We start from the raw sequence: 129,061 nt of genomic DNA on the forward strand, positions 1-129,061 counted from the left end.
TCTGTGCAGCTTCTACTTCTTGCGGGAACCAGCCAAGGCCATAGAGCGCTCGAGAACTGCTACAGATCGCCTGTCAGTCGATCGTACTCCAGGATTCCTTGCATTATCCAGTTGATCGCACATAAAATACTGCTGCAACTCACCGGCCGTCCTCGGTATCGGCATGAAACCTTGCACCCGTTCTGGCCGATGCCTCACGCCCTGGGCGGAGATAAGCATTCCGCACCCCTTAACCTCATGCGCGAAGAACTGGCACTTCTTGACGTGGAGCTTTGATCCATCCATACTCCTCGCACCTGGCGAGGACATTGTCAAGCAGTTCCATAAGCGCAGCGACGTCCTCAGCGTAGCCTAAATGTCGTCGATCCAGCACAATATACCTTTCCCTAGCAGATCACAAAATATTTCCTTTACCACGCCTTGGCAGTGGACGACTGCATTTGTGGCTCGCATGGGGACTCTTGCCGGCGTATACATACCGCGATGTGTGACGAAGGTGAAGTACAGCTGAGATTCGGGGTGTAGGGGCAACTGTCAATAGCCCTTGAACCATCTAGCATGCGTGCCTTCAAGCTCCCCTGTAACAACTTCGAGAACGGACATCGGCCACGCATCACCCCGTGCGCTCGTTCACGGCGCGTGTATCGACGGTCATTCTGGGGTCGGCGAGTGGGTCATGCTACGGCTCCTTCTTCCAGACAAATCGCGGCGCCGATGCCCAGCGGCTTCGCGGGTTCCTAAAAACCAATGCAAGTTGCAACAATCTTTCGACATACCGCTCGAGGAAAGCGCAGTCGTCGGGAGAATCTCGCCGGGGTTGGGATTTTGTCGGTGTGACACCTCGCTTCAGCTGGCCTAGAGACGTGCGACACGCACCGGCGGGTCATCACAAAACTGGAGCGGGGAGCTCGCGGCTCTAGCACCAAGGCCATCCCCGCTGCAACCTTGAATTGGAGCTCAATCGTTCAAATCACGTCTTCCAGCACTTCTGAGGCAAACAGTTGGGCATATAGACGTATTCAACAGCTGCAAATTGCCTTCTGCACTCCAACCTCGGGTCAAAACGTATAACGCTGTGTTGACCGGCACGATCTACTACGAAGACGGTTCTCAATACACGTTCAAACCGCGACTAAACCAGGTAGCAATGACTATGATAGACATAGTTCACTGCAACACGTACATCCCCCCCCCCGAAAGTGCAGCTGGGAAAACACCTACCAGTGAGGACGACACTGATGAAGATCCTAGCCATTCATCTAATTTGAGTGCCAGCGGCCCCCACCGGTCGTTTGTGGTTCCCTGGCCCGAGCACGCTTTGATGGTAGCTAGATGCAATCGTTACAAAATGATATACACATTACTTACACGGCCGACAATGCTGCACTTATACAGGAACTGGGTCTGTGCTCGAGGGATGCCGATGGAGTTTTACGGGATAAAACGGCCATGTGTGGCGAAGGAGGAATTCATGGTCTGAAGGGTTGGTGCTGATCAATGTGCGAGCGTACGGTACGTCGGTCTCAGTGTTGGTCAGCTACTCAAAAGACGGACTATTATGAAGACCATGTGTCTCCCTATGCAAGCGCACTTGTCCGGTCGCCAAGGGTAAGCCACACTTATGCCAAGATGAATGGCGGACGTGCTGGTAGATATTTCACGCGTCCCATCTCCCTTAGAATGAATCACCCCGGACGGACATCTCAAGCGGAGCTCCCCGATCTATCAAGCCCAAGCCATTTTCATGACGTAACGGAAACATCAACAACAGATTTCGGCTCAAGCGCACCGACAGCAAGAATACGCAGGATCGAGAACGGTATTGTTCACGTCCTCTTTACAGGTTGATTCATGGAGTACAATGGTGCCCCGTGTGTTCAACAACGGTATAGACTAATAGCCTGTATGAATTTAAAAACTCGAAATTTGCGTGAGTAGTACCCGTTACTCTTCCGAACCCTCCCCTGGGGAAGGGTAACGCGTCCGCGATGCTATGACCTTCTGAAAATCAAAGCTAGCCTCAAACACATGTGTTCCCTTTAACATCTAGCATGTCAGGTCGCACATCCTACACGGCACTTGCTCTTGGCAAGAAGCAGGCCCTATGTGCGACGGCCGCCACACAACCGTTAATGACACAAGCGCAACTCACCCAATGGGCAACCGGCCAGTTCGAGCCCCATTGGTCGTTCCAACGTCGCCGAAATCCCCAGCCCAAGGCCGAGTTCGTCGACGTGCCTGAGGCGTTCTCCAGCGCAAGCGCCACTGCTCCAATAGTGTGGGGGCGGCTGACAATCTTATCCTGGAGGAGGTCGGGAGCTACAAGGCCTGACACGCGAACAACAGCATCAGCTGCGTCATTGTGTGTTCGCTGGTGGGGGGCCTGACTGGGGGCAGCACGATTGCTATTGAATTGGTTTTCTTTTGAACTGTAAAACAATTCCAGTCTTGTCTTGTTACCCTTTGTCCTTCCTTTATTTCCCCCACCGCAGTTGACGAACCTGGCAGTATATATATAAGGTCCGCCCGGTTGAATACGTGGTGCAGCAGTTACCAACGTGGCGATAGGATCATAACCACCTATAACTTGGCCGATTTTGTGTGCGTTGGCAACACACACCACACACGAATATGCACGATAAGGCTGTGAGGTGGTTTGGCGTAAAGCTGCTTTGCTGCTCCCAGTTATATTTTGAAGTCAGTCTACTTCTCCTTTCCTACTTGCTCTTTTCTCAGCTCTCGAACTGTTCCAGGCTTCTAACGGCAACGTATCTTCAACATCCAGATGGTCTAAAGCACTCTGACGAGCAGTTACTGAAACAACCTACCAGGAAATCACAACATGTGGGTCTTACTCTTAGGATGTTCCATCATATCGGCTTTCCACCGCTAAAAGCCATTAATGTTCTCATTGGACGTAACGTCCACGTACACAGCTGGGTTTGTTTGGTCACCTTCGAGCACTCAGTACTTGAAATGTTATTACACATGGTTGTGTGGGTTTATATTCAGTACATTATTATCTTAATGCCATGCTTTTGTTGTGTAAATTAGATAAGTCGAAGTAGTCCTCGAGTGACGGAGGCGATACGGCAAAGAACTGACTATTTTGATTGCCCCATAATTACAGCAGTAACAATTAGTTAGGAGAACAACAACACAAACTTACCGACAGGACTGAATTGAACCTTTAGATCTTTCTTGTAATCAATGGAAATCCAATGACGTTTCAGGATCCCGAAATTGCATTCCACAGCGCTCCTTACTGCACGCATTTCCTTGTTGACTATCTTTGCATTCATTGATAGTATTGTGCGTTCTACTCAAAGTTGCCGTGCGCGATTCTTCGAATTTACCGCGCAGCACATCGCAGAAGTCTCCACAATTGTATAATCCACCTATTTATAAAGGTTATATGTGCACCACATAGTCAAAGCCGTGTAGGCTACACTACATAAGCCAAATAGCGCCCAACAGCAACTAGGTCGGATGGCCGTCGGAGCCGGAGAAGTCTTTTGCTGCTGCAACTACAAGCAGTAGTCTAGAAGATGGGCCACCAAGCCTGGGAGTGTCGCCGCCAACGAATCGAAGTCCTGCGACCGTTCGAAGGATGCCACGTTCAACGCAGTCGTCGATTGCTCGTGTGTCACCGCACCCGCTACGGGATCGAACCCCACCTCAATTATTCTCGCCTTCAGCACCTCCTGTACGCCGGCAAGCACGCGTTTCACTTGATACGTGGGAAGAGAACGAAGGACCGGGTGATGCTGGGCAACAACTGATTGTGCATTCTATCGTCAAAGGCACAATGGGGGAGCTAGCAAATTCAGGCAAGTTACTTGAGGTTTTTGCTCCAAACGGCGCCACATTGAAGGACATCGTGCACAAGCTTTGGGAGAAGTTTAGCCCCCGCGTGAAGGGACCTCACCGTGCAGCAAGGTGGTGTTTGTCAATCAAAAGCCCTGCGGAAGCAGCGTGAAGCAGGGCAATGCAGTTCAAGTGGAACGCTCATCTTGTCCCGACAACGAAGTCCGATCAAGCCTGGAACCGCTGGGTTATAACTCGTCGGAATGGTACTGTCACGTTAATGACCTACGAGTACGGTTAAGTATTCCCAACGTGCGGGCCTGGACCAATAGTGATGCGCCGGACACCAAGAGCAAGAGGGCTAAACGTATAATATGTGCAATAATGATTCCTACTATTGTGATAATATGGTATTATTATGTGGGTAAATTAAAAGAATCGTGTTGCACCGGGACAACTCCAGAGGAATTGGTACAGCTGAGCAATCTGTTGAAGCGACAGCGCGAGTATAACCCGATGATGTCCCAGACAGCCAAAACGCGAATGAAAATCGTCAGCGTCACGGAAGAGATGGCGCAGCCAAGCATGGAGCTGCCACAGCTGCATTACTTAAATGTGCGGGGGGGGGGGATGGGGCTCGTCTCGAAGTGACGTAATAGAATCGAACGGAGGTGGAGCTGCAGCCACCAAATGTATTCCCTTGGTGCATGTCTGAGGCGTGGAGCTGGCATAGCTGCAAATGCAACTTATTCGTGTATTTGACGTGGCCCAGCGGGCGCGATGGCTTGTTTACTTAGTACGCTTTATGTACGATGTAGCCGTTCACAATCGCTAGGTCAAACAGTCCCAATACTAATGATTTGTACTATTTCGTGAACCGTAGTGCTCGCTGAAGAGAATAGCGCTGCAAACGCAGCTGATCATGGACATCGACGCCTCCCAAGAAGGCGTGATAGTCCTTTACTACTCTGGGACATGGTACCGGAGACCACGAGATATTTGTCCGATCGTAAAAACATAAATACTACGTAAATAGTATGGTAAAAACTGTCATTCAGCGCGCGGGAGCACTGCATCATCGCCACTAATTCGTTGCTGGCCGCGCGGCCACCATTCAGTTATTTGCAGGATGGTGCGAGGCCCCCACCAAAAGAACAGCGTTAAGGCGAAGGTGAGTTCACCCGCGAAACGTGATGTGTGACGAGGTCCGAGCCAATTCTTGGCCAGGACCCATCAGTCAGAGGCCCAAACCCTACCACGTACCGGCCACATGTCACTTGGAACGTGGATATTTCTTGATCCAAGTCTGGTTTTTGTACATACTTCAAGTTGTGCTGGCTACATCTGGAAACTGAGCTCTGCGAACGTTGAGTTGCGGCGACCCCAGATCCCCAGGTCTGAGATTTGAATTCGGTCTGGAGTCTGAGGTCTGAGAATTGCTCTAGAGACCACAGATCTGAGGTTCCAGGCCTTGAATCGGACTCTGGGCGAAGAGCTGAGCCCTGGCCTTCTGGGTCTGTGATTTGAAGTCCCATGGTTGCTTAAGTCTCAGACCTCAGGTCTCAGATTGGTGATCTCACAGTTTGGAATGCCCGGAGTTCTGAGACCTGAGAGTGGTGGCAAAAGTCTGAGACTTGGTGATTTGGAGTTCGGTCTGAGGTTTGCCTGTGGACCAGACCATGAGATGTGCAGTCTGGGGTCTGGGAAGAAGGCGTGGCGTGCGGCGTCTGATTTCATCTCGGCTTTGGGGTGCCACGACTGAGATATGGAGTCAACATCGTAATTTTGCCCCCAGCTCAGATTCCCAGACTCAGAGTCCCAGAAGTTGAACCAAAACTGAGACTCGTCAAATCGGTTGGACAGCCGGGGTATGGAATCAACATCGTATTTTTGCCCCCAGCTCAGGTTTTCAGCCCGGCAGTCCCTCAACTTGTGCCAAAACTGAGACACGGTGATTGTGGGCGCAAGTTGGTGTCTGGATGCACGATGTTCGTGAGGATAAGTGGCAACTGGTGAAAGACAGCTGACGCTCCAAGCCTAGGACGTGACTAAAAGCCTACGGCGTGCCTGCAGGGCCTGAAGTGCGACTTCGTGGTCTCGCCTATGAAGTGGGTACACAGCGATGGCTACATTGCCGGTCTGGGAGCTGCGGTAGTTGCTCTTTGGAGTTGGCGGTTGCCGCTTGGAAGGTCACTCTGAAGGGTCGCCCCGTTGTGGCTTTTTCGGCCCCTGGTGTCGTGCACACAAGATTCGGCCTGACCAGTCGCCTATGGATTTGGGCCAACGGGAGCCGCAGAATCTTGGCGTCATCCTGATTACACACTGATTTGTACCCAGAGTAATCAGTGTAATCAGGTGATGACAGACCAAGTCCGCCCAATCCCGGCCACAAGATCCTGGCGTAATCAGGATATCACTGATTTGCACCCAGGTGTAATCAGTGTAATCAAGTGATGACTGACACAGACAGGCCAATGGAAGGGCCGACGCGCATTCACGGGCGCCGCCAAGCCAGTAGCTTAGTGGGTGTCTCACCCTTGTTCAAGGTGTACCCAGGAGATGTTTGCACCCTTGCTTGATAGGCCCTTTGAATGTGCATGTGCATGATAATAATCAGAGTTTGTTTTGCCCCGAAGACCGCAAGCTGCGGAGTTCGTCTTGCGCCGACGGGCGTGTTGCTACACAGGGACCAAGTCCCTGGCCCCGGCGGCGCGCGCAAGGTCAAGTGGAGTCGCTACGAGTGTTCTACGGTCAAGCTCAGCTAACTCCAAATAAATTCAAGTTCAACAACCAAGCCTTTTCGTGTTTCGGCCCGGTTTGCCTTCGTTGTTGTATTTCCACACGCGGGACATTGGTTTTGCTGGTTTTTCGTGCTGGTTGGCTGGTTTCCTGGCGGTGCTTCATATTTTCGGGCGGAAGGTGCTCCGCTCTGAGGTTTCGGCAGAACAACACCTAGGATAGTGGTTTCTGGGGTTGCTGGTGGTATCCGTGTGGCGCGAATAGTCTGGGATAGTGGTTCCCAGCTTCGCTGTGTCGCCTACATCAAGGCGTGGTGCGCGGAAGTCCCAGGGTGCAGAGCGAGAACCCTGGATCAAGGCAGGCTCAGACCGAGCCAACTCTCGGGGCCACTCTGGTCTGAGGGGCGAGTGAAGACCGTTGTGCGGCTCTCAGTCTGAGCCGCCGGAGGAAGTTTGTGACTGGAAGCGACTCGAAGCCGGAGTCGCTGAGCAAGGAGGAGGCTGTTGAGGCCCAGAGTCCAAGGGCCTGAGAAGAGAAGTGGACTAAGTGTGTGTGGAGTGAACGTGTTTATATTCAAGAAAACGGGGCACAGCGGACTCAGCACGTGCGTACAAGGGCCTTCCAAGCAAGGAGCAAGCTTTGTCTGGGGGCATCTGGGAACTGTCGAGTTCGGAGGCAGCTGGTGTGGCCGACGCAAGTCTGGGCCCACAGCGTAGCCTTAGGAAGAACCAAGTCAAGGGATTGCAAGAGTGAGGAACACACGCCTCCCCCAGCTTGGGATCTGAGATCTAATCTCAGATTCTGAGTTGAGTGGTCTGAGATCGAGGTCTAGCCGCGAGGGTATTCCCTGATTTTGGAGCCCGCATCGCCACAGCTGGTGCGCGTGCCCGGATCAGGAAACGACTTTGGTGACGGACGTGTGCAAGTCATGTCGACTGCTCCCGACTCGAAAGTTTCCAAGACAAGTGGTGAGATGCCTGAGTCTTCGCTTCGGCGAAGTCTCAGAGTTGCTGGTTTGCCGGCTGAAGTAATGACGGAAAATGCTGGGACGCCCAGATCCAGGAAGTCGGAAAGGGTCCCAGAAAGTGATGATCTGAGCGTATCTGCTGAGGAAGAAGCTGAGATGAGTGCTGAACCTGAAGCTGCGCCCAAAACTGAGGATGCCGAGCCGCCGCCCAGCTCGCCTGTGAAGAAGCAAGCTGAGACTGGTCGAGATTCGGATCCAAGACAAGATGTTCCGAGAAATGATGGTCCGAGTCTGGGATTACCACCAGCGAGTCACAGTTCGACACATCGAGGAAGTTTCTCAGCTGAGATGACCACTGCTCAAGCGCCGAGTCTCAGCCCAGAGCCAACTACTGAGAGTAATCCCAGTATCCAAGCCGAGGGTGGTGCGCTCAGCCTTTTGGGTAAGCGCGAGCTACATCTGAGAACGAAAAGTGTTTCTGGGGCTGGGACGACCCCTACAAGGCTGAGTTATGCGCCTGGTGTCACACTTCCCAGCTATGCAAGTGGTGGCGGTGCTTGGTCAAGTACTCTGTGGCCTGAGCAGAGAACCACTCGCAGATTGCAAGGTGTGCCTGAGGGAGAAGCTGAGACTTGGGCTCTAGCCCCACTCCCAGAGATGACTGACGAAGAAATGCTGAGCTATGCACGATCCCAGTTTGAAATGTGGATGGGAGTCCCAGCTGAGACTGTTCACCCGGTCGACATCGCGTACAACCCGTGTCACGGTGGTTACGACCTGTGGGGATTCATTAAAGCTGCTGAGTCGACCGGTCGACACTTGTTTTCTGTGACCCGGTCGCCTGCCGCTAGGTGGTTGAACGTGTTTCGAGCTGAGCGACGTCGACTCCCGGTCATCTCAGACCTGAGAGCTGTGAAAGTTTCGCTGAAATTGCTTCCACCGATTGCCTGCGTGGCGCTGTTGCAGACTATGCTCTGGGAAGCTGGGTATGAATTTGTGAACCGAGTCCCAGCTTGGCCCAGCTTGAATGAAGTGTCTGGGGTCCCAGATTCTCGGGTCCGAGTTGAGATCGAGCGAATCGCTCATTTCCTCGGCATTGAGCTGGCAACTTGGAAATCTGTGGTTGGTACTACAACATACTATGTTCGACAAACCTCAGATTCTCTTCAGACCCAGTCTGCCGCTCAGAGATCTGAGACCCAACTCGGATTTCCAGTTGATCGAGATGGAGATGTGGCTATGGGTGAGGATGCCCAGCTTTTCCTTGGCCCAGAAGTGGTAATGCGTCTTCAGCTGACTGGTCTTCGGCCGAGAAGCCCAGCTTCGAGCTTGGATGAAGAACCAATTCGCAAGAAACCCCAGCTGAGCCATGAACCGGCTGAGATTCCGCTGCCCTCGTTACGCTCAGATCCTTCGATCCCCTCAACATCTCTGCTATCCTGGCACGGGTCTGGGAGTGATTCGGATGCTATGCGAAGTGCAAGATCGGGCACAGTTCCAAGTGTGGTTGGTGCAAAAGCTGGTTCTGATGCCTCCATGGCTGGGAATGACCAAGGGACGGACCTGTCTGGATTAAGTTCCTCGGGATCGTCTCTGATGTCTTTCTCAGATTATGGTGTTGGAGCTGGAACGTTTGGACCCACTTCAGGTGCAACGGTGATGATGGGATCTGTGACCTCAGCCGCGCGGAGTAATTTCCCAGCTGTAATGGTCTCAGTTACACCCCAGACTACTTCAGCCTCAGCTCGGTCTGAGTCTGGGACGGCCAGGGACGTGAACCCCTCGCAAGTGCCATTGCCTGGCACACCAGAATCTGAGAAGGACGCTCTCAGCGGCATGAATGATGCGGAACCTCAGAGAACTGTGACCCCATCTGTGAAGCCGACCTGGGAAATTCGTCAGACCCCGCAATATGTTTTTCCGAAAATTTCTCAGCCTCCTGTGACTGACACTGAACTGGAGAGTGTGTATCAACGCGAGATAGCCCGAGTCCGAGCTGAGGCGGAAGCCAGAATTGCTGCGGCTCAGGCAAGACGAGCTGAGCTCGAGGCTGAGCTGAGAACTTTACTTGTGGAGCAAGGAGCCGAGACGATTGATCACCGCTCTCAGCAGTACATTCCCCAAACAAGTTTAAACTCAGCTCCCAGATCTCAGAAGTCAGAGCAACAACTTCAGTTGGAAGCACTCGAGCGGTTGGCCAGGCAGAGGGCTGAGGAGGAGTCTCAGAAACGCAAGGAAGACGAAACCCGAGCTCGGTATCTCTTGGGTGTGCAACAAAGTCTCAGAGAAGCTGAGGATCGAGCTCGGCAGGCTGAGCGGAAGAGAGCTGAGGAAGCTGAAGCGAGCCACATTCGAGCCGAATACGAATCTGAGCTGAGAATGATGAATGAGAAATATGCCCAAGCTCAGATCGACCACAAGAAGGCAGTGGCGATCCAAGAAGAGAAAATCCGCCGCTTCCAAGCGGCTCAAGACCAACTTCGCCAAACTGCTGTTTCTCGATCTCAGCCTGAGACCCCAGCTCAGATTATCCCAGCCATCCCGGTTACATCTCAGACTCCTGGAGACTCTGTGACGGCCCAGCTTGCTCAGCTGACGAGTATTGTGCAACAATTGGTAAAAGCCAGTCAAAGCAAGCCAAGTTCGGCTGGGAAAGCCCAGGCTTCAACCAGGACCAAGACTTCTGAGACCAAATCTGAGACCAGGTCTGAGATGAAGTCAGGCTCAGCGTCTCGCCGAAGTCAGAAATCTCGGACGTCGCCGCCAGAAGGCCCAGATGATAGCGGATCTGAGTCAGACGATTCCAGCTCAAGTGACTCTTCTCAGGATGAGCTCGAAAATCAGTTTGGAGCTGTGGCCCAGTCCAAGAGTGCTGATCCCAGCTCTGGGACTCGAGTGGTAGTCCAAGCGATGATTCCCCATGATGCTCTGGAAAAGTTCAATGAATATGCACCCCTGGAGGACCGAGTCAACTGGTGGGAGCGTTTCATGTACTATGCTACCATGGCACCCTGGGATGAACGAACTCGGATTGTCCAGCTTCGTATGAGACTCTCAGGTTCTCTGAAAGACTGGTGTACTCAGCTCTCAGATGATGTCCGCTCAGACTGGAAACAGCTTTCACACGTTTTCAAGAAGGAATGGTGCCGAAGCATTGGTTCCAAGGCTGAGCGGTACTACGAGATGAGGATCCGAGACCGAGAGACCCCCAGAATGTTCTTCTACCGCCTCAACCGTGCTGCAAAGAAGGCCAACATCGCTTATCTGAAGCCAACCCCAGACCGTGAAGCGCATATTAGGCGCTTCATCAAAGCTGTGGGTGATTCTCGGCTGAGAACCACTCTGCAAGGTCAGAAGTTTGACACGCTGAGCGAGTTGGAGGAGACTTTGAAACGTATTGAAGCTCTGCAGCGAGATGAAAGCCGGGATGCTCAGCAAAAGCGAAGCCCATCCCAGACTGTGCAGTTTGGCAGGTTTAAGCCTCAGCAACGACGAGCTGAGGGCCGGGCGTTCTTGGCTGATGGAGGAAATTTCGACTCAGATCTGAGACGACATGTCCATTTCAAGGATGACTCGGAGATTCCCTCAGATAATAAAGCTGAGACCGAAACTGAGACCGGAGCTGAGAATCTAAGCCCCAAAGAGGCACAGATGTCCGGGAAGGAGATCACAGAACCATCTGAGCTAAGCTGTACAACAGCCCTGCTGGATGAGGAGATTTACCGAGTTGCTGAGAAATTGGCTTGGAAGCCCAGATCCCAGCCCAGAAGCGATGAGTACCAGCATGCTGAGACTTGTGGAGAATGCGGCAGCAGCCGCCATACTACGGAGAAATGCTGGAGCAAGCTCATCTGTGGACGTTGTCACGAAGAGGGTCACCCGACTCAGTTCTGTCGACGCCAACCATGTTCCAAGTGCGGCGAATACCATCGCCGGGGTTTATGCGACATGTGGTCGGCTCTAAAAGCAGTACAGGATGTCATCCGTGCTGGGGGTTCCATCGAGGGCCTCGCTCCTGAGGTAGCCCAAGCTCTATTGGATGGACCGGAGTCTGGGATGCCGTTAAACCACTAGGCTCGCTGGTCTGGGAACCAGTGCGTGACGAGCCGAAGTCCCAAGCATGCTGCGCATATGCATATGTGGGCTCTGCCCTTCCATGTTGGCGCAGTAATAACCCCAAATGTATGTCTTCATCTGAGCAAGGATGTGTCTATTCCGTTGGAGCTGACCTCGAAGACCCAGACTCTGAGGCTGAGCTTGAGAACTATCTCGAGTTTGCCCTAGTCCCAGGTCAGAGATATGGCTGGTGGAGCAATCACACTTTACTTGGTGAAAAACGGGCGGTGGCAAAGGTGCATGGAGCGATTTTCGATCACAGATTACAGATTATGTTGGATTCTGGGGCTACTACGAGTTTTATGAGCTTAGACCTTGCACGCAGGTTAAGGCTCAAGCTCAGACGTGGTTACAGACTCAAAGTAACTGGGGTCGGGGACGTTCCCACTTATGTTTCAGCTCAAGCTAAGATCAAGTTGACGCTCGGAACTCGGGTTGTTTACATCATGGATATCTGGGTTGGTAATGTTGGAGAAGGTGTCGACTGTCTTCTGGGAATGGACTTCATGATTGCTGCTGGGGTTCGCCTCTGTGCACGCGAAGGCATGGTTCAACTCCCAGATGAGGAAAGTCTTTTCTTAGTTGGAGGACCTGAGGTGGATCATATTGGTTTGGAAATCGGAGTCAGAATGTTGGAGACCGCCTGGCTACAACCAGGAGAATCTGTGATTCGCCCTGTGAAGTATGACCGTGCCGACCCTCAGAAAGTCCAGGAATGGGCTGGGAGGGGCAAGCAATGGGTGACACAATTCATCTATGGAGCTGGGCGGAAACCGAAAGCAGTCAAGATTGTCAATATCTCAGACCGGTTGACCCCAGTATATCAACACACTGTGGTTGCTTGTTTGGTGGAGAAGGGTTACCTGCCACATGGAGCCTTTTTTGTGCGGCCGCGATCTCGGAAGTATCGAGAATGGGCACAGTTGATTTTTGAAGCTGAGCCCTCTGAGGATTTTCTGAGGCGAGAAGAGGAAGCTGAGAAACTTCGGGAGTTGAACGAACCCCTGCCGTTGAGAAGCATTCTTATCCTTGGCCTCAGAAGATCCTAACGAACCCGAGATTTGCGCGAAAATCTGAGCCAGAGACCTCTGAGAATGCTGATCAGGAACTGAAGAGAGTTTTTTCGAGACAATCGGAGACTTTTGTGAGCAACTCCAGATCTCAGTTGGACGAGACGTTTTCTCGATGTCTGAGAATGGAGGCTGAAATAGATGAAGAAGCTACGGTGTTTTATCACGAAGGAAGCGCGCTGCTGAGCGATCTCCGAGATCAACTAGCGGCTCTCCCTGAACTGAAGGACTTGAACCCCAAAGCGGACCTGAACTCAGCTGACATCGGCGAAGTTGGTGAAACTACACCTGAGATGGACTCCCAGATCCGGGAGATCTTGGAAAGACATCACGCAAGTTTTCTGGGAGATGGGAATGCAGTCCCAGCCCCTGCGCGAGGTGTTGTCTGTGACTTAGATGTTGGTGACGCCAAGCCTATAGCTCAGCGCTCGAGATCGATTCCTCCGCATCTGTTGCCGAAGGTGTACGGTCTTCTCAAGAAGTTACTGGAAACTGGACTGATCGAGACTTCACACTCAGATTGGGCATCACCCATTGTCATTGTGATGAAGAAGAATGGAGTTGATATTCGACTTTGCATTGACTACAGACTGGTGAACCAGCTGATCAAGCTAATGCATTACCCTCTGCCTTTGATCGATGACTTATTGATCGGGTTTGAGAGTGCGATGTGGTTTCTCAGCTTGGACATGGCTAGTGGATTCTGGGCTGTGCCTATGACGATCAGGGCTAAGCTCATATCAGCTTTTATTTGCCCGTTAGGCCATTACCAGTGGACCCGCATGCCGTTTGGACTGAAAAATGCCCCGCTGATCTACCAACAAATGCTGGACAACTGTCTGTGGGGGTTTGTCCGCCTCCCAGCCTCGGAAGAGGCTCAGGTGGACCCAGATGTGTTGAGGTTTCTGGGGATTGAGCCAAAGGGCTCAGATGGAGTTGAGAATGAATTGCCGGTGTTGTGTGCAGAGCTGACGGTGTTTCGGAGAAACATACCAGCCCCTCCTCAGCTGAACCCAGTTCTGGGACGAAGTTCGTACATCGATGACATCGCCTATGGTGCTGAAACCTGGGATCAACTGTGTATCGACCTGAATCGATTGTTGTACCGACTGCGATACTGGGGAATTTCTGTGAGCCTACCTAAGAGTGAATTCGGTAAAAAGACGATCTCGTATTTGTCCCACGAAATTGGGGCTGAGGGGATCCGAGCTGAGCCGAAGATCGCCAAGGGAGTCCGAGATTTGCCGTTCCCGTCGACTTTGAAGGGAGTTCAGTCTTTTCTGGGAAGTCTCAATTACTACAATAAGTTTATTGAAGACCTCCCAGTTGTAGCCTCTGTCCTCTACGAGTTGACCGACGATCAAGTCCGGGAAGGCCGAGATCTCAGTCGAGCTAAGGAGGCGTTTGGGATCCTGAAAGAGAAAATTGTTTCGACGCCATTGCTCAGACACCCAGACAGGGAAAAGCCGTTTGTGATCATAGTTCACGCTAATCCTTGGGCTGTCTGTGCCGTGCTGGGACAAGAATACGATGGAGTAATTCATCCGGTGCGTTACACCGGAAGGGTCCTTCATGATCAGGAACTCAGATACCACCCAGCTGAGAAAGAGGTCGTAGCCCTACTCAGGGTTCTCAGAGTTTTCTACACAATGCTGGTTGGATGCAAATTGCTGAAAGTCTACACCCGGTATTCAGTTCTGAAGTGGTTGTTCAGGTCTCAGTCCCTGGAAGGTCGCTGTGAGCAGTGGGCTGCTCGCTTGGCTCCATGGCCCTTGGAGGTTCACAGAGTAGAGCGTGATGAAGACGGACTCACCGCAATTCTGGGAGCTGGGATAACCCCCCGGGAGCAGCTTGATAAAATCGCTGAGAACCTGATCCCAGCTAAGGGACGTGTAGTCCGAGCTCCGCCCATCAGTCTGGAGATGCTGGAAGCTGATTACGAGGGATGGCTGCTTAGTTTTGACGGAGCAGCTAAACTTTCAGATCGGCGAGGCAGTTCTGGGTGCATCCTGTGGAAGTTGCCGTCCTGGGACGTTGTAGAAGCTCGAGGTTTTCATTTCGAAGGTGTCACGGTGAATGAAGCCGAGTATCATGGTCTAATCGAGGGCACTCGCATGGCTTTGGAACGTGGAATCTCAGATTTGGTTGTAGTTGGAGATTCTCGAATTGCTATTCAGCAGGCACAAGGTTTGATTCAATGTTTGAATCCTGGACTTCAATTATTGCTGGCTCAGTTCGAGTCTACCCGCCTCAAATTTAAATCGCTGAGATTAGTACACGTCAAGCGAGAATTCAATGCTGCCGCAGATTATTTGACCTCAAAGACACTCCTTGCTAAGTGCCCAGTAGTGGTTGATGACACGGTGGAGCTGAGTCAGCTCAGACAGATGAATCGGATCCCTGAGAAATTGGTGAAATCTGATGCACCTGAACCTGCTAACTCCTCGGCAGAACACTCAGTTGTCACAAAAACTGCGCCCGGACCCAAGACAGAACCAACCTCTCTCGAAGCTGCGGCTGAACCATTGACTCCCAACGCAAAGATTTTTGTGGTCACTCGTAATCAAGCCCGGCGCCAAGAAGCGGGCGCTGATGCAGACAGGGAACCCCCAACGGAGACTTCAGAAATCCAGGCTGAAACAGAGCCCAGGTATGTACCTGAGACGACGACACCCGCCGCATCAATAGCCGAAAGGTGGCGACGAATCCTCGTGCAGCAAGAAGCTGAGCCCCGTACAAAACAGCTCAGAGCTTATCTTAAAGGTGAACTTGAAGACATGTCCGCTGCCGAAGCTGAAGATGTGGCGAAGGTTGTGGATCGTTACGTGCTAGACTCTCGGGATATCCTGTATTATCTGAGCCGTCCTACCCCAGGTCGACCCAGGGACGCTGCTGGGAATCTGAGATTGGTAGTACCTTCCGCTCTCAGGGACGATCTGTTGCAGCTGAGCCATGAAGATTATCAAGGCGGCCATCAGGGAATTACTCGCACCTTCGAGAGACTTCGCCAAGAATACTATTGGCCTGGGATGTATGCAGATGTGGAACGCTATGTAAAGGAATGTGTGGATTGTGTCACTGCTAAAGGAGCTCCGCCCAACCCAGGGCCTTCACCCGGAAATATTCTGGCGTCCCGGCCCTTTGAGGTGGTCTCAATGGACTTTGTGACACATCTTCCTAAGTCAGACCGTGGCAATGTATTTCTGCTGCTGTTCCAGTGTGCTTTCTCAGGGTATGTTATTGGGCGGCCTATGAGTTCTACTACAGCTCAGGATGTGGCTGAGGTTTACATGGAATATGTCTTTCAGAGGTTTGGAGCGAGTGAAATACTGCGTCATGACCGAGATCCTCGGTTTATGAGTGAGGTTTTCACCAAGTTCCGGGAAATGCTGGGAAGTCGACAGCGTGCGACCCTAGCCTACCGCCCTCAGGCCAATGGCCAGCAAGAACGCTCTGTGCAAACCGTAGTCCGAGCTATCCGAGCTTACGTCTCCGAGCCTGACCAAAGCGACTGGGACGACCAAGTGGAGAAGTTGATGTGGGCTCTGAACACGTCCTTCGACGCTACTCGTCTCGACACTCCATTTTATTTGGTTCACGGTTGGGACCCGAAAAGCACAGTCTCAGCCATGCTGGGATCTCCCCCAACTGGGCTGGATCAAAGGACCGCTTATGAGTGGCGACGGAACGTGCAGAGGCAATATGAGTACGCCCAAGCTTGGGCTAAGGACCTCCAAGCTAAAGCCAAAGAGAAACGTTCGAAAGCTCAAACTAAGGTCTGGGTTGAACTCTCTGAGAGGCTGAAGTCAGGGTTTGCTGTCGGTGATGCTGTTTGGTTATACTTGGCCCGAGTGCAACCTGGACTGAGCAAGAAATTTGCTCATCTCTGGCATGGGCCGTTCCGGATCTTGGAAGTCTCAGATGACTATCGGTGCAAGCTGAAAATCGAGGGGACTGGGTACAAGCTCTACCCGTGGGTCCACGTGAGTCGACTCAAGCCACGAGCGCTGTTCCCAGACCGACCCACAGCTGAGATTGAAGTTTCTGAGGAAGATGATCTAGATTCAGCCTTACTGCCCGAGGATATTGACGAGCCCGATGAAACTCAGGATGTCTATGAGGTTGAGGCCATCCGAGATGTCCGCTGGGTCAAGAGAACCCGGACGTCGAGAAGAGTCCGAGAGTATTTGGTAAAGTGGAAGGGTTATTCGGAGTTGGAGTGGCTGCCGATGTCGCAGCTGAATTGTGGAGCTTTACTTTACGAATTCAACAAGAGCACGCGAGCGCAGGCACGGTTTAAAGCTATGCAGGCTGGCGATGAACCTCCTGAGCCTGAGGCTCAGTAGAGGTATTCAGCCTAAACCGTGCATGTGTTAGTGTTGCTTCGTGTTTGAAATTTGTTGAAGTTTTACATGTTTACCCTATTCTGAAGATGCCTGGAGTGAGCCGAAGCGGTTCCTAGCTGAGGAAGTGAAAACAAGCTGAGATGCATAAGAACTCAAGTGACACACGCAATGCAAAATTGTGAGGACGTCATATTAAGTTAAAAACGCTACATCTCTGTGAACTACTCATCCTCCTCTCCTCGGTGGCGCCGAAGGCTCTCCAAAACTCTCTCCAACTCAGCTTGATCGTAGATGATGCTTGGGTCGATTGGATTCTGGGCTCGCTCTTCATCGTCCAGTGGGTCTCTTTGGAGCTCGACAGGGGCCAGGTCCAGAAACGCGTCGTCCGAGCTGCGAGTGGCGAATTGCGTGCGAGCCGGCTCAGCATCGTCCAAAGTTTCGAGTTGATCCGGGAGCGAGATCTGGCGGCTTGGGTCGCGAAGGATCCAATGACAAGGATCGTGAGGGACGACCCAGAGTCCAGGCTCGTACCAGATATCATCCGTGTAGCCCTTGACGCGTCCCAGATCCTCCATGAGCTCCCGACGTCGAACCTCGAACTCGGCACTGCGCTCCTTGCGGTCACGGTAGAGATCCACAAGCTCAGGAATGCCCAGGAGTGCAGCCATGGCTTCGTAATCAAAACGTGTATCCATCGTGACCCAGTGCAAGCGTTCCCAGTAAGCTCGCCGCCAGAGGCTCATGAAGTTGACCACACGCTTCAGAGCGCGAACCATAACCGGGCCCAAGTCGTGACATCGAAAGAACACCAGGGTCTGGATTCGCTGATTCCACATGGCATCCCAGGGCTTTGTCTTGAGAAGTTCCAAGTACTCGACCGGCTCCCAGCGCTGGTGCAGGTGCTGAATATGGCTCTTGCACGGCGCGTATCTGGGGAAGCCAAACGTCTGCCGAGGAAGGTCTTGGACTCTGATGCCATAATGCAACCAGCTACCTTGGCCCGGTTGCGGTTCTTCAATAACTCCATCATCTGGGCGCGCTGCGAGCCCTGCCTTAGAGCGTCCACTCGAGCGAGCTGAGATCTGCTGCGGAGCCAATGTACGAGCTGGGTCAATCGCTTGGTCAGACACTGGAACCTGCAGATCAACAGGACTGGACCTACCATGCGAAGTTGTACGGGACGAAGTCTTGCCGCGCTTGGAAGTTGAGCCACCGGCGGACGAAGTTGGGTCGCGTATCCTTTTGCCCCCACTGGAGCTTCTCCCTGAAGCGGCACCTGACTTGGAGCTCTTGACTTGGTAGTGCCCGCCACTGCCCAGCTCATCATCATCGTCATCGGCATCGTCGTCGACATCTGAGAAGTCAGTGTCGATTGAAGAGTCGTCGTCCTCGTCTTCCGGGGTGGGCTTCTCAGGCAATGGATCCCAGTTGGGCGGCCGCTGACTCAAGTGCACGTCGCGGACCCGCTTGATCGCTGCGTCGTAGTACGCTGACGGCACGTACGCCAGCCAAGGCGTGGAGTCCAATTGCTCCCAGTAGATCGCCGAGACCAGCATGCTCACGAGGGCCTTCTTCCCAAATTGGTCATGCAGGAGTTGTGACTTCCCGGCTTGGTCCACGGCGTCCCAGAAGTCGACGCCGGCGCGCATCAACTCCCTGACGTCGCCACGGACATGCTCCCACGGCAGATGTCGGGAGCGCTGCCAGACGATCTGAGACCCGGGACGGAGATTCCTTGGAGGCGCGAACCTTCTGGGGCGAATGGGACGAAGGGTAGCCGGGCAGACTCATCCGATCGTTGATACGCTTGATCCTGAGGTGCTTGGATGGACTTGTGCTGGAAGCGGCGAGAAGACCTGAAGACTTGCTTGGCTGGGCTGGAGTTTTGGCTACCTTGCCACCAGCCTTTCGAGCGCTGCTCAGCGAAGGAGTCCGGGCGGAGCTTGGCTTCTTGTTCTTCTTCTTGCTCGGCTTTGCTGTCGACGTGGCCTTGGGCTGAGCTAACGTGCTGCTGGGCTGAGCTGAGGCTTGAGTTTGGATCGGGACCGAAGTGGTAACCTGAGCCGATGTCGCTGACGCCGCCGGAGGCACAGCCGAACCCAGGAGAGACGTCAACGTCGAAGCCGCAGCGCTGAGAACGATCGCGGACGCTGGGCTTGGAACTGGGTCGGCGGTGTTGAGCGGAACGTAGGGCCCACAGTCATCCGAAGTCTGGTCCCGCGCCGAGATTTGGAGCGTCGTCCTGAAGCTGGCTGGGACGTCTGTCTGGCTCTGGAAACGCTGAAGCAGCTCATACAGGCGCGCCCAGTGCCCCGAAGCGCTGCAGTTCGCCATCAGGAAGTTCATCAGCGCCTCAGCTGAGAACGGGACCGCGCTCAGTAGCTGGTGCTTGAGTTGCGTGGTGTAGACGTCGCTGGCGTGCAGGGTGCTCTGGCAGGCGGCGAGGTCGCTGCCGCACTTCTTCAGCTGCCCGCAAAGCGCTTGGTTCTCAGCCTGCACGTCGTCCAGCCTCTTGGTTAGCGCTTGAACTTCAGCTCGAAGTAGCCGATCCGGACTGCTGGCCGGAGGTGGGGCTGGTGGCTGTGCCTTGAGCTGAGCCCGAAGCTTCTTGTTCTCGGACAGCTGGAAATTGAGCTGAGCCTCAGCGGCCTGGAGCTCACCACGGACCACCTGTTCTCGCCCGGCTGCGGCAGCGTCGTACTGGTGAGAGCCTTGATAGTCGCGCATCTCCTGAGCGTGGCGCTCGCGCTCGCGCTTCAGCTCCACGGTCAGCCGATTGATCTCGGCCGAGAGCTGCCCGACTTGAATGTGGGCCGCACCACCGGGACTGGGACGCTCGAGTGCTTGAGCGTAGTTCAGCACGCGCTGCAAGCACTGGGCCGTACCGACAACGCGGCGCGCGAAGTGCTCCACGCCGAAACATTGCACCAGAGGGACGGTCTCTCGCTCGAAGCGGATACGCGATCTTGGATCCGAGAAGTTCAGCGGCACGGAAGCGACTGGCTGGATCACGTCCTGCGAAGCGGTGACGTGTGCCATCCTGCTCAACCACGCCAACTCGGTGCTCGAGAAGCGCGTAACATCTTCGATGCGCGCGACCCCATCCAACCCATCAACGAGGTTTGCGCGGTTCTCCACGTCGTCAAGCGTCGCGGGGACCCGAATGGTGGACGGCACGGGCGACGGGTGGCGTTGCGAGGGACTGAAGAGCGTGAACGACCGCCGTGGACCCGCCGGAGACGTCGCCGAAGGCGTTTGCAACGCTGGCGGTGGCGTCAAAGCTGCCGTGCTCACTGATGCGAGAGTCGTGGATGCGGATGGCGGTGTGATCGACGTGCAGGAGCTCGTGGTGCTGCCGGACGGTGGCTGCGAAGCCGGCAGTGCCGGTGCAGAGCGCGGGACCGTCGAGGCGGATGCTGGAGTCACTGGAGACATGCTGGAAGCTGCCGAAGATGTCGTGGAGCCCGTGTGCGCCCTCGTGGAGGTCGCCGACGACGCAAACGCGCTTGTGGAGGTCGCCGTCGCCGTGAACACGGAGGCGGAAGCCGTGGGAGTGCTGCCAGAGGCCGTGAACGTGCTGCTTGTGGACGTGGACACGCTGCCGGAGGTTGTGGGAGCCGCAGGAGCGCCCCGCGACCCCGCGTGGTGTCCACCGCCACCTTGCGATGGCGCGGGGAGCCGCTTGTCGTCCGTGTGGTCGTCGGCCATCCGAAAAATGTGCTGCGCGTGCCAGCGCTGCAATATGAAGTTTTGTGACTCCGGACTGTTCACGAAATGGCTGGGCCCGAGACCCGGGAGCCGCGGCAAGAGATTTCGCGGCCGGGACGGAGCGAGTGTGGGCATCTTCCGGTTATGTGCGCCGGGGCCAACTCGAGAATGATCTCTTTGGACCCAGCGCACATAAGGGACGGTTGTGACGAGGTCCGAGCCAATTCTTGGCCAGGACCCATCAGTCAGAGGCCCAAACCCTACCACGTACCGGCCACATGTCACTTGGAACGTGGATATTTCTTGATCCAAGTCTGGTTTTTGTACATACTTCAAGTTGTGCTGGCTACATCTGGAAACTGAGCTCTGCGAACGTTGAGTTGCGGCGACCCCAGATCCCCAGGTCTGAGATTTGAATTCGGTCTGGAGTCTGAGGTCTGAGAATTGCTCTAGAGACCACAGATCTGAGGTTCCAGGCCTTGAATCGGACTCTGGGCGAAGAGCTGAGCCCTGGCCTTCTGGGTCTGTGATTTGAAGTCCCATGGTTGCTTAAGTCTCAGACCTCAGGTCTCAGATTGGTGATCTCACAGTTTGGAATGCCCGGAGTTCTGAGACCTGAGAGTGGTGGCAAAAGTCTGAGACTTGGTGATTTGGAGTTCGGTCTGAGGTTTGCCTGTGGACCAGACCATGAGATGTGCAGTCTGGGGTCTGGGAAGAAGGCGTGGCGTGCGGCGTCTGATTTCATCTCGGCTTTGGGGTGCCACGACTGAGATATGGAGTCAACATCGTAATTTTGCCCCCAGCTCAGATTCCCAGACTCAGAGTCCCAGAAGTTGAACCAAAACTGAGACTCGTCAAATCGGTTGGACAGCCGGGGTATGGAATCAACATCGTATTTTTGCCCCCAGCTCAGGTTTTCAGCCCGGCAGTCCCTCAACTTGTGCCAAAACTGAGACACGGTGATTGTGGGCGCAAGTTGGTGTCTGGATGCACGATGTTCGTGAGGATAAGTGGCAACTGGTGAAAGACAGCTGACGCTCCAAGCCTAGGACGTGACTAAAAGCCTACGGCGTGCCTGCAGGGCCTGAAGTGCGACTTCGTGGTCTCGCCTATGAAGTGGGTACACAGCGATGGCTACATTGCCGGTCTGGGAGCTGCGGTAGTTGCTCTTTGGAGTTGGCGGTTGCCGCTTGGAAGGTCACTCTGAAGGGTCGCCCCGTTGTGGCTTTTCGGCCCCTGGTGTCGGGCACACAAGATTCGGCCTGACCAGTCGCCTATGGATTTGGGCCAACGGGAGCCGCAGAATCTTGGCGTCATCCTGATTACACACTGATTTGTACCCAGAGTAATCAGTGTAATCAGGTGATGACAGACCAAGTCCGCCCAATCCCGGCCACAAGATCCTGGCGTAATCAGGATATCACTGATTTGCACCCAGGTGTAATCAGTGTAATCAAGTGATGACTGACACAGACAGGCCAATGGAAGGGCCGACGCGCATTCACGGGCGCCGCCAAGCCAGTAGCTTAGTGGGTGTCTCACCCTTGTTCAAGGTGTACCCAGGAGATGTTTGCACCCTTGCTTGATAGGCCCTTTGAATGTGCATGTGCATGATAATAATCAGAGTTTGTTTTGCCCCGAAGACCGCAAGCTGCGGAGTTCGTCTTGCGCCGACGGGCGTGTTGCTACACAGGGACCAAGTCCCTGGCCCCGGCGGCGCGCGCAAGGTCAAGTGGAGTCGCTACGAGTGTTCTACGGTCAAGCTCAGCTAACTCCAAATAAATTCAAGTTCAACAACCAAGCCTTTTCGTGTTTCGGCCCGGTTTGCCTTCGTTGTTGTATTTCCACACGCGGGACATTGGTTTTGCTGGTTTTTCGTGCTGGTTGGCTGGTTTCCTGGCGGTGCTTCATATTTTCGGGCGGAAGGTGCTCCGCTCTGAGGTTTCGGCAGAACAACACCTAGGATAGTGGTTTCTGGGGTTGCTGGTGGTATCCGTGTGGCGCGAATAGTCTGGGATAGTGGTTCCCAGCTTCGCTGTGTCGCCTACATCAAGGCGTGGTGCGCGGAAGTCCCAGGGTGCAGAGCGAGAACCCTGGATCAAGGCAGGCTCAGACCGAGCCAACTCTCGGGGCCACTCTGGTCTGAGGGGCGAGTGAAGACCGTTGTGCGGCTCTCAGTCTGAGCCGCCGGAGGAAGTTTTGTGACTGGAAGCGACTCGAAGCCGGAGTCGCTGAGCAAGGAGGAGGCTGTTGAGGCCCAGAGTCCAAGGGCCTGAGAAGAGAAGTGGACTAAGTGTGTGTGGAGTGAACGTGTTTATATTCAAGAAAACGGGGCACAGCGGACTCAGCACGTGCGTACAAGGGCCTTCCAAGCAAGGAGCAAGCTTCGTCTGGGGGCATCTGGGAACTGTCGAGTTCGGAGGCAGCTGGTGTGGCCGACGCAAGTCTGGGCCCACAGCGTAGCCTTAGGAAGAACCAAGTCAAGGGATTGCAAGAGTGAGGAACACACGCCTCACCCAGCTTGGGATCTGAGATCTAATCTCAGATTCTGAGTTGAGTGGTCTGAGATCGAGGTCTAGCCGCGAGGCTATTCCCTGATTTTGGAGCCCGCATCGCCACAGATGCATGCACCACGTCTAATCATCTACTCTATTGTATGCAGGCCATCGCCGCGAGCGAAGACGCCGTTGCGAACGGCAGCATCCTCGCAGACGTGGCGGCTGAGTACATGGTGTCGCCGCGCACACTGTTGCGCAGGCGAAAAGCAGCGTCTGCGATCACGGCTGCTCCGCCGTCGCGGAAATTCGTCCGCAGCGCCACACGACGAGGGCCGCCGGCACTGTATCCTGATATGGAGAGGAGGCAAGTTCGCCACATCCTATGGTACGGCTATGTGTTGACTGGCCTGTGATCTATTTACTGTAGGTTGCTAGAATCTGTGGATCAAATGAGGAAAAATAGAGCAAGAAGCGTGACGAGCCAGTGTTTGCTAGTCATGGGCGCGCGGTTTGAGCCGCGGCTGCTAGGTGAGCGCACTCAGCGCGCTGCCTACGAGTACTTGCAGCGGTTTCGAGACCGCAACAAGCTGTCCATTCGCCGCATCACTCACCGCGGCGCCAAGCAGCGCGAGGAGCTACAGGTACTGTGTCAGCGTGTGCTCGATTTTATTTACAGTACTGATATTTTATATTGATATTTGTATGAACCAGTTGGTGGCCGACGCATTCGGGTGCGCGATGCGCTACGTGTTTGAGATGAACAGCGTCGTGTCCATCACGACTGGCGACGATAAGTACAACTGTGTATACAATATGGACCAAACGTCGATTTACATCGACATGAACCCGAGCACCACGATCTCTTTTCGGGGCGATCGTCATGTTGACGTTGTCCAGTGTAAGTCTCTAAACCATTTCAATGCGCAGTGTACTACTTTAACTTAATTTTTGTATTGATTAGCTGTGTCAGCGAACTCGTTCCGAGCCTCCGTGTTTCTGTGTGCGTCGGCTACGGGGCGTAAGCTGCCCCCGTTAGTCGTGTTCAAGGGCGAGCCTGGCTACCACTTCCAAGCCGAGCTCGAGCGTCATCCTGCCCACCGCTTGGACAAGGTGGTTCTCACGGTGCAGGCGGACGCGTATTGCAACCAGCACGTCATGGAGGAGTGGATCCAAGATGTTCGTGATTTTATTTCAGTGTCGGTACCTACGGTTTGACTTACAATTTGTATGATAGGTGTGGAGGCCATCGGTCTGTGGACCATCAGTGCTGCTGCTCGACAGCTTGAAGGTCCACAAGATGTCTTCAACGCGAGCATCGCTCGCAGCCTGCTGTACGGAACCTGAGTTCATCCCTCCTGGCATCACAGGCCTATCCCAGCCGATGGATGTCGCGGTACGTAATGCGTGTGTTCAAGCACTTTACTAGGGAGATGTATGTGAGGTACCATGTAGATAACGATTTTTGCACCAATCCCACGCAGCGACGCAGCCTTATCACAGACATCGTGGTTGTTGCGTGGGAATCTGTGCCGGTCGATGTGATTCGACGTGGCTTCGTCGAGGCTGGGCTCATTCCAGTCGGCCCACGCTCGGACACCGGCGCATTTGTCATTGATAAGACGGAATAAAAATTAGCTTTTTCGTGCAAGTTTTAGCGTAAAGTTATAGGTGTACCTTTGGAAATCTATAGTATTCGACTTTTTACACGTCGGACAAAAATAGTGGGTTGGACAAATATATTGTGGTCTCCGGTACTTCCACCTGCGTCGGCCCATCTTGTCGCACAACTCTATCAATTTCAACACCTCCACCAGTACAAAGGAAGTGAACTGAGTGAGAGTCTCACCAACTGGTTACCTTCATGTTTGGGACCAATGTAGATTTCGCAACTTTGAGCGACCCTCGTGCATTTGTAGCAGGACGAGTCTTCTTTTTCTCCATGACTGCTTTACAATAACCGAGCCTATTGGTCATGATGGTTCCGACACAGTAAAACCCCATCAGAATTTGTTGAATAGCAAGAGCCACGGACGTGTAGTATCGGTCTATCACAACCTACCTCATGCCCGGTCGGCTGTCGTTTGGGCCAAACGTTGCTAACAGTTCCATACCACCGCCGGTGGCCTGGACTTCATATCAGGTTTGTGCGCGTCACTCGAATGTTCCTTCTTCCGGCAATATACTCCAAAACGGCATTTAAAATAGCATAAGAGCACCAAATATCCATCACTATACCGCGTAATTCAGCTTAATCGAATCGAAGTCCCAAAAACCACTTACCGAATGCAGTATGCCGTCACGGTACTGCACAACATGAGGAGCTTGGTACCTCATGTGTGGGGTTGTCCTTCATGTAGACCCGCATCTTGTTGAAAGACGAGCGGCTCGGCAACACAGTCTCATCAAATGCCAAATGTGAAGGAGCAATGTAGCCTCGAGCAAACGTTCTTTGTAGGGCCTCAACAACCTTTCGGATTTTCCAAGCATGGTCAGTCTGAGTACGAGCGTCTCTACTGGGGTTGAAGTGGAGGTTTCTTGAAATCTCCATGAATCGATCCCTTGGTAACACAGAGCCAAAAAGTCCTCGACCACTTGCACCTTCGCCTGTAGGTTTCGAGTGATTAGCTCATTTCTCGCGATTTGGCGCGATAGTTCGCGCCACCAACAAACCAACAAAGCGGCACAGTTCATGTGGTTGAATAGGCTTCATTCCCGCCATATCATCTTCAAGGTCTCGACGAGTCTTTCTAGGTAGCTCGGGGCAATATACGCATCGGTCTCTTCAGGGGCGTCAGCTGCGTCACCGTTGCCGTGCTGCAAATCCGTCCCGTCGTTCGACCAGTGCTCACGGGTCTCCACATCATCCTTTTCTGCCTCATCGCCAGGCTCGACTGCTCCAAACTATAGCGCGCTATCTCCATTTTCAACGAGATTCGGCGTTTCTTCATCAGCAGCAAACAGCCCGTGACGTCGGGCGATCTGCATTATATACAGCGTATGCGACAACAGAATATGCTGTATATCATGCTAAGATGAAGTTTAACATGCAGGACAAGATGCAGCATACCATTTTTAGCATCACTCAATTTATAAATCAACGTCGCAGATTTACCAGACCCCGTGGCTGGGCTGTCGAAAGCAATGGAAAAAAGTCGAAAACAGAAACGAGACAGCACTTTATCTTGATTTTTGTATTGAATCTGGCGGAGGAAAGGGCACACCATATACAGATCAAATCAAATGTGATGTTAAGCTGCGTAGTGCAGTTTAACTGGATAGGTTAAGACTGAATTGTGCAGCATCCGGGCTGGAGGGTTTAAGAAACGAGTTAAATACTTTCAAAGTATGCTGCGAACGGATGTAGTGAGCGTTTTCCAAGGCAGCTCTTGTCGATTCTTGTACACGGTAACTCTTGCCACCAACGAAGCCCCACATTCCTTCAACTACCGGCTCCCTTGAAGGAAATCGGATGCTGTCATCCGGTAGATCATTAAGACAGGCACAAATTGCAGTTTCAGCTTTAGCCAGTAAACGTAATAATGTAGCTGGATGAAATCCAAAAAGCTCGCACACCGTTTTCCTTTCTACAACGAATAATGCAACAAACTAGCTAGTTCAGCATGCTAAAAATGAAGGGGGGGGCTTCCCAATTCCACTCCTTACAACATAATGCACACTAAATGCCTTTAGGAAGCAAGCAAATGACTGGAGATCAATGGAGACAATCGCTATAAAGCTCCGACGATCCCGACTTGCGTGTAGAGTGCCAAAGGGATATAGAAGGATGGATCAACGCAACAACAGTCAGGAGATTGCGATCAAATGAAAACATACACCGCAGCCGTAGCCGTAGTAGCGCTCGTTGCTTCGCACAACCTTTCTGGAGCGCTCTTGCAAGCACAAGCTGTCGGCTCGTGGTCCCCAGCATCAAGCCGAAATGCAGTCGCTCGTCATCCCCAAACCTTAAGCCGATGAGCGAGTACTCAAATGTGCTGTTGTTGGTCTGTTTGATGTGTAGTAACAAACACGACGCAAAATGGGCGATATTTCGCACACAAACTTTGTTTTGTGATAACGTTTGCGTTAATCCTTTCGCGAGCCACCTCTATTAAGTAACAATACAGTACAAATGGAAGGCATTTAATCGTAAAATGTCGCAAAATTCAGATTTCACCTTTGCTCCGTCTGGAAATACGAAAACGCTAGTTACAGAGGTTCAACGGTCTATAGCGTCGCCGTAGGCAGGGTTTTTGCCTGAGAACAAGACCGGGATGAAAGTACATGCGACCGCTGTGCCTCGCGTCTACATAGTCAACCACAGCAAAACACAGTTGGCTAGTTTAAAAGCACATTCACTGTATGACAGATTAAATCAATACGTATTCATCCAATGGAAAATACGGCTACGTGCCGCTCGTGACCTGCCGAAGGTGCGAGCCATGTCGTGTAAGCGGTGAGGAAAGCTGAGCCGGTAGAGCAGGACTGCTGCAGCTTCTTCGACATGACAACGATCGTTGCTGTCCGTCATAACCACAGCAGGGAGTGCAAAGAGACGCACAAGCAGCTGCTCGCCTCGCATATCGAACTGAAAGGCCAGCTCGGAGTTGACATCGGCGCAGGTGTCGAGATTGAATCGCACATCAGGGATCAGAGGCCTCTTTAGGACTTCAAAGAAGCCAGGCTATAGCAAGACTAGCCACAGCGCTTTCTCACCATACGAGGCTAGCAGCGTTAACAGCCCCAGCGCTTTGTTCTGCGTGAATTGCATCGCCACTGCTTCCATATGTTTGGAATTTCCGCCTGTAGTACGGGTAGCTCTGGGACAGATGGTACCAATTTGGTAAACCGATGTGTAGAAAATGGGGCGAAACCTCTGTTGAGCATAGTCATTACCTTCACATTAAGCACCTACTCGGAAGGAAAAGTGAATGTTACGATTTGGGCAAAACCTCTCTAATCACTTCGCTACCTACTTGGTAATCTCAGATTGTTTCTCCAGGGGTCGATGCGATGATCAGAGTCACGCTACGTCCGTAGTCTGTCGGGCAATTTAGCCTAAAATTCATTATCCTTGTATTCGATGGTGATATGAGCTTTTCTGTGGTAGTTCCAGGAAACTCACGTACTTGTCAAGGCACGTCAGTATTGACTGGGATCGACCCGCTGTCCACGTGGCAGTTAGTCAAAGGGGATGTTTGTGCCTGGGGCTTTCCTCCTCGTGCCCTAGTGTGTAGTGCGTTGCATGTAGTTGAGTGTGGTTGGCTAAGAGAAAGAATGAATCACTTTGGAATTTGCCTCACTCAAGACAAGAGCACATTCTCCCTTTTCTACTACCTCTTCTCGACAGTCAAGACTCTACACTACTCGCTGACACCTCGAGGCGTTATGCTGCAACAAGCAAGGGTCGACGCTGTTCATCTCGGAGCGCATTAACTGCTAGGTTATGAGCCCAAGGCTCTAACGGGTGTCTACACGCCTCCTGAAGTGCAAGCAACACAAGAAACAAGATGAGTAACGCTGGGGCTGGGAATGTGCAAGGCCAGCAGCAACAGCCGCTCCCGGTGGCCAACCGAGCGAGAGTGAGCAACAAGCCTCCTCTGTTCGAAGGTACATTTGAGCTCTATCGTGCAGAGCTGGAACTGTATCTGGCGGAGCGTGATTCGTGGAATGTGGTGACCGGCGATGTGACGAGACATGCCACGGATGTGAATATGCAACGCCAGTATGACGGGTGGGATCGAGTGGCTCGCGCGGCCATCCTGCGCGGCCTGCGCGGATGCAAAAATGACGATGCTGCCAAGGTGTGTCAAATGGCAACGGCTGCGGGAATGTGGAATACACTGGTAGCAGACAACACTCAACGCGACTTCTCCTATGCAGTACTGCTGCGCCGGCAGTTGTATCAAACCTATCATACAGATGGGCAGTCATTGGCCGAGTACATCACAACAATGACACAACTTCGGCAAAAGCTGCGCAACATGGGCCCGGAGCATGGCATTACTGACAACGGCATGGCCCCCAGCGGCTCCTGATGGGCGTGGCTGTGACTCTTCTGAATTGCTGGACCAGTTTGACCTGCCTATGCGCCAAGGAAATCCGCCTACACGACTCCAAGTCGCCAGTGCCTTGTGATCCAAGGACGAGCGGACACGCATAGCGGAGCAAGTTGGTGGATCGCGAAATTGCAACGGCGTGGTGATGAATTGGAGGCCCCACATAGTCGCCCCAGAATGACGGAAGTATTCGTAAGAAGAGGAAATGTTTCCACTGTGGAAAGCCTGGACACTTCAAGCGGGATTGCTGGCACTTTAAGAAAAATTCGAAAAAAAGGTACAGGGGGGGTGAAAAAGAGGCGAAGACAATTACCAAGCTGCCCAAGAAAAATGCTGAAGAAAGCGCAGACACAGGAAACCCTGCCGAAGAGAAGAAGAAGAAGCCTGGGGTGATCCAGTATATGCTGTGGCTGAACGGCAACGCTCCGGACGTCCCCAGTGATGGATCGAGAAGCGACAGCAGCAGCGACAACGACGACGACGACGATGATGAACAAGAAATCCCTGCCCTAGGAATGGCTGCTGACCACACTCGTGAAGGCGCGCCAGACTCCTGGATGCTAGACTGCGGGAGCACTACGCATGTTTGCATTGATCAAGAACGGTTCTATAGCAGCAAGAAATCGAAGGTAATATTCAAGGTTTGGACCGGTGAAATTCCACAAGGAGTAATTCGTGGATCGGTATTGATCACGGCGTGCAATTCCCGCCCAGGTCGTGGCAATGGAGATGTCGTTCACATCAAGTTGGAGAACGTGGAATATTCCCCCTCGGGGTCAGTCAATTTTATCAGTCTTAGCAGAATGGAACAAGCAGGCTGGGTCCCGTCATTTTCTCCTTCCTCGGTGCTGCCTCGCAGATGCTGGCTGGACCGTGGTCAGGAACGACTCGAGTTCGTAAAGAAGGGTCATCACTATTGGCTGTACACTACCGAGGTGCCTTCCCAAGGAGACGTGGTGATGACGACTATTGACAACGATGCTAGTCCCCTTATGCGGTGGCACGAGCGGTTAGGAAATTTAAATGTGGCTACCATCAAATGAATGTTGGATCGCGGCGTGGTTACGGGCATGGAGATACCTGTCGAGTTGTTCAAGAAGAAGTTTTCGTGCATGACTTGTATGGGCGCTAAAAGGAAGCGCATGTCGTACAAAGCAAGAGCTGCTAACAAGCGCACTAAGATTAATTATGAGCGCTTGATGTTCGATGTTTGTGATATGCAGAAGTATCTCCCTGGTGTGAACAACTATCGGTGCTTCCAGCTGATCCGGGACGAGGGATCCAGGTACAAATGGGTGTATCCGCTCAAGAACAAGATCGACTCTAACGCGAACTCGATCACTCTCATGTCGGAGCTGCTCGCACAAGGCCACAAGATCAAGACATTTACAAGTGATGGCGGGGGGCGAATTTGTAAACAACGAACTCAAAGCATTCCTGAAACTATACGGGATCAAGTTCGTACCCACCCGAGAACCATCGTCGAGAAGCTCAATGGAGTATTGGCGAACAAGATACGCGCCGCGATGCATGCTGCCGACCTGCCGGAAAAACTTTGGCCTGAAGTGCTGCAGTATGTGGTAGACATTGACAACATGAATGCAACGCGGGCACTTAAGGGCAGGAATCCGTCGGAGAAACTCTTTAGCGAGAAACCCGACATCAGCAAGATTCGAGTATGTGGCTGTATTGGATTCGTATTCGTACCGAAAGCGGTGCGAAAGCACAAGTTGAGCCCGAAAGCAGATCCGGCGCTTTTACTGGGGTTTGCGCGCTCAACAACAGGCTACAGACTGTAGCATTTGCGGACGGGGAAGATTGTAGAAGCTCGAGACGTGCAGTTCCGCGAAGATGCAACCGTCAGTAGCAGGTATTTGAACAAACGCCTGGTGGGCAGACATCAGGGCGAGAAGATTCCGTATGAGCCACTACCGGTGGAATACATTGCAACGGACAGTGAGCGTGATGGTGCTAATCGCGCGGTGGAAGACAGTCTACCAAAGGAAGTGACTTCGAGTCACGGAGGGTCAGCGGTCATGGACGACGCGCACGGGCCCGGGCGAGCGACTTCGTCGAGTAGCGACGAGTCGGAAGTGGACGAAGTTCACGACACGCGAGCGACTGGACATGGTGCGGCACAAGCACATGGGTCAGCTCAGCCCCTAGCACCACGTCGGCGTCAATTGCGGCGCCAACGGCAAGCAGCAGGACCCCCACCACCAGCAACTCGAGTGTCTTCCCGTGTGAGAACTCCCAACGTTCGACTTCGAGATTACCAGCTGATGGTGGAAGAGAAAATTGTCGGAGATCCGGCGACGGTCGAAGAAGCTCTCAGCTCGCCTCAGAGAGACGAATGGTGGGCTGCCATGCAATCTGAGTATGATGCATTACGTAGGAACAACACCTGGAAGCTGATTGACCCACCGAAGTCATCGCCAGGACATCCTGTCAAGATTCTCACTTCAAAGTGGGTATTGCGTGTGAAACGAGACGAGCACGGCAAAATATTGCGGTACAAAGCGCGTCTGGTGATACACGGCTTCAAGCAGCGTTATGGTGTTGAGTATTTCAAGACGTATGCAGCCGTGGTGAGAGTTATCACAATTTTGCTGGTGCTACTTATTGCTCTTATACTGAAACTCGATGCGAGGCATGTCGATTTTGACACTGCGTTCCTGAACACAGTGCTGAAGAAGTTCGTTACCCTGATGCAATAGCCTGATTGCTTTGACGAGGGCACCGGCCGGGTGTGTTGGCTGTTGAAAGGACTTTATGGGCTGAAACAAGCGGCTCGTTTGTGGTATCAAATGCTTCACAAGTCGCTGGTGAAGCTCGGCTTTAATCGCAGCACGTTTGATGTCGGACTCTACAACAAGTACATTGACGGACGGATCACTCTCATCACAGTGTACGTAGTTGACATAATTATCGTTGGAAAGTCTCATGACATCGACCAAGTAATCGCTGATTTGATGGTTGAATACGCTTTGAAAGATTTGTGTGCGTCACTTCTGGGAATGGAAGTGCATTACGAACCCGGTGAACTACTGTGCATCTCTCAAACCGCGTACATCGACAAAATTCTGCGCCGTTTTCATATGACGGAAGCTCGAACGGTGCGATCCCCTCAAATGATGAACGAGAAGGATCCGGCTATTGAAACTAATACAACAAAAGTGAATCATCCGTCACTGCCCTACCAAGAATTAGTCGGTGATTTGCAGTATTTGGCCACGTGCAGCAGACCTGATGTCGCAAATGCAGTCCGAAGCCTTAGTCGCCATGCCAGTAGCTACACGAAAGAGAATTACGCAATCTCCAAGCGAGTGCTTCGCTACCTTCGTGCCACATATTGAGCGACTCTCAAATTGCGGACATAAATCGCTCTGGTTTCAACGACCCGGCATTTTCTGGTTCGCCATTTCGCTTGAGGTTATGTTGAATCTCCTTAATCGTATCCCTTGATAGGAGAATCATGAAATCATGTTCGTGTTCAAGCTTTGTTGATAAACGTAGAAATTTCGTCAGTGTCTTCCGTGTGGTGTACTTCATTTGGACTCCTTCCGAGTCACACCAAGAGTAAACATTGCCACAATCTTGGTATTTTTTCCTTTCACATTAAAAGTTTCTTCATGTCTTCCAGAAGCTTCGGTTTCGTATTCCAACTCCGTTTCTGGCAAGACGGCTCACGGGAATCACGGCTTATCAGTGGCGAACTCTCGATGCCCATAGCTCAGTGAAGCCCAGAACCTTAATTGGACCAAGCTTCCAGCTGGGGGGGGGGGGGCAAAATTTCCGTCGTTGTAGCTCTACTGGAGGCGTCTTCTTGAAGCATCGATGTTTCCAGTCGATTTACAGTTACGAATCTACAAGACTTGGCATCTCAAGAGAACAATCAAACTCATCCGGGATGTCAGATACGACAGCCACATAGGGCCACCAACCCGTCAAACCTTTATTTTCATCAACCCCTTGACAGCTTCACTAATGTAGTCACCATGATCGCTCGCTCGTGTACACGTGGTTTTGTAATTTCTTCGCCTTCGCAAAAGCTCGTGATACGTAAAACGTTGTAGCAGCAAAATCCAACAAGAAATTGGGACTATACTTCTTCTCAAAGCGCTCCGATGAGAGATGTCCCAAGTCCCAGCCGGAATGCACGTGCCAACTACATGTGACGGACCAGGCGTTCACCTGCTTTGTCTGACCACGTAGCATCGTCTACGGTTCATCTTCTTCCTTAGCACTCGTCATATCAGGTCCCACCTCTACTGACGTGATTAGCCGTTTCCTGCTCACTATTTGCCTTGTTGGGATTGTTGCAGAGGTGGTACATAAGACCTTCATTGGTTTGTTCTGCAGGAATATGAACCCTTACGAGCGGTTTCTGGCCTTGAAACGAGCTCTGCAGACCACGCGAACGTTGTTGATGTTCAGGGGTTTTAAATCAGATATGTTTCACCGCAAAGGGGGCACCTCATACTTGGCGGACTGATCTATCGTCTGATCTAGCGTCATCGTGCTTTGCAACTTGAGGTAGGTTTGTGTGACCCACTTGAGGTCATTGCACTTGCAGCTGACTTGGTCGCCTTTACTCGTGTTCTCGACGCAGAAGTTCAGTGACGAGAACTTTCCATTATACTACTCATTATCGGAAGTGAAAGAGCGCGCCGTCCCCCACCTCGTCGCCGTGCCGTCTCTCTGATAACTCAGTTATCAGAAGTGTCACCCTCTGGATAACAGCTGCTATCATAAAATTTAGCACATTTTTAACCCCAATATTGTCATTCGCGAAAAAGAAGGGAGGCGACGAAGAGCCCCGCGCGCGGCGGTGCAGACCGACACCAGCGGGCCAGGAGGAGAGGCTTCGGCGACGACGAGATGATGGCCTCGCGCGCGGCGGTGCAGATGAGCATGTAAGTCTCCATTGAGCGTGAATATAGTTCGGCGACAAGTGTACTAACGCTACAGTGTATGTGTGGCCTAGGTCTCTACCTTTTAGACTCTCGCTCACTGCGTTCAACGTTAGGTGCGATTGTGTTCTCTGATTCTCCAGCATGCATACTGCTTGCTCATAAGTGACGTGTTGCTGTTGTGCCATCAGGATAACTCGGTCAATTATACGTTTTCTGCGGAAGAAGAATCGTTTTCGGCTGCGTTGCTGCGCCAGCTCGATCCAAGTTGCTCTTCAAGTTTACGCACGGCAGGGCCCCCATTTATTCCGACCTCCCATTCCTGTCACACTTGGTGCACAGTCTTGATGGATCTGAGGAGCTTGTACGAAGCTGGAAGTGGTGTGCGACGCGGATGCGTTTCTGTCGATTCCGCGGTACAGCCAGAACGATCTTGTGCGCTGCTAGAAGCTCCCCAGGCGACGCTCAGACGGACAGACGCAGAGCCGGAGGTAATTTGGGTGAACATTTCTTGAACATGCACCACTGACCTTTGAAGTTCACTGACCTTGTTATCGATGTGTGATATCACTTGCTGCTGCTGTTGTTTCAGATGATCCATCAAGTCCGGTACCACTTCGTGTAATTGCTTCACTTGCGGCGACTGATCGTTTAGCATTTTGGTTTTCAATTCCCCGGTGAATTCTTTAAAGCCGCCGGAGCTGAACAGAGAGTGCGACCAGACTTTGTGAGCGGGATGAAGCTTGCGCAGCAGCACAGATTCTTGCAAGAGGACAACCCGAAGGTACAGTAACAAGTTAAGAAACCCCCTGTGGCAACGTGCGGTGCTGATTGTTGGTTGTAGGCTGTCATGTAATATTCCACAAAAGGAAATACTTCGCGCTGAAGGCTATCGGGCGGAGTGAGTGCTGCCCGCTCCAAGAAAATGGCGCAGCGATCTGGCGAAAACCCAGCCAACGAACGCATTGCTTCACGAGGCAGTGCAGTCAGGTAACATCCCTCCATCGCTGTTGCATTCCATCTGCCTAAACGTCTAATTTGAGATTCTGTCCCCCCTGCCAGCTCAGCCATTCTGGACCCAGACCCTCGCGCCGCATGGGTCTTTGCTTTAGAGTGCAAGCCCAGAGTGGTGAAAGCCTTCACGGTTGCGTCGTAATGATCCCGGTAAGGCAGCGCATTGTTTGATTCTTTTCCTGACTTGAGCACCTTATTATCATACCAATTGTGTGGGATCAGAACGTCTGGTATTGCTTCCATTTGCACACACCATCGATAGAAAAAATACAAAGCGAGAGCTCCGATAGGACAAATCTCGACATTGTAGTGTCGAATGCAAGAGCCAAACTCGCGGCGGCCAAATTGATTCGTTTTACCTTGCTCCATAATCATCACGAGCGCTCTGCATTCTGTGAAGCCCTCATGCTCCAACTCCACCCTGAAAAGATCAGGTAATTCCATGTTACGCGCAGACTCGCCTCGCAGAAGGCAGGCATGACACAAGAAATGGCTGAGGCGATTTCGTAAGTCTCCACCAGTATTCAAGTTCATGTAATAGCGAGAGATTGCCACGAGATCGTTAGTAGTGCAGTAACCATCTAATAGAGACCCAATACCGCGATCAACGTACTCACGCTTGTTCTTTTCGTGTTTCTCGCGCTCCAACGAAGTCAGGAGAGCCTTAATGAGGCTGTTGCGGGGGTGCGGGTGTGCGTTTGCTCCCTGCTGTGCTGGTCGTTGTACAAATCCGACAGAGCGCTTACATACATTTCAACTGTAGCTACGCTGACTCTGCGGGCAGACTTTTTGACACGAACTTGGCGATCTACAACTTCCTCTTGAAGAAAAAGATGCACCTTGGATACTGTGACCTGGTAACGTGTAGTTTCGTGGAAGCCTTTGCGATCGCACCGAGCCTTGAACTCCCTTTGTTTCGGCGCGTACGCGCGAGTAGTATTTGCCGGACGGGCAGATCGACAGCAATCTAGAGTTGTGTTCGCGCTTTCCCCCAGCTCCACTAGTAGATATGGTGACTCCACGGCTGCTGCAAAATGTTGACTGACTTTTTGACAAAATGCTATCTACGATCCACTCCAACCACGGAGGGACGCCGTCCTCCATACTATAGAGCGCTGGATTGTAGTCACACCTACCCCTAAGGAGATAGCCACTCAATATCTCTGACCTGGCGGAGCTGACGAAATTTCTGCTGGAGCACAACATGTGGTTCGACACCTCAAAGTGCGCGAGAACGTCGCCAAAAACCCCTCCCCATATTTGCCGTACGAGAGCTCCAGCAGTGAAACTATCCGACGCGGGGTTCACTCGCGGGAACCAGCAATTGCAGGTGGTGCTCGTCGAGTCCTGGCGGCAAAACATATCAACTTCGAAGAGCCACCGCGCACGTCTTCGTCTTTTTCAGTGACTGGAGAAGGAAGGAGTGGGCATGGGTCTGGCAGGGAGATTGTAAAGTGCTGGCCATCCCGAATCGACTGTTGACAAACGAGCGGCGGATGGATCCCTTGTATTTAACGTTAGTTATACTATTTTTTAGGTAGAGCTACGGCAAAGTTGGTATAGCTGCAATATACCTTACCTGGTACTATGGTGCTCAAATTAGCCGGTCGCGACTGTCCCCTGCTGCTACAGGGCGACGCAAGTGCGAACTCAGCATTGCTACGCATCCAATTGCAGCTGCGCTCGGACATTCGACGCTTGGTTTGACCAGTTGATGTTGAAGTCAAAATTAAGTTGTGCTCAAGTTGCGTTAATGTTGCCCTATCAACTCAAGCTCTTCAGTTCCCAAAAAGAGAACAAAAGAGCAGAGCGCTGCTCGCCCGAGCTCCTGGCGGCATGAGCGACCCGTTCTTCGACGAGGTAGGCCTCCTCTAGGCTCCACGTCTGCGTGCTCATCTTCTTCTCCTGTCTCTCACCTCCACGCCCGTGTTTTTCTCGCTGGAAACGCTGCAGGACGACGGCGAGTTCGACGATCTGTACGGGAACCCCCCTCCGGCCGCGCCGTCGCCCTCTCGGCCGCAGAAGCCGCGCAATTCTCCGCCGTCCGCAGCGCAGCCGTCGACCCCGGGCGGACGGCCGTCCACGCGCAGCCCCGCGGGCTCCAGCAGCGTCGTGTCCAGGTCCTACGCGCGCGACAGAGCGGGCTCTGCGGCCAGCAACGCGACGGACCTGGCGGCCTCCGGGAAGCAGGACAAGCGGCGCCGCAGACACGGCAAGGCGCGCCGCAAGGACAGCCAGGAGCTGTTCGACGTGCAGTGGCAGTCGGACGTGGCCGTGAGCAAGTGCGGCCTCTGCAGAGCAGACTTCTCGCTCGTGAGGCGCAAACACCACTGCCGCCACTGCGGCCGCGTCATGTGCTCGGACTGCTCGTCGTTCCTGTTCTTCGAGTTCTCGCACCGCAAGCACCGGGTGTGCGCCACGTGCAACAACCAGCTGCTGGCGGAGCAGGACGCCTACGACCGGGAGGCTCGTGCTGGTGGGGCTCAGCAGCGAGACACGGCGTCGAATTTGTTCGACGACTCGAGCGATGACGGCCGGCCATCAGCTGCTGAGGTGACGCCGGCGTCGTCCACTCCGGGTGCGCAACAAACTGATCTGCGCTCGTCGCTGGCAAATGCATTTACTCCTAAGCATAATGGTGACGACGAAAAGGCTAGGAAAAAGCAGGAGAAGAAAGAGCGCAAGGAACGGAAGAAGAGAGAGAAGCTGGAGAAGACAGGGACGGCGGTGCCAATTGAGACGATGAAGGTCTCGCGGCGACAGGCTGATGGTGTTGAGGAGAAACCGACGACAAATGGAGCGGCGTTGTTTGATGGTGCAGATGACGATTGGTTTACGGATGTGCCGGATCAACGTACGCGAGCTCGTGGTAGCGGGGCTGGCCGGGATGAAGAAGGTTCTGGGTCAAAGGGACCAGGCTGGGGGGATCGAGTGAACGATACGTATACTATCACGCCCGCAACCGAACAACCGTCAGTGCTTGTGCCCATGACTGGTAGTACGCTGACTGCAGGAATCACGGGCAAGGGCTACATATCCGATCAATTCCGTTATGATGATGTGGGTGGACCAGGTCTTGGACACGACGACGACTTATCCGTTGAGATGCCGAGGCCGAAACAGCAGGCCACTACTACGACTTACGCGAATCACAGTGTTGAACCCAGTCGACTGACTGCAGGAATCACGGGCAAGGGCTACATATCCGATCAATTCCGTTATGATGATGTGGGTGGACCAGGTCTTGGACACGACGACGACTTATCCGTTGAGATGCCGAGGCCGAAACAGCAGGCCACTACTACGACTTACGCGAATCACAGTGTTGAACCCAGTCGACTGACTGCGGGAATCACGGCCAAGGGCTACATCTCCGATCAATTCCGTTATGATGACGTGGGTGGACCCGGGCTTGGCCACGATAATGTTCGCTCAGTTGCTATGCCTCGACCAAAGCAACAAGCAAGCGCTGCTCCTTCCAGCTATGACGGCGCGCGACCGAATGACAGACACTCTCAACACACCACTACCGATGAAAGCACAAGTTATGAGCGGGATTTTCAGCCACGCCATACTTTCAAAGACAATCTGAAAGATATCTTCAGCGGAACGAAGCGCCGTGAGTCTACAACAAACAAGACAGAGAAGAAAAGCAAGGCTAGCAAGCCTCGGGCTCGAGGGAATGAAAACATGACGCTGGATGAACTGAATCCTTCCTTTTCGTCGGAAGATGAACCTCGTATGCTGGCATCTGCCATGCCACGCACCGTAGTTACTCCTGCTCAGCCTACATTTTATGACGACGATGCCGACAAATTAGTCGTTGATGATTCGCCGGGGTTCTTCGAGGCAACTCTCGCAGAGCGAGAAGTTCAGCGCAAGCAGGAGGAACAACAGAAACAACAACTCGCCAAGGATATGGCTTGGGTAAATGAGTCGGCGCTGCCACCGACAGTGCCACCGCACCGCTTCTCAAGTGAACAAGACTCGTACAGCATCGTGGACCCTCCTTCACATACGTCGAACTCTCCCGTAGAAAACCAACGACGTAGTCGCACTGCTGGGGGTACTGCCGGAGATCATGGAAACGCAAAGGGCGGCTTTACCGGAGCGCTTAAGCGGTTCTTTGGTATGGGGTCCAAAACAACCGAGAAGACTACCACACCCCCGAAGCCGGCAAAGGCACCGCCGACGGTTTCTGTGGCCCCACCAGAAATGAATGACACCGAGAACACCAACCCGTCTGTAACAAGCATCAGCCAGATTACCCGTGGTAGCGTGCATGAGGCAGCCACAGGTAGATTGGAACGACATACTGTGATGGACTATTATGTGGATACTCAAGAATCAGCTCCTCAAGAAAACGCTCGCTTCTCTATGGCTGGATATGTCGACTCGAACGAAGCCCACGCTCGCTTTGAAGCCTCAATGCCTACTCAGGTTAGTGGATCTAACCAGACCGGTGAAGTAGCTCAGCGAATGCCAGAGCGTAAGCGTCGGGGGACATTTGATGATCTCTTTGAATCGCCGAAAAACAATGCATCCACTGACCGGTTCAGCTCGACGGGTGCAAATGGATGGGCAGCGACTACCGCTGCAGGTCGAGTGGCGATCGGAGCTTCTGCAGTTGGTGTTTCTCGGTTTGATCAAAGAAGATCTATTGATGAAGCTGACGAGCTTTCGTTTGAGGTTGAATCGCAATCTGTTCAACCCCCTGCCCGTTCAGTCATCGACTCTACTGAGACATGGAGGCAATCTGCAGCAATGTCACTACTGGATGATCGTAAAGACGCGGGTGAATCTGGTTTTACTTGGAGTAATGTCCGATCAGCCCCTGGACTTGGAACTGCGACATACGCAGTACCGACGAGTCTTCAGTCTCGCGCTGGCTATGATGAGGACCGTGGGTCATCTTTTCAGTACAATGCTTCTCCAGCTCAACCTGCTCCGCTTGGCAACATTATGGACGACTTGAAGCGCAGCGCAACTTCGAAACAGCCCCAGCGCAAGGAGTCAATTGATGATTTTTTCGCCGAGTTTGAAGAGCCTAATGATTATGTATTTGATCCGACAACGGGTGGATACGTCGCAGCACGGGTTCCACCTCGCGCAGTAGCTGCTCGACCTGTCAGTCGATCAGAATCAACAGAGTTAGAAGCGCCGCAGGCGGTCCCAGATATGATAATTTCCGGAACTAGTGGACGCAACTACTATGCTCTCTCTGAACCAGTTGTGCGGCCGCCAACTGCCAACTCTGTCGTTTCCAAGGATGCGGGCGGCGAGGAAGTTGATGATGAAGTCGCGGAAATCATTGTAGACAAGATTAGTTCTCTGGAAAGCGAGCTGGCGGCGCTGAAACAGCTGATCCGAAGTCGTAAAGGGGGTGGAGGCAACAGCCAAATTGCAAAACCGCATAAAAGTCCAGCAAAATCAAGTGGTCGCAAGGAGAGCATTTTCGACAACGACAGCAGCGATGAAGAGAATGATAAGCCAAGCGATCCATACTCTACATCTGTTCGGCCGCCGCCAAATCGGGAAGGCAAACACAGGCCTGGTAGCAAAAAGAAAAATGTCAAGAAGCGCAAAGATTCGTTTGCTGATCTATTTGAAGACAGTCCGAACGAAGCAGAAACGCTTGGTGGTGCAACTAGCTACGAAGCTCTCTTCCAGACCGGAGCAGCAAAAGCCGAGGCGGGTCAAGGAGAGAGTAGCGACAATGATGGAGATTTTATGCCTCAGCCAGCAAAAGTCAAAACCAAGAAGTCAAGACGTCGCTCGAGTCGCAAAATCAATGATTTTGTGGCAACGAAAGTTGAATCTGACAGCGATCCAGAGTTTGCGTCACTAAAAGGACGGCGCGTGAAGCAATCTTTTCGACGGGATACCAACAATGGTGTGGATAGTGTTGATGTCAAATTGACCACTGCCAAGTCCGATGATCTGCTCACTACGCCACTACAAGTTGATGTTGTTCCTGTTTTCAAACCTGTGAAAAAACTAGTTGAAGAGGAAGATCCGATTGACGCTTTATTCGACACATCTGATGATCATGATGTGGCTAAACTCTACGGTGGAGAAAATACCAACGTTGAAAAAGACACTAGTTCGATGGTGGAGCCCCAATCTGCACAGACTACAAAGGATCCAAGTTTCTCGTTCACTCAATCTTCTTCTGGATTCTTATCTGAAGAAGAAGGTGGTAATGCACTTGATCCAGTGGTCAACGCAAGCTCTGTGGCACCTACAAGCAGAGAATTCAGTGGTCACCTAAATAAGATAAGTCTGGATGAAGCTAAAGAAGATGAGGACTTCGAAATCAACTGGGAAAAGATGCGGAAAACCAAGACGCGAAGGCGTAAATCTCGTCTAGACCCGCTTGATTCATCGGTAAATTCTGACGAAAGTGTTAGTGCTGATAATGATATGGCGTTGGAGCCCACTTTACTGGGCACTCGCTTGGATGATCATGTAAACCACGAGGAGGCAACCGCTTCAGTTTCGAGTGGTTTTCTTGCGGATGCAGCATCTAACTGGATGTCAGTCACCACGTTAGAGAATGAGACTGCGGACTTTAGCCTGACTGGTGATGAAGACTTATCTTCTCTGTTAGGTCCAGTTGATGAAGGCCAGAACGCTGAATCACGTTTAAAAAATTCGCCGATTGAAAATGGAAAAGATGGTGATGATGCAGACTTGACTCCAATCGGGGTCTCCGCCGAATTCGACGAGCCAACTACAACGGCCGCACGTGGCGCGATAGAGAATTCCGGCTTGACTCGAGATAATGACCCTGTCGTTGACGATTTATCAAATTCCATCGGGGTACACACTGAAGCAAAGAAGGCTGAGCCACTCCGAGAATTAGGTGCTACGTTTGACATTTTTGACAGATCTGGTGACGTAAATTTCCTGTCAATGACTGCACCGATGAATTCTAAGACTTTTGACCACGAGAGGGAGGATGTTGGCAGCGAGGACGACGACAGAGGGTCTTCTCCGGATGAGGACGGGGGTTTCAGCTTCGAGATTAAGGCCCCGAAGAAGCGAACGTCTGTTCTTGATGATCAGACCGGTAGCTCCGTCTCAGAGCACGTGGAGTTGTCGTCTCCGTCACCTTCATCTTCGGCGGACGATAATCTCGAGCTCGGTAAATATGTGACGTCGTCGGTGCCATCGTCAACCGCTCCTTCTGTAGATGGTAGCGTTGACGACCCCGAAGACGTATCGGTGGATGACGAATCGGTCCTGGGCAAAGTTGAATCGCAAGCTTTCGACACAGACTGGAACCAAATGCAGGTAAAGGAGAAAGAGCGTAAGAAAAGGCTTCAAGCTAAGCAGCGGCAGGCACAACGTGACAAAGTACTTCGAAAGCAAGGCACATCCGCGAAATCGCTGACAGGCAGCTCTACACCCCACGGTTCAAGCAAAAGCAAGTCGAAGACTGGCAAGAAGAAAAAAAAAGAGAAAGAGAACGACACCGCGGAGTCCTCACATCACAAAAAGAGCGGCTCGTCACGCAAGCACCGGCATCGCGAAAAGGGGGATGCCGACGGCGCGGTACCATCGGACCCTCCACGCTCATTAACGGAACTTTGACCTTATAATGGTGTGCGGAATGAAACGCATCCGTTAACCTTTCAATGGTTTTCATTCAACAAGAAATTACAATATAGATAAAGGCTCCAACTCAGTGTCGTCTGGGTAAAAAGTTAGGTATGCACAGTGCGAGCACTTCAATGCTTCGTGCGTTTGAGTGGCTTCTGATGCATTGCAAGCAGCCAAAGACGGTGGACAGAAGGGATGATGTCCTCGACAGCAACACGATCGCTGGGGTTGGCGGCCCAGCCGGCTTCGAGAATCTCCGCGCATGCTTTTGGAATGCTCGGTAATAATGGGGGTCTCTCGCCGTTTGCCACAGAGCGGTAGACTTCAAGATGGGACTTGGACTCCCACGGACTTCGCGAAGGCACCATGATCTGCCAAAGTGTAATCATAAGGCTATACACATCAACTGCGGTTCCGTAGCGAGCTGTCTTGCCGCCCTTGATCATCTCAGGCGCCATGTAGTCGACAGTGCCGGCGATGGTCATGGTACCGTCAGTTCGTGGTCGCAACAAATTAGCTTCGCCGAAATCCGCAAGCTTGATCAGGAAATCTTGACCCACTAGAAAGTTGTCTGTTTTGATGTCACGGTGAAGTAGCGGGGGCGAAAAGCTGTGCAAGTAGGCAACGGCGCGACATGCATCCAGCCACGCCTTGAGCTTAGCCGCGAGTGTCCAAATCTCGGGGTTTTCACGTAATGTCACGTCAAGAGCTCCATACTCGCAGAACTCAAAAATGAGCGAGATAGATGGTGGCACTACACAAAGACCGTAGAATCGAACCACATTCGGGTGCGATAACTGCACGTTCAACGCAGTTTCTCGTGAAAATCGCTGCACTTCTTCGTTGGTCACCTGCACATCGGTGTAAATCTTTAGGGCGATAGGCACGGGGGTGCTCCTTCGCAGTGTTCCACGCATTACGATGGATGTTGCGCCTTGCGCGATAATACAGTCCAGCGCAAGCGCGGAAAAGTCCACAACGTTATGTCGGTGTTCCTCAATCATGTGGTGCACGTCGTACACTGACGTTCGCGTGGAGAAATTCGTGATCATGCCGCGCTCCGATAGTAAATCCATATAACGACGCATTGCGCTTGACGACGCCGTTGCGCCCGATCCATTGTCATCGATGGCCAGCCAGTATCTAGTATCGGCACGCAGTGAGAGTAGGACTGCCACGACAATCAGCGAGTCTAGCCCATAGACTACGCAGTGTATAATTGGTAGCGTGGAGGTCGCGTCAACCTTGACAAGCCCCATGATGGAGCTTATGATGTTCATGATGGAAGTAATCACAGCGGCGACGAAGAAAAAGTCGAAAGTAGCTCGCGCGTGGAAGACAAACTTTGCCCAGCAGTAAAACAGGAGCAGAAGAACGTAGATGACCATCGTAATAGTGTCGGCGATATCATGTCCAACGTTGTAGAGAGTCATGTTGCATATCACAAAGATAACGCACACACCGCCGGAGTACAGGATTGCACGTAGCACCGCTTCTTGCGAAACGCTGCGCTGGATCATAAGCATTGGCAGCAGCTGCAGCACCCACACAGACGGCATCGTAACAATACTGCACGGGTAACCAGGGTCGTCTTCGATTCTCAAGGCACTGTAAGTCTTGTCACTATCGCTCTTGTAAGCTTGAAAGCTGACGAAGTACATCACCAACCCGACAGCCGATAGTGCCGAGATAGTGTACCAAATCGCTTCGTAGCATGGCAGCATGAACGCCGATTCTATGGTCGTAGACAAACAAAAAATAAACGTGAGGTACCTCTCATACCTGCAAGTCAACTCGACAACGTACTCAGATTTGAGCTGATGCTGTAAGGCGCGCTTCGCAGCACTCGCTTTCGACTCCGGCTGCAAAGCATCCCGAGCCAGAACGAAACGACCAAAAACACAAAGTTGTTCATGGCAGGTATCATGACACCCGCCACATACGCCGTCGACGCCGAGTAGCTCTCCATACTTCCCGGCACTGCACACCGCGCAACCATGTGCACGTTGTGCGGGGCCTGTTGAGACAGCACCGCGGCGATGGCCACCGCCACGGGCACACTCAAGACAGCGAGAGCCAGCGTCCCTTTCAGCATGAGCGAGTCCCAATTGGGCATCATGCGTCTCCAGAGCGACACGAGTCTCTGCTTCGGGCGCCAACGGTGGAAGTGGCGGCACTGGCCCTGGAAGCACTTGCGCAGCCGCAATACCCAGCGGGTGCCTCGATCCGCCGGCTCCATGGGCGGGATGCCGTCCAGGAAGCTGCTGCGCGACCTGGTGTTCTCGCTCGGGGTGTTCTGCGCGAGCAGGTCCCCCTCGAACGAGGCGTTGCGGCCCGACGCGTTGGTCGTGCTGGTGACTCTGCTGCCGCGGCCCTCCGCCTTCTGCTCCAGCACCGCGTGCAAAATAGAGGCACCTGCCGGCTGCATGCCGAGTCTGTGCGTCGCGTCCTGTGCTGCCGCCGCCTGCACGTCCGTGTCGATGAGGATGGACGCCTCGCGCGTGGGCATGATGTTGGCGGGGTTCGTGAACACGCCGGCCCCCGTCATGGGGAACAGGTCGCTGATGGAGTCCAGGCGGCGGTGGCGGTTGGATCTGCCGCCTTCGCTGCGTGCGCCGTCGCTTTCGCTGGACGAGGGCGGCGGATACACACGGCGCAGCGAGTGCAGCGACTGCGGCGCGCGCGGCGGCGCCGGACGGCCTCGCAGCGGCCCGCCGTCGCTGTGCGTGCTGCGCAGCAGGCGCGGGGACAGCTGCTCCTCGCTCTCCAGCAGCACGAAGCTCGAGCGCGGCGACGCGGCCGCGCCGTCGCCGTCGCGGCCTCCGGGAGACGTCATGCCATGCACCGAGGAGCTCTATTGCGATAATGGAGACTTTCACGGTAGCTGGTCAAGACATTTGGTGCGCACTGGAACGGACTTTTGCCGGACGCGGTGAGGAGGGATGCAGTACTGTGACCTCTCGATGATGTGTGGAGAAACAGCGGGGTGCGGGGAAAGCGCGGACTTTACAGAGAGGAGGGTGCGGCCAAAAGTTGCGACAGTGGGACCGTTGTGTAGTCCATCTTCAAACTGGCCATCCTTCTCTCTATCTTCACCTCTTCACTATCTTCACCACTTTACCACGGTGGTCCCTTCAAGACGTTCACTTGATGTCCTATATGCATGCAGTGGGCGTTAGCGAGCGAAGTCAATTCCAGTGCACACGCAAGGCACAGTTTGGAGTGTCAAGTTGCGAACGAAAAACCGTTGTTGATCGCCACGTGAAAGCACAACACTGAAAAACATACAGCAGATGAAGTTGGTGCACGATACCCTGGCCAAATGAGAGCAAACTGCCGCGCTACATCCCGCTTCCTTTGTTATGGTCATCGATGAGCATCACGAGATACGCCGTCGCGGTCTTCAGGAACATGTTCAGATTGTCGTGGAGTTCCTGGGTAAAGGCAGCCGGCGCCGCGCCGGCACCAGCAGCAGTAGTACCGACTGCTGGTTCGGACTGCGCGGCAGGCGGCTTCAGCGCGGTCGTGGTGCTCGCTGTTGCTGGCAGAATGTACGGGAGGGCCTTGGTGGCTTTTACGTGCTGCAGTTTGCCCTTGGCCAGATATTCCGTAACACTTGCAGGCTCGGTGTCGTCGGTAGCCTTGTCACCTGAATTGCCAACAAATGCGGCACCACACATGGATAATACAATACAGTAGCAAGTATATGAGTGCACACTGAAATATGGGAGCGAGCATGCAACGCAAAGGAGCGACAAGCGTACCTTTGATCAGACTGCACACTTCGACGTGCGGGAAGCCACCCTTAGCTCTTAGCTTCTCAAGTTTTCCCGCACATTCCGGACGCTCTTTAATAAGCAGGTCCCAGTCCTTCTTGTATCTCGGAGCCGTCCCAGCATCGCCCGTGAACCCAGTCGTGCGCTTGAACTGTTCGTAATCTTGCATTACCTGCAAGTATTTGCTCTTGACATCCTCTGCACACGGACACGAATTCGCACCGTCAGAATTGTGGTAAGTTCACAGTACACATATGAACATCAAAGCACCAGCATCCAACGTACCCTCGTCGAAGTTGGTCTTGCTGTGCTTGTTGAGCTCGTTGGTCACTTCAAGCCACGGTTCGGTGCCTTCCTCGATGAACTTTTCCTGGTCCTTCTTCGCTCTCCAGCACAGGAACATGAGCAGCTTCTCCTCCCGAGCCCCCCAACCGTCCGTCTCCATCTCGACCTTCTTGCGCGCTTTCTTGGCTTCAGGCGCCAGCTCCTCCTCGTCGGACGGACTCGGCCGCTTCGCAGCCACCACGGAGGAAGCCCAAGGCCGGGGATCTGGCAGCTCTTCCTTGCCCAGCGCGATCCGGCGGCAGATATCTGCATGGGGGAAGCCCGACTCCTTGAACTGAGCCAGCCGCTTCTCGTTCTCGGGCATGCTCTGGATGACTTTGTCCCAGGCCTCGTCGGTCAACGAGCGTTCGCCGCCGACGTCCTCGAACAGCTCATAGTCCATCATGAGCCGCGAGTACTTGGACTTGAGCTGGTCTGCTCCGATTCGTTTAGCGTAAAATATAATGAAATATTAATAAGTAGTTTTCTTTACAGTTAGGAAAAAAAATAAACTTTTAGTATACCGGCGTTAAAGGCGCTCTTGCAGCGGTTGTTGACCTCCTCAGCCACGGCGTCCCAGCCGCGAGGCCTGAGGCCCTTCTTGGTGCGCATGTCGGGGTCGTGACGCGCCTTGTCCACGAGGTCCATGAGCACCTGCTCCTCCTCGAGGCTCCACACGGCGCGCTGCTTCCCCCACTCCTGCTTGACCTTGACGCTCATTTTTGCTTTCCGAAAAATGACAGGCTTCAAGGATATTTTAGGCTGTTCCGTAGGTGTATGGTTCCAACGGTATGACATTTGATAGGGAGCTGCGTTGACAAGGAAAAGAAGACTTTGTGGACTGGTGGACGCTGGTGCGACGATTTACTTGCAAGGAAAGGAAATAAAAACGCTGGAAAATCGACGCATGCTCGACGTGCACCCACCCAACACGATACGAAAACGGCCAGGGGATAGCTGGCGGTTGCACTATAGCTCTCGGTCCTGGTTGTGGTCGTTGATGAGCATCACGAGATATGCCGTGGCGGTCTTCAGGAACATGTTGAGGTTGTCGTGCAGCTCCTGCGTCATGGCAACTGGCGTCGTAGCAACCCCTGGTGCAGTTGCCGCCGCGGATCCGTTCGCAGTAGGCGGAACAGCACCAGCCACCATGTTTGCCGTCGCTGGCAGCAGGTACGAGAGAGCTTTAGCCGACAGTGAAGCCTGCGCACTTGCGATCGCGTGAGCCGAAGACTGGGCCTTGTTGGCGATGACGGGTGGTTTGGTTGGATCCGGGATCTGCAGAGCTCCGGTCGACAAATACTCGCTAATACTAGCTGGGCCCATCCCGTTGGCTGGTGTGTCTCCTAGAACAACAGGTGTATGGAGTTAGTACTTACGTCAATGACTCGTGCAAAGATGTCCGACGCACCTTTGATCAGACTGCAGACCTCTGCGTGTGGAAATCCGCCTGCCTCCTTAAACTTTTCAAGCTTGATGTAATGCTGCGGGCGCTCTCTCATGAGGCATTCCCAATCCATATCGCTCATGGGGATCGTTGCCGGGTCACCCGAGAACCCTGTCGCAGTTTTGAACTGGTTGTAGTTTTGCATCAGCTCCACGTACTTGGCATTGGTTTCCTCTGCATTGTCAAACGACACACCAAAGCATCAACATCAACGACCAACCAACCCAATATACCCACAAAAAAACGTCGCATACTCATCGTGAAGTTGGTCGTGCAGTATTCGTTGAGTCTCGTGGTCATTTCAGCCCACCCGTCCGTGAAGAATCCCGGCTCGCCCTTCGCTCTCCAGCACAGGAATAGCAGTAACTTCTCCTTATAGAGGTCCCACCCTCCAGTCGCGTGAGTGTCCTCAACGCAAGCCTTCTTGGCCTTGGGTGGTGCCTCACTGTCCGACCGAGTCGACCGCTTCGCCCGAGCAACCCGAGGTGGTGGGGTAGTGGAATTTGCTCCCCCTTTGCTCTCAGCAATGCGGCGACACAGTTCGAGGTGGGGGCACCCGGACTCCTTGAATTGACGAAGTCTCGACGCGTGCTCGGGCTTCTTGGCGATGATTTTCTCCCAGTCTTCCTCACTCAGAGAGCCCTCCCCACCCACTTCTTCGAACAGGTCGTAGTCGATCATGAGACGCGAATACTTGGACCTGATTTGCTCTGATTTTAGGAGCAGAAAGTTTTCAAGAACGATTAGTTTTCATTTCATCTCGAAAAAAGGGAATAGGTATGCGATGTTGTTTTATTTTCCCTAAATGAACGAACTCACCAACTACGAAAGTGCTCTTGCAGCGCTTGTTGAGGTCCTCGACGATCTTCGACCATGTCTGCGACTTCACCCCGCGCCCCGTGCGCGCCGCAGGGTCCTGTCGCGCCTTCTCGAACAGCTCCAGTAGCACCTGCTCCTCGTTGAGCCCCCACACGGCGCGGCCCTGCTTCCCTTTCCCACTCATTTTTTCCTCGATGGTCTTCAACCGCGGGAAAAGGATTTTAAGCGTTTTGACAGGAAATTATATGCTGTTACAGAGGAACCGAAACCCTAAACCCGACTTTTGAATTTCGGATGGGCGGGCAGCTCCGCCACCACTTGCACACCTCGGTCCCGACACTTCGCCGCTACTTCATGACGCCGCCGCTCATCGACGCGCACTGCCATCTGCACGACGAACGACTGTGGTCTATCATCTCTCCATTGAGCCGTCGCAACTTCGACGGCGTGCTCTCTAGAGCGCGCAATGCTCATGTGAGTCACGTGGTGTCGTGTGCCACTCACGAGCAGGACTGGCGCGCTCTGGAGCGTCTGATAGAGCAGGAACAACACGATAGCTCGCTCACAATAGTGCCTGCCTTTGGCTTCCATCCATGGTGGGCGGGTGAGCTGTCGCTGGAGGATTCAGAGGGTCTGGAGCCACTCAAGGACACGTTGGCGCGCCATCCTGGAGCAAGTGTACGTCTAAATAAGGCAACTTCAAGTTGAAGTTGCCTTGACCTCGTTGCCCTGAAATCCATCTGACAGATGATAATGCTGTGTGTAGGTGGGGGAGATCGGGTTGTGCAAAAGCGCTCGGGGGCGACAAGTGCCGATTGAGGTGCAGGTAGCGGTATTCCAAGCGCAGTTGGCTCTGGCGGCTGAGCTGGGGCGGACCTGCGTTCTGCATTGCGTGGGGTACTATGGCAAGCTTCTGGAGATCCTGCTAGCTGTCGGGCGTAGGGGCAGTCAACTGCCTCCGGCTCTGGTATTTCACTCTTACAGTGGCCCGCCGGACATGATGCGGTCGTTCTTAGCACTTCCAGGGGCAAAGGTCTTCTTTTCGCTGAATGCCAAGCAACTGACGGACCCACAGATGAAAAAAGCTGTTACTTGTTGTAAGGAATTGCCCCTCGAAGCGCTGTTGCTCGAGACGGATGCTCCCGATCAAGCCCCCTCTGTCGAAAGTACAGAGAAGGTGTTTGATGCCGAGGTGCAACAGATTGTCGGTACTCCGATGCTGCTGCAGAAAGACTCGGCCGGTATCAACGAACCAGCCTTGATGAAACTTGCATTGGAGAGCGCCGCAAAAATTCGAGAAGTGACGACGGACGAGTTAGCAGTCGCGGTGTATCAAAATTGCAAAGAGGCCTTCGGCCTTGATGGTTTTACACCAAACTGAAACATGAAACTGAATTTTGGGTGGAGCCATAACATGCACAAGATCTGCAACTACCTGATCCTCTCGTTCACCCTAGATGGCAGCGTAGTCCATGTCGCTGTAGAGAAGTGACTGCAGCATCGGATCAATGTAGTCTACATGAAGTTGTAGACAAGGGTAAAACGAGTCAATCTTCAACCAACCTTCACATGTAAGCAAGCTGCCATTGCACCTTCGTCGTATTCGTACTGGGTCACTGCGGAGCGTGCTTTGGCCTTGACGATGAGTAGAACGATGAGCGTTGCTCCGCCGACAAGAAGCGCAGCAGCTTCCACGGCGACCATCGCCCCTCCATAGGGCACTGGGAGGCTACTTGAGTGGTGGTGCTTCTCGGTTGACACCTCGACCGGTCTCAAATCACGCGGCTCCGAATCCTCATCCGGTGGCGATGGCACCGCTCTTTGACTTTCTAGTGACGCCGGCATCACAACTTCATCCAGAAGAGCCGTTGAGTTCTCGTCCGGAACGCTCTCGAAAGCTGCTGCGACCTGGAACGCAGCGTCTCCAGCCTCCACATCCACTGGCAGCGCTGACACATGCGCTGCCGCGCCAAGCAGCGCAGCCACCACCAGCACCGATCGCCCTCGTCGTTGCCGACGCATGATATACCGATATGGTTCGCCGGCACCTCAAAGAGACGCAGATGAACGGACACCATGCACTGCGTCTAAGATCGCAATGGTCAAGATCGCGCGTCGAAGCGGCGTCGACTAATGATCCCGGCAATGGTTTTCAACAGTACTCGATGCTTGTGGTTCGAACGATTGCTGCTCGAGCTGCATGGGGAGGTCCTCGAAGTCCAGTCGCGCCTACGCCACCATCAAGTCGGGGTCTAAAGCGTCCGCCTACACCATCCACGATGGTCGAGGGATTCGACACGGCGCAGATGAAGACGACCTACTTGGTGGGCCCGATACGTTTGTAGAGCTCAGTGATCTGGCACCGGGAGACTGCTCTGCTCTTCACGTTGCAATTATTCAGGCTGCAGGGTGTGTGGGTCCGACGGCTCTCGTGCTACCGTACGTCTTCTTGCTGGGCGGATTCCTGCTCACACTCGTGTTGCTGCCAATCTTCGCGTTCGTGGCGTGCGCCTTGAGACTGCGACTTGTCCAACTTGGAATCTCCCACGGAGTCTACTCTTTGCATGGGCTTGCTGCAATGGCTTTCGGCGCAAAGGGAGCCATCGCTTCGGGGTTCCTTCAGCTCACGGTGTCCGGCGGCCTCATCGCGACGTATTTCGCCATTCTCTTTCAAGACTTGCCGGTGTTGCTCAGTCAGGCGCTGGGTTTGAACCTGGACGACATCGACTCCACAGACTCAGCAACCAAGTATCCATCCATGGTCTGGTTCCTTAGAGGTCGTGTACGGTTTGCTGAGCTCTTGGTAAGCTGCTGCCGACTGGGGTGATACCACTTTCATTGTCATGCTGATGTGTTTTCAATGAATCGCTTGTCCACAGACTGTCGGGGTGGTGATTCCATTTTGTTTGGCGTGGTCTTCGCATCCAAAGTTGAAGCGATCATGCATTGCAGTGGCCTTGTCATTATTCGTCGCCTGCTTCTTCGTTCTGGCAAACATGCCCGCTCTTCACAAACGTGACGTGCCGCTGTTCTCAAGGGGGATTACAAGCGACTACTTCACGATGCACGCGGCAGTTTGTCACTCAATGGCGATCCTGGCGACAGCATTTGCGAGTCCGCACCATGTATTTCACTCATTCTACGCCCTTCAAAAGCGTTCAATCGGCAGATTTGCCGGTCTATCCATCGGTTCTACACTTATATCGATCTTCTGGGCGCTTGGGTTTGGTGTTGGTGGATACTTGTCGTTCATGTCAGACACTCGAGCCGATGTACTGCAAAATTACATCAGCACTGGGGGAGATTTGCCATCGAAGAATAGCTGGGCGTACTGGATCATGATACCTTTCTGCTCCATCGTGTGCATTGCGCTCGAGGTAATGAACAATCTCGCCACTGAATCTGTTTCTCTGAATTGATATACTCGTTTGCCTGTATTAAATGCTGTAGGTCGTCGTCTCTCGGCACACATTCAAATTCTTCTCGCGAACAAATTACCACACTGAAGAAGATGATGTTCTGTTTTGGTCCCAGACTGGATCCAGAAACTACACAGGACGACGCAAGTCTGGTACTCGTAAAGGAGTCGCTATAACCCAGACAAGTTTCGGTTGGAAAAGCACTTTAGCCACGGCTATAGCGGTACTTGCGCTCGCACAGGTCGCAATCTTCACACGATACACCATCGCGAAAGCTATGTGCGCTACCGGTGCAGTAGGCGGGCTTTCCCTCTTGTTCATTCTGCCTGCAGCGTGCCACTTGAAATTGACCGTGGGTGACGACGACGATGATCGCGGGGGTTGGTTGCTCATGAAACTATTCCCCGCGCTTAGCATTGCAACCGGCCTCATTGGAATTATCGGTTCCGCCATCGTTGCTGCAGTGCAAGTATTCCCGTAGTTGCTGCAGACGAACAAAGCGTATTATCACACGTGTCGATGCAACGCATTCTTGTTCGTCCTGTACTCGTCGACGGAACGATCAGCAGTTGTACAGTACTGTAGCTGCTTCTGCCCTGAGATCTATGTGAGAAGGAAGCGGTTGCGATGGTGACCTACATACAAACAAAAAGCTGCTATGAAAAAGCGTAATTAAACAATGCCAGTAGAGATATTCGTTGTACCTGAAGTCAATTGCTTGACAAGCTGGATCATGACACTTCTGATAGAAAACGCGCTGGTCGATGTCCACGATGAACATGACATTGTTACTTTTGTGCGGTCGTCGAATATTTGCGCACCAGCGATTACGTGCCATGTGATAAATGATCATCCACGGGTAGGCTTGCGTCGCTGTAGCCGTGTCCTCAGGTTGTTCTTGGTCGAGGTGTTGGCCCGGTAGCACAGCTAGCATTGCCAAGCTGTTGGTCATCAGCATTTGAATTGCGCGAATTTCACCCTGAACGCCACCAATGGTAGCTATGGAGCGAATGAAAGTGTCTAATGCGGGGTAGATCGAGCGTCGGCATTCTACTGACGAGCTGGTGATAGTCTTGGTACTATATCTTGATGATGTAAATCTTCGGCTGCGCCCCGAGGCTGTAGGAGATGGCTCGCAGCGTAGAAGTCGGCAATGTTTGGCCGGTTGGTGGAGCTTCATTGCTTCAATAGACGGATACGGACAAACCAATGTGTTCACAAACAACTCTTGATCTAGCTCGCTTGGTGTCGAATGTAGCTCATTGATCGGGCGTAGGATTGCCTGTTTCTTGAATTTTGACGAGCCGAGCACGCGAAACATGCGGTTTCGAGTGTATACGCCTGTGTCAATGAAGAGCTGTTTCTTGTCAACAGGGTCGTCTTGCCTCTCCATGTTAATGAGAAATGGCGTATATAGGTCGTGTGCCTCCGGGTTTTCAGTGCTGGTATCACCGAATGCAACGAGGTCGCTAATAAACTCGCGTACAAACTATTCATGAGAAGAAAACGTCAGGTGTTATACCAATCATTTTCAACAGACCAAATTGGGGACGTACTGCTCCAGCATGAAGGTTGTCCACGAAGAGAGCACCATCCGGAAGGTGAAACTGCATCATAAACCGACGCAGTTGGTCATCTGAGTACATACGCAGGTACAAGTCAGAGCAAATGGCTCACTTACAATGAGATGGCGACTGAATTTGGCAGGTGTTGACGAATCCAATTGATAAATGCCTCCTGAGCGCGCGTGAATCCCATACCTGCGCTGTAAAATTGACGTCAGCTCTCCAAGTCCGAATTGAGTATCGATGGTGTACTGCATGTCCTTACGTAAAGTTGAAGCTGGAGTAAGGATACGAGCCGAGCTACCAGGGAGTCGCCATCCACATGAGGATTAATAGCACGCTTGAACTCCAGATCGAAGTAAAGTCGGCAGGGTGTGCCTTCGCGAATAATTTCGTAGACGTGGCGCTGGTCTACTCGAGTTTTCTTGTAGTTCTTCCAGAATTCGGCGAAGTTCGCAACGAGGAAGCGGCGCTTACCGTCACCAACACTCTCGAAGGAGAACACACGAGGCACGTGATCATCGTGATGCCCAGTAGTTTTCAGTCGTCTTCGAAGGGCTGCAACTTGATCAGCGAACTCGAAAGCTTCGTACTGGCGTGGAAATGAGGACGAAATCGGCGCCGTGCCTTCAAGCTGACACATTAGCGAGTGCGAAACTCTAAATTGCAGCTTCTCGTAAAACAATCTCCAACTGCTATTCGACACACGGTCGTCGGAAGGTCCAGGTAATTCCGACTTCAGTGTCCTTACTCCGTAAAATGCTTCAGCCGACAACGTTTTCCTTCGCTTCACCATCTCACCAAGCTTACTAGCTCCAGCTGAACGTCGACTCATCTCTCTCTTAGCAAGGCATTCTTTTGCTGAGCTTGACAACGGTACTCTAGGGAACGCCGTGTGCAAAGCAGCCAATAGCTCTTCTGCAACCTCCGTATCGTAGAAAGCACCACTGCCGCTGCCTTCTTCGTCCGTTGGAGCTGCTTCCCCAATGGCCTCTGGTCTTAACACTGCTCGGCGCACTCGGCCGAAAAAATACCCTTGCTGCCGCGTATCATCCACGTCCAGCACCACCAGAACACTCGACACGAATGGCGAAGGGCTAGCAGCAGTGATAACCCGTCAAATACTCGTCCAAATCTGCGCAAACCAATGCAAATAGCCCTCACCTGTACAGCGAGAAGCAGGACAGCGCTGCACCTGGCAAGAAAAGGCTACCGATAGAGTTCTGGAGCAATTGCGTTGAATTGACACCAACTTCCCGATTTTTGACCAAATAGAGACCTTCAGGCGTGGTATCTGGCCGCGCGCTTAGCCATATCTGGATGCTGAAGGGCAGCACATCCAGCTCGTGCTGCTCCGCGTCCTCGATGGCGTGCAGAGGCGCGCCCAGGGCCCCCGTCCAGACGCGGCACGCCTCGCTCTCGAAGACCTGCGTCATTATGAGGAGCGACCGTTACTGGCGCATTTCATTTTGATTGGCTGAAAACCTTCACGCGAAAGGTCGCGAGCCGATACATGGCTACATTTGTGCTACATCACGTCGATCTTCCAGCACTTGCAGCCATGGAGGCGATTGTGCTGGACAACGGCTCAGGCTGCTTCAAGGCGGGGTTTTCGGGCGAAGATACGCCTCGCTCGACGTTCATGACATGCACGGGGCGAGTGAAGAACCCCGAGTGGTTCGCGAGTCAGGCGCCGAACTGGAAGGCCGAGCTCCGCGACCGGGAGACGTTTGTCGGGGCCGAGTGCCAGCTGTATCGAGACTTCCTGGAGCTATCGAACCCGATCAACCGCGGTATTGTGGAGGACTGGGACGCGTTGGAGCGCATGTGGGAGTTTGTCTTCTCGCAGGAGCTGCGGGTGGACCCGGAGACTGCAGCACTGCCAGTACTGTGCATCAGTTCACCGTCAGGGCCGAAGAAACAGCAAGAGCGCATGGCCCAGCTGATGTTTGAGTCCCAGAAGGTCTGCGGCTTCTACTTCATGCAGCAGTGCGTTTTATCGCTTTTCGCGTCGGGACGCACCCGCGGACTGGTGGTGGAGGTAGGTCACGGATCGAGTCACGCCATCCCCATCTTCGAGGGCTACGCGCTGCCCCACGCGGCACTACACTACAATGCTGGGGGCATGGACATCAGCCACCGCCTTCACCTGCTGCTGTCCAAGCGCGGAGTATCTTTCCACTCGTTTCCGCTTCACACAATCGACGAAATCAAGGAGTCAACCTGTGCGATGGGGAACGGCACCAACCAGCAAGCGGGTCAGAATCAGCAGGACGACACGAGCAAGCCATTTGAACTACCCGATGGGACCATACTGCAAGTAGATCGCCACACACAGACGATGCCTGCAGAAGTGCTCTTCAAACCGCAGGAGCTGGCCGATGAGCACCCGTTGCGGCCAGACAAAGGGCTGCACGAATGTGCGGCGGCCAGCATTGCTATGTGCGACAAGGATCTGCAAACTGATTTGCTCAACGCTATCGTGCTCGCGGGGGGCACGACAATGCTCCCCGGTTTCTCACACCGCTTCCAGGACGAGCTGCAGTCCGTTCTCCAAAGCACTGGCGGTGGCAGCACCGTCAACGTCATTCCAGATCCAGTCGTTCGGGAGCGAGGCTACAACTCGCAGCGCAAGATCGCCGCGTGGGTCGGCGGCTCCATGTTCGCATCCCTCGACACGTTCCGCGACATCCACATCACTAAGCAGGAGTGGGAAGAGTATCACGAGGCCATCTTGGACCGGAAATGCTTCTAGCCAGCAACAACAACAACAACAACAACAACAACAGCAACAACAAAAACAAAATCAACAATAGTAGATGCACGTGTATTTTGTTTTCCAGGTTACATACAGGCTGCACCCAAACATAAAAAAATAAGAGCAAAGTACACAGAAACATGGAACGACAACTGGGAGGGAGGGTGTGCATGAAGAGCTGGCAGCTCTCGGCACAGTCGGGCTCTTGGCAGAAGCTGAGACCTGAACTGAGTCGCGTCAGATCAGAATCAGATGTGTCGCCACTTGGGCGACTTGGGAGCTCTAGCAGCCGCAGGGCTGGCGCATCGCGTACTGCATGAAGTGCAGCAGCAGCATGAACATCATGACGGTGTTGAGGTTCCAGTCTGCAGATCAAGACAACGCGTAACCTGTCAGATACACGCGTGTAACCTTTGCCCCAGCACGAGGACGGAGAGGTTACGCTACGCACCGCCGAACATGTCGTGCTCGGGCTGCTGCTGCGCGCCGGCTGCCTGCTGGTTGGCCGAGTCTGCGTCCGCGTCTGCTGCGCGGTCACGTCGCTGCGAGCCCGAGACGGAGCACGAAGGAGCTGGCGCTGCATTCTCCATGGCTGGACGAGGAGCTACGGCCGAGGACGAGGGTAATGCTGAATGAAGAGTCGGAGACAGTGTCAAATCGTCACTAAACCGGTTACCTTGGGTTTTGTATATCAACACTAAAGCGAGGATTGAGCTGGTTACACGGAACGTACCCGACAATCATAACCCAGACGATACTCGTGATGGACGCCGCGCCGGCGACGCTCAAGCGCACGGGGCGGCCTGTGCACCCGCTGTGGGCGCACTTCCACCGCGGAGAGAAGCGCAACCGCTACCACTACCACGCGTACTGCTCGTACTGCGTGGCTCGCCATGGCGCGGAGCAGGTGCCGCCCACCCGCGGCGTGTCCTCGGACATGCTCCGACACTTGGAGAGCTGCCCCAATTGCCCGCGCAAAGTGGTGGAGACAGTTAAAGAGCTCTGCGGCCGACGCGAGCGCAGCGCCCACAACAGGAAAAGCGCCAGCAACGGCGACGACGAGAGCAGCAGGCGGCTGGAGGAGGCCGTGAACGACGACGACGACGACCAAGTGCTGCTCCTGGACGCAGTGGCAGCGGCTGCCAGCGCCACTGCAGCGTCGGTGGCGGCCATGCAAGAGGCGCGGCAGCAGACGACGGCGGACGACGCCGCTGCTGTCCTTGCCGCAGCGGCAGGCACGGAGGCGGTGGCGGTGGACACCGCGGTGTCTGCCAAGAGGACGGCGAGTGAAGCATTGGCGGACGAGGCGGTGGACATGCCTCGTCTCACTCATGTGGACACTACTGCATGTAGTGGTGGAGAGGACAAGAGGTTGACGCCCAAGACTAGCGGGGGGTACTTGACTATGCCCGCCAAGCGCGGACGCACGGACAGTGGCAATGCAGCAGAACAGGAACATGCGCTGGCCCGGTGGAGAGTGAGCGTGTTGCAGACTGCGGTGGCTGCCGGCATCCCGTTGTCGGCATTTCAGAAGAGCGAGTTCCAGGAGCTGCTGCAGGTTCTGAGCCCTGGAAGCGTCGACAGTGATGAAGTGATCAGCAGTGTGGGGAGTCAGGCGTTTCTCGAGGAGACTGCTGCGAAACTGGCCCAGAGTCAATTGGAGCGTGTGAAGGAAGGCATGCTGAACTCGACCATTAAAAGTGGACTCACGTTGAGTATTACATCCTGGCGTACCCTGGACTTGCAGTATCTGGTGGCGTTCACGCTTGTTAATTCGAATGGAGACGCTGCTTGTGTTCGAGTGGAGGATTTAGAAGGGCGCATTACATCACATGGTTCTACTGACGAACACAATGACAGTTCATCTCCAATGACGTTGCTGCACCCGGCTAAATTGCTACCACTTGCGGACGCCATTGAGGATGTTTTACAGGAGCTGAACGACAAGAATATTTGCGTCATGGGGGTCGTGGCTGACTCGGCCGTTGGACTCAGCGCCGCAAAGAGAGTGTGCCGCAGTGAAAGGTGGTGCTCGCTCCTGGTTGTCCCCTGCATGTCTGCGTTGCTCACATCGCTGGTTGGAAGTGTCCTTACGCATGAGGCTTATTGTGATGCGGTTGGACAGCTTGTCGAGCTGGCGGCGTATTTTTCCAATGCACGGTTGCTGGCATCACTGCGCGCCATTTCCGGTGAAGATGATGCTCGAATTCCGCTTCCAACAAAAGAACACTGGTATTCGTTTGTAGCTTGCCTCACGAAAGCCCTTAATTATAGTGACGCTATCACGGCGTTGTGTTCGAGTCAACACGAGGGAGGATCGCCATTAGCTCCACTAGCTCTTCGCGAACTTGTTCTGGGCAACAACGCACGACTTTGGAAAACGTTGCGAGAACTGGCGGTCCTGTTAGCTCCGCTTCGAGAAGCATACAGTCTCGTCTTTCAGGCAAAGCCAAAACTAGGCGAGATGAACAGTGCTTACGACAACGATGACGAATGTGCAACTACTGTACATGGGGGGCTCACTCTCGCGCATGTCATGTACCAGCTCGGCCGCATGAGTCAGCAGTATGCCGCCCTAGCAGAATCTGCTGATATGGCCTCGTCCTCAACAAACAGCGGTGAGAATGCAACGGTGGTGGCTCAACGGCTTCATCGGTTATTGGACGCTATGTGGCAGCGCTATGATCTACCAACGATGGTCCTTGCTTATGTTTTCGACTTCCATATGGATACTGGACGTCTTGACATGAGCAACAGTGCACTGCAGTGGAAAGCTGTGTCATCCTACTTTCAACTTTACTTCCAGCGCTGGTTTTGTCAAGCTCATGACAATCAGGGTGAGGCTGCAAATGAAACAACACATCTGGGTCCGATTCCAAGCAACAAGATCGAAGGGGTCCTCAATTCGTACCAACTTCGCCAGTTCCCTTTCGATGCCGAGACGACAAGTGATTACACGGATGTATCGTCATTTTACTCGTTCGTGTCGGAGTCGCACCCAGAGATCTGTGCGCTTTGCTGTCGTGTGTACGCCGTTGCGTTGGCATGTGCGGATCTACGCCGTGTTATTCGTGGTATTGGTTTTCTGCCTTCCGTTGCGCAGACTACCGAGCGTCCCGAGCAGGTAGAGCTCTTACTGCATGTAGGCTTTGCTACGAGTTTGAAGAGAGCAAGACGCAGCGCGACGCCTGCGTCTGATGGTAGCAATATCTTGCCCGATTTACTTCAGGCGAGTCGTCCAGAAGAATTACTTTGCAGCCAGGATGAATGGGCAGCGTTTGCTAGCGACTGGAAAAAGCTGTTAGATCACGAGTTGGCAGTAGACGAGTTGGAGCAGTTGCAGCAGATTCAAGGGCGCGACAGCATTGGTAGTCACGAAGATAAACCCCCCAGCTCCGGAGAAGTGCGATTGTCTTTAGACCAGCTTTTCTTTGAGGCACTTCCGCCGCTTCCTGCTGCAGTTGTTGTGGCACCCTCACCTCACGATCCATCAGGAGCAGTAACACAGGCATCAGTTGCATTGTAATTCAATGCTTCAGCAAAAAGATAGTATATAAACAGTAAGCTCGTAATACAACCAACGTATTTCGCAGTACTTCGAAGTATTTGTTACGCGTTAGTTTGGCGCGCCATTTTCTCGCGGAGCAAACTCATCCGAGAGATGATCTTGCGGCGATTAATGGCATTTGTTGTAGTCTCCAGCTGCACTTGACAACACGCAAGTGCACGTTCGAAGTCCTCGCTCGCCACAAGAGCAAGTACGAGGTTATTGAGAATTGTGCGTTCACGCTTGGTATCCTCGATAGCTCGCGTAATATCCAAGCACTGCTGGTAGCAGCGGACAGCTTGGTGCGGATTTTTCTTGTCTAGGTGCACAGTTCCAAGGTTGCCAAGCGCGCGCGCTTCCACGACCTGGTCTCCCGTTGCACGGGCCATTTCTTGTGCCAACATGAATCGGAGCAGTGCGTCGTCTAACCGCTTTTGCTTGTAAAATTCCATCCCGACATTGAGCTCATCAAGCGCCGAAGTGGTTGGCGTTGTCTTCCCAGCTGAAATTGCTGCTGTCCCGTCGAATGAGCCGTACACGTCCGAGTTTGGAGCAAGGGCTGCGACTGGGGTGGCTCGAGTCGGGGCCGATCTCGGTGAAGGAGCATATGCTTGAGTTGATGCTTTATTTTCCTCAAGTGACAAGGAAGCAAAGTTGCCATAGATGTCCGTGTCCCGAGACATGATTTGGTAGTCACATCTCGCCGTCACAGGTGGAGGTGGGGCACCAATCGATTGCTCCCATTGAGGTCGCTTGTCTTCTAACTCATTCGAAAATGAGGCGAAGCTGCCATAGTCACTAGCAGAAGAGACCTCGCGGATGCTTGTGCCGAGAAGTCCGTTGCTGGGTACATCATCAACTGGAGCTGTACTTAATGGTTTGGTTACCGCAACGCTCGCGAACGAGCCGTAAGCTCCAGCATTAGCAAAGTTTGACCGTCTCGTAGAATCTGCAGAAGTCGGTGATCTTGACAACGAAACGGCTTGCTCAATACGTCCTGCCAAGTGTTGGGAATCGCTGGTGTATGTGGACGCCAAACTAGCAAAACTGGCGTACTCGTCCGACATGGTGGTAGCTGGTATCTGATGGAGGTGACGCAATGGTGGGGAATTTGTATTGCCCGTGTTGGGGTTTGCTTCTTCCTCCGGTTGATGAGCAAATGATCCAAAGCTCCCGTAGTCGCCACTTGCAAATGGCCCTGGTGAAGAACCAACCTTTCTATCAGTCCATTTGATGGTGTTGTCTTTGTAGTTGCTGGCAGATACATTATCGGGCGATTCAGTTCGGTGGACAACAGGAGGTGCGAGAGACTCCAGCGAGAAACCTCCATAGCTATCCGACACCGGAAAACTCTTGTTGCTGGTGTTTGTACTGCATGATGGCATGTTGAAAAACGAGGATTGTGATGGAGGAGACCGCGAAAACAGCATTGACGCTGCATCAGGTGGAGGTTCCGGCTTCCCAAACGATTCCGTGCTAAATGCTGAGTAAGAGTCACTCTGGTGGTCCTGCATGGCTCTTACCGCAGCCAGTTCCTGATTGCATTTCGCAGAGAACTCTGATGCTACCTGCACCAATACAAAATTACAGCGGCAATTCAGGAAGGTTTTATGCCATATACAACCATAGCGGTCGCTAAACGTACCCCATATTTTAATCTGCCGGAGCTGGACTGGATGAATGCCCCGATCGACGCATACGTGCGCTGCCTAACATTACCACTCGACCCACCACGCCTCGCTTCCAAGAGTGCATACCCCGGTTCGCCCAAATTTCGCACCAGGCAGTTCTTCAGTTCTCGCCGTCCGGGCGTGCTCGAGCTCGCCGAGTGCACTTTCAGGTACGTCAGCGTGAACTTTGTCGGGTGCGACTCGGAAAACCTGACCAAGAACGCTCCGTCACTGCGTTCCATTGTCGACAACACACCCTCCGCCTCCTGTCGCCCTATTTCTCCATGGAACCACGGCGCCAGCCCTCCGTTTACGCAGAAGCACGCTACCAACTTGGACAGACTGAGCTCGAGCGGTCCGAAGCGTGCGAGGAACCGACGGAACTGCAGCAATTGCACCATCAATGCAAAAACCATAAGCGTCATATTCCACGTTATTTTAGCGGCATTTACATTGGATTGAGGCGCTCACGTCGTCTTTGGACACTTGGTCGCTTTGATTGGCATCGGCAGAGATGCAGAACTGCGTTACGACGCGCAGTTCGTCGCGCGAGAGCTCGGACGGCAGCGACTGGGGGTCGCAAGCGCGCACCAAGGACGGGAAGAAGACGGCGCGGAAGGAGACGCGCGGCTGGACGAGCTCTTCGTCCCACCAGAGCAGCCCCGACGCCTCGCTCTCAGGCCCCATCCTGAAGTAACGCTAATTCAAAACTGAGGGTACCGGTAGTAATTTGGCTTTCTGAAATAGTATTTTGGGGTACGACTGCAATATTACTATCCGAGTTTTCCAGGAGAGACAGCGAGTCGCTCGGATGGTTGTCGTAGCTGGCGTTGCTGCTGCTGGAGGTTGTTTGATGCAGCCCCAGTAACTAAGCTGGAGCGCATTCGTGGATTGCTTTTGACGCCGGCGAATCCTCGGACGGAACCTTGAGGTCGAACACTTGACTGCTTCAGGTTTGGCGCGTGATGGTTGGGTACCATGGGGTTGGTGACGATGTAACGGGGGGAAATCAACGCTTTCAGGTCGTCCTTTTGGGACGGTGTTGTCGATGTCGGTGCATCAGCCGCACTGGTGGATAGCATCATTGATCCAACACTACTTGGAAGCTGGGAGGGGGGGCCAGGAGTTATAGCTGACTGTCGGCGATGTGCATCATGGGCTGCCATTCTGCCGTTGATGGTCAGAGTCGTTGCGCTGGTCAAATTGGATATAGGGCTGGGCCCAACCAATGACAGTCTGTCGTCGAGTTGGCGTTGCTGCATTTTCCGCGGGCTTGTTGGTGCTTGATAGTCGCTGTTCATAATACTCCCCGCTCTCGGAGTTGAAGCGATAGAATATCGAGGAGATGATGGGGGTCTGATAGGTTTTTGCTGTGCCGAAATGAAAATACCTGCAACTTGAGGAGTGATAGCGTTGCTGGCTCGTGGGGACGAGATTGATGCCCCTATGAAACCTCTGTGTGGGGTCTGCGGTCGCGTTGTGGATGCCTCTACACTCTCTTGAAATTGCAGCTGGATCTTCCTCATCGATGAATTTGTCTCTCGTGGTGTCGCTGCCCTACTGCTGACAATTGTCATCAATGGTGCTGTCAGGCTGCTATTGTTGATAAAGAAGTTAGGTGGTATGTTTCTCGTGGCCCCGCTTGGTACCGACAAGGCGGTCCCCTCAGGTGTGAACTGCGATGCTCGTTGATGCTGCGTTCGCTGGGATGCAAATGTGTGCCGAGCATTCACAGGTGCAGCAGACATGGCCATTCCGGCGGCTGCCTCCGCGACGGCAGCGGCGCGAACTGTAAATGGTTCTCGAGATTTGCCAGAATTGGCAACACTCGGGATCAACAGGTATCCTGGAGCGTTAGAGTCTTGAACGCCCGTGCGGAGTGCCGATCCTGACGCTTCAATGTGGCTTACCTGCAATCCTGGTGAATAGGTTGCATCGCGAGGACTATCTTCTTTTCCAGAAACCGATTGTAAAATTTGATCCCGCCGATGTTGACTCGAGTTTGATGCACTTCGGGACCTTCGACGAGGAAATGCTGGTACGCCCGCGGGGCTCCCGTCCGAGATGGATTTGGAGATCACCATACCATCCATCGTACCGACGCTGAGAATGACACCACCTCCGCGAGTAAAAACATTAGGCGAAATCGCTCGCTGCTGAACTGCAGTTTCTCGTCTTGGAGACACTCGTACTGTTTCAACCGGATAGTTTTGCGTAGTCAAGGGTGGTGGCCCAGGATTGTTGCCGTCGGGTCCTGATAGAAGGTACATGCGCATGCACATCAGTTTTTTTAAACAACACTTAAAAACAGAGGCCGAAATATGCGTCGTACCAGAAGTATCTGCCGTGAGGTTCAGAGCTTTTGAACTAGCTTGCACTGAGAACTTTCGCTTTGGAGAATCCGGACCTGAAGCAACACTGCCTGATCGGCTTCGACGATGATGTGATGTTGATTCTGAATCTACAATACATAAGTGAACATGAGGATCACATTTTATCCGTACGGTTGAGTGTAGACTTAGGCGGGTTACCTTTTGCACCATCTCGTTCTGCACCCTTAGAAGACGAGCGCTTGCGGTCACGCGACCGCGACCTGTTGTTATCTTGCTTATTCTCCGAGGCACTGATGGGGTTATTCCCTCGCTCAAGTGCTTGATTTGCTTCAGCAGCGAGCTTCACCTGGTCCCGATAGTAAGCGAAAGCGTCACTGTTTAGCTCACGCTGAAGATCTTGTTTGATCCCCTCCAACGTGACCCCTTTCGATTCTTCCAGTATATCAACAGCAGATACATCTGTATGACACACAAAGTATCCACGCACGCTTGATAAGCAACACCATTCATCGACTAGCGAATATACCAAGAAATAGTGCGGACCATCAAGGGATTTCAGCATGTGACAGTCATTGAGAAGATAAGTTAGGCAGTGAGTGATGCAATAAAGCAATGATATATACTGGGAAAAAACGGGAATTAGCAGGCAAGACCTTTCGATATGCATAATGCACAAGAACAAACTTACATCCTCCGGATCAACAGTATCGGTCCACAGATCTGTATCCCACCACCAGCAGCAGCACAGACTCAGCATAATGTCATACACGACGAAGTATGTGGAACCCAGAACTCTACGCACCGACCAACTCGAACATTGATAAATGAAAGAAAGCATAATCCAGATAATTTTGCTCCCCACTGTCTCGTTTCCAGTCGTCCATAATCAACTCTTTGGAGGCGGCGATGTCAAACTCGGGGAGGATCAAGCGGTGCAAGCATAGCATATACGTCTCGTAATCAGAAAACTTCAGTTTTTTCTCCCCGTTCCTCAACGCGCAATTCCAGAGGCGTTGAGTAAGTGCAATCATGTGAGGATGTTGCTGGAGACTCACGCGTTTTGCAAGGTTGTCCTACAAAGGTGGCCGATAACAAAGTGATCCGATTAGTGATGAGAGTCATCACTTAAAGCAAAAGCCCAAACGGTATCCAGATACCTCGGTATAATGGTCGAGGTTGCCCTGCTGTCGGTAGGCGACCTCCAGTCCAGCCGTCGGGTCGATCTCGGTAACAACATGACTGCATATCATACAAAATGAGATTTCGTGATGGTATTTCTCGTCATCTCCGTCACGTACCCTTCCGCTACAAGCTTGTGCACCTTCGTTTGAACAGTAGAAGCAGCTGTGGCAGATATTCGAGGGACCTCCAACGCAACACTTCGCTGTTCATCGCTCAGATTCGGTAGAGTCGGAGCATTCGCTTTGATGCCACTCAAAAGGGATAATGGGGTTCTTTTGAGATGGATCAAAGCTCGAACAGTGCCCTTAAAGGTGCGCAGCTTGCGGTAGTATGCCTTGAGCGAGCCAAGCATCGAGCCCCGGCGAGATATCATCGAAAGTTTTGCTACGGGTGTGATGCTGAGATTCGTCGTTGGGGTTTCGCATGGTAATTGCGCTTGTGGCACTGATGCTTGCTGCCCCTGCTGCTGTTCCTGTATTTGCTGCAAGCCCTGCCCTGATCCTTGCAGTTCAACTTTACTCCCGGCTCGTATCGGAAAGCTACCTGACACAATGCTCAGTCTTCGATCAGCTCCCGGTATCCTCCGGAAAGAGTCTCGCTCCTCAGCAGGCTGCATCCATGGCTCCCGTGTCATGGTTCAAAGTCGTGACGGACTGCACGGCCACAGCTAAACGAGGAGGACGCCGCAAATAGGGATCACCATGTTCTGACATGCGAAGTGCTCCTCCAAAATAGAGGCCGACGACACACGACCTCGCCCTCCACAAGTTCATCACTGCACTGCGGCACAACTTGGCCACCTTCGGCTTGAAGCCCGGCACACACGGACCACCAGGGATCCTTCAAACGAATCCGTAAGGTCCCATGCATCAAGAACCTGAAGTCAAACGACAGCCCACCATCTTCGTTCTGGTCTCCAAAATCGATCAGTCTTCACAACCGGTGCTATTCTTCCCATACCCCACTTCCGTTCAAATCCAACGACAATGCCCTGCTGGATATGAAGGTGAGCGACGGTTATAGTACGACTACCCGTGAGCTGTGCTGACTTCCGTTGGTGATCTTCTTGTAGTACGCGAGATCTCTTCAGATGGATCGGATCTACGACTGTCCTTTGCAGGCACCAAGCGTTTCTTGTACAATGCTATCACCAACTCGCTTCGAGCGACCAACGTCCGCAAAACAGCATCGACCAACACCTGGAACATTTTCTGGGGTGAACACCTGAAGGCGCAAGAATACGCAGCACTGCTACCTTTTCAGCGTGTGAATCATTTTCCAGGTAGCTTTGAGTTAGGTCGTAAAGACCGCTTGTGTGGTCACCTCCTTCGTATGAGAAAGAAATACCCGACTGCGTACGCTGGTGTCATTCCGGAAACGTATCTAACAGCAAACGACTACGACAAGCAGCAGTTCTTAGCGCGCTTTCATGCCGAACCTAGTGTTGTTTGGATTCTGAAGCCGCCGAATTTGTCCTGTGGACGAGGCATTAAGCTCGTGTCTGCAAGTACCCATGGTGCTCCAAAGCTCTCCAAGAAAAAGGCATACGTTGCACAGCGCTACGTTGCAGACCCATTTCTTATCAATGGACTCAAATTTGACCTTCGTGTTTACGTCGCGGTAACATCGTACGACCCACTGCGCATTTATCTTTTTCACGACGGGTTGGTTCGCTTTTGCACGGAAAAATACTCCACTAGCAAAAGTGCATTGAAGAATCCGTTTGGCCATCTCACCAACTACAGTATCAACAAGAAAAATGCTGCAGCATTTCAAAAGAACCAAGATGACGCCCAGGCGGACGAGGCCCACGCATTTTCAAGCAGCAAATGGAGTCTTCAAATGCTCTTCAAGTATTTGCGTGACCAAGGAAAAGCTCATGAACTCGCGAGCTTCCAGCAAGCGTTAGAAGACTTGATCGTCAAAACGCTAATTGCTGTTGAGGATAAACTTGCGTCAGCCTGTAGCGTCAGCAACAATCGTCGCAATGGATTCGAGCTTTACGGGTTTGATGTGCTGCTCGAAGGTGAAAGCATGGAGCCCCGCCTGCTGGAGGTGAACGTGTTCCCATCTCTTAGCAGCTCATCGCCCATGGACAAGCGCATCAAGACTGTCCTCGTTAGTGACTTGTTCCAACTCGTCGGAATCCCTTTCGTGGACGCACGAAGAGAAGCCCAGCAACTGGACAAGGCCAAGCAAGACCGTCTACACGGAATCAAGCAGCCTCGGCAGTCAAGCGCAGGTATCACTACGTCGATCCTCCGAAAAGAGAAGGAAGCCCAGAGGCGGCGACGCACCCTCGACGAACTGCACGGGTCAGCTAGCAGTATGCTGATATCCCAGATAGACGGTGAAGACCTCCAGCTCGTCAAGGAGATGGAGGAAGAACTCCACCGCTGCGGTCACTTCAAACGGATCTTCCCAACAGCACAATCATTTGACAAGCATTCGGAACTCTTCGACACGCTGCGCTACCGCAATCTGCTCTGTATGAGATGGTTGCAGCACACAAACCAAGACGGGGCTCGGAGACTGCCTCCAACCGGGAAGAGATGAGGAGAAGGTCGCTTGATTGTTACTCGCTTTCTGCAACGGCTACACCTGCTTGAGCTTGAGCTTCAGCTACTTCGTCTGCCACATCTTGCTTCGTATCGTCAGGATCTGTGTTACTCGTCTTTTCCGTCGCCGTTGAGTCCACCTCATAATCACCCTCGTTGTTCTTCTCCCCCTCCACTTTTGCAGTACTCAACTGGCTCAACTGGTCTTCCAGCTGCGAGAATTTCTGCTGAATCTGGGCGAGACTCGCCTGCACATTGGCATCCTTCGCATCCATCTTCTTGTGCAGCTGAAACAGAGCTTGCTCCGAGAACGCCAAACGTTGCGACAGCGTGGCCAACTTGGCATCGACCACGCGAGCAATCTTCGTCTCCATTTCGCGCTCCAGCGTCTGCTGGAAGCCCTTCAGAAGCACCAGCACGTCCGGAGCAGCACCCGCAGTGCCAACCCCCAATCCAGCCATCTTCGCCGCCAACCCCGCAGCACTACAACTTCCAAAACCCACAAAAAAAACCTCAATTATCCCGAAACAGACTGCATCAACATCTCTAGTTAGAAAAAAAGGTATCCTACATATCCTACCTCGATTCAACTGTCGCAACGGGGGCCATGGGCACGAACACGCACTGGAATTGCACCAGATCCAGCGAGTTCTTGTCGCCCGTGAGCGACACGAACTTGACCCGCAGCGCGTGCAGACTTTTGAGCACGTCGCGGTCGCTCTGCTGGAAGGCTGGCGACATGGCGAAGAGCTGCGGCTCCTCCCCGAGCGCGCTCTGCTTGGCGCCGCGGAACGTGCCCAGGTACGTCTCGCCGCGCTCCTCCTCGCCCAGCATGTTGCGCCGCGTGCCCTCGGCGTGCAGCTCGATGTGGCGCGCCGAGCACTGGACCAGCAGCTCCAGCTGGACGCAGCGCAGCGGCTGTGCGGGCCACTGCAGCGTCAGCTCGCAGGCGGCGGCGTCTCCCTCGGGCCGCGTCAGACGCAGCGGCAGCGACGAGAGCGCCGCCACGCCGCCGTGCGCGTCTGGCAGCTGCTGCTCGGTGACGGTGACGTCCACGACATCCAAGACCCACGAGCTGCGCCACGTCACAGACGCCATGATTGGCAATGTGGCGCCACATAGTGAAGCCAAGTGAAAAAAAAGTTACGAACGACGAGAAACCCGTCGAAACCGATACGGGTTTGTTTTTTCAACCGTGGCATGAACTAGTGGCAATCAAGGTACAGTAGTCAGCTTCCATCGCCAGCTACTGGGCATGAATCCCCTGCCGTCAATCCGTCCAAGTCAAGTGCCACGCAGCATAGGAGGGAGAGGAACAGCGCGCATCTGGGGAGGTCCTGAAACCCAAAATACTGTCCTCCCGCCGCCCAAAACTCATTAACTTTGGGTATTCCCCCGAAACAGCAACGCGTTGATTACGTGCGTTGCCCGTTGAGGGGCCCATCGGTTTCGCTTGTTTTGGGTTCGGGAGCTCCACGTGTCGTGCCACCTCCGCCCGCATAGTCGGCAGGGCAGACGCCATTCGCCTATCGTCCGTCCGGTAGTCCGGTAGCCCAGGGAAGCCCACGCTCTCGGCCGCCATGTTGGAGTACGACAACTCGGCCTTCTACTACTTCTCGGTGTCGCTCTGCGCGCTGTACGCGGTGCCCGTGACGTTCCTGTCGCTGCGGCGCATCGTGTACGGCGTGTTCCTGAAGGACCGGCTGATCGACAAGAGCCACGTGCGCTGCGAGCGCGAGCTGCGCAAGCTGAAGCAGCTGCAGGCCGAGAAGACGGCCTTCCGCAATGTGTTCTCCCTGCCCTTCGTGCTCAACCTGCTGGTGCTGGCCGCCGTGTGGTACGCGCTCGTGCGCATGACGCTGCTGCTCAAGGACGACTCGGAGATCAAGTCGTTCGACCCGTTCGCCATCCTGGGCATCGCCGCGGGCGCCTCGGAGCGCGAGATCAAGCGCGCCTACCGCAAGATGAGCCTGCTCTACCACCCGGACAAGAACCAGGGCGACGCCGTGGCCGAGCAGAAGTTCATGCTCGTGGCCAAGGCCTACGAGGCCCTCACGGACGAGGTGGCCAAGGCCAACTACGAGAAGTTCGGCAACCCGGACGGCCGCCAGGCGCTGCAGCTGTCCATCGGCCTGCCCACCTTCCTGCTGGACCCGGCCAACCACAACGTGGTGCTCTTCCTCTACCTGATCATCCTCGTCGTGGCCATCCCGAGCTGCGTGGCGCTCTGGTACTCGCACTCGAAGAAGTACGGCGACAGCATGATCATGTACGACACGTACGGCTTCTACAACTTCGCCATGTCGCAGCACTCGCACCCGCGCATGCTGCCCGAGATCCTGGCCGGCTCGGCCGAGTTCCGCGAGATCCCGCGCCGCGGCTCGGACGACGCCGAGCTGGGCGGCCTCTTCAAGAAGTTCAAGCAGACGGACATGATGGCCAAGCCCAAGTTCAACCACCCGGCCATCGCCAAGGCCAACCTGCTGCTGCACGCGCACTTCCTGCGCGAGAAGCTCAGCCCCACGCTGCAGGGAGACCTGCACGCCATGCTCAAGAAGGGCATCCAGCTCGTGGACGGCATGCTCGAGATCTCGGTCATGAAGTCGTGGCTGCAGACCACGCTCAACCTCATGGAGATGCAGCAGTTCCTCACGCAGGGCCTGTGGTTCAAGGACCCGCCCTTCCTGCAGCTGCCCCACCTCACGGAGGCCGAGGTCAAGCACATTGTCACGGGCAAGAACGCCGTGCGCAGCATGCACCAGTACATCGCCATGAAGCCCGAGGAGCGTAAGGGACTGAGCGGACTCGCGGAAGAGGACCGCGCCGAGGTGAACAAGGTGCTGGAGATGATGCCCCACATGGAGCTGCAAATCTCGATCGGCGTGGAGGACGAGGAGTTTATCGCTGAGGGCGACATCATGACGGTCACCGTCAAGCTTACGCGCCAGAACGTGAAGGAGGGAGACACGTGCGACCTCGTGTACGCCCCGCGGTTCCCATACCCGAAGATGGAGCGCTGGTACTGCGTCGTCGGTGACGTGAAGATGAACCACCTGCACGCGTTCGCCAAGATGACGTCGCAGGAGCGCGTCGTGGAACAGAAGCTGCAGCTGCAGGCCCCGCCCAAGGCTGGCACTTATCAGTTGGACATTTTCGTCAAGAGCGACTCGTACGTCGGCATGGACCTGCGCGCCGTTGCTAAGGTGAGTTTTGCGTACTTTCATGTGGTTCTTGTTGCGATGCAGGTTTTCTAACTGTTTTTTTTACTACAGTTCAACGTCGCCCCCGCATCTACACTGCCGGTGTACCAGCCTCACCCGGAGGATTTGGAGTTAGATAACGAGCCCACGCTGTTCGAGCAGGTGATGAACGCTGCGGACTCGAGTGATAGCGAGGAAGAGGATGAGGACTTGGAGCCGGAGCAGGCTGACGAGAGCAAGAAGGACAAATAGAGTGCGAGCGCAGCTAGTCTGTCTGCCTTGCCGTGAAACGACGCAAGCAGTGAGATGACGGTGTGAACTCGATTTGTGTTGTTGCGTACGATGTGCTTGTACTTGCCTCGTTGTTGTTTCAATGAAGGAAAATGGATTCTGCCGACGGCATTGCTCCTGTTTATTCGATGCCCGCACGTGGGTGAAGAGCGGGTTAGTCGATCGCTCGAGTCTCTATTGCAACGGAGGCCCACTTCCCCTCTTCACGTATCGTGCATCTGGTGAGGACATGTCCGTATCAATAGGTGCGTCGGCTTTACATCTTTCGTGTTGTGCTGCTCAGCTGGTTTGCGTGTTGGGCACCATGCAACTTCAAGGTCGAACGGAGACTGAGCTTTTACCGCCACGTCGTGACAACAGTTGCAGGTCAAGTCAGTGGTCAATGAAGACGGAAAGACGAAGCAGAGGATCGAAGTCTAGGCACCTACCCAGCTGTAGTAATGGCTCAAGGATTCGTCTTGGTGGGCTCTGATCGTATCAAAACACACGCGTGAGCGACACCAAGCATCGTGCCCATAACTCACGAGTGCGAATTAGATCTAGACACCACAACGCAGCGACCTGATGAAGCAGCACATATCCTCCTTCAAGAAAGCGCCAAAAGACTCGTAGAATACAAGTCACTCGGCAGCTCTATCTCCGTAGCACGTCACCAAGGACAAGTGAGCTTCCAGCTAGCAAAGCAGTAGCTGGAGGCGACGAAGCTTCTTTACCTGTTCGAGGCGTCGAAAATGGCCATGTAGAAGTTCATCGTGGTGAGCATATCCAGCAAGCCGGTGACACGATTGGAGCTCGGTGGAGACCCAACCAAGGGCAAGCAGTACCTCCGCATTATTCACATCTCAATTTTCTCGACTGCGACCACCAGCTCCCAGTCCACGTTAGTCCGGCGCATTCGATCGTCTCTAGTTCTCTCAAGCAACATGTTGCCAGTGTCCGCGTTGTCGCTGGGTGCTTTGGCGCTGTCGACTCAGTTCATGCCCTCGTCGGTGGTGGCTCTGAGTGGAGATGCCCAGCAGATTTACACCGAGTGGAAGCAATCCAGCTACTACAGCCAAGCCGTCCAGGTTGTCAACACGGTCGGCGGAACGGCGGCTGGATCCTTCACGTCCTCGACTTCGTCGGCCAAGAACGGCATGCCAAGCAGTACTAGTTCTGCCGGAGACGTGAACGTGGGCTCTCTCGAATCCAACGAGACGATCACGTTCCCATCTTCAACAAGCTCTGCCGGGTCCAGCGCAACCATCACATCTTCGTCATCGTCGGGATCATCCACGGTTGTCACCACCATCACGGAGACGGAAGAGCAGCAGCGATTTGACCAGGCACTGGCTGTCATCGCGGAGCTCCAGTCGCAACATCCGCACGCCAACTTCTCTATCAACACGCCGTTCGCGCTTTTGACTTCGGAGGAGTTCCTCGCCTACGTAAACCGCTACACTATCGACCCGGCCTCGAACCCCGTCAAGGCCGGAAGTAGCGCTACCACCTCGACAAGCTCGACTGCTGGTATGTTCACGGGAGACGCAGGGAACTCCAACGGCACGGCCACTTCCAGCGCAAGCGGCGATATCAGGACGTCGTCGGCTGCGTCAGGTGAGACCGTGGATTGGCAAGATGCAGGCTGCGTCACAGCTGTCAAGGATCAGGGAGAGTGCGGTGCGTGCTGGGCATTCTCAGCTACTGCAGCGATGGAGTCTGGGTACTGCGTGGCCACGGGAGGTTCACTACCTAGCTTGGCAGACCAGCAGCTCATTAGCTGCGACAGCGAGGACGGGAACAGCGGCTGCGGTGGAGGCTACGCTGCGTACACAATGGACTGGGTCGCTAACGAGCGCAGTGGCAAAATGTGCACTCTCGACACGTACCCGTTTGCTTCAGACAACGGGAATGTGCCAAGCTGCTCCATGAGTTCTTGCACGGAGTTTGACGTTGGCGTGACCGGCTACGACTCTGTTCGCGATGATGCCGGTGCCATTGAGGACGCTGTGCGCAAACAGCCCGTCTCGATCTTCCTCTACAGCGGCTCGAGTGCCTTCCAGTACTACTCGGGTGGCGTGCTTACGGGCGAGAACTGCGATAAGACTGGTTCGCACTCGGCTCTAGCGGTGGGCTTCGGTGAGACAGACGATAACGTGCTGTACTGGCGCATCAAGAACCAGTGGGGCACTTCCTGGGGCGAGGATGGCTACGTTCGCGTCGAGCGCCGCTATTCCGGAGACAGCGAAGGAGCATGCGGCGTCGAAATGTACGCGACGTGGCCAACCTTTGATGTTTCGGCTAGCTCCACCTCAGGTTCAGCCACTTCAGCTCCTTCCGTGACAACTGCATCCCCATCGGTGACGACTGCAGCACCATCCGTGACGACTTCGGCCCCTTCCGTCACGACCTCAGCTCCATCAGCGACGACCTCGGCTCCTTCCGTCACGACTGCGGCGCCAACAAGTACACCTTCTGCTACTGGTGCTGCCGCCACGACGGTGCCTTCAACAACGAAAGCTGCGGTGGTCACCGATACCCCGTCCGCAACTGAGACCGTCCAGAACACGGTAGACCAAAGCGAGCCAGTGGCCAGCAGCTCCTCGAACTCGGGCTCGGCGATCCAGAACGAGACGGTGGGCCAGGTGAGCGATTCTTCGGGCTCGGCCAGGCTGTATGAATCAGTAACCCCGGAGGCCGGCAGCGCCAGCGCCGTCAACGAAGCTTCAAACTCGTCGACGTCGACACCTTCACCGACGACGCCGAGCGTGGTTCAGAGCGACAGTGTTGCTGGAGATGCCTCGTACTCTGTGGACGCGACGCCTTCGCCCACGACACCGAGTGCGATTCAGAGCGACATTGTCGCTAGAGACACGTCGGCTCCGAGCACGGCCAAGCAGGACTGCGCCATGTAAGCTGCTTCCAGCGCTTACCACCATACTTCATCGTGAGTAACTTCAACTTAACCAAACAACTGGTTATAGATTTCAAACAGTGTCGTCCTTGTGTACTAGACCATGTCTAGCCATCCTATTAGTCAGCAGGCTATCGTGCGCGTTGGCACGATGATGCCGGTGCATGCCTGCATCTGTAGCATCTGCGCCAGCCGAGCACAACGTGTTGACAGGGAGGGAGGCAATTCACGCTTCGCGGTTTGACAACACTCCCTTCAATCTTGAGATCACGTCGCCAACCCAAACAACCAGCTGACTCGGATATTGGATCGGATATCGGAGGAGTCTGATGCCACGCTGGAAATCAACGCAGCACGACAGCAGCACGATGCCCTTGGTATGGCGATCACCAGCGCTGCTGCTCCACGCTCGACTCAACGAGCAGTTAAGCGTACCATAATAAAAATGATGCGCTGCTTCGACAAGCTTGAAGTGGTGCCCGCCATCCGCCAATCAAAAGCGCGCGGAGGAGTTCGGAACTTTATCTTGGCGTTTGTAAGGGTGCGTGATGTGAAACCATTGTCGAGATGCCAGTGCGGGGCCAGCCACACATCTCCAACGAGCGCAGGTCGGCGACGACTCCACCACATCCTCCGACGCAAAGCAGAGCTGCTTTGCCGTCACGATCCTCCCGTATTCGGCCGTATTCGGGGCTCCCTCGCCGCAGCACGCCACCGCGCCATACGGCAGCCATTTGCTTTTCTGCTGTGCGAAAGACCGACGCAGTGGGACTCGCGCTTGTGGACACCGGCGAAATTACACTTCTGGCCTTCCCAAATTCCTCACTGACCAATCAAAGAATTTAGCGCTCCTCCATTTAGCCAATCCGCGTCGAGACGTCAATAGTACTCGCACGCGTAGCCTGTATACTCGGGCCCATTACTCGGCTGACTCTTCCAGGGGTAGGCGCCCGCTCCTCTCCGCAGAGCCAACACAACCGAACGGACCAGCGGACGCGCCGCCGCCCACAGACGGCCCTAAAGCAAGCCCAGAGGCTCCGTTCCCAAGCAGGAGACCGCCGGACATGACGGCAGGGCTGGCGGTGCTCGTGGCGCTGAGCGTGCTGCTCTTCGTGGGCGCCATCGTCATGCTGCTCTTCTTCTGCCGGCGCATCCAGGTGCAGCGCGAGCGCGAGTCGCTCGTGTTCATCCAGGAGCCCGCCGACGTGTACCGCGAGGAGCTCAACGACAGCTTCATGGAGCAGGCGCTGTGGCGCTGCGGCGTGTGCAAGTTCCTCAACCACCCGGAGCGCAAGCTCTGCGACCTGTGCCAGACGCTCAAGGGCGCGGAGCGGGACGTGGCCGGCAACAAGAAGCACTCGGGGGGATCGGCCAGAGGCGGCAGCTTCTCGCGCGGCTCGCTGAGCTCGCAGAGGATGGGGCGCATCGGCGAGACCGAGGCCTTCTCGTCCTCCCAGGCGGACGACGCCATCGGCGGCTCCTTCCGCCGCCCGAGCATGGAGTTTTCGAGGAAGCAGAAGCCGCAGAACAAACTGAGCAAGCTGCAATTAGCGGCCAGTCGTAGGCAGCAGTGGAAACGCATGCCCACGACCGACGGGCTGCATCGCTGGGTGAGGCAGGAGGACAAGTCGGCGCGCGGGTACTCGAGGAATGCCCAGCGGGACTCGATCGAGAGTGACCCCGGAGGCAGGATGTCACTCAACCGGTATTTAGATGCCACCGAGAGAGATAGCAACCTGTCGGTCGGGTATATTCGCGTTAGGGACTCGCTCGGCAGGTTGGTGCTGAACGAGAGCGACGTAGTGGCCACGGACTTCCACTACAGGATTAATATTCTGGACGGGACGGGCAGCTCGGAGCTCATTATGAACCTGGAGGGAGTGCACAACTTGCCGTTCCCGGACAAAATACGCTGGTTCTCGACGGAGATTCACCGCTTGTGGCTGCCCTGGGAATCGGGACACGCAGAACTGGTGGTGAGGCGAGATCATTTATTGCAGGACTCGTTCGAGCTGGTGGCGGCCATGAAGCCCTACCAGTTGAGACAGAGGTGGCGTGTTGTGTTTGACGGAGAACCGGCGCTGGATGCAGGTGGAGTCATGCGCGAGTGGTTCACGCTCCTGTTTGCGGAGCTTTTCGACCCAACGTTCGGGTTGTTCGTGAGCACGGTGGGAGACGAAAGGAGCTACTGGATCAATGCCAGCTCAGACTTGTTGATCGGTGAGGAGGACCATTTGGCCTACTTCGAGTTCGCCGGCCGACTGGTCGGTAAGGCCATTTTGGAAGAACACTTGATGCCGGTGCACCTTGCGTTGCCGTTTCTCAAGCATATTCTTGGTGTCCCGATATCTTTCTCGGACTTACAATTCCTGGACGACGAGATCTACAACAGCGCGCTGATGGTGAAAAAGATTGATGACATTGAACCGCTTTGCTTGGACTTTACGGCCACCCGCGTAGTCGATGGCAAGCCAGAAATCGTGGAGCTTGTTGAGGGAGGTGCCAACATCGACGTGACTCGGGATAACCGCGCGCGATATCTGGACGCCCTGTTCAAGTACCATGTACTTGGCAGCGTGAGCGAACAGTTGCTGTCGTTCCTGACTGCGTTGTATGATGTCGTGCCTGAGGGATTACTGAAGCTGTTCGATTACCAGGAGCTGGAGCTGCTTATGTGCGGTGTGCCGTCCATCGACGTGGAGGACTGGAAGAAGCACACAGACTTCAAGTTCTTTACGCACAATTTCCCTACGGAGCTTGAGCTCAACAACATCGAGTGGTTCTGGGAGGTGGTGGAAGATATGAAGAACGAAGATCGTGTTCGCTTGCTGCAGTTCGCCACAGGCACAAGTCGCGTTCCAGCGCAGGGTTTCAAGGGATTGATCAGCAGCGACGGACGTGTGCGCCGCTTTAATGTTGCTTTCGCCGGTGCGAACCAGTCGTTTTTATTCCCGAAGGCGCACACGTGCTTCAACCGGCTGGACCTGCCAATCTACAATTCGAAGGAGGTGTTATCAGAGTACGTCAAGCTGATCGTGCAGATGGACATCACAGGTTTTACCATCGAGTAAGGAGGCAACGATGCGTGGCTGGGCGGGGTATTTATTTAGCAGGACGAGGGAGGACAAGCACGGGTGCCTTCGTGGCGAAAGACGACGAGAAGAGTTTGCCCACTTCAAGACCCGAGGCATGGCATGGCGTCAACCAAGCCTTCTGCGAGGGTACCACCTGTATGTGGACAATGTATAGTGGGGAAATAGAAGCTAGGAAGAGCAGACATCATTAACCGCTGTCGAAATGGTCATTGTAAATGCGTGAAGTGTGCATCGGTTGAAAAGCAGATCACCAAGTATGGGACGGTCCAGCAGCGAGTACCATTTCCAGTTTCACCATCCACGAAACGCTTCCGTCGATGCCAGCCAAACAAGCGAAGCGCCCTCAATCTTCCGACGGAGGCTCCAGTAAGCGCCCAAAGCTGTCGTCCTTCCTGGAGGAAGAGTTTGCGCTTGCAACAGTGGTGGCGAATGTCAAGAAGGCTGCTATCGAGCACGCTCACGTGCCAGCGGAGGTGGTTTCGAAGCTCTTCGAAGAAGACGCGAGGACTTCGTACCTAACTACAGACCGCAAGAGCTGGGTCTACCACGTGCCTCAATGGTACAAGATCATGTTCGAACACGCTACACCTGAGGAACTGCGGGACGCGATTACAGAAGATGGAGATAACGACTTGCAAGTGACGTGGTCAACGATGTTCCAGCAGGCTTGGGACGCCCATCCAAAGCAGCATGATACCATCATGATGTTTGGCAGGCCTGCAAAGCTCCCGCGGTTCCAGCAGCTATGTGGGGAAATGGGGAGCTATCGCTACTCTGGCAAGACGTTCGAGGCGCAGAAGAAGTATCCACAGGGTCTGGAGCACGCAGTGCTGCAGATGCAGCGGATTGTGGAGGACCCAGTCACACATTGTACGCGTCTCACAGGAGGTCTCGTGAATTGGTACGAGAACGGAGACCACTACATCGGACCACACGCCGATGATGAACGCGACATGCTAGCGTGCTCACCAATTGTGGCTTTGTCACTGGGAGCGACTCGGCGCTTCGTGTTCACGAAGAAGACCTCGAAGAGCGCTCCCAAAGGTGACGAAGCTGTGGCACGAATGGAGATACAAATGGAGGACGGAGACCTGATGATCATGGGCGGCACCACGCAGAGAACTCACAAACACGCGCTGCCGAAGATGGCACGATGTCGTGAACCACGGATCAGCATCACCTTGCGCTGTTTTCACTAACGTCAAAAGCTTGCTCCGCCTTGAATTGAAAAAGTTACCATACTTACTAATTGACTTGTGCAAAAAATTCAACACGCGGATGCATCCTTCCACGCTGCCCGCTTAGTTGCAACGCCTCGCGAGTGGAAGCGGAACACTGCGTTTGCAAACTGTGGGGCCATGCGCCCGAAGCAGTGCGACTGTGACAGCCCCCACGAAATCTTACGCCAGCGACTCGCCACTGCATCAAGATTGCCCTGTAATCGTTCACTCTCCGGTCTCGCAAGCACTTTATCATGCACCAAGAACTGTTGCATGCTCTCTTTGGCCTCTTCCGAATGCTGGAACTGGTCCCAGATCACGGTGGCGTCGGTGCCCACCGCGTCTCCAATCACATGAGGCCCGCCCGGATGCAAGTCCAAGAAGTCCGTGACATCGTACACTTGTCCCTCAATAGCCACGCACTTGCGGTCGGCGGTGATGCCCAGCAACCTGGCGAGCTCTACAGCTCGCGACAAGTGGTGGCGGAAGTAGAACTGCCGCCAACATTCAATGGGGAACACCTGGCCGAATCTGTCGCCCGGTTCACCGAAGTCCCGCTGGAAGACTCGGCGCCAGAGCGTGTCCGCCACGTCGCCAACATTGAGCTCCCAGGCCCTGCAGACCACGGGGCAAGTGGCCAGGTCTTTGGGCGACAGAAACAGCAGCAGTTCGTGCAGCACGTCGCGCGGCAGATTGGTCACGGGGTTTCCGGGCGCTCGGACGACAAGCGTCCCATTTTTTAGGCTGTTCCGCTGGCTCTGCACCATTCTGGCGATCTGCCTCTGCTCGGCCTCCATGTCGGCCTTCTTGTCCTGCTTCTTCTTGTGCTGCAGCAGCCCGAAGAGCCCCAGGAACAGCAGGAATCCCGTGATCTCGGACGACGTGAAGCGCCGCGAGTCATCGCCCTTGCGGTAGCCCGAGCCCAGCGGAGACGGCGCCGGCGCCGGCGACGGAGTGGGCACCACCGCCGGCCGCGTGAAGAGCTGGTACAGCACGCTGATGACCGCCGTGATCACGATGAACTGCGCCACGCGGTTGCCCGTCGAGACGGCGGCGCTGCTGCTGCTGCTCGCCATCGTGAGAAGAAGATGACAACTGCCTGTTTTGGGCTCGGAGCGAGCTCCGAACCCAAATGAACCGAATTTGGGCGCTTGGAAGCGCTATGTTTGGGCTGTGGTTGAAGTGCAAGTTACCGGTAGCATTTTCAGCATTTTCATGGTTTATTCGATGGCGTGGATGGCGTAGCGTTCGCTTTCCCATTCAAACTCGCCGATAACGAGAGTGTTGATGTCTTCGATTTCGTCCGGGAAGTCGTGGACGTCCATGTGCTTGCCCAGCTCCACGGCGAGCTGGGATCTCACCAGAGCGACGCCCTCGGGTGTCCCCGGTGCGACGTGCTTGGTCTTCACGTCGTGGTACAGCCTGCCCGTCGAGAGGGAGATCCGCAGCGTGTCCGGAAGGAAGGGCATCGAGAGCTCTCCACCCCCGAACACGAGCGTCCACTCCCCGCTGTCGTCGTGTCGGAGATCCTCGAACACGAACGGTCGGTCTGCACACTTGATGAAGTTCATCTCCTTGCCGCACGGCGACCGGAACGGATACTCCAAGAACTCTTCCTCCTCCTTCGACTTGCACTGTGCGATGCCGTTCGGCCGCACCTGCGAGAAGAAGAACCGCAGGAACTTGGCACTCTTCAGCGACGTCGCGATGTTCTTCGGACGCGTGTCCTCCAGAAACAAACGCCCCTGCCCACAGCAGCAAACAGCTTAGAACCCTAATAACCATGGAAAGCTAACTCAAACAGCTTTGTCCCGCACCTGCAAGTCCACATAGTAAAAGTATCTGCGCTTCTGCCCTTGCAACTCGTAGAACTCGTCGCTGCAGTTCCCCAATTCCAACGTTAGCATCTATCTCCTCTTACCAAATCAAGACGCTGCCGTAGCCGAACCTCTTGATGTCCTTGAGCTGCTTGAGCTCCAGGTACTTGTCCTCGTCAGCGGTGCAGAACGTCCGCAGCCCGCCAGCTCGACGCCACGCCCTAGACAGAGGCCGAAGCCAGCACGCGCGCAACGCCATGATGGTGGGGCACTCTGCCGGGGATTTTCGGACAGATTAGTGACGGCGAAACGCACTTCAACGTCTCCACTATCGTAGCTGCTGCTGAGCAATGGCACATGAAGGCGCCTGGGACCCCATCGGGGTCTCTATCCGCCCCAACGGCGGTCGCAATAGCGTGTTTGAAGGAAAAGGGTACGCGTTGAGGGGAGCCAACTCCATTGTCCGAGGCGGGGATGTGCGTCGTCGAGGGAACTCGGAGGGCGGGACGGCGAGTCGCGTGTACTCGCTGGCGAGCCCGTTAATCGCTAGGCCTCCTCCCAAGCCAAAGCTGGATAGGAAGCTGGTGTCGGAGAAGTGTGTGGCGATGGCTCAGAGAACGCAGGAAGTGCTGTTCGACGCGAAGGAGCTGGACACGACGATGGAGGACATGACGCTCTGGGTGCACGCGCGCGTGGTGCCGCTGAAGTGGCGGCGCCAAGTCCTAAGCCACCTCAAGCCGATCTACCAGCAGATGACGTTCTGCCGAGAGGAGGTCGTGAAAGGCTGGGGGCTAATGCACCCGCCGTTCAACGAGACCAATATCGAATCATTCGAGCGTCGGCTTCGGTACTTCGAACGGTCTGTGCAGCTATTGACGGCGGCAGTCGAGGAGTGCAAGACCAAGCTGCTGGACGCAGAGGCTGTCGCGGCGTGTAGATACATCCAGCTGTGGACACGTCGGCTGCTCGCAAAGGTGCGCTGTGACTTGGTTTAACGGGCGGGGTGTGGTAAGGCTCGCTACTGACCATCGCGTGTTGTGGCGATACGATACTGACAGCGAGGCTTCTACACGAAAGTGATCAAGCTGACGTATCACCACCGAGGCTTAGTGTCCGGCATGTTCGACTCGATCGTGGGCACCTCCAAGCTAACGGCACATCGACCGGCACAAAGCATCACTCTCGAGTACCCGCGCTCTGAAAAAAGCTGGGACAGCTTCAGCTAGCTTCAGACGAGTGCACTGTGGCAACAATTCCACGCAGTGGCATGCACGCACAACGGAGTTTTGGCGTCTCGTAGGACGTTGCAATATATATTTTCATTGAGACTTTCTTCTGATCAACCGACTAGCTCCGTGGCTGACTACGCTTGCAGTGCGACAGCCACGCGCACGATGTGTGATGAAGAGCAAAGCGCAAAAAGACATCTGGCAGAACCACCGGCACGAGGTGATCGCACGATAGATTCCTGTGCCGGCCTGTTCCAGCCATCAAGCTCGCGTGTCGACTTTCTCGGAAGCTCCGCCCGCTTATCTCTTGACGCTCTGGTTCTCCTCCTTGGCGAACAGGTCGTCGAACTGGCGCGACTGGTTGATCGGGTTGCGCTGGAGGTTCGCCATGCGGAAGCGGAACTGCCGCCACGACGACCCGCGGTCCTCGCGCGGCTCCAGTGTGTGGTGCAGCTCGGTGAAGCGCTCCTCCTTGCTCACGTACACGTCGGGGTTCTGGAAGAGGTAGCGCAGCGACATCCCCGTGGCGGCCACGGCGGCGAAGGTGGCGCAGAAGACGACGGGGAAGGTGGCCTTGTCCGTGGTCCAGAGGTTGATGAGCTTGTAACCCTGACGCTTGACGACTTGGACCATGGTGGATTGGATGGAAGGAGAAGGTGTTCGTGCGTTCACGCGAGAGGAACTTGGGGAATGAGCGGCGGTGGGGTGCTGTTGGCAGAGCCTCACACGGGGGCGGCGCCGTAGACACGAGCAATGGTGCTCCAGACACGCATCGTACGCATTCTGGGGATGCTGCCCGATAGTGAAATGGTAAATGAGGAGTCGTGCGTTTCTCGGAGCGGCCGCAAAGACAAACTTCAACGGGGCTATCCCGTCGAAAACCGGTTCGGAACTGCGTATTTTTGCATTTTGACGCTACCGGTAGTGGGTATCACCGGGAAAGTGCACCTCGCCAACCCGCGGGTAGCTTCAACTTGGCCAGGACGGCAAGGCAGCTAGCACGCTTGACCCCAAAAGGCTTTCATCACGTGAAGCGTTCTCAAAAGCTTAACAGCATGGAGGCATATGCCTCTCGTATGATGTCAAAATCCCATGCACAGTCCTTAGCGACATCTCCTGCCATCCGATCGATGTTTTCTGACGCAGTGGTTATATCATATAGTGGTAACTTGACGACACTGGATAAAAAACAATTTTGCTGTCAATGTGTTGACGCTCGCCACGTTTAACGAGCGAGCAAGTCGTTTCGAAGGTCTACAATAGTTGCAGCAGCAGTATTCACAGTTATCCAAACATTGCTGCGTTGACATCGTGCAAAAGGACACGGCAGGATGACTCATAGTAGTGAAAGCTGGCTGTCATCAATGGGCTCAACGTAGACGAGAAAACAATTTCGCTCCCTCTGCTTTCGGAAGACAACATGAGTTCTGGGTCTTTTAAAGAGCCCATCGCTCGGCAGAATTCGTGTCCTTGCAGCTTCAGACAGAACGTACCACCAAAATTGGCCTGTCGAAATGGGATTGGTGCTTTTGTTGCCAGCGGATCGCTTTCAGCATCAAGCTTCAACGACAGCATCGTCTTGTGCCCATTAATGTTACCCATTTTGTGTAAAATGTACCCGTTCCGTCTGGATTTTTCGGTACGCAAATCACGAGCCCAAATACCGGTAGTACCGCTCAAGTGCAGTCTGTCGTGTCTTTGCAAAAGCGTCCGCTGCGAGTCAAGACGAAGTTGCACTTGCTTGCTTACCTGTCTACCATGGATGGTCGCTTGCCCTTGCCACAAATGCTCTCCACTGTGCTTGCAGCCACTGCAACCTCGCCTCATTCAACAACTTCCCCTCGACCGATCACTTCGCCTGATCTGTCCGTCCGCGCTACTCCCTCCCTAGGCCAATTCCAGCAACCAGTTACCTAGCTAATACAGTAGCAACCAGCTACTACCTGCTCGCCCACCCCACTCACCCCAAACCATCCAATCCACCATGGTCCAAGTCGTCAAGCGTCAGGGCTACAAGCTCATCAACCTCTGGACCACGGACAAGGCCACCTTCCCCGTCGTCTTCTGCGCCACCTTCGCCGCCGTGGCCGCTACGGGGATGTCGCTGCGCTACCTCTTCCAGAACCCCGACGTGTACGTGAGCAAGGAGGAGCGCTTCACCGAGCTGCACCACACACTGGAGCCGCGCGAGGACCGCGGGTCGTCGTGGCGGCAGTTCCGCTTCCGCATGGCGAACCTCCAGCGCAACCCGATCAACCAGTCGCGCCAGTTCGACGACCTGTTCGCCAAGGAGGAGAACCAGAGCGTCAAGAGATAGATGACTACAATTGAAGACTGATCTCACAGTGATCACACAGACCTCAGCCGCGAATTGTGGCGGTCGGTGTTGGTGACGCCTGTATACCTATGCTAATTGCACTATCCTAAACTTTGACAGCTTCTTGTCTTGCCTACAAATACATTGCGCTGGTGAAATCTCGAGCGAGCGTCTTCCTTGTCACCACAACGAGGGTAAATCCGAGGAGTTGCAAGTATCTCGGGAGCGGGTGTGCTAGATTTCGAACAATGCGCGTGAAATTCACGGTGAATGGTGACAAAAGTCAGAGTTAGTGCGCCTAGATGGATCAACCTGGGAGGAGATTCTACCGACCGAAGATGAAATCCCTTCCTGTCATATTCAGACGTAATGACGCACTACCAAGGGTGGCGCTCCAGGAATTTGGCGGCCTCGGCTTCCTTTTTGTTGTCGAATTCGCCAGCCTCATCACACATCGACTACAACGTCAGCATATGGCACAGACGCCCAATTGCCGTCGACGGGATTGATGAGGTATCACTTTTTGTTTTACTTTATCATTGCAAAAGCGTAAAGATTGGCGTTTCATGAAGCTTATCCATATAAACCTGAAGAACAGTGCCCAGGCAAGCGAGAAGCTCGACAACTAATGCTGCAACTAATTGCACTAATTGTTCAAACGCGAACAGCTTATTTTTCTGATATCCTGTAATGACGCATTTCATGTTGAAGTTGAGATCTGCAATCTTTCCTGCCCTTGGTATTCTCAGATATTCTTCATCGAGAGCAATCACCACCAAGCAATATCGTCGACAATGACCTGCTCCGTAATGAAGGCGCTGGACATGCTGAGGCAACTACAGTCGTCGCCCGAGTTGTCGCCGCTCCAGCACTCGTCGGTTCACACGCTGTCGGTCGCGCTGGAATTGTTCGCGTGGATGGAAAACGAGCTCGCTGCTATAGACGCAGAGCTGACATCGGTGGCAGCGTTTTTAGCATCGGCTGAGGCGGGGTATCTGTCAGCGGAGGTCTTGGAGTCCAAGTTGCAAGTCGTGGCAACAGTAGAGAGGGCGATGCCCAACGCGGAGAGCGCACTGGGCGATCTGTGGGAAGTCGGGCCCTTCCTGTGGTCATCGGTATCGACTATTTCGTCGTGACTTCCCGTGGACCAAGAGTTCCTTCAGGCGGACGATATCCCGCGCGAGATGACTCGCCTTCGGCTGAGAATCCATAATGTCGTCCATGAGGTGGGGGATATACGAAAGATGCTGGAGAGTCTCGGAGCTATGGCGAGTCTTGGCGAGGCGATCGGAGCCATTGACCTCGAGTCGTGACCTGTGAGCAGCAGCAGCACCTGAGAATGCTGCCTCAGGTCATAGTGATGAATCTCAATCCATTCAAACGTTCAGTGCCCTGCTCCCGTTTTGTTTCGGTAAAGAATCCTCTCCAACTTAGTGAACGGTTGGTGTTGACAACGCAACGCACGCGTCCTTGATTACCGACATGGACCCCACAATCAATCGAGGACGCAAGCAACCCATCCGAAACAATTCGCTCGACTGTGCACCATACAAAATTGCCTTCAACTTTACCTGGGTCCTCTATTCGGGTGCTTTTTTTGTTCAACTCTCCCTCTCTCAGCTTCACAAAACTCAACCGACAGCCAGTATTCCAATATCTGCGATGGCTGCGGATCTCTGGTGGGTCGGCGTGCTGGTCGCCGGCGTCGTCGTGGGCGTCTCGGTCGTGGTAGGACCCTCCCGCTTGCCCTCCCCTCCCTCCCCTCTACCTTGTTCTAACGTGCTCCCCTTCTCCCTCTCTCTCTCCATCGCAGTCGTTCGTGGTGACCAAGCTGCGTGCCCCCGGCTTCAAAGTGGAGGGCAAGCACGTGTTCATCACCGGCGGCAGCTCCGGCCTGGGCCTGGCGCTGGCCAAGAAGTACGCGCAGCAGGGAGCCAAGGTGTCCATCGTGGCGCGCGGCCTGGACAAGCTCGAAGAGTCCAAGAAGGAGATCGAGGGAGTGCGCAAGAGCGCCGACGCCGGCGTCTTCACCCAGTCGTGCGACGTGGCGGACTTCGACAGCGTGCAGAAGGCGGTGGACGCCGCCAACAAGTTCCACGGACGCGTTACGGACCACGTGGTGTGCTCGGCGGGCTTCGCGGCCCCCGGCTACTTCCTGGAGCAGGACGTGAGCCTGTACAAGAAGATCATGGACGTCAACTACTTCGGCACGCTGCACACCATCAAGGCGGCGCTGCCGGCCATGGTGCAGCGCTCGGAGGAGGGAGGAGAGGGCGGCCAGATTGTGCTGGTGAGCTCCGGCCTCGGCCTCATCTCGTGGATTGGCTACGCGCAGTACGCGGCCCCCAAGTACGCGCTGCGTGGACTGGCCGAGTCGCTGCGCAACGAGCTCAAGCTGTTCGGTATCCGTGTGAGCATCTTCTACCCGGGCAACATCGACTCGCCTGGATTCGTGGAGGAGAACCGCACCAAGCCCCCTGAGACCAAGACGATCGAAGGCGTGAGCGAGCCGCTGCACCCCGACAAGGTGGCGCAGTCACTGATCGACGGCGTGAGCGACGGTCAGTTCAGCATCACGAACGATCCTATGATCTTCATCCTGCGTGTCCTGGCGAATGGTGTTGCGCCGCGCTACAACACGATGATGGAGACCGTGATGCTGCCGCTGCTCATTCCCATCCAGGTGGGCTTCGGCTTCTTCATGGACTTCATCGTGTGGCAGACCAAGCGTGCTCGCGAGAAGAAGCCCAAGGACCAGTAAGGCACTAGCGAGGACTAAACCCCGTGAGGAGGAATGGAGGTTTCTGAAAGTACGCGTTCTGCTTGTTTCTACGTTGCTGCTGGTTTGTACTACACGGTGCGTCCTGTGAAAACTCAATCTAATGCATGCCACCATAGGAGCTGCCCTGGTTGTGTTGAGATTACCCCCTGCGTTTGCTGAGACGCCACGAATCGGGCGGATTGAAGCGGTCATACAGCGGCTCAATCTTCTCGTTGCGCTTGCGCTTCGAGAGCTTCGTAGGATCGCCCTTCTTGAAGAAGGCGGGCGCCAGTTCCACAAGCCACTTCGGTTCGATTGTCATGATGTTGCGCATGTATTCCTTCGTGGTAAGCACAAGCTCATGGTAGAGCACCCATTCCGGGCTCTTGTTAAACAGAGCACTTGACGGGTGAATGTACACGGGTTGACCCTCAACCATGGTGCGATATCCCTCCTGTGGGTCCTTCTTCGCTGTGTTTGCGAAGTACCCTGCCACGATTGCACGCCGGACCTTGTTAAAGTTCTTACCACAGGAAACCACGTCCATTTTGTACCGATCCAGTATGGAAAGCAACTGCTTGCGCACGTCCTGAGCTCGGCGGATGGCGCGCGCCTGGATAAAGTTTTCGTAACACCACGGGTTCGAGAACTTGGAGTTCGCCCAAGCCTCATACACAGCCAGCAACGTCAAGTGATCACCTTCGGGCTGGTGGAACTTGGCCTTCTTTTGGTCAGCTTGCGCCTGCTTTTCCTTTGGTCGGAAGAAGACCGACTCGACTGACAGCATTGCCACGATTGTCAACACTTCTTCAGCACAACCAAGAACCACCGAGGTCAGGAGCACCTTGGCGTTCTTCGGCTCAACTGGAAATTCCGCCATCTTCTTTCCTAATCGTGTTAGCAATCCTTCGTCATCTAACGCACCTAGCGCGTACAGGTTCTCCAAAGCCATAACAAGGGCATCTTGAGGCGGTGGGTCCATGAAGTCGAAACCCATGAGGTCGTTAATACCCATTGCCTTCAATTGTAGCACAACAGAGCCAAGGTTTGCTCGTTGGATCTCGGGAACAGTCGTCGGCAGCATTTCATTCTTGTATGCATTCTCTGTGTATAGTCGATAACATTTACCAGGGCCTGTACGTCCTGCACGTCCAGCACGTTGACGAGCCGATGCCTGGGAGCACGGTACAACCACCAAAGAGTCCATTCCGATCTTCGAGTTGAAGGCATTCTGCTTGCAAAAGCCAGGATCAACCACGTAGTAAATGCCATCAATCGTCAAAGACGCCTCGGCAATATTCGTTGCCACAACACACTTTCGCGAACCCTTTGGTGCGGGCTCGAAGATGCGTGACTGCATTTCTGAGGGAAGGGCACCGTACACGGGAAGGATAATCAGTTCCGGGGCCAAGGCACGCTCTTGCAATGCCTTAATACGCTGATACAGAACTTCGCAGGCTGTATCGATTTCTTCTTGGCCTGTTAGGAACAGTAAAATATCTCCTTCAGGCTCGGATAAGTGGATCTGCATGACACAGAGTAGTGAAGCGTCCAAATAGTCCAATTCTGGTTCCTTCGTGTACAAAATCTCCACGGGGAACGTACGTCCAGGAATTGTGAAAATCGGACAGTCGAAGAAATATCTCGAGAACTTTTCGGCATCCAGCGTCGCAGAGGTCACAATAATCTTCAGATCTTTCCGCTTCCGAACAAGGTCTTTCAACAGACCAAACAACACATCCGTATTGATGGTTCGCTCGTGGGCTTCATCCAGCATTAGAGCACTATACTTTGACAGCGTAGGGTCCGCCAAGTATTCACGCAAGAGCATACCTTCAGTCATGTACTTGATCACAGTCTCCGGACTTGTTACATCCTCGAAACGCATCGAATAACCAACTTCTTGCCCTAGCTCACATCCGAATTCCTCAGCCACACGTTTCGCCACAGATGAAGCAGCCACACGACGTGGTTGCGTGCATCCAATAATGCCGGTGGACGTCAACCCCATTTCAGCCATGTACTGTGTCATCTGAGTTGTTTTGCCGGAACCCGTTTCACCGATAACCACAAGGACTTGGTTATCGGCAATAGCCTTCATCAGCTGACGCTTTAGCTTGAACACAGGGAGGCTCTCCCGCTGCTCCAGGATGGACTTGTTCGACACGATACCATATGAAAGGTTCTTTCCCACGGATTTCTGTTTCCACTCAGGCAGCTCGAACGTCGAGCCCATATTAATGCCGCGTAGTTCCTGAGCAAAATGCCGCTCACCAGCCTCAGGCATCGGATCTTCCCAAGGACGGTTCAGGTCTTTCGGGATGGAATCAATCAGCTGGTTTGCCTGTGTCTGACGCAGTTCACGACGTTCCTTGGCCAGATTAGACTGCGTCATCGCGGCACGTTGCATCGATCCATCCGGGTTCTTCACTATCTTAACGGGTGACATTTCGCGGCTCATTTGAGTTTGACCACGCAAGAAGACCGGTTCGTCTTCATTCAGCTCCACCTCGAAGTCCTCTTCAGTGGCTTCTGTGTTGAGCAATCCGTGCTCTTCGTCAAACGTTGGGTAGTCTTCAACTGAGAGCACACCGGAGTTGATAAGCTGCTGCACTTCCCACCGCTCGGGTGAGGACATCCGTTTAGCAGCACGTTGCGGTTTGCTGTCGTCTTCGTCTAGTTGTTGGGAGCTCTGCATGCCAGGTGCTGATGGGTTAATCCACGAGCGCGAGTCCGAAGATTTGTTCTCCTGACGGGCACGCTCGGCACCACTGCTCGAGCGCTGGGGCATAAGATCTTCACCTGTCTTCTGGTCCACATCTCGCATGGACATCGACAGCTTTGCGCCTGAAATGGAAATCAGCTTCACCTTCACGCGATCTCCGCGCTTGGCGAACTCCTTGACGTTGCTTACACGATTCGCCGACAAGTTGGACACGTGCACGAGTCCTTCCTTCTTCTCCCTCGAAAAGCCCTCCAGCTCCACAAACACGCCAAAGTCCATGACCTTCGACACGCGGCCGTCATAGATGCCATACAGCTCCACCTCCCTCGGTTGCTCGTCCCTTCCTCGCCTGCCGTAGTCATCCCGGTCCCTATCATCACGCCGAGAACGGGACGACCCATAGCGATCATCTCGGTCGCGTCCACGACTGCGATCTCTCTCCCTGTCGCGGCGATCGCGTCTCCTGCCTTCTGATCGCGATCTCGACCTGGAGCGTCTGCTTCTGCGGCCTCGATCGTCCTCGCGGCCGCGACTCCTGTCCCGTCCGTAGCGATCACGCTCTCTGGATCGGTCCCTGGTCCTCGAGTGGCCTTCACTGTCTCTGTCTCGACGTCCAGAGGGTGGAGGGGACGGCTTGGCGTCCCTGCTCTTCTTCCTGCTGTCGGCCTCGTCGTCCTGGACGGAAGCGCCGGCGATGTCCGCGGCCGTGAGCTGCTCGTCGTCGCGGATCTGGTGCTTCCGGCTGCCGCTGCTCTTGCCACCCGATGAAGCGTCCTTGGCCTGCTTCATCTTGCGCGGCGCCATGGTCTGCACGATGCGGTAGAGGTTCTCGGCCAGCGCGGGGGGCAGCGGCAGCTCGTCCTTCTTGATGGACGCCAGGAAGGCGGCGCAGCTGGAGCTGCCGCGCACCAGGTCGATCACGAACTCGGCCAGCGTCTTGTCGCTCATGCCCAGGTGGTTTTCCAGCGCCTGGCACACCTTGGACACGAGGCTCAGCTCCTGCAGCTTCTCCATCGTGGCCTCCAGTAGTATCGGCGTTGCCGAGTGCGCACTCGCAGAGTGATTGTCACCGAGAGGAGGGGTCACTTTGGCGTGGCGCACACTAATCACATGTACCGCTGGTGTGGCGGGGATGGGCTGATGATATCGGCCAACCACAGGCCGCCAAGGCCCAGTCGCGGGCGCGGATTGGCCAGCGGCGGGGTCAACGATTCCAGCGGTGTCCGAAATTCAACTTGCCTTCGTGATCGCGGCGATTCACGCCAAGAGCGCTCCTCCATATTCGGCGCGTGCTCCATACTCACTTCCAGTGTTTCGGCCACTATGGACGCCCAACAGCAGCACCACCAACAGCAGCAATTAGCCATGGCGGGCGCGTACCTGCCCGCGGGCGTCGATCTTCGCGCGATGGCGGCGGTGCAGCCGCTGCCGCCGCCCGTCGACACCAGCATGGGCATGGGCATGGCCCCAATGGGCGCAGCAGACCTGCTCCAGGACGTCAAGCTGGGCCCGGAGCCCGCGTCTCCGGCGCTGTCGTCCGGGTCGTCCAAGGACAAGTGGCAGCAGAAGCGCCACGTGTGCAGCACGCTCGACTGCGGCAAGAGCTTCGACTCCAAGTGGGCGCTCATCCGGTAAGCCAGCGCTGACGTTATAGCTGCTTGGAGACGAATAAACCTGATCTGATGTTTACTACTGGCACCGCAGACACATTCGTGTGCACACGGGCGAGAAGCCATTCCCGTGCACGTATCCGTCCTGCGACAAGTCGTTCGCGGAGAAGTCCGCCATGACGCGGTGTGTAGTGTTAAACGGATCTTGAGAGGGTGTTGATCCTGTTCTGACCTTTTGCTGTGTTGATGAGTGGTTTTATAGACACTTGCAGACGCACTCGCGCGACAAGCCGTACAAGTGCACGTACGCGGATTGCACCAAGAGCTTCAAGGGCAAGGACTACCTGGAATTCCACCTCAAGATCCACGCGGAAGGCAACCCGTACGCCTGCGATCACCCAACGTGCTCCAAGACGTTCTGCAGCCCTAAGAGCCTGAAGAAGCACATTAGGTTGTGGCACAACCCGGGAGGCAAGAGCACCTCCATGGAACAGCAGCTGAGAGAACGCATCATCAAAATGGCTACGCGCAACAAGGAGAAGACGCGCAAGTTCGAGTCGACCATTCGAACTCTCATGGAAGAGAACGAGGCACTCAAGAGGAGGATTCTTGAACTTGAGAGCCATCAGCAACGATTGTAACTTCCGAGTTGTGATCTTCCTTTGTTGGATCTGGTGGGAACCTCGCGTGTGGAGCGACTTGTACGAATGATTTATTGGGACGGAGGAAGCACCAGACATCGATAAAGGAGAACACTATGAGTTTAGTTTGTGCATTTGAATTATGGGGCGAGCAACTAATGCGAAGAACATTCGACAACGCGTAGTTTGAAGAAGCCTTTTACTTCGTACTACTTCTACATGCTTTACAAGTAATCGAACACGGCCCGACTTCGCCGCATTCCCCTCCGAGAGGCTGGTGCATTATGATGAATACGAACACCAAAGATTATAGAAGGAATACTTGTTTGTTCTACACGTGTGAGAGATGAAGGCTTCATTTCGATATTGAATAAACTACCTGGCCGAAGAAACGAAGGAAGAGGGGAAAGACCACTCAAGCTGCAGTTGCAGGAGATATCGAATCGTTCTTCCTTACATGCCTCGCGGCTTAGGTCCGCCGGCCGCCTTTGCCATGATGATCTGGTCAACGCGCAACACCGTGATGGCGGCGTCGGCACCAAGACGAATAGCAGACATCTTAGTCTGAAGGTGGTCCCAGATGCCCTTGTCCAACGCGTCCGGAATTACGTGCGACTCGTGCTCGTTCTGCAACAACACAATTCACACGTCAACAAAAGTCAGCATACCTAGCTTCAATTGCAAATCATTGCCCAGCAAAGTACGTACGTCCACATCCACACCAGCGCTAACGTTGCCCGCCGCGTGGGCAGCGTACAGACTAGAGATCACCTCAGTGGCCATCTGACCCGAGTTCTCAGCCAGAATCCGGGGCACAACCTCAATAGCATCACCGAACTTCTTAATAGCGTACTGGTCAAGGCCAGGCGTGGCTTCGCCGAAGCTCTTGATCTGACGCGACAGTTCAATTTCCGTGGAGCCGGCACCGGACACGAATCGACCATCCCGGCACACAGACTTCACACAGTTCACACCGTCATCGATAGCACGCTCAATGTCGTTCAGCACGTTGTCCGTGCTGGCACGCAGCACGATCGTCGAGATCTTGGCGTCCTCCTGCTCCTGCTCGAAGACAGTGACCTTCTTGCCACCGATCTCCTTAACCGTGACACTGTCGCAGAAACCCATCTCGTCAGGCGTGGGGGCGCCCAGACGCACCAGAGCGTTCGCGTTCACGGCACGGCACAGACGACGGAGCTCCCACTTGGACTGGATCTTCAGAGCCATAAGGTTGTACTTCTCCAGGAAGTGCATGGCCATCTCGCTGATGCTGCCACCCGAGACGACCACTGTGGCGCCCGACTCACTGATCGCGCGAACCGCCTCCTCCAGGTGCTTCTCCTCGCCCTTGTTGTAGTTCATGAGCTCGTCGGCGTCCTTGATGAGCACGGTGCTCTTGGCCTCGGTAGAGGAGATCTCGATGCCACAACCGAACACCGCGACCTTGGCCTTGAGCGCCTTTTTGACGTTACCCTCGGTGTTGCGCTGGATGACCATGCCGCGGATGACCGACGAGTCGTGCAGGCTGCCGCCCATGATCTTGGCCACGCGGATGTTGTCCACGTTGATCGAGGGCTTCTTGGGGGCCGCGGGCATGACGTTAAGGCAGGCCTCGGCCACCAGTTTGGCCAGCAGGTCCTCGTAGCCGTACTGCTTGGAGGCCAGCGACGTCTTGATGGCCTTCTGCAGCTCCTCCTGGTCGCGCGGGTTCTTGACCTGCACACTCTGCAGCTTCTGCAGAATCTCCTGGCACTTGTCGTGCGCCTTCTGGTAGCCCGTGACGATCTCGCTGGCGTGCAGCCCCATGCGCAGGAGGCTGGCGGCCTCCATGAGCAGCTCGCCGGCCAGCGCCACCACGAGGCACGTGCCGTCGCCGAAGTCGTTCTCCTGCATCTTGGCGGCCATGACCACCATGCGCGCGGCCGGGTGGATGACCTCGAGCTCCTTGACGATCGTGGCCGTGTCGCTGGTCACGAAGATGCGCTCCAGGTGGTTGATCACGAGCTTGTTCATGCCGTTCGGGCCCAGCGACGAGCGCGTGATGGCCGCCAGCTGCTTCACGGCGTCGATGTTCTTGGCCACGGCCTCATCCACGCCCTCGAAGTGCTTGTGGCCGTCCTTCAGCAGCGACGACAGGCCGCCGGCCACGTTCAACCCCATCGACTTGGACATGCTTGCTCGCGCTTGGCTCGGTCGCCTATTTGCTTGGTGTAAAAGATTCCCCTCCTTGGCGTGGCGCCACACAAGAGATACCTTTCGGCGATTGGCCGAAATGCAACCCTATTTTCCGCCAATGAACACCCACAAAAGTGCGAGCTCGTTGACCAGCGATACCGTCACCTTGCAGTCGGCGACCAGCAGCTCCAGCCACGACCATGGACGGCTTCTCGCTCAACATCTCGGCGTCCAGCGGCGGCGCGCGCAAGCCCACCAAGAAGAAGAACACCTTCCGCGCCAAGCAGCAGGCCAAGCGCAACAAGGCGAAGGCCGCCAAGGCCGGCAAAGCCCCGCAGAAGCCGCAGACGTCGGGTCAGAGCCACGGCCAGCGGCCGCGCACCGCCAGCAATGGCCACAACCAGCCCAAACCAGCAGTGGCCAAGAAGCAGACGGAGGTGGAACCTGCCAAGGTCAAAGCTGCTGCAGTTAAGCCTGAAGAAAAGGTGGAAGTCGAGTCCGTGAAGCACGAAGAGCCGGCGGAGTCCGAGGGCGAAGAAGAGGTGGAGTATGAGAAGGAGACGCAGCAGGAGAAAAAAGAGGAGAAGGAGGGAGAAAACGCAGAGAGTAGCGATGAAGCTGAGAACGACAAGGCCGTGGAGACGGCGGAGAAGCAGAAGACGTTCGGTACGCGTCGCAACCCGAACAAGGAAGGCTACAGCGTGGAGAAGTTCACTCAGTCGCGCGTCAAGATCGACAACGTGCTGTCCAAGCCGCTGACGTCGTCGTCGAGTGAAAAGATTTTCGCCGCGAACACGTTCGAGTCGATGGACATGGCGGAGAAGCTGGTGAATGTGCTGAAGAAGGATGCAGAGAGCGGAGGCTTCGGCTTTGCGCGACCCACTAATGTGCAGGTGCAAACTATCCCGTCCGTGCTGAAGGGCAGTGATATCCTGGTGAAGAGTGAGACGGGTTCTGGTAAGACGCTGTCGTACTTGCTGCCTATTGTTCAGAAGCTGCAAGCGGTGTCCCCGCGTATTCAACGACAGGATGGTTGTATGGCACTGGTGCTAGCCCCGACGCGCGAGCTGTGTACGCAGATCTTGGAGACTGCTAACAAGCTTATCCAGCCGTTCGTATTCCTTGTACCGGGTGCTATCATCGGTGGTGAGAAGAAGAAAGCGGAGAAGGCACGCCTGCGTAAGGGTATCACTATTTTGATTGCTACCCCTGGACGTCTGGCGGATCACCTGGTGAACACTCAATCGTTCAACTACGCGAGACTGCAGTTCTTGGTGCTGGATGAGGCAGATCGTCTGCTGGACATGGGTTTTGAGAAGCAGATTACACAGATCTTGACCATTCTGGATGGCAAAAAGTCAGCCCAGAAGCGGCAGAACATTTTGGTGTCCGCAACGATCAACAGCGGCGTGCAGCAGCTTGCCAAGATGAGTTTGTCAAACCCGGTACTGATCGATGCAGATGCAGTTACAAGTGGTGGAGAAGCAGCAGCAGAGATCAAGACCACGAGTCAGGAGAAGTTCTCCACTCCGCACCAGCTGATGCAGCACTTCATGCTCGTTCCAGCGAAGGCACGTCTTTGCGCGTTGACTTGCTTCTTGCGCGAGGAACTTCGCCATGCTCCTCGTGATAAGAAGGACGGTAGTCAGGGCAAGTGCAAAATTGTGGTGTTCCTGTCCACTTGTGATGCAGTGGACTTCCATTACGCCCTGTTCCGCAAGTGCGCATGGCCGTCGGGTAAGGGATCTTCGGAGGAAGCAGACAGCAGCGGGGACAATGGTGTGGCGTCACTTTTTGGCAGCCAAGGTCCCGTGTTCCGTCTGCACGGAAACATTCCTCAGCAAGAGCGTGTGACCACGTTTAAAAGCTTTTGCTCGTCGAGTTCAGGTGTACTTCTGTGTACCGATGTGGCTGCCCGTGGTCTTAACTTGCCCACAGTCAAGTGGATTGTCCAGTATGACCCGCCGACGGAGACACGTGACTACGTGCATCGTGTCGGACGTACCGCCCGAAGTGGTAACCAAGGTAGCAGTCTGCTGTTCCTGATGCCATCGGAGTCGGAGTACCTTGACTACCTGAGCAAGCAAGGCCTCAAGCTGAACGCGCTGAGTCTCGAGAAGACCGTCGCTCGTGTTGGCAAGCACGGCGGATTTCTGACCACATCTCGCAAGAAGTTGCTGCACGAGGTTGTGCAGGGAGACCTGCAGTTCCTCTATGAGCAGACGCTTCTAGCCGACAAGGAACTGTTCGAGTTGGCGTGCCAAGCCTTCCACTCGTTCGTGCGTAGTTACGCCACGCACTCCTCGGACACACGACAAATCTTCCACGTTCGTAGTCTGCACTTCGGTCACGTGGCAAAGAGTTTTGCGCTGCGGGAGCCTCCGGCCTCTGCTAAATTGCGTGACACTGGAAGGAATGCGAAGAAGGGTACCCTCCAGAAGCGCAAGGATCGTGATGACAAGCAGCAGGCTGTGGTCGCCAAGAAGCAGAAAAAGATGCGCGACGAGAAGCGCCGGTACGCACAAAACGTGTCCGAGTTCGCCGACTAATAGTAGCTGTCAGCAATACCATCAACATAGAGCACTGCATTTTTGCTTCTTTTTTTCTCGGATGAATTGTGTTTGCATTGGATTGGATAAAGTTATCGTGGATCGGCCGCACTAAGCGCTCTTCCTCTTCTTGGACTTCTGCTGCTTGGTCTTGCCCTTCTTGGCGGGCTCCTGCTTCTGAGCAGGTTGAGCCTTGTTCTTGTTGGCCTTCTTGGTCTTCTTCGGAGCAAATAGCGGCGCAAACACTTCAGCAACATCCGAGTCCTCCGTGACCTCAACAACCTTGCCATCAACAGCAACCGGCAGACGCGGGAAGGCACTGAAACACACAAACAATCATTGCAACGTCAAGTCAGCCACTGGTCTCCACGCATCCACCTCCACAACAGAAACAATAGTGCAGTAAAACTCACCGAAGCAGCGTCTGCAAAGCAAAGGCAGCGCTGAAGCATTGCTGCGCCAACATGACCTGCTCGGGCTTGTGGCCGTTCACCTCCAAAAAGTACTGCACGACCTGGTTGGCGGCAACTGGGTTCTCCAGCTGCAGCTCGATGAAGCGCGCGAACTCGTGCACCACGGCGTCGCGCTCGTGCATCCACTGCACCTTCTGCACCGCAAAGACCCTGTTCTCCATGTCGAAGATGCCGACCACCTGCGGCTCCAAGTAGTCTCCGTCCTGCTCTTCATCGTCCGTGTCTTCTTCGTCCTGCTGCGTCTTCGGTGCCTCGCCAGCGTTTGGCTTGTTGGTGCGCACTAGCGCCAACAGCGTTTGCCGCTGCTCCTCGGTCTTGCACAGCGACAGAATCAGGTCCAGACCATACTCGACGCCCTTGGGCAGCACCTGAGGACGCAACGAAGGCGCCAGCGCCGTCACGAGGCTCTGCAGCTGCTGCACGGCGGCCAGCGGATCACTTGCCATGATGTCTGTCGGTGGTGATGTTCGACAATCAATTGGTTGGCCAGCTTTCATTTTGTGGCGACTCAAATTATAGTCCGACCGAACACAAAATACTAGTATCTTGACAAATGTAAGAAGCACAAAAAATGCTCCCATTGATACATGTACGACACAAATCGATCCAAGGTGCTGTACTGGACCAACATGATGGCAGCGGCGCTGCCCGTGGAGGGCGAGGAGGCTGTGGACGTGCAGCTGATTCGGCGGCGCATGCAGCAAGGCCTACCTCCCCAAGACGTGCAGGAGTATCTGTGGCGTGTCAGGCTCGAAGCGGAGGGGATCCCGGACGTGGTCGTGGCGCCAGACATCGATCCGCGACAGTTCGATGCGCAGCAGACCCGCAACATGCCGACACTGCCGAGTTTCGGACTCGAGGAGACGCATCCCGAGCGGGTTCCTGGCGACAAGTGGAAGAGGGAGTTGCTGGCGGATTTTGCAGAGTTGAGACAGTTAATTGCACGCTGGGAAGCCATCGGGCCGCCCAAGGCGGAGATTGCCACTGCAGGAGGCGTCCCGATCGAGATCTTGCGCACCAAAGTGCCCCGGATGAGTGACGAGGACGGCTGGATCGCCTTCTTCTTCGGCAAACCAGGAGCAGAGACGTCGGCTACACCGCCGCATTTGAGACTGCTGCTGCAGTTCGACCAGGTGCTGACCAGGAGGTTATTGGACTATCATGCCGCGTGGCTTAGTGAGGAGGCGACGCCGCTGTCGAGAGCTCGTGCGGTATGGATCTACGCATTGCTGGCTAGACTGGATAAACCGGTCCACGCTAGTGTGGCAGCAACGATTCGACAAATCCTGCGACGCTGTTGGACGTTGAGGGGCGAGCTGGAGGCCCCGTCCGAGATCCAGCTCAAGTCGCTGAACATTCTTATTGTTATCGCTGGAGACTTCTTCGGTCAGCTGCATGATATGGAGTAGATAACCAACACACTGTGCAATGTACTCATGCAGCCTAGTTATTATTGGAGCCTAGCTTGTTGCGTGTTATTGCTGTTGGTGCGCTCTACACTGTTGTCTTATTACGACGTGTGCCTCCAGTGCATAGTGCATCGTTAATATTTCCAAGTTTCGTAAATTCATGTATTTTGTGCATGATGCTTCTTCAGCTAGCAGTGTCTGTCAGTCCCCACGTTACTCGACACCAACCCCATCAAGCCTTCACAAGGACGCATAAGCCATGAAACTCCCCCCAGTTCACCCTCTCAGTCCTCTCACAATTCGCCTACGTCCTGCTGTCGCGCAACAGTCTGGTGCTTGAGCTGTTCCAGCTCCATCGCTTTGAGTTTGCTCTCCTCCAGTCGAGCGCGCTCTTGTGGCGACAGCTCAGTCTGCATCATAGCAGTGAGACGACGCACACATTGCTCCGCTTCCAGACGCGCCGCATCCACATTGGCGATGGATGCTTCCATGTCTGCCGTCATGGTCATCAACTGGCTGTAGACATACGGGTTCATCGTAAACCGCGGCTCGGCACCCGCTGCCTTCGACTGTTCCGTCGCCCTCCGGAGCGCCACTTGGTCAATGAGTCGCAGACCGCGCTCAGGCGGTTCGCACCACCGTTGCAGGCCCGCTGCAACGCGACTTTCATTTCGGCTTAGACCAACTCGAGAGCAATCCTGTGCTTCCGCTGTGTGCTCGGTGCCTTGAATACCATGGTCGAGATAGAAGTTGAGCTGCTGTAGGTAGGTGGCGTTTTAACTCGGCAAATTTGATAGTGAAGTTAGGCCTGGCCCACGCGCTTCACTCGTCACTACGGGTTTGCCTTAGCATTTATGTTAACCACTCGCGATGGAATCGGCCACCGTCCATGCAAGAGGCCTTTTCTCCGTCACCTTGCATCACTTAGCAAGTGCAAGCGGGTCCTTACTGCCAGGAAAGATAGCTGAAAGTGTTTTTTTTTTCGTTAAAAGTAATGTAAGAGTGTAGACTCGATCCGAGGAAACAGAACAACCGGAGTAAATGCAGTTGCTGTTATAGCTCATGATTCCTCCCTTTCAGGTGGCTCACGGCGTCCAGTTAGAACGCGTCGGCAATATTCATGTCTTGCACCATCGTATCAAGACTCCCCAGCATATTCACGTCCTGCAGAACGCCTTGCACCTCTTCGACTATCTGCATAATGCCGGTCTTCTTCTGCTGAATCCTAGATAACTCGTGAAGGATGTCGTTCTGGCGAAGAGGTCTCGACCACCGAGGAAGCTGGTCGAACTGATGCGCACATGGAGGGGCAGCGCTGCATCATGCTTTCCAGCCAGGCGTCCGTCACCGCGAACACTTTCTCGGACACTACCACCATCTGTGGCCACTCTACAGACCTGAACGCCGCCATCTTTATCAGCAAAGCCTTATCCACCGTCGTCACCAACGTCTTGATGGCCTCCAAGGGGGTCTCCGCCTCTGCCAACACGTTCACCGCGCCCTCCAGTACTTTCAGCTCGGCTATCAGCATCTGCACGGATGAGCATTCGTCTAGCGACAGCGCGCGCGATGCCTGCAACTGCCGTAACACGTGCACCGCCTCCACCAGTGAGTGTGCCATCTCAAACGTGCTATGTAGGTCGGAAATCTCGGATTGGGATTAGACCAAAAGGATTTCCAAGCAACTTCAACTTCACTTTATTCGTCATTACGACCAGTCAAATTGTGAAAAACCTTGACTCAACGTTAACTTTGACCCTCACCACGCAGCCCTCACTTAAGCCTGTATCCAAAGTAATTTGGCTATTAGCATCCCGTGCTGCAGCTTCGCCATGAAATAGCTTTCTTTTTTGTGCGTTTTTCTTCATCTCGTGCTAGGAACCAACAATTTCGTGCATTTCGATGTATCTGACTACTCCGGTTCACCAGCATACTTCGAAGTAGATCAAATACGGGAACAGCTCCACTCATCAGTCAGTTTGGTATCAACTGTTTCTTTTTGTTTACTTGAAACGGAGCAATGGGGTAAAATTACACAGCAAGCTTACAAAGTGCGTTGGCAAAGACACTAATCGCACCATATCCGTAGCATAAACCACCAGAAATCGTGCTGAGGAGGCTTCGAGGCATCGCAGGTGCCTTCGCCGCAGCAATCATAATCACGAGCACCTATCTCTTGACGCTCTGGTTCTCCTCCTTGGCGAACAGGTCGTCGAACTGGCGCGACTGGTTGATCGGGTTGCGCTGGAGGTTCGCCATGCGGAAGCGGAACTGCCGCCACGACGACCCGCGGTCCTCGCGCGGCTCCAACGTGTGGTGCAGCTCGGTGAAGCGCTCCTCCTTGCTCACGTACACGTCGGGGTTCTGGAAGAGGTAGCGCAGCGACATTCCCGTGGCGGCTACGGCAGCGAAGGTGGCGCAGAAGACGACAGGGAAGGTGGCCTTGTCCGTCGTCCAGAGGTTGATGAGCTTGTAGCCCTGGCGCTTGACGACTTGGACCATGGTGGATTGGATGGGTAGGAGTGAGTGGGGTAGGCAAGCCGGTAATAGCTGGTCGCTACTGTATTAGCTGGGTAGCTGGTTGCTGAACTTGGCCTAGGGAGGCTGTAGCGCAGACGGACAGATCAGGCGAAGTGATCGGTCGAGGAGAAGTTGAAGAATGAGGCGAGGCTGCAGTGGCCTACCGCGGTTGCAAGAACGGTGGAAAGCGTTCGTGGCAACGGCAAGCGACCACATTCACCCTGCCTATCCATGGTAGACAGGTGAGCGAGTGCAACTTTGACTTGACTCGCAGCGGACACCGCCAACATAGCTTCTGGCTTTTGCAAAGACACGAGCTGGTCGCTACAGACACGCACTTGAGCGGTACAACCGGTATTTGGGTTCGTGATTTGCCGCACCGAAAAACCCATGCGGAAAAGGAAAAACCCAGATCTCAAAAATGGGTTAGTTAAGAATGGGCACGCGAAAATGCGTACACTGGAGTGGGTTTTGCTAGAGCTTGGCGATCAATCACCCTTACATCATCTCACGCGTGTATCTTGCGCAGACACGGTAGGTGTACGAACGTTGCGATCACCAAACTTTTGGCATGTCTGGCATTCGTCAATAAATTGGCCAACTGTCATCCTCTGTAGAGATGTCAGGAGTAGCGATAGATGAGAGTCATGTCCATTCCTTGTTGACCACTTTTATTTTAGATCTGGGTTTTTCCTTTTCCGCATGGGTTTTTCGGTGCGGCAAATCACGAACCCAAATACCGGTTGTACCGCTCAAGTGCGTGTCTGTAGCGACCAGCTCGTGTCTTTGCAAAAGCCAGAAGCTATGCTGGCGGTGTCCGCTGCGAGTCAAGTCAAAGTTGCACTCGCTCACCTGTCTACCATGGATAGGCAGGGTGAATGTGGTCGCTTGCCGTTGCCACGAACGCTTTCCACCGTTCTTGCAACCGCGGTAGGCCACTGCAGCCTCGCCTCATTCTTCAACTTCTCCTCGACCGATCACTTCGCCTGATCTGTCCGTCTGCGCTACAGCCTCCCTAGGCCAAGTTCAGCAACCAGCTACCCAGCTAATACAGTAGCGACCAGCTATTACCGGCTTGCCCACCCCACTCACTCCTACCCATCCAATCCACCATGGTCCAAGTCGTCAAGCGCCAGGGCTACAAGCTCATCAACCTCTGGACGACGGACAAGGCCACCTTCCCTGTCGTCTTCTGCGCCACCTTCGCTGCCGTAGCCGCCACGGGAATGTCGCTGCGCTACCTCTTCCAGAACCCCGACGTGTACGTGAGCAAGGAGGAGCGCTTCACCGAGCTGCACCACACGTTGGAGCCGCGCGAGGACCGCGGGTCGTCGTGGCGGCAGTTCCGCTTCCGCATGGCGAACCTCCAGCGCAACCCGATCAACCAGTCGCGCCAGTTCGACGACCTGTTCGCCAAGGAGGAGAACCAGAGCGTCAAGAGATAGGTGCTCGTGATTATGATTGCTGCGGCGAAGGCACCTGCGATGCCTCGAAGCCTCCTCAGCACGATTTCTGGTGGTTTATGCTACGGATATGGTGCGATTAGTGTCTTTGCCAACGCACTTTGTAAGCTTGCTGTGTAATTTTACCCCATTGCTCCGTTTCAAGTAAACAAAAAGAAACAGTTGATACCAAACTGACTGATGAGTGGAGCTGTTCCCGTATTTGATCTACTTCGAAGTATGCTGGTGAACCGGAGTAGTCAGATACATCGAAATGCACGAAATTGTTGGTTCCTAGCACGAGATGAAGAAAAACGCACAAAAAAGAAAGCTATTTCATGGCGAAGCTGCAGCACGGGATGCTAATAGCCAAATTACTTTGGATACAGGCTTAAGTGAGGGCTGCGTGGTGAGGGTCAAAGTTAACGTTGAGTCAAGGTTTTTCACAATTTGACTGGTCGTAATGACGAATAAAGTGAAGTTGAAGTTGAAGTTCCTTTTGGTACGTGGATATTTTAATATTAAAATGGGACGATGCAAGATATGAATATCGCCGACGCGTTCTAGTGAGTGAGTCGACCAAATTGGTTTGAAAGGAGCTGAAGAATTGAGCTGTGAGATTATTAAGCTAGTTTATTACCTGAGATGATTTAATGCAGACAGAAAATGCGTCCTACACCAGAATAACGGTCCTGCAAAATTGTGGAATGTGTCCTGCATAATTACAGAACGACCAGTTTAAATCTCACGAGTTGCCGTAAAACTGCACTCGGTAAAATCGAGTTATTTGAGGTTACGGTTACGGTAATATCGTGGGTTACACATATGCACTATGTGGTTACACTGTTAAGACCTGTGTTTCGTATTACATACAGTAGGCAAAACAAACTTGATCCTGTCCAGTCAACCAGGATATAAGTGGAGGCTCTGCGGTCGAGCCTCACCCCACCATTCATCCGTATTTTGATAGTAACTGTAGAGCTACCGTCAGTTTCAAAATTTTATCAAAGACAAATTATAAGATGCACTTCAACGGGTACAAATACGGTGTCAACACGACTCGAGGAAATACCACGTATTACCAGTGCTCAACCTACCGATCTAATGGATGCAAAGGCAAGCTTAACGTCAAGGTGCTGGACGGTGGCGACACCGAGGTTAAAGATACTGGTGAACACACCTGCAAGTCGCAACCTGGTCCCACCGTCCAGGACTGTGGCGAAGAGATGCGCCAACTGCTCGACACTGAGGCCGTAAACTCCTCGGCTGTCATCCCGTCAAGATTATGGGAGAAGGTCTGCCGCCAGCTCGTGGTCAATACCCCAATCAAGCTATGAAACCCATGATGCACGAAAAGGCCATCAATTTCATTAACTCCGTGCGAAAGCAAGCCACCGGGGGTGATGTGTATCGTCAAATCGAGGCCTTTCCGACGGTGTGCATGTCAGAATCAGACGAGCGTTCGTTCGTCCATTTTAACGTGTTTTACGACAACACGGGCGATCGTCAGCGCATCATCGGAATGTTTGATCCGGTTACTTATGTACCCCGGTGCCTCTATATTCATAGACGGCACGTTCAGCATAACCCCCCAACCGTGCCGGTCAAGCAAACGTTGATCGTAATGGTGTATGACCATAGCTACAACGTCTACATCCCAGTGATGTACATGCTAGTGGAGGCCAAGACGAGTGGACCTACAGGCACGCCTTTCACTGGGTGCAAGTACTGGGCAAGATGCAGATGACACCCGGGAGCATCACGAGTGACTTCAAGGCTACACTCATCAAGGGTCTCCGCGATCAATTTCCCGGCACGTCGCTGATTGACTGCTTGTTCCATTGGAAGCAAGCGATTCGCCGAAAGTTGGACGACCCCCGATTTCCAACCAATAAAATCGACGAGGCGATGGCTCCAGGTGTACTCGACATTTTGACGGTTACATCAATTGATGGGATCCGATGCAAGGGGATTCCGTACGTGATGTCCATCGTGAATACGAAGGGCATAACTCACATTTGGGACGGTTTCTGGGACTACTTTGTGCGGACATGGATGACGATGTTCCCCCCATGCTATGGAATGTCAACACGTACATCCAGAATGAAGTGGAAATGCAAAACCGCACAAACAACTCCATCGAAAGCTACAATCGGCGTGCTAAGCACGCGTTCGGCTCCCACCCGACCCCCCTCGTGTTTGTCGAGAGGGCCAAAGTGGAAGCCAGTCGCTTCCTCGAACTACTGGACGACATCTTGATGCGCTGCCCCACCTCACGCCGATCCAGTTACTCTGTCGATGCCACCCGCATACATTGCGTTCAGGACGCCGAAGTGCAGAAAGGCAAAAAGTAGGGCGTTAATCACGCTGTTCGGGTAGCTAGGACTAATAGGCTACACTCTCCACTGTATGGAATATATTTATTTTTTCTGTCAGATCTGTGACATCCCAGCATAATTAACGTGCATTACGTCGTGCGTTACAACAGATTTAATGTGTCCTGCAAGCTGTCACAAATGCAGTAATATGACCTACGAATTGGCCTGTGTTTGCAGGCCAATTCTGTCTGATTTAGGACGGATTTTCTGTCTGCATTCATTTCTCCCTATTACCTGAAAGAGGTTCAGTATAATTCCAAACTCTACCGGCCTTTTTTAATATTTGGTTCATGTGGATGAAGTAGAACTGGTTCAACTTGGAAGTTGAAGGTATAACATGAAAGCGTGCACGCGCGCGTGGCTTCAGCGAAAACTCGCGGGGCTTGCACTCACCGCCTTGAAGGCGGTCTTCGCCCTGCGAGGTGCCAGGTGCAGGCTGCAGGAGCGGCTGCTGCGGGTTGATATGAGTGTGCGTCGCAGACGGCCAGAGCCTGGCGCACGCTTGCCGGCGGCTTCGCTGAAGGCTGCGTGGATGGTTATTTCGAGTGGCGGGCTTGACCTCATGGCTGCCTTTGCCTCAGCCCATTTTGACGGTCTGCTCGACTGCGTTGCCGACCCCCCGAAATAAACGCTGCCTGCTCACGACAGTGCCTTGAAAGACGGAGGCTGCGCCATGCGAGGCTCGCTCCGTCTTGACGTCCATGGGCTGGGCGTTGGGATTGCAGCCTTGATGGGACGGCGAGCGTATTACGGCGTAATTTACGCCCCCTGCTTCTTCGGATCCCGGGATACTGTAAGTGGAGCCGTTTTCGATGCCCAAAATGGCTCTGCGCGCGATGGCCGAGCGCCAGCCATTCCTGGCAGCACTCAACCAACCTGCAAACCCCAAGAGGCAGATCGGGCGGCCGGCCCGTCCGCCAGCGATGAATGCTCCAGGCCCGTATGGGTCTTGCTGGCATGTTACTGCTCTTCCGCGGTCGCCCAGGACTCCGTGACGTGACGGACTGCTGCGCTTCCAGCTGGGTCGCGCTCGTGGCCACGGACGCGGACCAAATAATTTGCATCTGCATCTGGTGGGGCATGTAAGCATCTCGGTCGACGCATCGGCCGCGATTGATACCTGTATTACATGTCTTCAAGCGCGCTGCATTACCCCCGCGCACTGATCCACTATAGTATTCGACGAATACTATTCGTTGAAGGCGGGCCGACCGTGTACTGGTCAACACCTCGCCGACGGCGGGGATTAACGATCGCTGGTGGCGCCAGCACCAAGGTGACGTAAGTAACTACAGATTCGTTGTTGAGCCAGTCGCCGACGCTTCAAGCTTGCTGTACTGGCCCGACGCGCCTCAGCACTCGAGCACCGCAGTTTCGCTCGCCGACTGGGATCAGCCTTGCTGTAGTGCCCAGCTCAACCTGCAGCTCGACCGTTTGCTGTGCGCATGGGCATGATCTGCCGTGGTTGTGTTTTCCCGGGAGCCACAGCGCCCTCGGAGCCCGTCGCGGCCGATGTGCTGCTACGAAATCCACGCACGCAGTCTGGCCTCTTCACGGCTCGACTCGGCGCAAGTTGGCCAGCATCTGACAGGTGAGCACCCCGATAGCCGTCAGCGCCTTCGGGCTGAGCCCGAATCGGATACAGTATTCGTGCGCGTCCTCATCCCGTCATCTGCGCCCTACCTTTCCGTGAATGGATACGATGCCATGGACTTTAGCAGCACTTCACGACTGCTGACATTTTAGGGCAGCGCTATCGGTTCTAAATGTTAGCATTTAGAATGCTTCGATACGCAGATCGAAGGAGTCGCTACGCTACAACTTTAGAAACGTGAAGTTTTGTGGATGGAGGTTTTACCCAAGAGTTGCGGGCGTGTATCAAATAACAGCTGGAGGATTTCATCACTGTGATACCAGTTGGGATAGGATTGGTACAGGTCAGTGCAGAGCGGACATGTAGCCTTTCAGCTGCATCAAGTCAGCCTTGTACAACTTAGTCGTGAATAAGAAACGTTATTGTTAAGCAAAGATTCCTCTCCAAGGGCGTAGGCGTACAGCTTTCTCCCAGACTGTTTGCTGTATAAGGTATTAAACAAAACAAGGTTTCCTTCGTGGGCCAAGGCATCCGTTGAAAATTTACAAACATCTTGTAGGCAGTGCTTTTCTTGTTCTTCGACAGAGATGCTTATGCTAATCCCAGAACGATTTTATTAGTGAAGCTTTATCATGACAAAGCATGCCAAGATATTATACTCGGTCGTAAAATGCTATCAACATAGTCTTATACGTAGTGCAGCACATACTGTATATCTCTCTGCAAAATAAACAAAGTCACAGTCAAGCCAACCCATGCCTTCCAAACACGGCTCGCGGCCACGTTACACTCGAAAAAGGAGCACTGCTGCTTCGATCTGCGTATCGAAGCATTCTAAATGCTAACATTTAGAACCGATAGCGCTGCCCTAAAATGTCAGCAGTCGTGAAGTGCTGCTAAAGTCCATGGCATCGTATCCATTCACGGAAAGGTAGGGCGCAGATGACGGGATGAGGACGCGCACGAATACTGTATCCGATTCGGGCTCAGCCCGAAGGCGCTGACGGCTATCGGGGTGCTCACCTGTCAGATGCTGGCCAACTTGCGCCGAGTCGAGCCGTGAAGAGGCCAGACTGCGTGCGTGGATTTCGTAGCAGCACATCGGCCGCGACGGGCTCCGAGGGCGCTGTGGCTCCCGGGAAAACACAACCACGGCAGATCATGCCCATGCGCACAGCAAACGGTCGAGCTGCAGGTTGAGCTGGGCACTACAGCAAGGCTGATCCCAGTCGGCGAGCGAAACTGCGGTGCTCGAGTGCTGAGGCGCGTCGGGCCAGTACAGCAAGCTTGAAGCGTCGGCGACTGGCTCAACAACGAATCTGTAGTTACTTACGTCACCTTGGTGCTGGCGCCACCGGCGATCGTTAATCCCCGCCGTCGGCGAGGTGTTGACCAGTACACGGTCGGCCCGCCTTCAACGAATAGTATTCGTCGAATACTATAGTGGATCAGTGCGCGGGGGTAATGCAGCGCGCTTGAAGACATGTAATACAGGTATCAATCGCGGCCGATGCGTCGACCGAGATGCTTACATGCCCCACCAGATGCAGATGCAAATTATTTGGTCCGCGTCCGTGGCCACGAGCGCGACCCAGCTGGAAGCGCAGCAGTCCGTCACGTCACGGAGTCCTGGGCGACCGCGGAAGAGCAGTAACATGCCAGCAAGACCCATACGGGCCTGGAGCATTCATCGCTGGCGGACGGGCCGGCCGCCCGATCTGCCTCTTGGGGTTTGCAGGTTGGTTGAGTGCTGCCAGGAATGGCTGGCGCTCGGCCATCGCGCGCAGAGCCATTTTGGGCATCGAAAACGGCTCCACTTACAGTATCCCGGGATCCGAAGAAGCAGGGGGCGTAAATTACGCCGTAATACGCTCGCCGTCCCATCAAGGCTGCAATCCCAACGCCCAGCCCATGGACGTCAAGACGGAGCGAGCCTCGCATGGCGCAGCCTCCGTCTTTCAAGGCACTGTCGTGAGCAGGCAGCGTTTATTTCGGGGGCTCGGCAACGCAGTCGAGCAGACCGTCAAAATGGGCTGAGGCAAAGGCAGCCATGAGGTCAAGCCCGCCACTCGAAATAACCATCCGCGCAGCCTTCAGCGAAGCCGCCAGCAAGCGTGCGCCAGGCTCTGGCCGTCTGCGACGCACGCTCATATCAACCCGCAGCAGCCGCTCCTGCAGCCTGCACCTGGCACCTCGCAGGCCCTGCGGCAGGGCGAAGGCCGCCTTCAAGGCGGTGAGTGCAAGCCCCGCGAAATTTCGCTGAAGCCACGCGCGCGTGCACGCGGCGGGCGACCCTGCTGTTAATGACAGCAAAGTCGGCAGCATTGTCGCCCACAGCCCACGCCGCATTTGCATCGCCGGGCTGCACCAGCACAACATGGAGCCCTACTGGCCAGCCAGCCGCCCGCCACTTGTTGCCCTGAAGTTGCCTCTGGTTGAGCTTATGACACGGCGCCGTTTCTCTCCTGCACGGAACGTGCCGCGGGAGCGGCTGGCGCATCTGCTCGACACTCACCTTCGCACAGAGAACGGCCACCCTCTATCCCTCTTACTGCGATGGCCATTGTCTACAAGTATTATGCCATTTGAATACTGCTGCTGTTTAAAGCGCACCGCAAACGCGATATCCGATGTCTACCCTGACATCGCATATCGCAGGCGCTCGAACTGACTCCTCGTCGCCTTCCGCGAAGCGTGCAGCGCCGCACTCGAGCATTAGCGCCTCAGACCGCAAGCTGCCGCGCGCCTTCCAGCCCCCCCAGGCAACCTCGAGCGCAAGGCAAGCAAGGCCCGCTGGCCACCTGCACCCGGGCCAAAAAAGATCGACGGTCGCCTCGCCATCGCAGGAAACGCCGCCGCTTCTCATTGTAGAACTCGCCGCGCTGCCCCGCAAGCCAGCAGCAGCGTCAAACAAACCTCAGCAACAGCAGCGAACTAGCCGCCAGCGCTCTCCCGCCTGGCGTTTCCGCCTCCACCATTACAGCACACGACGACCGCCGCACGATGGGCAAGTGGACTCTGCAGCGAAGGCGCTCGCAGAGCGAGCTGCCGCGCCTGCACGAGCTCGAGCGCGCCGTGCAGGCCGAGATCTCGGACGTGCGCGGCCGCGAGGAGCTGTTTCTGCGCTCGACGTCGGAGCTCACGGCGCTCATGAAGAAGCTTGGTCGCTCGCAGGGCCGCGCCTACTTCCGCTACGTGCTGCGCGACGTCTTCGGCGAGAAGTCCCGGCTGTACGAGGCGCGTGGCACGCCCGCGCCCAAGCAGGTGTGCGCGTACGCCAAGAGCGTCATTCAGCGGCTGGCCAAGGCCATCCACTTCGCGCCGCTCGTGCTGCGCGCCGGTTGTCACTACATGCTCACGGAGTTCCGCAAGGCCTTCCCGGAGTGCAAGCACGACGCCCGCATCGTCGTGGGCAGCCTGCTCTTCCTGCGGATACTGTGCCCGGCGCTCATCAAGCCCGAGATGTTCGACTTTCCGGCACACACAGCGCAGTCGCTGCCCATGGGCGTGCAGATCGCCAAGATCCTGCAGCACACGCTCAGCGGCACGCCCGTGGGAGACAGCGACTCCGCGTTCACCGACAGCAACGACTTCATTTATGCCTTCCAACCGTACGTGGCCAACTTCCTCGTGCGCTTCCCCCAGATCCGGTCTGCGTTCGGAAATGAAGAACCGCAGCAGCAGCTACCCGACGTGCGCGCCACGCCGGCCTCCTGGGACTGCAGCAACGTGGCGCCGATCACGCCCACCACCCCCACCGGAGCCAGCAACTGGCAGCCGTCGCCCCGCGCCGAGTCCTGGGACGCCCACCGCCCCGTGGGCAAGATGCGCGGGCTCTCAATGAGCTCCAATGACGCCATCAAGAACAAGAAGAAGTTCTCGCTGCGCTTCTGGTCGCGGGGCCCCGCCGGCGTCAGCCAGCGGCCCACGCCCTCGCCCTAAAGCGCAGGCACTCTCAGTCAGGATAGGAACACACCATTATTTAATCCACCCTCGGGGCCAACGTCGCCACCTCTAGCCATTGCCTTGCCTTGCCTTGCATCCTTCCTAAGATCCGAGGAAGCGCTGGCGCCACTAACGCCAAGCGACGTCATCGACCGGACATGATTCACGGGATCCCGATCAACATGCGCCGAACCTTCCGGCGCCTGCGGGACCTTATACACCAGTCATCTCTTTTCATACCGGATCTCAACCGGAATAAGACCTGCAAAATCTAATACTGGAACGGACCGCTTGGGCCTGAGCCTCGCGCAGTGCTTGCTGCTGGTGCAAGGTGCAGGTTTGCCTCGCTGCAAGTCAAGCCAAGCCTGGGCGTGCCGCCGCAAATGGACAACGCAGCCGAGCTGACGTGCGCACAGGGCTGCCGCGCCAGCCGCGTCTATGTGGGGGCTGCGGACGGAAGCGTGCTCGCGATCGCCGCGAACGGGGCCGGCGAGCTGCCGCCGACGCACGGAAGATGGGGACGACGCGTGTGCGCGCAGGCAGTCACGGTGCGCGTGGATTCGTGGCCTTCGGGCGGCGTTCGGGCGGCGTTCTCGCGGGTGTCGTCAGTGCTGACGCGGAGTGATGGTGTGCTTGCACTTGCCCCTGCAGAGCGTGTGCGGCGTTGAAGCTGGCGAGGAAGGCGCGCTGCTGCTGCTGGTCGGCAGCGCCGGCGGAGAGCTTGTGGTGCTGCGCGAGGAGCTGGTATTGATACCTACTGCAACGAGGACGATGCAGGTTGAAGTGGGAGCTGACGGGCTGTTGCTGTGGGCAGGAGGTGCGGCGCTTCCAGTTGGAGAGCGCCGTGCAGCAGATTTGCTACGATCGGGACGGCGAGTTCGTCGTGGGGGACGCGCTGGGCAACTTGTACGCGGTGACGCAGTACGAGGTCCTCTGGAAGGTGGGTGTTGATCGATCTGCTGGTCTGTAGATGGTGTCGTCTCGCTGATGTGGTTGGTTGTTTGCTGCAACTGTTGAGCGACAGAGGCGACTTCCTGCCTTTGCCCCGAGAGACGGCGTTAATGCAGACTGTTTCTATCCGTCACTTGCCCAGCCCACCGTGCGAGCCATCGCGCACGCCAAGCTACTGGATGTCGAGAAGACGCTGTCCAACTACGTCCTGGTAGCCACAGGCCAGAAACACTTGCTGGTGACTCATCGTGGCAAGGACTTTGGGGTTATTCCTACTCGGACACCAATTGCAACCCTCGCCAGCTTTTCCGTTGGCGACGAAGACGTCGTGCTGGCGGCTGGAGAGGAAGGGTGAGGAATTGGTTATCTTCGATGATATACTATTGATGTGCTAATGGATAATTTACTTGTGTGGCAGGGTTATCTATCGCCTTGTAAGCTGTCGAGACACGGTGCCAAAGGATATGCCTGACTTCGGGTTCGCGGTGGAGGTGTGGACTCAACTTTCATTCTCCGTTGCGAAGCTGTTGCCCGTAAAACATTCTGCAGATTCGAAACCATCGGAGTTCGCCTGGATCTGCTTGGGCACGGATGGTGAAGTTGCTCTTTTCCGCGGCCAAGATCATGTAAAGCAGTGGGATGCTGCATCCTTCTCCACCACTCACGATGCCGACCGGGGATTCCCTGTCGATCTGACCATGATATACGGAAACGACACCGACGCAATGGGAGCCATTGTCTTCACAGATAGAATACGCGTATTCCCTATCGAGCTCACAGACCAGTAGTCATTGTGGCAATTTCAACACGCTGTAAGCAACCGCGCGTACTACCAGATAATGAAATCATTTGCGAGCTTCAATATTGCAAGTCGGCATTGACTCGACTACGTTTGCTGCACTCCACCATGGGGCCGCCGAAAGAGAACCAAATTTTTCCCATCAAAAGGAAGGAATGCCTTCTCGATGTCCGGGTGCTTGGCTGTGAGGTACTCGATCAAGTTTTCGTACGACAGAACCTTGCTGCCATCAGCAAGTCGGCGGTCAGGAAACTTTTGGCCGAAGACACAGCAAGGCACTACTGCAAACGGCTTGTTAAACTTGATCGCGACGTCGAAGATCGAGTCGGTAGCCTCGTCGGGGTGCATCCCGAGCAGAAGCGAAGCTTGCTCTACTAACTGAACGTTGCTCGTGTCGTCGAGGAATGAATCCATGTTGAAGAGCGTTGTAACTTGCGGGACAAGCGATTCCGTAAGAGGTGGTTCCGCTTCTCCTGACTGTTTGCGCTCCTTCTTCTGCTTTTTCAGATATTTGTGTTGCATCTTTGAAAGCTTCATCGGACGCTGGTTGCACGAGCATTAGTGTTAGCCTCACTTTGCCAATCGCTAATTCAACAAGGTAAACTACAGAGTTCCGAACTTACTGGTTCGATGAGGGTACAAGGTAGTCGTCGCTTGTTCCACAGCTCAAACGATACACTACCCCGACCTCCGGCAACATCCACGACACCTTTGCTGGACGCAAGAAATTCTGCACCGAACGTCTCAACAAGCCATTCGACAAACACTTGCGCGCGCTGCTGCTTTCCAGTTTTACCGTGTGGGTCCAGCGGATCTTCGTCAATATGAGCGCGAACGCGTTTGAGATGCAGCCGCTCCTTGAGCCACTTGGCGCGTTCGTTCTTTCGGTCGGCATCGCTAACATGGAAAAACTCGCAGTTGTCGCCGTGCTGACACGTTTTCGAGTTGATCCAGAATTTGCAGTGCACTCGCTCCCCCGTAGTCGCAGTAGAACCGCTCTCCACTGCCGCCTCGTCCACCTTTTCATTCTGCTTGCCCTCCTCACTCTGCTTTCGTTTATTTGTCGTGGCAACAACTGTGGGCAGCGGGAGGAACGTCACTCCTGGGTTTTCATCTTTCCACGCTCGGACAACTGTGATATCGCGCGCGTGCACCAGAATCGACGCGCCGTTCTTGAGCCGCTCCACGAATCCACGGATATGAACGACGTCGCCGACCTTGACTCTGTATCGAATTGCGTCCACCTGGTCGCACGATAACTCGCCGTCAATGATCTTGAGGATCACCTCCATCCGCTCGCGCTCACCAGCGGACCCCGTTGCCACCGACGCCAGGTCAAAGAACGAGCATTTGCGACTGATGCGACGTTGGTGCATCAATTGGCCCTTCACTGTGACGTCGCCTTGTCGGGCCTGGTCGTCGGTCCATTGCGCTACCTCCTCTCGAAGAGCTACGAAGCTCGACCACAGCATTGTTTCGATGGCTACCAAAGCGTAAATGATGAACAATTGTTTTGATTGGCGGTAATTTTTGGCGTTTTGTTATAGTGGACAAGTAAGTTCGCAGGAACGGCTGCCTCACGCGATGAAGACCCCATTGGCGCGCAAATGCACTTGGAGGTGCATGGTGACCTCTTCGTGGTGTGAAAGGAATGGGAAGTCGCCTCCACCCTTCAGCATCGCCTGGAAATTTTTGAGTCGAAATGCAGCCGAAGGGTGTCGAAGTTAGTATTTGGGCTTGGATTGTGGGAACTGGACGCAAATTTGAGCAGAATACTACCTGCTTGGCGCGTGGGTAGCGGCAACCGATCTGGTCCTTGAGGCTATTTGGAAGACTGGTGTCTTCGTAGCTCTTCAGTAATCTGCACATTAGTGGATGCTTGGCAAACGAGCAGGAGTTGGGGTTGCACTTACGTCGATGAATGTGATCTTTTCGTCAGGCAGGAAAATTTTCCAGTTCTCAGGCTCGCAGGACAAGCAATTGAGGGTCAAACGCGAAGCGATCTCCTGCTGAGACAGAGCCTCTAGCTGTGATCGTGAAAATAAAAGCATTAGATGAATTGAGTGTTTTCATCACGCAAAACGGATTCTCACCTGATCCATCATGTACTCGATCGCTTGATTCTGCGCGTCCCAACGAGGAGTCGGCTTCGGAAAGCGCTCGAGGATGTATCTAGTGCGAACAATACCAACCGCAAAAGTTTACTCCAGCGTTTGTCCAAATCCGACGAGTAGCCAACACAACCTTAACTTTTCCACTTACTTTCTCACGTAGAAATCTGGCATGTACGGAAGCCTGTTGGCGATTGCAATTTCACCGGAATTAGCCACGATTCAACCATAGTTACGTAACAGCGAAGGAACTAAAAGACACTTACATTTTGATACACGGGGCGTTCGCACCATACTGTCGGGTATCGCAAAATCCTTGCGTCATGGCCAAGGACGCTACCCGTTGAGGGTAAAGCGACATGTAGCGCTACGCACAGTGTGTTGCATTGGTATACCTGAAGGATTTCCCTTGAAAGCCTTTATAGCAGTCTCACCTGTATCAGGTACGCGCCTAGAGACACGGCGTAGACGTGGATCTATCACGTAGAACAAACTCTATCAGTTCACCCATACCTTAGACTGCAAGTCAGAATTCCACTACCTCAGGCAGATTCATCGCGTTGAGAAATCTGTCGAAGCTGTGAATCCATTCCTCGTGTGTCCAAACAACAGGGTGCTGGATCTGCAGGCACACCGGTACGCAGTCAACTAAACACGTGATCGACTTCCATGTAAAAGCATAAGTACCACACGTAATAACGCATGGAACTCTCACCGCCAGAACTCGGTATCCCTTCGCGCCCAATTCTTTGAGTTGCAAGTGAAAGCATCGGGCGACGCCGCTGGTCCCGGGAAGACACACCAAAGGCGGCCGTCCAGCGTTCGCGTCACTCAGCCTGCCCGAGTCGTAGTACTCCCACGTGTTGCCGTCGTACGTGGTGATGCGCTGACGCGCGGTCTGCTGCAAGAACTCCTGCTCGCTGCGCTTCAGAGGCGATAGCTCCGTCGACTTCATCAGCTGCTCTGCTCGATGCTAGTCAAGAATGGTATCTTCGGAGCAGGGGTCGCGGCCCTACACAAAAAATAATTCGAAGGCTTTGGAGCTTTGGAGGAGCCCCGCTCACTATTCATGCAATGTCCTCCACTCAAGCAATATATCTGCTGTTTACCTGCTGTAGCTACTGTCTGCACTAAAGACGCATTTTAGGATACCGATGGGTACTTTATCGCTGGACAGAAACAAAGGCCCATCGTTGAGCTCAGCTCGAGTGGACAAAATAGGCACAAGGGGTAGCCGACAGATTCACATTTGCTGCAGACGACAACGAGGAGGTGAACAGAGTACGTGTAGCAGTGAGAATGACTTGCTCAGCTAACAACGTTTCGTTTTGCTTAAATATCTTGAATTATTTTTGACAAGATCAATTCGTCCGCATCTGCTCCAGGAAAGTGTCGGCCACGTAGTTGTCCTCATAGGGCTTGAAGAGGAGTACAGTTGAGAAAAAATATTTTGTTTTCTTCTTCTTTGCTGGGAGACCATTAACAGAAGCAGAAGTACGCCATGCTTGGTATCGTTCTTGGAACTGTTATTGAATTAGGCCCACTCCCACGAAACAAACTACCAATTTCAGGCAGTATAATTAGATTGATGTCCTTCTTCTCAAACTTTTCGGTGATTGCCACGAGCCTCTTGACTCTAGATTCTAGAGCGTGCTAGTCATTTCGACTCGGGATTCCTGAGAGTAATAAGTTACAGGAAATGCGTGTACATGTACAGTACCGAATAGTCACACGGTTTGTGTGAAGAATAATGCCCACGTTAGTGCACATCTCCTAACAACGTTAGGCCGTGTTCGACTTGTGCAGATAATAACAGGATTGGGGTGAACAGACAACGACTTACAAAGCCGGGATCATGAATGTCATCCCCCTATTGTACCGGCCAATAAAGTTTGTACCGGGATTTGTAACATGAGCGGTTTCTGGGTCATAACTTTATCAATATTTGTCGACCGAAACCACTACCGCCCACAAATGACCCCACGGTTCTTGTCGTTCTAGCATACTACATTTCATCGCAACATGTTTGTCGAGCGATGTATAGTTCCCGGACAATATTGCCAGCAAATCCAGCCTTCAATGCATCACCAACAAAATGGTACCATAATTGAAGCTAAAAGCCAAGTCTAAAAAGAAACAGGAACGCAGCATGAAATTACAGCGTTTCAGCTTCGTAATGAGCGCACGTAGGCTGAAGTTGGGCGAGTATTGGCACCAGGAGATCTTCTAGCCTGCCAAGACTTTGCTTCGGAGTCTTGTTATCGATAGGTGCCGTTAACACTGTAAGATGGTATGTTGGATACATGGGTACAGGATGGGGATCTACGAAATTAACAAAATAACCTGTGAGATGTTATACTGGGGATTTGAATTTGTCCTGATCTGTTAAAATAATCAAACCTGGCCTTCGACGTCTACGTGATTGCCTGTCCCATGCGTCCAGATGTTTTGCCGTATGATTCACGGATTGAGCCAATGGTGTGCTCGTATTTTGACCGATGATAGACAAACCCTACTGGAGCCCTTTCTCCAAACTTTTGGCCAGCTGAGAGCGTATTTTTCTAGCGGCTATATCTCGATAACGACGCCGAATTCGTCAAATCTGTACCCAAAATCGGAATCTACGGGCGAAAATTACCCTTATATCTAACTAAGCCGTGCTAAAGCACGGAGAAGCTCTGGATTTTATCATGAAGTAGGTTCTTCCAAGTGGAGACGCTGTGCCGCATTCACGACCACGACGCGTCTGACAGCAACACGACGCTCCCATCGATCGCAGGCACTGCGATGGAAGACCCCGCATCCGGGTGGTTCCTGTTCTGGGCGTCAAGGACGCCGGCGGAGGAGCAGACGTGGGCACGGTTCACGGTTGACGCTCTCGCGCACTTTGAAGCCTCCAACTACCAAGCGGTGCTGCGCCAGAAGCTTCGTCAGCTACGCCAAGTCGATGATATCGAGAACTACAACGGCAAGTACTCGGCGCTGATCTTCCGCGTCGAAAACATGAGCGAGGTGGGCCAAGTCAGCTACTACTGCGACGGACTCAAGCGTGCGACTCAAGCTTACGTTAAGCTGCAGAACGCGACAACGCTAAGTGAGGCGATGGACCAAGCCGTCAAGTACGAGATGTCCCACGTCGGTGGTGAACGCAACGTCAGCCGTGAGAAGCCCGAGCGTGAACAACGTTTCCGTGGAAAACCAAGAGTGAAGCCTACGCAATACAAGAAACCATTCAGCAAGCGTTCGTTCAAGCCTGGTCACTACGCACCCGCGGAGTAAAACAAGGAAGGACCTGTGTGCTACCACTGCAAGAAGCCCGGTCACTTCAAGCGCGATTGCAAGAAGCTGAAGAACGAACAGGGAAACGACCAGCCACGTCAGTAGAAGAGGGACCTGTCGTGGCGAGGACTAGCGAAGAAGATTTAACCGTAGACGAAGCTACGTTAAATGTGCTTTGCGAAGACCCTCTCGTGTACAACCGTGCACCATTATTTTCTGTGGATGGAGACCTGGTACAAAGTGATAAGAAGTTCAAGGCCAAGTATCTTCTGGACTGTGGTGCTACAACCGTATATGTGTCTCGTGGATTTATCAAGGAGCATGGTTTGAAAACTCAAGTGTATACTGATCGCACAATCAGAGTGAAGCTTGGTGACAACAAGATTGGTGAATCCATCTTGGAATTGGTCAGGATCGACGTTCAACTCAAAGGTGTTCCCAACGCCCAGTGTGTTGCAGTCGTCTTTGACATTCCCAATGAGTTCGATTGTGTTCTCGGGATGCCGTTCTTTATGGATGTCCAACCAAACGTCGACTGGAAACGTCGATGCTTCAAGGATGACGATTCCGGTGGAACCTCAGCAACGGAAACTTCGACTCCCTGCGGGAAGTGCAGTCAGGCGAATGGCTCTGGGCTTCACGATGCTGCAAACAGCGAAAGCTCTTCTGCGAGAAGCTGTGATTCCTGTCGAGCCGCCGTGCCAGAAACGCAGTTGGAGTGCGAGGCGGAAACAACTGAAAGAGCAGCTGGAACCGTGGAGAATCTCTCTCGGAGAGAGAAGAAGAATGCCCAAGTGGAGGCAATGTTTACTCTTGGAGTAGTTGACTCGGAAGGAGTCGAGACCAAGTACGTCACAATGAAGAAGCTGAGGAAATTTCTACGGCTACCATCGAAGGACCAGCCAGAACATGATTTCATGATCGTACTGACGAACGACACGATCAAGGAGATAAAACGTGATATCAAGCGAAATGATGAGCCTGACAACGTTGGATCGGGGAAGGCCAAGCGTTTCCTACATACGGACTGGGATTCGTTCAAGGACAATCCAGCGTTCCCTGTTCTCAAGGAGTACAAGGATACAATGTTCAAGCCAGAGTTACCTGATGGATTACCCATGGAGCGTGATATCGAACATCAAATCGATGTGAAGGATCCAAGCGTGGCTATGTATCGACAACAGTGGAGGTTATCGCCAGAGCAGAAGACCGAGATTGACAAATGGGTACGCGAGACGATTTCCAAGGGATTAATTCGACCAAGTATCAGTCCACATGCAGCCCCTACGTTTTGTGTTCGGAAACCTGTTGGTTGGCGCATTGTCCATGATTACCGGTACCTCAACGCGAATACCGTTCGTCAATGTGTGCCGATGACCCGGAAGGAAGATGTGTTCGACAGTATGGCAGGTGCCTACTATTTTTCGTGTATGGATTTAATGTCTGCATATTATCAAGTACGAATGAAGACAGACCATATCAAGTATACGGCGTTTCAAGCACCAAGTGGATTGTACGAGTATCTGGTATTGCCAATGGGAGTCAGCAACGCACCGGCAACAATGCATCGACTGACTTCATCTCTGTTCAAGGGCTTACCGCATACAAGATCATTTTACGACGATTTCTATATCTTCACCAAGTCAAAGGATATCAACGAACATCTTCAAGCCATCCGTGACGTGTTGGAGATCCTGAAGGTGAACAAACTGTATGTGAAGTTGTCCAAGTGTGTATTTTGTACCAAAGAGATTCCATGCCTCGGCGATTTTATCGGACGCAACGGTGTTCGCATCGACCCAGACTAGGTGCAAACGATTCGGGATTGGCCAGTTCCCAGAACCCAAGATCAACTTCACAGTTTTCTCGGTTTGACTGGATACGTACAACGCTTTTGTGAGCAATACGCGGAGCTGACTGCACCACTGTTCACTCTGCTGAAGAAGAAGAACCAACGGAACTCGAAGATCACGTTGAACGCAGAACAGCTGAAGAACTTCAAGGAACTGAAGAAACGGTTAGCAAACACACCTGTTCTGCACTTACCCGATTTTAAAAAGCAGATGCACCTTCGAACCGACGCGAGCCAGGTTGCTGTCGGCGGTGTGTTATTTCAGGTGGTTGATGGTGTTGAGCGACCGATCGCGTTTACCAGACGCAAGATGAAGTCAGCAGAGCTGAAGTACCCTACTCAGCAACAGGAGCTACTCGCTATTGTGAACGCGTTAGCTGCATTTCGGATTTACTGTTTGGATCGGCCAGTGATGATCGAAACGGATCACAAGTCTCTCGAGGGTATTTTCCAGCAGAAGATGGCGAATCGACGTCTCGTTCGTTGGTACGACATACTTGCAGAATACCAACCAGTTTTCGCGCATCTTCCTGGTGCCAAGAATGGTGTTGCTGATGCACTCAGTCGACGACCAAACCTCAAGCCAGAGACGAAGGAATTTCACTATCTACTCGTCCCAAGCTTCAACGAGACTAGCTACCAGCTTCGCGTGACTGCGATCCGACCCACCAGTGATTTGATAAAGTCAATCATTGAAGGTTACAAGAAGGACAAAGTGATCAAAGAGATTCAACGTGTGATTGAGAAGCGCAATGATGAATCTACAACTCGACAAGTATCTGGAAAGCAGTATAAGGCCTTCTTTGTGGATAACAATCTCGTGTGGTATCAAGGATCAACTGACGTGAAACCCAGGATCGTAGTTCCCAACATCCTGACCCTGAAGCACAAGATCATTGCTGAAGTCCACGATTCCAACTACGGTGGTCACCCCGGTACCGATCGCACGTACTTGAAGTTGCAAGCAGACTGGTATTGGCCACATATGGTCCGGACGATCAAGAAGTACATCGCGGATTGCGAAGACTGTCGGCGAAACAAGCCGCGACTTTCGAAAACTCCAGGTTTGATGGAGCCTTTGCAGATTCCAGACGAACGATGGCGTTCGATTTCGATGAATTTTATTACGGATCTTCCAGATACCAAGCGTGGTAACAATTCGATTTGGGTGGTGGTTGACCGATTGACCAAGCGTTCTCATTTTATTCCAACTGTGAAGACCGTGTCAGCTCAAGAAGTAGCGACTCTTTTTATCGATAACATTTGGAGACTTCACGGAATGCCACAAGATATTGTATCGGACCCGACACTAAGTTTATCTCTGGATTTTGGAGTCAAGTTTTCGAGGACGTCCGTACCAAGCTCAAGATGACGGTAGCTTACCGTGCTCAAGGTGACGGACAAACAGAGCGCACCAACCGCACGCTCGAAGAGTATCTACGCTGTTTCGTGTCACCTCGACAAGACAACTGGGACGTCCATCTGGCGAACGCGGAGTTCGCCATCAATTCGGCTGTCAACTCCAGCATCAAGATGTCACCATTTGAAGCAGATCTTGGCTACGTACCAACCAACCCACTGTCAGCTCTCGCAGCGTCAAAGCGACGACGATTGCAAGGCGGAAGGCAGCAAGGTGTCAAGTTCACGGAGCATCAAGCTGCTGTGTTGCGACAGTGCCAAGAAGCTCTCGAAGATGCTCAAGCTTACATGGCAGACGTGTACGACAAGGGGCGCAAGGAACAAAAGTTCAAGGTCGGCGAGCGTGTGTATCTTAGCACGAAGAACCTCGACACAGCGCATACGGAATTTCCAAACTCTCGCAAGCTCGGTCCCAAGTGGATTGGACCGTACTCAGTTGTGCGCACGGTCCACAAGCATGCGTACGAGATCAACCTGCCTCCGGGCCTCAAGCTTCACCCCGTGTTCAACACCGCCTCGCTCAAGCCGTATGAACAGCCCAGCCGACTTTCAAGACCTCAAGATGTCATTTTACATGATGGAAGTGTTGGCCAGCTCGTGGAAGCTGTGCTCAAGAAGCGCAAGCGCCAAGGATCGTGGCAGTACCTCATTCGGTGGGTGGGTGAGGAGAAGCCTACCTGGGAACCGATAGGGAATCTACACCAAGTTTCCGGACTAGTTCAAGAGTTTGAAGCAAAGCAACCACGGTGATCATACAAACACCGAAAGTTACCAAGCCAGAGGGCAACATACGGCGCAGCACGCGCAAGCACAACGGAAGCAGTAACCGGTCATAAGTGCAACTTTGGCTATGTGGTGTGGTACACATGATTTCGAGAGTTACCTATGGCGAAAAGTATCTAAGCCAAAGCATACTTAAGTCAAGTCAAGAAATCATGTATATTTTGGTAAATTTACGACACTGTGAAGAAACCCCCTCTAAACCACCACTCGTCGAACGAAGATCAAGCCCGCAAGCCCCGAGGACCCATACTCCCGCAGCGCTTCACGAACGACATCGGCATCAGTGGCGAACCACCCGCTTGGAGTCACCTCGAGGACGAAACAGTGTGCCCGGCGACGCGGATGTGGGTGGTACCCAGCACAGACGTACACACCGTGCGCCAGGCCCATCGCGAGCAGGTAAACCGTGGTGTTTTGACCGGAAAAGCTGTCGGTATGCAGGTTATGCGCAAGGGTATACTGGTGTACCTCCGGGTTACCCAGCGCCCGAGCACGGCGATTGAGCCACTTGGTAAAACGGAGCAGTGTGGGCCACACAACTGCCGTCGAGCCGTGGTGTGGCTGGAGCACATCAGCCACATATTGGTCGACGAGAGTCGGGGACGACCAGTCGCGAAGCCCAACGAGATTTGCAGCGATCAACAGCGCCACGTACCCACAGCGGCCGGCTGGATCAGCTTCGATGGACAGAGGGATGTCGCGCTCGGTGCAGTACCGGTCGAAGGAAATACACTCTCCGGAGTCCTTCCAGGAGTCCACGATCTCGAAATCTTGGCTGAAGTCGTCGTCCTCAGCAAGCAAGGCTGCGCGGGGCTCCCAGGTACGGCTTGCGTAACCCGTGTAACCCGCCCATACCACTCGATATTCGTAGGCACCAGGGGCGCCTTGACGGTTGACGATGGGCCACACCGTATAACGGCGACCGGTCCTCGGAGACGCCAGCGCATGCATCGGTCGAAGCCGGACAACAGGAGGGACAGCGGACGATGCACGGACACCAACTCGACGACCAAGCGGACGCGCTGAACGGACCATCGCAAACCGAAGAGCGGAATCTATGCGCAATGGCCGAGGAGCGAGACGCTGGACGCGAGCGGAGCGGCGGAAGCAAGATTGGTTGTGCACTGCGGAGGCAGCCGAACCATTGCAAGGACGCGTGAAGAGCTCAAGGGCAAGCAAGACCAGACGGCAGGACGAGGACAAGAGCGAGAGGACGAGCAGCTTCCAGGTATGAAGGCTATTCCTTCTTGAGTGGGGTGAGTGTATCAGTTTATATGACTAGGAACCTCTAGCTATATTTAGGTATAAAGTGTATTAGTTAATAAAGGGGCTCTGACAACCAGTCGTGCTGGTTGCCGGCGTTTGGTCGGGGAGAGAGCACTTCTCAATCTCCCCGCCAGCCCCCATCAGCTCCTCCCCCTCCCCCTCCTCCTCAAGTTTGATTCAAGGGTCAACTGTATTTATCGACTAGGATACCTTATACGCTGCTTAGTGGCTGCTCGCGTTAAGTGGTCGGCTGTTATGACCTTGGCTCACGCCGAAGAGAACACGTGCTTGAGTACGCCTTCCTCCGAAGCGATCAGCTGCACCGCCTCCTTCAGCTCAGGCGCCGCCAGCAGTGCCAGGTCCGTGTCCATCATGTACACGTCCTTGCTCTCCCGCCTTGTACTCCTTCTCGGACGGGTACCTCGGTCCACGTCTCGTTCAAGAGCACCTGAAATTATTCGTTCGACAGCGTGAGCGAGTCGCTGCTGTACGAGCCGCTATAGCCCGGCGCCTTGTGCTGCGCCACGTTGCGAGAACGGCCAGCCAGAGTCACCGCCTCGTACGGAGACACGCCCAGAATCTTGATGTTGTCGAGCACGGAGATCAGTGTCGAGTTGTAATACTCGCGCGGGGCCAGGATATCCGTGCCGTTCCCGTTGGTGCGCCCACGAAGTCGATGTTCACGTTGCTGGCGTCGTCAAGGGCCACGTGGCCCGCCAGCTCGATCCGGTCCGCCGTCGACAGCGTCGGGTACGACGCCTGCACGGGCTCTAGCGCGGAGATGATCTTGTCCACACCGGCCTTCACAGGCCAGTTCTTCTGCTGCGAGAAGCGAGGTGGCGTTGTTGGGACCAAGAGAACCTGGATAGTTGGGTCCTGAGATGCCTGCAAATAGCCACGCAATTCTGGCGTTACTGGGACTTGGCAAAAAAGCATGATTCTCTTGAATTCGTTGGCGTCTGACTTCATTTTTGAATGAAAACTTTTGCGTTTCTTGTGCGTTCGTGCGCACACGAATTCGTTCTACCCTTGGCGACTTTTCGATACAACCACTGTTATTCTGAGCGACAATCCAGAGTTCTCACGAATTTGTTGGTGTCAGATAGCTACCGTAATACACGAAACTCAATACCACCCAGTATTACAGACGCAACACAAACGTCGTGGTGGTGGTGGTGGTCTGTGTGTGTGGGTGGGGGGGGGGGGGCAGCAAGATATCTACCGCGAGAGGAAATGAGACCACGCGTGGCGGAGACACTTACCCCCCCCCCCGTCTCTCTCTCTATCTCCCTCCCTCCCCCCAAGTTCTGGACCACGGACAGCGTCTCGTTGTACGTGGCTACCTCCACCACAGCTGCAGAAGGAAGGTGGGTGGTTAGCGGCCACTGTGTACGTTATCCGCAGGAGTTTAAAGCGGGGACTATAGACCAGCTGCATCAGCGCCCAGTCGGTGTCGCTAAACTGCACGACATCGCAATATTCCGGGAGATCATAATATGATCGAACAACGCAGCCTCGGTTAGGAGGGAGTATGGAATATGGAGTCGAAGGATTGTACCAACCCAGAATGACATTGATCTTTTTGTAGTACGTTTGTTTTACATGTATTACATTTAGTCGTGCGGATCTCCCCCCCCCCCTTTCCTGATGTTATGCGCTACAAGTAACATCCAGATTATCTTGTCACGCGAATGTCGCCCGTAAAGACTCAAGCAACACGCATTGGATAATATGCTGTCCGCCCATGTATAAAATCTAGCAGATTCGTCCCGATACATTATTGTTTTGCCATCTTATTAGTGATTCAGGGATCTACGATTATATAGGGACTAGTACGCGCACTTGTATCGCCCCAACTACTCTGGATAAAATCCAGAGAACTATCGTATATTGAAAGTCACCATCTTCCATGTGTAAAATGACCCCTCTCTGCGGTACAAACTTTATTGGCCTGTAAGGAGGCCAGAGCCTCGGCGGAGTGCGAGATGGCAGACGTGGCACGGATATCAGCCGACGACGTTGAAGCTGGCGTCAGCGTGGTATATGAATCCGGTCGGCCTCGCAGTCAACAGGATCTGTTGCACGGAATCTACGGAACCTCCGGGATCTCCGGACTCAGCGAGCCTCGCGAGACGAGCTCATTCGAGATTTGGACGGCCAGCGAACAAGCCGACTGGATCCGAAACGTGTATTCCGGATTTAGACGGCCAGCGGACAAGCCGCCTGGATCCGAAACGTGTGCTCGGGAACGAGCACGACACACGAACGTACGGTAAGCTAGACGTAGCGTGAGGCTACTGACGACCTCGGTGGACGGCTGCACGGCGTGGACGACAACGGAGTACCGGACAAGGAAGCACGTGGCTTCCAAGTCTCTCGACGGCTGCGACGAGTAGGGTAGGCGCGTGTGGGCATACACCCGAGTGGCTAGAGCAGGCGTACGAGCGGAACTCAAGTTGTGCACGGCAAGTGGGCGTGTATTGTAGTTAGTCAGTAGTTGCTACTGCGACTAGCCTGTCTAAATAAAATAGGTGTCGCTGCCAGTCGGGCACGCACCGGCGCGGTGTCTTGCGCTTGGACACCGTCGGCCAGACGGACTTCGGACTGCATCAGCACAGTCACGACCAAACCCCGAACGTGTGGGGTACCGAACACGTTGCATGGTGGCCATACAGGGACGTCAAACGCGAGTGAGACGGAGCCCACGCTTGTTGGAGACACTGGAAGACGCTGGAATAGCACGGACGAAGGTACTCATGGTACCTCAGATGACCAGTATGCGAAGAAGTGAAACGAGGGTTCGAAAGCCAGGCGAGAATCAGTCAGCGACGTGCAACGCGCCTGGTCAAGAACAAGACGACGACGCTCATGGTACTGAGCGACGAGAAGATCTGGACGAAGACGACGAAACGAAGGCAAGTGACCCGACCGACGAAAATATCCCGGGCAACGACAGCGAGGATCGTGGCCGAGCTGATGCTTCGGACGAGCCACAGGAACTCGCCGGCGACGACGAAAGCGGCAACAACGGTGACGGCGCCATGGCCCCAGTAGCAGCGCTGGCGGCTGCCTTGCAACAAATGGCGGCGACGATGGCACGAATCGACGCGAGGCTGGATCAGCTGAGTACGGCAACAACAGTGACGATGCCGGCTCCCATTGACGACGAAGACGGCGCACACGCAACAGCGGTGACGGCAGCGGAGCAACCGCTGCAACCAACGACGACCGCAGGACCACCAGCTTCAGGGAATCAGCAGCCGACGCAAGCCGCAGCTCCTCCACGACGAACTACGGCAACCGCTGGACGACGAGTGGCGTACCATCCGCGCGACGAAGGAGATGATGGCGGCAGCGGTGGCGACGACGACGAATCATCGAGCAGCTCCGACAGTGACGGCGACTCCGATGCCGACGATGGTGGCGGCGACGGTGGCGGCGCTCGACGAGGACGACTACATCCCGTGGCGATGACTGGTGATCGTGACTTTCACCGCAACCTACGACGGACCATTCGAGACTTGGATCTGCCAACGTTCTTGCCGACGCCCCAGACTTCTGTGACCACGTGGATCGCACGCGTCGACCTAGCACTGGAAGGAGCAAGACTATCAGGACGTGGCGATTGGACGAACGAAGAACTGTATTACATCTTGGGAAACAAGCTACAAGATAGCGCGGCTCGCTGGTGGGTCCAGCTCGATCGCAAACTACGAGACAGTGAAAGGACATGGACAAGATTGAAGTCTTCGCTTCTCCGGCGGTACGGAGAGCGGTCGGACAAGTCCATGGCTGAGTGGCGTGTTACCCAACGACGAATGATGCGTGGCGAAACGTACGCGGACTTCGCTGCCGCCTTACGTGATCTGTGTGGCAATAATCGGATCAAGGAACGCATGTTGTTAGCGCAGTTTTACCGCAGTTTGGACCGGACGACCCGGCTCGTTGTGAAACAGAGGCCGAAGCCGAGAATCCTGGAAGAGGCCGTGGACAAGGCCACTGAGATCAACGACCCCATCGACAATGTGGCGCAAGGCATGGAAAACATCGGGCAAGCTTTTGTCACCGCACCTGATTCATACGTTGTGCCTGCTAGTGGAACAACCGGGCACATGGCGATCATTCCGGGTGTTGGTAGTGCTGACGTGGCGGAGGAAGAGAAGCTCGCGTTCTTCACGAACTCGCGCGGCGTGTACAACAAGTACACCGGCCTGTGGGAAGCTCCGAAGGGCAGAGCGTGGAACGGGCACATGTGGGCGCCCTTAGCACGGAAACGGACGGCACCAGCAGTTGCGCCACCGGCGACGAAGCGCACGATGGTGACCAAGAACGACAAGAAGGCGAAGGTGAACCTGGCGGTAGCCATCGAGAACGACTACGCGCAGGAGAGCGAGGACGATGAGGAGGTGGAGGTTGTGCAAGCTCCACCACCCGCCAAGAAACCGAAGGTTGCGGCTCAGCGAGCCAGGGCTGTGACTCGCCAAGTCAAAGGCGTCGAGGGTCCACGAACGAGCACCGGGACGACGCCGCCTGCTCGACGAATCGGTGAAGTCAAATGCTACGCATGCAATCAGCTAGGGCATTTCGCACGCGAGTGCCCCGACGACGAAACACGCGCCCGCAATGATGAGTACCTGGCCAAGCGCACCAAGGAACAGAAGCTCCAGGAAAACGGCGATCGAGCGGCGTAGGGGGATCACGACGCTCGGTGATACGACAGACTCCCCAGCGACTGGCGACGGTGGCGATGGATGTTGACACGAAGTACAGGAAGGACGCGTTGGCGGCGGTCGTCAACGAGGGCAAGACGATGGACAGCATGCGAAAATAGACAATCGACGGGTGCGTGGCGGCAATACGACAAGCCGTTACGACTCAATTGGAGAATGAGCTCGCAGAAAATGGGCGATACCGGCAATGTCAGCACTGCGCTACGAACACGCGACGGATGACGACAAGGGTGGCACACGAAGCGGTGATGGCGCGGCCAAGTGCGAGATGACAGAAGACGCGGAAGCCGTAACAAGTGCTGCGACGGCGGTGACGCCAGCCAGCACCCACTGGGAGGCAGTGTCTACATCTGAGGAAGGCGATCAGGACGGAGACGACATGGCTTTGGCTGAGGAAGGCGCCAGGGCGACCCGCGTGTCGACGGTGACGGGCGACATGGAGATGAGCGACGTGGCGGAGATCTCGGCGATCGATCTCGGCACGGAGTTGACCAACGAGACTGTGATGACGCTCGGCAGCGTAGCGAAGGTGCGCATGGCCGTGAGGCGTGTGCGGCGTGAAGCGAAGCGTCGGCGTGTACAGCGTGCGCACGAGAAGGCGGACAAGACCGCGCACGACAACGACAAAGTGGCGCGCGTGGTCGCCAAGCTCGGAGTCGAGGAGGAAGCACGGAGACGGCGACAGGCTGACGAGACTCGGCGTGCACTGGAAGCACGAAGACAGCGGCGTGCTGCCAACGACGATGCACGAACGGACGAGCGGGCTCGAGTGAACCTGGTACAGTACGACGGCACCGCGACGGTCGAGGCAACCGGCGATGACGGTGGTGTGTGTGGAAGCAAGCGACGGGCTGCCCACGGCTGTGATGCTCGTCGACGGCGCCCCGCAGTGCGTGAAGATTGACAGCGGCGCGCGCTACTCCATAGCGGGCACCGAGTGGATGACGCGTGGTGAACGCAAACGAATGGACGCTCCAGTGGTGTATGTTGAGGGCATTGGCGGCTTCTTGCTGGACGTGCTCGGCGTTTGGACGGTCAGGTAGTGACCACTGACGCATGCATCATCGAAGGATGCACTGATGAGTTTTTGGTGGGCGTAGATTTTCTAGAACGGCATCGAGCAACTATGGATTTTGACCGCAGTGCAGTACGCTACGAGGAACATGGGCAGCCAGTGATAATTCCTTTCAGAACAACGATGGAGGGGAACGACTCGGTGATGGCAGCCGTGCGGTTGGTCAGTGCGACGAAGTTACGCAGGCGGGCCGTGCAACCCGTGGAAGTGGCGATTGCGGCACCTGATGGAGAGGAAGGGGTCTTTCTACCTACTGTGAACAATGGTGCAGTGTT

General features: G+C 54.2%; 39 protein-coding genes across 43 annotated transcripts; 20 read left to right on the top strand and 19 right to left on the bottom strand.

The window, feature by feature from the left end:
- Positions 1-37,070: 37,070 nt before the first annotated feature.
- On the top strand, positions 37,071-42,830 carry IUM83_13726 (FYVE finger-containing protein; the record flags this gene model as incomplete). The annotated part of the gene is made up of 4 exons (XM_067938420.1): positions 37,071-37,094; positions 37,188-38,307; positions 38,476-38,630; positions 42,174-42,830. The coding sequence occupies 4 exons, from the start codon at positions 37,071-37,073 to the stop codon at positions 42,828-42,830; spliced, it is 1,956 nt and encodes a 651-aa protein (XP_067790851.1).
- Positions 42,831-42,967: 137 nt separating this feature from the next.
- On the bottom strand, positions 42,968-45,675 carry IUM83_13727 (TKL protein kinase; the record flags this gene model as incomplete). The annotated part of the gene is made up of 2 exons (XM_067938421.1): positions 42,968-44,574; positions 44,646-45,675. 2 exons carry the CDS (start codon positions 45,673-45,675, stop codon positions 42,968-42,970), a joined length of 2,637 nt encoding a protein of 878 aa, XP_067790789.1.
- A 505-nt stretch (positions 45,676-46,180) lies between these two features.
- Positions 46,181-47,659, bottom strand: IUM83_13728 (uncharacterized protein; the record flags this gene model as incomplete). Its single annotated transcript, XM_067938422.1, has 4 exons — positions 46,181-46,488; positions 46,604-46,813; positions 46,901-47,374; positions 47,464-47,659. 4 exons carry the CDS (start codon positions 47,657-47,659, stop codon positions 46,181-46,183), a joined length of 1,188 nt encoding a protein of 395 aa, XP_067790700.1.
- Positions 47,660-47,908: 249 nt separating this feature from the next.
- Positions 47,909-49,389, bottom strand: IUM83_13729 (uncharacterized protein; the record flags this gene model as incomplete). The annotated part of the gene is made up of 4 exons (XM_067938423.1): positions 47,909-48,285; positions 48,351-48,560; positions 48,641-49,096; positions 49,206-49,389. 4 exons carry the CDS (start codon positions 49,387-49,389, stop codon positions 47,909-47,911), a joined length of 1,227 nt encoding a protein of 408 aa, XP_067790787.1.
- A 110-nt stretch (positions 49,390-49,499) lies between these two features.
- Positions 49,500-50,586, top strand: IUM83_13730 (TatD related DNase; the record flags this gene model as incomplete). Its single annotated transcript, XM_067938424.1, has 2 exons — positions 49,500-49,883; positions 49,972-50,586. The coding sequence occupies 2 exons, from the start codon at positions 49,500-49,502 to the stop codon at positions 50,584-50,586; spliced, it is 999 nt and encodes a 332-aa protein (XP_067790850.1).
- Positions 50,587-50,658: 72 nt separating this feature from the next.
- On the bottom strand, positions 50,659-51,227 carry IUM83_13731 (uncharacterized protein; the record flags this gene model as incomplete). Its single annotated transcript, XM_067938425.1, has 2 exons — positions 50,659-50,720; positions 50,798-51,227. The coding sequence occupies 2 exons, from the start codon at positions 51,225-51,227 to the stop codon at positions 50,659-50,661; spliced, it is 492 nt and encodes a 163-aa protein (XP_067790808.1).
- A 178-nt stretch (positions 51,228-51,405) lies between these two features.
- On the top strand, positions 51,406-53,105 carry IUM83_13732 (vacuolar amino acid transporter 2; the record flags this gene model as incomplete). Its single annotated transcript, XM_067938426.1, has 5 exons — positions 51,406-52,008; positions 52,085-52,109; positions 52,464-52,582; positions 52,656-52,782; positions 52,957-53,105. 5 exons carry the CDS (start codon positions 51,406-51,408, stop codon positions 53,103-53,105), a joined length of 1,023 nt encoding a protein of 340 aa, XP_067790774.1.
- Positions 53,106-53,227: 122 nt separating this feature from the next.
- On the bottom strand, positions 53,228-55,625 carry IUM83_13733 (the record flags this gene model as incomplete). Of its 2 annotated transcripts, XM_067938428.1 has the most annotated exons (9): positions 53,228-53,259; positions 53,329-53,381; positions 53,446-53,603; positions 53,832-54,113; positions 54,181-54,231; positions 54,306-54,384; positions 54,455-54,489; positions 55,070-55,286; positions 55,354-55,625. In XM_067938428.1, the coding sequence occupies 9 exons, from the start codon at positions 55,623-55,625 to the stop codon at positions 53,228-53,230; spliced, it is 1,179 nt and encodes a 392-aa protein (XP_067790776.1). The 2 variants fall into 2 exon arrangements, with proteins under 2 accessions (XP_067790776.1, XP_067790775.1); XM_067938427.1 differs by having other exon boundaries at positions 54,306-54,389; positions 54,455-55,286.
- Positions 55,626-55,702: 77 nt separating this feature from the next.
- On the top strand, positions 55,703-56,944 carry IUM83_13734 (actin-like protein; the record flags this gene model as incomplete). The annotated part of the gene is made up of 1 exon (XM_067938429.1): positions 55,703-56,944. One exon carries the CDS (start codon positions 55,703-55,705, stop codon positions 56,942-56,944), a length of 1,242 nt encoding a protein of 413 aa, XP_067790809.1.
- A 285-nt stretch (positions 56,945-57,229) lies between these two features.
- Positions 57,230-57,537, bottom strand: IUM83_13735 (DNA primase, UL52/UL70 type, Herpesviridae; the record flags this gene model as incomplete). Its single annotated transcript, XM_067938430.1, has 2 exons — positions 57,230-57,312; positions 57,399-57,537. 2 exons carry the CDS (start codon positions 57,535-57,537, stop codon positions 57,230-57,232), a joined length of 222 nt encoding a protein of 73 aa, XP_067790810.1.
- A 173-nt stretch (positions 57,538-57,710) lies between these two features.
- IUM83_13736 (Ribonuclease H-like domain) lies at positions 57,711-59,193 on the top strand (the record flags this gene model as incomplete). The annotated part of the gene is made up of 2 exons (XM_067938431.1): positions 57,711-58,972; positions 59,073-59,193. 2 exons carry the CDS (start codon positions 57,711-57,713, stop codon positions 59,191-59,193), a joined length of 1,383 nt encoding a protein of 460 aa, XP_067790725.1.
- Positions 59,194-61,988: 2,795 nt separating this feature from the next.
- On the bottom strand, positions 61,989-66,031 carry IUM83_13737 (uncharacterized protein; the record flags this gene model as incomplete). The annotated part of the gene is made up of 12 exons (XM_067938432.1): positions 61,989-62,062; positions 62,140-62,203; positions 62,275-62,547; positions 62,636-62,863; positions 64,357-64,418; positions 64,497-64,625; positions 64,696-64,956; positions 65,041-65,119; positions 65,186-65,217; positions 65,300-65,570; positions 65,655-65,736; positions 65,796-66,031. The coding sequence occupies 12 exons, from the start codon at positions 66,029-66,031 to the stop codon at positions 61,989-61,991; spliced, it is 1,791 nt and encodes a 596-aa protein (XP_067790715.1).
- A 980-nt stretch (positions 66,032-67,011) lies between these two features.
- Positions 67,012-68,235, top strand: IUM83_13738 (Tubulin-tyrosine ligase family; the record flags this gene model as incomplete). The annotated part of the gene is made up of 1 exon (XM_067938433.1): positions 67,012-68,235. One exon carries the CDS (start codon positions 67,012-67,014, stop codon positions 68,233-68,235), a length of 1,224 nt encoding a protein of 407 aa, XP_067790771.1.
- A 19-nt stretch (positions 68,236-68,254) lies between these two features.
- On the bottom strand, positions 68,255-69,335 carry IUM83_13739 (uncharacterized protein; the record flags this gene model as incomplete). 2 transcript variants are annotated; one of them, XM_067938434.1, is made up of 2 exons in its annotated part: positions 68,255-68,720; positions 68,818-69,335. In XM_067938434.1, 2 exons carry the CDS (start codon positions 69,333-69,335, stop codon positions 68,255-68,257), a joined length of 984 nt encoding a protein of 327 aa, XP_067790773.1. The 2 variants fall into 2 exon arrangements, with proteins under 2 accessions (XP_067790773.1, XP_067790772.1); XM_067938435.1 differs by having other exon boundaries at positions 68,255-68,726.
- Positions 69,336-69,817: 482 nt separating this feature from the next.
- On the top strand, positions 69,818-71,689 carry IUM83_13740 (Translocation protein SEC63; the record flags this gene model as incomplete). Its single annotated transcript, XM_067938436.1, has 2 exons — positions 69,818-71,440; positions 71,510-71,689. 2 exons carry the CDS (start codon positions 69,818-69,820, stop codon positions 71,687-71,689), a joined length of 1,803 nt encoding a protein of 600 aa, XP_067790722.1.
- Positions 71,690-72,651: 962 nt separating this feature from the next.
- IUM83_13741 (papain-like cysteine protease C1) lies at positions 72,652-74,622 on the top strand (the record flags this gene model as incomplete). Its single annotated transcript, XM_067938437.1, has 2 exons — positions 72,652-73,387; positions 73,610-74,622. 2 exons carry the CDS (start codon positions 72,652-72,654, stop codon positions 74,620-74,622), a joined length of 1,749 nt encoding a protein of 582 aa, XP_067790721.1.
- Positions 74,623-75,685: 1,063 nt separating this feature from the next.
- IUM83_13742 (putative HECT E3 ubiquitin ligase) lies at positions 75,686-77,692 on the top strand (the record flags this gene model as incomplete). 3 transcript variants are annotated; one of them, XM_067938438.1, is made up of 1 exon in its annotated part: positions 75,686-77,692. In XM_067938438.1, the coding sequence occupies one exon, from the start codon at positions 75,686-75,688 to the stop codon at positions 77,690-77,692; it is 2,007 nt and encodes a 668-aa protein (XP_067790768.1). The 3 variants fall into 3 exon arrangements, with proteins under 3 accessions (XP_067790768.1, XP_067790767.1, XP_067790766.1); XM_067938439.1 differs by having other exon boundaries at positions 75,857-77,692; XM_067938440.1 differs by having other exon boundaries at positions 76,202-77,692.
- Positions 77,693-78,033: 341 nt separating this feature from the next.
- IUM83_13743 (dna repair system specific for alkylated dna) lies at positions 78,034-78,915 on the top strand (the record flags this gene model as incomplete). The annotated part of the gene is made up of 1 exon (XM_067938441.1): positions 78,034-78,915. The coding sequence occupies one exon, from the start codon at positions 78,034-78,036 to the stop codon at positions 78,913-78,915; it is 882 nt and encodes a 293-aa protein (XP_067790765.1).
- Positions 78,916-79,479: 564 nt separating this feature from the next.
- IUM83_13744 (Cytochrome b5) lies at positions 79,480-80,012 on the bottom strand (the record flags this gene model as incomplete). The annotated part of the gene is made up of 2 exons (XM_067938442.1): positions 79,480-79,551; positions 79,617-80,012. The coding sequence occupies 2 exons, from the start codon at positions 80,010-80,012 to the stop codon at positions 79,480-79,482; spliced, it is 468 nt and encodes a 155-aa protein (XP_067790848.1).
- A 144-nt stretch (positions 80,013-80,156) lies between these two features.
- On the bottom strand, positions 80,157-81,012 carry IUM83_13745 (putative mitochondrial protein; the record flags this gene model as incomplete). The annotated part of the gene is made up of 3 exons (XM_067938443.1): positions 80,157-80,681; positions 80,754-80,814; positions 80,885-81,012. 3 exons carry the CDS (start codon positions 81,010-81,012, stop codon positions 80,157-80,159), a joined length of 714 nt encoding a protein of 237 aa, XP_067790769.1.
- Positions 81,013-81,103: 91 nt separating this feature from the next.
- Positions 81,104-81,979, top strand: IUM83_13746 (Pyruvate ferredoxin/flavodoxin oxidoreductase, beta subunit; the record flags this gene model as incomplete). The annotated part of the gene is made up of 2 exons (XM_067938444.1): positions 81,104-81,727; positions 81,812-81,979. 2 exons carry the CDS (start codon positions 81,104-81,106, stop codon positions 81,977-81,979), a joined length of 792 nt encoding a protein of 263 aa, XP_067790723.1.
- A 303-nt stretch (positions 81,980-82,282) lies between these two features.
- IUM83_13747 (Histone-lysine N-methyltransferase EZH2) lies at positions 82,283-82,615 on the bottom strand (the record flags this gene model as incomplete). Its single annotated transcript, XM_067938445.1, has 1 exon — positions 82,283-82,615. One exon carries the CDS (start codon positions 82,613-82,615, stop codon positions 82,283-82,285), a length of 333 nt encoding a protein of 110 aa, XP_067790726.1.
- A 1,351-nt stretch (positions 82,616-83,966) lies between these two features.
- IUM83_13748 (Histone-lysine N-methyltransferase EZH2) lies at positions 83,967-84,299 on the top strand (the record flags this gene model as incomplete). The annotated part of the gene is made up of 1 exon (XM_067938446.1): positions 83,967-84,299. One exon carries the CDS (start codon positions 83,967-83,969, stop codon positions 84,297-84,299), a length of 333 nt encoding a protein of 110 aa, XP_067790764.1.
- A 794-nt stretch (positions 84,300-85,093) lies between these two features.
- IUM83_13749 (uncharacterized protein) lies at positions 85,094-85,435 on the top strand (the record flags this gene model as incomplete). Its single annotated transcript, XM_067938447.1, has 1 exon — positions 85,094-85,435. One exon carries the CDS (start codon positions 85,094-85,096, stop codon positions 85,433-85,435), a length of 342 nt encoding a protein of 113 aa, XP_067790752.1.
- Positions 85,436-85,961: 526 nt separating this feature from the next.
- Positions 85,962-87,060, top strand: IUM83_13750 (3-ketodihydrosphingosine reductase; the record flags this gene model as incomplete). Its single annotated transcript, XM_067938448.1, has 2 exons — positions 85,962-86,027; positions 86,113-87,060. 2 exons carry the CDS (start codon positions 85,962-85,964, stop codon positions 87,058-87,060), a joined length of 1,014 nt encoding a protein of 337 aa, XP_067790806.1.
- A 160-nt stretch (positions 87,061-87,220) lies between these two features.
- IUM83_13751 (ATP-dependent helicase HrpA) lies at positions 87,221-90,799 on the bottom strand (the record flags this gene model as incomplete). The annotated part of the gene is made up of 2 exons (XM_067938449.1): positions 87,221-90,110; positions 90,183-90,799. 2 exons carry the CDS (start codon positions 90,797-90,799, stop codon positions 87,221-87,223), a joined length of 3,507 nt encoding a protein of 1,168 aa, XP_067790807.1.
- Positions 90,800-91,108: 309 nt separating this feature from the next.
- On the top strand, positions 91,109-92,036 carry IUM83_13752 (c2h2 finger domain; the record flags this gene model as incomplete). The annotated part of the gene is made up of 3 exons (XM_067938450.1): positions 91,109-91,416; positions 91,490-91,579; positions 91,658-92,036. 3 exons carry the CDS (start codon positions 91,109-91,111, stop codon positions 92,034-92,036), a joined length of 777 nt encoding a protein of 258 aa, XP_067790686.1.
- Positions 92,037-92,489: 453 nt separating this feature from the next.
- Positions 92,490-94,208, bottom strand: IUM83_13753 (T-complex protein 1, theta subunit; the record flags this gene model as incomplete). Its single annotated transcript, XM_067938451.1, has 2 exons — positions 92,490-92,663; positions 92,745-94,208. 2 exons carry the CDS (start codon positions 94,206-94,208, stop codon positions 92,490-92,492), a joined length of 1,638 nt encoding a protein of 545 aa, XP_067790805.1.
- Positions 94,209-94,411: 203 nt separating this feature from the next.
- IUM83_13754 (DEAD/DEAH box RNA helicase) lies at positions 94,412-96,760 on the top strand (the record flags this gene model as incomplete). The annotated part of the gene is made up of 1 exon (XM_067938452.1): positions 94,412-96,760. One exon carries the CDS (start codon positions 94,412-94,414, stop codon positions 96,758-96,760), a length of 2,349 nt encoding a protein of 782 aa, XP_067790803.1.
- Positions 96,761-96,871: 111 nt separating this feature from the next.
- On the bottom strand, positions 96,872-97,679 carry IUM83_13755 (RING-box protein 1; the record flags this gene model as incomplete). The annotated part of the gene is made up of 2 exons (XM_067938453.1): positions 96,872-97,079; positions 97,174-97,679. 2 exons carry the CDS (start codon positions 97,677-97,679, stop codon positions 96,872-96,874), a joined length of 714 nt encoding a protein of 237 aa, XP_067790804.1.
- A 141-nt stretch (positions 97,680-97,820) lies between these two features.
- Positions 97,821-98,642, top strand: IUM83_13756 (Gem-associated protein 2; the record flags this gene model as incomplete). Its single annotated transcript, XM_067938454.1, has 1 exon — positions 97,821-98,642. One exon carries the CDS (start codon positions 97,821-97,823, stop codon positions 98,640-98,642), a length of 822 nt encoding a protein of 273 aa, XP_067790801.1.
- Positions 98,643-98,935: 293 nt separating this feature from the next.
- Positions 98,936-99,178, bottom strand: IUM83_13757 (uncharacterized protein; the record flags this gene model as incomplete). The annotated part of the gene is made up of 1 exon (XM_067938455.1): positions 98,936-99,178. One exon carries the CDS (start codon positions 99,176-99,178, stop codon positions 98,936-98,938), a length of 243 nt encoding a protein of 80 aa, XP_067790802.1.
- Positions 99,179-99,740: 562 nt separating this feature from the next.
- On the bottom strand, positions 99,741-100,263 carry IUM83_13758 (uncharacterized protein; the record flags this gene model as incomplete). The annotated part of the gene is made up of 2 exons (XM_067938456.1): positions 99,741-99,867; positions 99,944-100,263. The coding sequence occupies 2 exons, from the start codon at positions 100,261-100,263 to the stop codon at positions 99,741-99,743; spliced, it is 447 nt and encodes a 148-aa protein (XP_067790684.1).
- A 548-nt stretch (positions 100,264-100,811) lies between these two features.
- On the bottom strand, positions 100,812-101,144 carry IUM83_13759 (Histone-lysine N-methyltransferase EZH2; the record flags this gene model as incomplete). The annotated part of the gene is made up of 1 exon (XM_067938457.1): positions 100,812-101,144. One exon carries the CDS (start codon positions 101,142-101,144, stop codon positions 100,812-100,814), a length of 333 nt encoding a protein of 110 aa, XP_067790685.1.
- Positions 101,145-102,274: 1,130 nt separating this feature from the next.
- On the top strand, positions 102,275-102,607 carry IUM83_13760 (Histone-lysine N-methyltransferase EZH2; the record flags this gene model as incomplete). The annotated part of the gene is made up of 1 exon (XM_067938458.1): positions 102,275-102,607. One exon carries the CDS (start codon positions 102,275-102,277, stop codon positions 102,605-102,607), a length of 333 nt encoding a protein of 110 aa, XP_067790717.1.
- A 6,972-nt stretch (positions 102,608-109,579) lies between these two features.
- On the top strand, positions 109,580-110,518 carry IUM83_13761 (ira2 protein; the record flags this gene model as incomplete). The annotated part of the gene is made up of 1 exon (XM_067938459.1): positions 109,580-110,518. One exon carries the CDS (start codon positions 109,580-109,582, stop codon positions 110,516-110,518), a length of 939 nt encoding a protein of 312 aa, XP_067790693.1.
- Positions 110,519-110,904: 386 nt separating this feature from the next.
- IUM83_13762 (Quinonprotein alcohol dehydrogenase-like superfamily) lies at positions 110,905-112,260 on the top strand (the record flags this gene model as incomplete). Its single annotated transcript, XM_067938460.1, has 5 exons — positions 110,905-111,069; positions 111,173-111,265; positions 111,336-111,461; positions 111,546-111,823; positions 111,891-112,260. The coding sequence occupies 5 exons, from the start codon at positions 110,905-110,907 to the stop codon at positions 112,258-112,260; spliced, it is 1,032 nt and encodes a 343-aa protein (XP_067790692.1).
- Positions 112,261-112,358: 98 nt separating this feature from the next.
- On the bottom strand, positions 112,359-113,743 carry IUM83_13763 (Zinc finger, CCCH-type; the record flags this gene model as incomplete). Its single annotated transcript, XM_067938461.1, has 2 exons — positions 112,359-112,814; positions 112,895-113,743. The coding sequence occupies 2 exons, from the start codon at positions 113,741-113,743 to the stop codon at positions 112,359-112,361; spliced, it is 1,305 nt and encodes a 434-aa protein (XP_067790716.1).
- Positions 113,744-113,848: 105 nt separating this feature from the next.
- On the bottom strand, positions 113,849-115,337 carry IUM83_13764 (maspardin-like protein; the record flags this gene model as incomplete). Its single annotated transcript, XM_067938462.1, has 9 exons — positions 113,849-113,953; positions 114,051-114,122; positions 114,185-114,298; positions 114,365-114,443; positions 114,534-114,566; positions 114,649-114,749; positions 114,817-114,858; positions 114,924-115,004; positions 115,098-115,337. 9 exons carry the CDS (start codon positions 115,335-115,337, stop codon positions 113,849-113,851), a joined length of 867 nt encoding a protein of 288 aa, XP_067790691.1.
- Positions 115,338-129,061: the final 13,724 nt, after the last annotated feature.

The sequence above is a fragment of the Phytophthora cinnamomi genome, assembly GCF_018691715.1.
Source record: "Phytophthora cinnamomi strain GKB4 chromosome Unknown Contig44, whole genome shotgun sequence".
In the NCBI taxonomy this organism is placed as follows: domain Eukaryota; phylum Oomycota; class Peronosporomycetes; order Peronosporales; family Peronosporaceae; genus Phytophthora; species Phytophthora cinnamomi.